The following is a 144,179-nucleotide window of genomic DNA, read 5'->3' on the forward strand; positions in this document are numbered from 1 at the left end:
ATTAGGGAAAATATTTACATGTGTTATTTATTAGGAAACAACCCAGTTTGTAGATGGCAGAACTCAACTTAAATATTGACCTGATTTGCTGACTGATTTTATTTCCACTGATAAACATTGTCTTTTTAAAGAAAAAAGCCTTCCCATACTCCCACCAAGTCTTTCTATCCTTTAGGATCCTCTGGCTTCATCACTTATTAATTACAGCAACTTAGTGTTACTGAGTTAGAATAGACCTTAGAAGATGTCTGGTCCTATTTATATGTAAGCACAATTTTCTCTTTTTTAAAAATTGTAATTTAATATTTTCCCCCACTTACATTCAAAACAATTTTTTTCACATTTGTTTTTAAGATTTTTGAGTTCTAGGTTCTCTCCCTTTTCCCACCACAATTAAACCACATGTGAAGTTATGCAAAATATTTCTATAAAAGTCAAGTTGTGAAAGAAAACATAGATCTCCCACCCTAATGCAAATAAAAACCCTCAAGAAAAATTAAGTTAAAGAGAGGTGGAGAGAGAAATAGAGAATGCTTCCATCTATAATTTGATACAATCAGTTCCTTCTCTGGGTATGGATAGGATTTTTCATAAGTCCTTCAGAGGAGTCATGGATGATTGTATTATTGAGAATAACAAAGTCATTTACAGCTGGCCATTCCAGAACATTGCTATTACTTTGTATACAGTATATTTCACTTTGTTCATGGAGGACTTTTAAGATTTTTTTTTTCCTTGAGAGCATCTTGCTCTTCATTATCCAGAGAACAACAACATTGCATCAGAGAAACTTGCTTCAAAATTTTTCTTTTACAATTACTATTGCTAACAATTCTCCTTTTTAAATAATTAAAAAAAATTATAGGTGTGTATATATTTTTTCAATAAGAATCAATCTGCCTTATCTTTTTCTTCCTGCCTTCTTTCCTTCCCCACCCCTACTGCCTTTTAACTTTTATTTCATCTCTTCCAAGAATTCCAGTTAAAATTGTGGCCACACTGTTTTTCCTCTGAGGTTTGTCTTGTAGATGTTTTATAATTATTTTCTTTTTCTGGATTTGTAATTTGAGCACTTTTACCTTGACTGAGAAATGGGTCTGGGAGGGTTTGTTTCAGTTTTATTTTATTTGTTCTCTAGGATGATCTTCACCAGACCTGGGAATTTTGATTGTGGCAATCTTGGAACTAGAATTCCAGGAGAAATGTACCTTGCCAGGTCAGCATAGAAGTCAAAGTCCTTGGGAGAGTTTTGGACTATACTCTGTAGGAGCCAAGTAAAGCTATGAATGAACTAATTCCCTTCCCCTCCTTAGAGGCTGAGTTGGAACAAGAGGATGCCCATGTAAACTGGCTTGAATGATTATAACATCTTAGCTAGTGTCTACAATCCACTGCTACACATTCACTGCTACTTCTCCTTAGAGAAGTATACTTATCTTGTCCTGATGGGTGAATATGTAATTCCATTTGATTTATTCTGATAGGACTGGAGGAACCCCCTAGAGAATTTTGTTGTGTCTTGTATAGAACAATAACACTTTTTGTCTAGACCCCAGTTGGATGGCTTTATGCACTAAGAAATCGTTTGAAGAGTTTCTATTGATGACAGTTTTCTCATCTGAGAAAAAGGTAACCAACCATCAGTTGTCCCAAATGCCTATGAGGAGAGCTACATATAAGTTTGGAAAGCTCAGGGTAAACCAGATTTCCTTTTGAAATAGGAAGCCAATTTTCTTTGTTGTTCTTTGTTCCTTTTGCTGGTGGATTTAGAAAAGCCCTATGAAGCTAAAATTAAACAGATATTTGCTGATTGTTTTACAAATGCCGTCAGTTGGGGATTAGCTGAATAAATTATGGCATATGAATCTAATGGAATATAATTGTTCTATACGAAATGATAAACAATATGATTTCAGAAAAACCTGGAAAGACTTACATGAACTGATGCTGAGTGAAGTGAGCAGAACCAGGCGAACACTGTACACAGTAACAGCAAGATTGTGTGATGATTAACCATAACTGACTTATCTCTTTTTAGATATAGTGATACAAAATAATTGTAAAAGACTTGGGAGAGAAAATACCATTCACATTCAAAGAAAGAACTACAGAGATTGAATATGGATTGAGGCATACAATTTTCACCTGTTTTTGTTTGTTTTTTATTTCTTGTGGCTTTTTGTTTTGATTTTTCCTTTACAACATGATTAGTATGGAAATAAATATGTTTAAAAGTATTGTAGATATAAGTTCTATCAGATTGCTTGCTGCCTTGGGAAGGGAGGAGAGAAGGAAGGGAGGAAGAAGAAAATCTGGAACTCAAAATCATACAAAAATGAATATTGAAAACTGTTTTTTCCCTGAGGCAATTGGTGTTAAGTGACTTGCCTAGGGCTACACAGATAGGAAGTGTTAAAGTGTCTGAGGCCAGTTTTGAACTCAGGTCCTTCTGATTTCAGGGCTAATGCACTATTCACTGTATATCTACCTGCCCGTAAATCTTATATGTAATTGGAAAAATAACATACTATTCAAATAAAAAAAAATAAAATGCTGTGTTGAAATGCTAACTACTCTGTATTACAAAACTCTGTAAGAGGAAACAAAAAATAGAACCACAATATTTATAGAGAGGTTGTGTCCAAATTAGCTTTTATTCATAGTTCAAATTGGCAGTCCTATGAGGCATACTAGCAGTAGAGAAGCTTTTTTGCCATGTAGAACACATAGATAAATTATATATTGTGTATTTGGGGAATTTTGCTTCTAGAAAAGTAATCTTTGAGGCCAAGAAAAGAAAATTATAGGGTTGTATAAATAGAGATTCTCACATTGGCAAAGACAGGATAAACCTGACAGATCCTACCTTGAAAGATATTCTGATGAGCCTTACCTTAGAGAAAAACATTATTCCCATTGGGATAAACCTATTTGACAACTCCTCAGACTCTAAAGTTAATGCACTCTAACCCAAGTTTACATATTCTCTCCCAAATCACCACACATCTTGTCTCTATTATTCAACTTCTTGAATAAGGAAAGCAGTTAAGTAGTTTTTTCTTCATAGACTCCTTTTGTTGTCTAGGGATGTGGCCCTAAGTCTGTAAAGCCTATCTACGTATGTGTATGTCTCCCTTTATTTAGGCCATTGATATCCATGTGATAACTGACCATCATCTGATGCTAATTAAACTTTTATACTTCTAGTCTTGGTTCTTGATTTATTGACTTTCATTCAAAAAGACCAAGATAGAAAGAATTGCTTTCTGGAAGGATCTTAGGATCTCTGGGTAGAGGAAATTGTCAACAGAAACAGATACTGATGTATCATTGATATTTAATTTCTTAACTAAATTGTAAATGGAACTTTTTTGAACTTGAAGTATATTGACAACCCATAAATACTGAAGGAAAAGAAATCATAATGGGGGGAAAAATCTGGAACTTTAATATTTTAAATAGTGACCAAAAGAACATCAATGACAAATCTACTTTCTCATTTATACAGAATCTTTATGAGGATTAGATGGTTAACTAGTCAGTATGCAAACATTTATTAAAAGCCTGCTATGTCAGTATTTTCCCTTTTGTCTTTGTTTGCTTGTTTCTTTTTCCTATCTCATGTATTTTTTTTCCCTTTTGATCTTTTTTATTCTTTTGTTCAGCATGACAAAATGGAAATATGTTTAGTCTTGGGGAGAGAGAATGGGAGGAAAAAAGGGAGAAAAATCTGGAACAAAAGGCTTTTTGAAGGTGAATGTTGAAAACTATCTTTGCATATATTTGGAAAAATTAAATAATATTAAATTAAAAAAACAAAGAAGCTCGCTATATTTAGGCATTGTGCTAAATACTTGGAATATAGAGAGAGGCAAAAACAGTTCCTGTTCTCAATTGATGAAAGGTAATTTCAGAGGGGAAGACAGTAGCAGCTGGGAAACGGAAGAGACGTTGGGAAAAAATCTATTGCCAAGGACATCCTTGATTACTGTAATAGTATAGAAGCAGCAACCATAATGTACAGAACACTGGTCCTGGAGGTAAGAGGACCTGAGTTCAAATATGACTTCAGACACTAGCTTGTTATCCTTGGTAAATCACTTAAACTATGTTTGCTTTAATCTGCTAGAAAAGGAAATGGCAAACTACTCCAGTCTCTTTGCCAAGAAAATCCCCCGGGCAGTATGGGCCATGAGATCATGAAAAATTAGACATGACTGATCAACAGAAGAAGAAACAGATAGCATATAAAATCATGGAAAGAAAAAACATTTTTGTAATAAAAAATAAGTCAAAAACAATAGGGGTTCCTAAATTGGCCTATAGAGACAGTCATGTTGGGAGGAAGAAGAGACTCAGGTGTGATTGGACCAACACTTTCCCAGGTTATATCTTTCTCTGATAAAAGTCTTGTGTCTTGAGTTGTTATAAATTGGATTATAATGAGATCAGTGACACCAGACTATATGCTCATTATTGTATAAATTTTCTAACAGTTAATGAAAGAGGTGGCAACCTATTAAATGTTTCAGCTGATTGATTGGATTGTGGATAAATCCACAGCAGACAGCTAGGAGGTATAGTAGGTAGAGCACTGAGTTTAAAATCACAAAGACTTCTAGAATTAAAATCTACCCTTGGAAAAGTCACTTGATCCTGTTTGCCTCAGTTTCCTCATCTGTCAAATGAACTAGAAAAGGAAATGACAGAAACTCCTGTATTCTTGCTAAGAAAACCCAAAATGGGTCATGAAGAGTTGGACACACCCGAAATGTCATGACAACAGTTTCATTGCTAAAATTTCCATGGAATTTAAAGAAGGCAGCAATAGCCCAGGCACATAATAGCACAATATCAAATAACAGCTGATGGGTGTCTATGTGAATTGGGAGAATGGGCTATATGGTCAATCTTAAAACTTGTATGTTCAAGAAAGAGATGAGTGGAGGGGCAGCTAGATGGTACACTGAATAGATCACCCACCCTGGAGGCTGGAAGACCTGAGTTCAAATTTAGCCTCTGCAATCCCCAGCAAGTCATTTAACTCCAATTGTCTCCAAAAAAAAAAAAAAAAAAAAAAAAAAAAAAAAAAGGTGGGAGGGCCCTGAAACTCTACTTTACTATTAGTTCTTTGATATTATTAGGGGATGGGGTTGGCCCCTAGTAGACAAGGTGCTAAATTAGATGGTCTTGTTCATGAAACTTTGCATATAACCATGGATGTTGCTCAATTTCTTTGGGTCTCATTTTCTCACTTGTAAAATGGTGGAGTTGAAGTAGATAATCTCTTTATTGACCTCTAACTACAACTTTATGATACCATGTTCAGAGTAGCAGTGGGGGATTGGGATGAAGAGTGATCAATCCATATTTATATTTAAAAGGAAGAGCAAATACAAGACTGTTCAAATACCTTTGGGACAGTTTGAGCATGGATTCATGCCATTTACATTTTATAAAGCCTCCAGAATTGTTGTTAAACACTTTAGGAAATCAAAGTTTTTGGGATTTGTTGAAGTAGAGACTGTGGGATGACATTTTAATTTCCTCCTGAAACTCTTGATAAAATTTTACCTTGGATTAAAAAATCTTATGCATCTATAGTAGAACTTTTCTGTACATTGGAAAAATTAAAATTTATGTAGAAAGAACCAGAGTCTGGGGTCATGATAGAAAGGGAATGATGTGAATGAGAGTATGCGGGATGAGAAGGTACATTGGATCACAAAGGACTGCCAATAATTTTTGAGATTTGTGGGTTAGTACTACTGCTTTACATCATACTTTTCAGCTCTTTGACTTTCTTTGACAACTGAAAATTTTATTTCACTCAAAGACTTTTTATTAGATTTTTGCTACTAGGAAGGCTTCCAGGAGATTGAAAAGATAATTCACTATGGTTCTGGGACCCACAAAAGAAAGAATTTTGTTCTAGAAATGAATACCTCTGACCTGCTCAGTGCTTTCTTATCCAAAGCTAGGCCTTCTTAAAATGTTCTTTGGCTCCGTATTTGTTTTATTTTATTTTTACATCAGCAGTGTGCTGACACACACACTCTGGAGTAATGATGCTTCACTTCACTTTTATGTGATGTCTCTAATTTATGTTCTTCATCCTTTAAGGCTTATGTTTCCACTGAGTATCATTCAGAATCACACCTCTTCCTGACCTTCACTAGGGAGTTGAAGGTTTTGAATACGGAAATAATGGTATTTTTAGGAAGATTAACCTGGGAGTGGCGTGCAGAATGGAGAGGCAAAGGAAGTGGAGGCAGTCATTACAAATAACTATTCAATTTGATGCCAAATTCACTGAAACCAGGTATTGAGTGTGTAAAACACTGACATATTGTTTAACTGTATTTTTCACTTCTCACCCTTTGTTAATAACAACAAATCAACCATACATTATTTACATTAAACTAATTCTTACATTAAACAATACAATTACAATAAACTAATTACTTACATTAAACTAATTGATCTCAAACAGGAGTCATTAACTATGGGAGCATATTAAAACCTTTTTTAGTTCAAATGAAAAATATTAAGAAATATATATTTTTCCAGCTTAAAATCTTTTCTGAGGTCATCTGTTTAGGAAAATGCAAAAGATATCAAGAATAAAAAAAATGAAGACCTGGAGTGAGGGTTGGGAAATGGATGAAGTTAAACAAACTTAGAAGAAAGAAGGCTTTTTATCTTCTATCTAGAGAATTTTGCCTCCTTACTCCTTGAAGGAATTGGTGCAGCTGAGTGTCTTTTATCTGACCATCCAATCACCTTGTTCTTTTCTTCCTGTCATAACCAGGTTATCTCTGTTTATAAGATAATTGTTAACATATGGGATGCCAGGACATTTGGGCAAATTGATCTTTCTCCTGGAGGGACATGATGCATCTGAAATAAATAATAGGAGCAGAGCCCACGACCAGGGCGCAATTTAGAATACTTGCAGTCAAGAAAAATAAACAGGGAAGAATTATGCCAGTTAAGAGGAAGCAGAAACTAAGGCATCCTAGAAATGGATTGGTTCAACACACAGGAAGACGTATCCAAAACAAAAGCCAAATGGGGGACTTGTCAGAAAACGAGAGGGGTTCAGGAAGCGAAGGAAAAATAAAACTGACTTATGACAGATTTATGTTTGTTAGCTATATTATTAACATACTCTTGACATTGAAATTCAGATATTGAGGAAAACTTATTAAAGAAGAATTTTAATGAAGCCTCTTAACATTTCTGGCCAGAAGCCGGAGTGCTGAGCACAGAAGTGAGAGATGGGCACAGCCCCTCCCTTTAGAGAATGGATCAGTCCATTTTCTCCAGGTTATAAAATCTTTTGGATTACAAATTCCCTTAAATTGATATAAGCGTGCCCCGCCTCTTTCATCAAATATCCTATGTTCAAAAATGGTGGAAAACTCCTATGAGGTGTGCTATTTAATATTCAATTAGTCTATTAAGTAGGGACAATAGTGATTTGGTCAAGTGAGGTCATTGACTCCCTCGCCCCCCACTAGTTTGAGCTGGATAGTCTATTATGTTGAGGTTGGGGTTTTCTCAAAACCACAAGACTTCTGATTGGCTGAATCCACCTGTGTCTTCCTAGATCCCTAACTCCTTGTTTGCTCTAGGTTTCTAAGATATTGAAACTTAATTGTTCTGTGGAATCTTAACCTTTCCTAACTTCTCACATTCTGAAAACCAATTGGTCAATGGTACCCACTATCCTACTCTACCTTGAAGCTTGTAACACTCTGGAAACCCAATTTTTCAGTATTTCTCACAGCCAGAATTTCTTTTTAAAGAGAAAGTGCTGTCAGGTGTTTAGAGACACAGAGGAGGTATAGTCAGTAGAAGCTGGTCCTGGAGTCAAAAGGATGAGTTCGAATCCAATCTTAGACCCTGGATAGTTAAGTCACTTAATAGCTATTTGCTTCCATTTCCTCAAATGAAAAATGGGGATAATTATATCACTTATTTCCTAGGGTGGTTGTGTGGAACAAATGAAATTATATTTGTAAAGAATTTAGCACAATGCCTAGCACAATGTATGGTGCTACATAAATCATGATGATGGGACCTGTACAGTTCCTAACTTTTGTCCTAGTTCTGGTTCTTGTCGTGTTTGGGCATCCTAAAAAAGAAGTCATTCTGTGAGGCAAATGTCCAGTTTGGCATGATAGATGAGATAAGAGTTTAGACAAGTTAAAAATAGAGAATTCATGGAAACGTAGGAATCAGGAACAATGATTTGATGAACTTAGTGTCAGTGTAAAAAAGTAAAAGAGGTGTGTATGGTCACGCTCCTTTTTTGCCCTGTTTAATATGACATATCTATGTTAGGAACTATCTCTGACAACTCTGATTTACAATCCAGTCATTTATCCTCCAATATCCTCCAACTCAGCAGTTGTCAAGAGACACCCTGTTTTCCAGAGCTAAGGAACAGCCAGTGAGCTGTGTCCTAGACTTGACATAACAACAATCCTTTGCAAGAACTTTTTGAATCGACTCAACCACAGCAAAATCCCAGAATTATTTCACGTCAGCTTCAAAGGTCTCTGAGTTTGGACAAGCACCTGTAGTATTTATATTCTGGTCATGAAGTGCTGCTATGACTCAAACTTGTATCCTTGTTGCTATTATCCTTCATTGCTATGACTCAAACTTGTATCCCCGTTGCTGTTACCCCTCATTGTCAGTGCTACAATTCACAGAATGAGCCATTAGTATAAGTATTGAGATTTGTTCACATTAAAGTAGGTCTTCTAGGAAGAACCCCTACCACATATGTATTTAGTTTTCCTACTCTAATGGAATAAAGTAAGCTTTTTGTTTATAACCACTGTTAACTCTTTGTTTGTTTTTAGAGTTAAATGTAGTTTTGGTAACCTATGTGAGCTCTCTGCCTTTTTTTTTTTAAAGCATTAACAGCAGTTACACAGCTTTGATTAGGGTTGACACTGTTAATAATGGAGATTAAACTTAGAAGTGTGTTATATATTTCTGCATATTTTTAGTAAAGCAATTTTTGCATGATACAGTTTGCCCACCATTGATGTGGGGAAGGAAGGGAGAGAGATAGATTGAGATGTGGAGTCAGCACATGATTCAAGGACACATGGAGGTCAGGGACAGAAGAATTGCAGCTGGAGAGGAAAAGGACCTATATGTATCCCAAAAAATATTGATAACAGCTCTTTTTGTGGTGGCAAAGAATTGGAAATGAAGGGAATACTGATAAATTGAGGAATTTCTGAACAATAACTTCTAAATAAAACACTATAATAAAAAAAAGGAAAAAAAAAAACAAATACAGACCTAATAGTGCTATTACTAAATCAAAGATAAACATAGTTTTATGGCTCTTTGGGCATAAAAGTCAGAATGGCTGGCTCAGTTCACAATTCCATCCAAAATGCTCATGTTCCAATTTTCCCACATTCCCTTCAACATTTATCATTTTCTTTTTCTGTTACATTAGCTAATCTCATAGGCTTGACATGGTAACTCAGAGTTGTTTTAATCTACACTTCTCTAATCATCAATAGTGATTTAGAATGTTTTTTCATATGACTTGATAGCTTTGATTTCTTCTTCTGAAAACTGTCTCTTTGTATCCTTGGATCATTTCTCAACTGGGGAATTACTTGTATTCTACATTCTCTGTATATTTGAAAAATAAGGTGTTTTTCAAAGAAGTTTGCTATGAGAATTTTTTCACAGTTATGATTATTAAATATATATTTCCCTCTATCTCATTTTCTTGTTTCTATTTCCAGATCAGTTGCATTTCTGATGAGATATTTCACATTTTCTTCTATTTTTCATACTTTTTTATTTATTTATTTTTCTTGAGGACTTGTGGAATTATTATCTTCTCCTTGCCCAATTTTAATTTTTAAGAAATTATTTTCTTCAGGGAGTTTTTATACATCCTTTTCCATTTGACCAGTTTTATTTTTCAAGGAGTTCTTTTCTTCAGTGAATTTTTAAACCTCTTTTTTTTCATTCGGTCAATTCTGTTTTTTAAGGAGTTCTTCTTTTCAGTGGATTTTTGTGTCTCTTTTGCCATTTGGCCTAATCTGTTTGTTAATTCCCCTCCCCCACCCCAACCCCAAAAAAAGAATTCCTGGAAAAGCTCAAAAAAGATTTAGAAAATGAAATAAGAGATGTAGAGGAAAAATTTGAAAAGGAAAGGAATGATTCAAGAAATCATGAAAAAAGAGCCAAAGTTTGTTAAAGGAAGCACCCCTCCAGAATATTAAAGCAAATAGCATCTTAAAGTCATTTATATAGTACCTACCACATACTGGGAACGGGCAGCTAGATGATACAGTGGGTAGAATACCTTGCCAGAAGTAAAGAAAACTCATTTTCCTAAATTAAAATCTGGCATTAGATATTTCTTAGCTGTGTGACCCTGAACAAATCACTTCCTCCTGTTTGCCTCAATTTCCTCATATGTAAAATGAACTGGAGAAGGAAATGGCCAAGAATATTCCAAATAGGGTCATGAAGAGTTAGAAAAGACTGAAATGACTGAACAACAACATGTATTGGGCACTATACTAAACAATTTACAAATTTTATCTCATTTGGTCTTTACAATAAGCCTTTGGCGGTAGATGCTATTTTTATTCTCATTTTACAATTGAGGAAACTGAGGCAAAGATATTAAATGACTCATCCAAACTTACATTTAGCTTCTAAGTGTTTGAGGCAAAATTTGAACCCAGGTCTTCCTGACTCCAGGTCCAGGCTGGGTTGTTGATTTTTTTCTCTTGTTTTTTTCTTTTCTTTCTTTCTTCTTCTTCTTTTTTTTTATAGAAAAATTTTTTGTTATTATGGGATGACTCTGTGAGAGAGTGGTAAGGGAGAACTATAAGAGGAACAAAATAAAAACATGTCAATAACAAGTTATTCTTAATAATCCTAGGATTCACCTTTAAATATGTGACTAGGAAGAAAATACCCAGAGGGAGCTCAAAGGAATCACATTTAACACAATCAATTGATGATAAACATCTACTATATGAAAGACACTGGCTACAGGGATAGTCATGATACATGCTCTATTTCCAAGGAATTTACAGTGTCAAGGAAGGAAAGCAATAAACAGTATCTCTCTTGTAATTTTATCTCTTAGGATTTTTTTTCCCTCTAGAGTCAAGTACTTGATTCATGAAGAGAGAAAGTCAGTGTGGAATATTGGAAAGAGAAACACCTTCAGAGTCAGAAAGATTCATGTCCTACCAATGATGCATGTGGGTTGTATGATCCTGGACAGATCACTAATGTCTCAGTGTCCCAGATAATGGTTGCATAAAAGTGGTCTATTGTGGTCTTCTTCTTTTATATAATATATGATGGTCCTCTGTGAGAGCAGGTTTCTTGGGGAGGTTTTCTGGAGGCAGCCTTAGTTTTTGGTTCAGAGTAATAATCACCTCAAATATAACCTGCTGATAAAATCCAAATGTTTATTTTCTCTTTCCGGAGTCTTATCTCCTTGCCTGGGGCTGGGCAGCTTTCTGGAGCATTTCAGACCAGCCTTGGTCTCAGTGGGGGAAGTGCAGGAGGCCAGCCACCACGGTGGTGTGAGATGAAGTGAATGAATCTGGTTCCGCCTCGAGAGTGGGCTTCTTCTAAGCTTACCAACGCTCTCCTCTCAGTCTTTTCAACTGAACTGGGCTGACTGAGCTCAGCTGTTTTTATGCTCACTCAAAGGTTGACTCCTCCTCTGAGAGAATGGGATTGTGGGTTTCTGACTTGTGAATCTCATACTGAATAGTAAACTTGTGAATCTCTCAAAAGTGTGAACTCCAATGAGTACTTAAATACATTAGTGAGCTAGAGATTTTGCTAAGTATCATGCTAAATTAGGCAAGTGACATCACTTTGTAAGGATTCTAACAATCTATCTGTATTGGCAAGGAAAATATCAGAAGGAGTTTCCTATACCTATGAAATTACAGATGTGGCTCCAAATTAAATATAACCACCTTTCTCCCCTCAAAAGTTGGCAGAAAAAAAAATCCTCTTAGACATGTGCTTATGAGCATTAGCCAGTAACATAAATACAATACCACTTCGTAGGCAATTCACATAATTAATTCAGCCAGTTAAACTGCTTTGCTGGATAATTAGAGTAATGGAAAGCTGTTTCTCATAGACTTAAAGAAGGCTGCACTTAGTGTAATACAAAGGGTAGTGTGAGAAGTGAAAAGGACAAAAAAGAGATTCCTTGCAGTTAGATGGAGAGGTGGGGAGGGAAGGGATGAACTACTTCCTATAGGAGGTGGTACCTGAATTGGACCTTGAAAGAATGGAAGGAGCTCAAGTCATGAAGTGAAAAGAGTTGGTCTCCCCAAAAGTAGTCATAGAATTGTTCAACTAGTCATACTAGTGGCAGTAAAGGGAGTACAGCAGACCATTGGAATGTTTGAAAATATTTTTTATCGAGAGATAGTAAGCAAAATGGGATAATTTATTGCTGGGATACTATAAAACTTCAATTTATTGTGATGAACATATTTAAATCTATGCAATGGCTGTGGGGTTTGCTTTTCTTTGAATACAACTTTTAAACAAATTTTGGTCATTGAGTTTTGAAAACTGGGGAGCTGACTCTAGTTTATCAACTGGTCACTGGAGATGTTTTCCAAGATTTCTTCACAGGCACTTGAGCTAAGAGAGGGATAACACTGAGCAAGAGATAGCTCAAGACACTGGAATTAGTTGCTTGAATCTAAGAAGACATAGAGTATGGTGCTAGCACACCCTGGGTTTTAAGCAGGATCATTGTGGTTTCCCTTTTTTTCTCTCCTCTTAGAATACTTTTTTTCTTCAAGACTTAGCTCAAGTGCCACCTACATGAAACCTTTTTTTTTTTTTTTTTTTTACATGACCAAAACGTCATTTTGCTGTACAAAAAGAATCAGACTTTGAAATATTGTACAATTAGCTTGTGAAGGAAATAAAAAATGCAGGTGGGCATAAATATAGGGATTGGGAATTCAATGTAATGGTTTTTAAGTCATCTCCCAGAGTTCTTTCTCTGGGCATAGCTGGTTCAGTTCATTACTGCTCCATTGGAAATGCTTTGGTTTGATCTCCTTGCTGAGGATGGCCAGGTCCATCAGAACTGGTCATCATATAGTATTGTTGTATATAATGATCTCCTGGTCCTGCTCATTTCACTCAGCATCAGTTCGTGTAAGTCTCTCCAGGCCTTTCTGAAATCATCCTGTTGGTCATTTCTTACAGAACAGTAATATTCCATAATATTCATATACCACAATTTATTCAGCCATTCTCCAACTGATGGACATCCATTCAGTTTCCAGTTTCTAGCCACTACAAAAAGGGCTGCCACAAACATTCGTGCACATACAGGTCCCTTTCCCTTCTTTATAATCTCTTTGGGATATAATCCCAGTAGTAACACTGCTGGATCAAAGGGTATGCACAGTTTGATAACTTTTTGAGCATAGTTCCAAACTACTCTCCAAAATGGTTGGATTCGTTCACAACTCCACCAACAATGCATCAATGTCCCAGTTTTCCCGCATCCCCTCCAACAATCATCATTATTTTTTCCTGTCATCTTAGCCAATCTGACAGGTGTGTAGTGGTATCTTAGAGTTGTCTTAATTTGCATTTCTCTGATTAATAATGACTTGGAGCATCTTTTCATATGACTAGAAATAGTTTCAATTTCTTCATCTGAGAATTGTCTATTCATATCCTTTGACCATTTTTCAATTGGAGAATGGCTTGATTTTTTATAAATTAGAGTTAATTCTCTATATATTTTGGAAATGAGGCCATGAAACCTTTCTTGATTCCACTCAGCTGCTAGTGCCCTCTCTTCCCAAACTACCTTGTCATTTTGTATACTTTATGTGTATCTCTCTGTGTGTCTCTGTCTCTCCCTGTCCTTGTCAATCTATTTATATATATATTGGAATAATATTTTAAATATGTAATAATAATTAATGATATTTAATTGAGATAATATTATATGTAATGAGATAATATTTGTAAAGCACTTGGCACAGTGCCTAGACTTTAGTAGTAGGTTCTATATAAATGCTTTTTTTTCTTCTCCTTCATCTCCCTTATTCTCCCTTTCCCCATGTATTTGTATTTTTTCCTTCATTAAAGTATTAAATTCTTTAAGGACAGAGATAATTTCACTTTTGCTCTTTGTAGTCCATCACTTAAGCACAATGCCTGGTGCATAGTAATCCTTAATAAATACTTGTTAGTTGATTTATTGATTACCATTGACCTTTACCTCAAGGTAAGAGTCAATGATAATACTTTAGTTTAACTGATTAACTGATTAGAAATAAATGTAGTAGTCAATGGACCATAACTGCATTTTAAGAAAACTAAGTGGAAATGCATTGTAGAAACCTCTATATTGATTAAGTAGCTAAACATTTTTCTGAACTCAAGAGATCCATTAGTTTTAGCTTTCCCCATAGAAGGAACCAAAGGCATGAGGTATCACATCCAATTAAACAAAGATACTTAAAACAACAACCATAGTAACAACAACAGACTTTAGTCAAATAATTTTGTCAATGAAATTTCATGTTTCATTTCTCCAGCTGGTTTTTCTGGGGACAGATATAGTTTTATATGCTCTGTATTCTAGTTTGAGTTCTTTCTACTTTTTTCAAATTGTAGACTCAATATTGACTTTACCTATAGAATGGAGGATTTTTCCTTAAAGAGTACTGACTTTCAAGAATTGGGTTCAGTACACCACAAAGAACTTTGTCTATTTTTCTGAGCATAGAAGTATTTCTAAACTCATTTCCCATTGCTGAAGATAACTTTTTTCAGATAAGAGGGTCTGTTGACTAATTTCTGGTTCAGCTCTCCAAACTGATCAGAACTCTCAAACAAGACCGCAAGAACTTCTGGGAAGGCTATTTGCAATGCAAAGTATCTAGGAACTCAATAAATGTTAGTTGACTGACTTGTGGTCACATACCCTTTCCCCCCTAGCTTTAGGCTTCCTTATGTTTGGTGTCAATATCCCTAAACATTTAACATACTGGTAGGTATTAAAACAAATAAAAAACATTGAAAAATACAAAATTTGTGACTTTTAACCATTGGGAGTTTCTGGACATAGAACTACCAAGTTCATGGAGTTCCCAGATCTAGGAGCCATCAGCAACTATTCACAGAATGGACCCTCAGCTCCAGGTGATTTTTTTCCTGATGGCCTTGGAATCCCCATTGTTATGGTGCTGGATGAAATTGACTTATTTCCTGAAAAGTAGCTGATTTAAAGATTATAAAAGAAGGGTTTATACTGGTATAGTATAATAAGGCTTACCATCTACAACACAAAAAACTGATATGAACAGTCAATTACAAATAGATTTGGCCTTTGTCTCAAATGGTAAGATTCTATGACATTAATCAGAAGTCAGGAAGGATGGGGCAGCTTTCTACCTTAAAAAATTTCCTATGAGGGCTTAAAAAGTAACTCACTTTTATTTAGTTGACCATGGGATTCTTTTGAAGGGAAGATGTCCATGCTAACTTTTCAAAGGCGTAAAAATATGTGTAAATGGTACCATTATACTTTTTTGAGTACTGTTTTATTTTTTTAATTACATGTAAAATCAATTTTTAATATTAACTTTTAAAAATTTGAGTTCCAAATTCTTCCTCCCTTCTCATTGAGAAGACAATTTTATACAGTTTTACATGTGCAAATGATCAAAACATCTTTCCATATTAGTCATATTGTAAAAGAAATCATAGCCAAAAAACTGCCCACCCTATCCTGAAAAAAGAAAGTGAAAAATCGTATGTTTCAATCTGTATTCAGATACTATTGAATTATTTCTTTGGAGGCAGATAGCATTTTTTAATCATGAGTCCTTTGGAATTTATTGCTGATAGTACTGTTAAGATAGCTAAATCACTCATAGTTGATCATTGTACAATATTGTTATTACTTACAATGTTTTCCAGATTCTGCTTACTTCACCCTACATTAATTTATCGAAGTCTTCCCCAGTTTTTCTAAAATCATCCTGCCTGTCATTTCTTATAGCACAACAGTATTCCATTGCAATAATATACATCTTGTTCCCAACTGATGGACAACCCCATAATTTCCAATTATTTGCCACCACAAAAAGACTGCTATAAATATTTTCATCCTAATAGATTCTTTCCCCTTTTTGGGCATTTCTTTGGTTCACAGACCTTATAGTGGTATGGCTAAATCAAAGGGTAGACACAGTTTTATAGTCCTTTGGGCATAATTTCAATTTAGTCTCCAGAATGGTTAGATCAGTTCATAACTTTATTAATGATGAATTAGTGTCCCAGTTTTCTCACATTCCCTTCAAAATTTATTATTTTCCTTTTCTGTCATATTAGCCAATCTGATAGATGTGAGGTAGTGTTTCAGAGTTGTTTTAATTTGCATTTCTCTAATCAGCAATGATTTAGATGATTTTTTCATATGACTATAGATCATTTTGATTTCTTTATCTGAAAATTGCCTGTTCATATATCTTTTGGACATTTTTCAGTTGGGGAATGATCTGTAATCCTATAAATGTGACTCAGTTCTCCATATGATAATTAAGGGATTATTGCTAACTTTGAAGATAGTAGTTTCAATTTAATAAGGATTGAGTGAGAGAAGAAGTCGTGTAAATGCCAAACATTTTAAGCTGAGGATAAATAGAAAGCTTGAGGAAGTGAGAGGAGAGTTAAGGCAAGGGCCAATGAAACTAAAGCTTTGCTGAGCCACTTTGCTGAGCACATGCTGTGCATGTAATGTGATTTCCAGACTGATAACTCAAAACTCTAACCTACAGAGATAATGGATAATGCTTAGATGTAGGATGACCCTGGGCTGTGAAAAAGTTGGTGGTGATGAGAACAATGATGATCTTTAGTGGAGGGATTCAGAATGAAGGAACCAAATTTCTTTTCAAGTAAAAATATGTTTCATGGAATAATGGGAGTGAAAAAACAATAGGTACACAAAAGAGATAAAGGAACATTTCAAAATACTTTTTATTTACAAGATTAAAATGAAATAAAAACCTTTTGAAAAGAGACATCAAAATTCTTCTGAAAAAGCAATTTGAAATTATGCAAAATAAAATGATTAGAATGTTCACATTCTAATGAACATTTGACTCAGAATTTCCATAGGCATAAGGAAAGGCTATATACATACCCAGACATTTACTACCACTTTTTTGTAATAGTAAAGAAAAACTGGCTCTTTATCAATTGGGGAACAGCTACACAAATTGTGATATATGGACTTGATGGATGATGACAATAGAAAGACAATGTGAACTGATGCAAAATGAGTTAAGCATAATATGGAAAACTATACACAATGATTTCAGTAATGTAAATGATGGAACAATCAATAAATAAAAATTTCTTAAACAACTACTGCATGCTAGGTATTGTACTAAGTGCTGAATAACAACAACAACAAAAACCTGAAACTAAATGCCACAAGATTATAATAGCCAAGGTTACGCCACAAGAAAAAAAGATGGGGAATGAGTAGTGTGGAACACTGCATATAATGTCAGGTTGGTTTTTTTTTTTTTAATTTTTAAATAAATTGGCTAGTTTTTTGGGACTTTTTTCTTTTAAAAATATTCTTTATTACAAAGAATAGCTTTCTAGAAGGGATAGGAGAGAATACAATAGAAAGACAAATGATATAAAAACAAAAGACAACAATAAAATATATATTAAAATATGTTTAAAAAACCCCCAATATCCTTTCTAGAAATTGTTAAAAACTGTTACTGGTGGTACTAATGTACATATTTGTACCCGTAGAAGTGAGACTAAGTTATGTATTATCAGCATTATTACTAATTACTACTATGACTTCTATTTATTGTGTATTGAAACTTCAAATTCAGCCTTTATTGTAATGCCCTAGAAACTGATGCAAGATACAGATTAGAGAGTTTTAAATATTTTATTTGAAAGGGAGAGATTTATTGAGACCAAATGGATCCATGGTTTGGTCCCAGGGCTGAATGAGACCATCGTCTCCAAGAATCCAGTCCCAATGTGGGTTCTCAATGACATTTTATATATATATATATATATATATCAGCTACAGGGGTAGATCGAGGAAGGGGTGGAATCAGAGCACTGAGAGTGGAAATAGGATTAACAATTCGGTTCTGACAGGGTTGGGGAAGGCATTGGACATTCTGGGATGGAGAGAAGTATTCTGTTAAAGTAGGAAGGACTGGGGTCATGATGTCTAAATAGAAGGTCATTTTTCTTATCTGGATTATCATGATTAGGAGGGGGGGATGGTGATGCAGTATTGAGCAGAACAATTAGGAACTGAGGCATAACAATTCAGGGAAACTGAGACAGGACAATTTAGGGAAACTGAGTCAGAACAATAAAAGGGAACTGTGCCACAAGTATGGCACACTATTAAGTAGAAGAAACTTTTGTAATTAAGTATGTTCAATTGTAATTCTCCTTGCTTGCATGTTGAGTTGATAGTTAATCTTTGAACCGTTGTCACTTGTGGTCACATTAATCTTCATATCAGAAGTTCAATAAGTTTTTCTTTTTCTTTCTTTCTTGTTTTTTTTTCTTGGTAATTTCCTTAAAAAGATATTGTTCTTCTCTGTTCTTTGACCTTATCAGACCAACTTTAAGATAATAGTAACTTCTGTCTGCTCCTTGACTCTCCTCTCCCCAAGATAACAGAAAATTCTGTAAAAGTTATGCTCAGGATATTGTTAATACCCAAGCTGAGCAGATTTCATATACTCTATTACTTACTTTTTATTTGAGATCTCCATGTCTGTAATAAAGTCCTTCAATAATTCCCATTATAATATATGTCAGTTAAGCATCAAGTTTTGTTTTCAATGTTTCCTGGTATGGAAGTAATATTTACTATATAACTACAGTATGTCACTGAGAACATTTAGGGCAAAATTCTGGGGAATGGGCAGGAGTTCCTAATCACTTTTTCAACTCTTGGAGTTAATCACATGAACAAAGGACAGTGGGACAGAACACAAATCCTTGCTTACTCAAAACTAGAAGGGATCTTGGAAAGCACACAATTCAGCCCCTTATTGGTTTAAAATAGTTACTTAGCATGCAGATTCCTTATGAAACACTAGGTGGTGCTCCAAACTAAAGCTACCATACCAGGTCTCTAATCAAGCGGTTAGGAGAATGCCTGGATCTCTGTGCATCTACCAGGAAGCATGTTCTGTTTTCCAGGGTTTTCCCAGGCTTCTCTTGACTTGATTTAGGGTTTAAAATGTCATGAAACTTATCACATAATATCCACACACTTAGAAAAATTGACTTGGTTGCTCCCATTCCAATAAGATTTATGTCTCTTTCCCAACTTTACAATCTAAAGGAATACTTAGGTTAGAGGACTGGATATAATTGTAATTAACTGGTGGAACATAAAAAATTTCACTCACTCTTAACTTTCTGGTTCTTTGCTTCCTACTTCCCTTTCTGGTTATTCTCAGTATACCTGACTGACCTTTTGATGAGCATGTTTCTGCATTCCACTACCAAAGTCAACTAAAAAAAGGGGAAGAATTGTCTTATTAACATTCTCTCCAGCTCCCAGAGTCTTGGCAATGAAGAAATCAAGAGAGAACTTATCTTAAGACTTTTCCCAAGGGCAAGAGCTGCTGTCTTCTCTCCCATCCTCCATCCCGTTTATGCTCAGCGCATTCCTCTGTGTTCTCTAACTCTGACTGGGCCAGTATTTGTGGTGTCTCCAGAATCCAGGAACCCTTAGCCTTCTCAGCAGTTTAGGTGCTGCCAGATACCCAAGTTGGGGGATTGGGCTCTCGATTCGTAATACAGATCAGGGATCTCCAAATATCAGAAACATGGGTATCTCTAGAGTGTAATTGTCATAAAATAGTCCATGCTCTTTGTTTTAAATGTTTTAAATACAACAAACAAATTTGCTAATTTAGTTTACATGAATAGTCCCCAGAATTTTGCTCATAGTTCTTTGTACTTACTATACTTCTCTGATAGATACTAAAGGATCTAGGAAATTAATAGCAGGGACTCAGTTGTTTCAAATATAATTAAGATACAGACAAAGAAAGTACAACCAAGCAAACTGAAGGGTGATGGAGTATGGAGGTATAGCTATGATGAGGTTCAGTGCAGGGCAGAGAGTTGTGGGAACCCCCTTCTGGTTGGCACAGGTCCTTCATAAAAGAATTTATGAAACCGAAAAGTTAACTGGAAAAAAGAAATTTATTGGCACTGGGAAGTCAACTTTTTGCTAGGAAGCTGACTCCTTAATGGCAAGGCCCCGACAGAGAAGTCAAGGTCTAGCAGAGGAGTCCTGGCAGAGAGAGATAAAGTTCTTAGCAGGGAAATCTCCTAGCAGAGAAATCCCGACAGAGGTAAAGAGGGGTGTGGTCCTGTTAGGGAAATAGGTAAGAGAGATAAAGAGGGTCTGGCACTGAGAAGAGAATGCCTTCTCAGCAGGCAGTGTGTCCTGGGAGGTAGCTATGTCAAGGGAGGTCCCTTGGCCTGGCATGATTCCTGCTTTTGACCCTCTTCAAGGACTTGAGCCCAGTTGCCTTTTTTATAATTGAAACTTTGGCTAGAGGCTAGGGGCAGTTTGAGTTGAAATCAGAATAAAGAATCTTCGAATTGATTGAGTAGGCCTAGACTAATATTCAACTCAATAGAGGGTTGTAATTAGTAGTGAGTGTTATCAATGTGGGGTGTGCTAGTCTCCTCCAGGATAACAGAATGAAACTACTTATCCTGATTCCCTGGGGTGGGTCTTTTGCAGAGGGAAGGATTCAAGAAAAATTTCTCCTTCAAGGAGTTTCTACCTCATGGCCCCTCTCCAAGTCAGAGAGAGAGAGAGGGAGAGAGAGGAAGAGAGAGGGAGAGAGAGAGAGAGAGAGAGAGAGAGAGAGAGAGAGAGAGAGAGAGAGAGAGAGAGAGAGAGAGAGAGAGAGAAAGAGAGAGAGAGAGAAAGGAAAAGAGAGACAGAGAGACAGAGAAACAGAGACAGAGAAAGAAACAGAGAGACAGAGACAGAGAAAGAAACAGAGAGACAGAGACAGAGAAAGAAACAGAGAAACAGAGCCAGAGAGAGCCAGAAACAGAGAGAGAGAGAGAGAGAAAGAGTTTTAGCAGAAAAAGTCCCTAGACAACTTGCTCCATAAGACAAGCAATTACTAATGAACCTACAAAGAAAGGGGGATACAAGTGATGAGGTGCAAATGATGAGGTGTGAGAGTAAAGAGAAAAAGTTCCTCTAACTGCAACAGGATCCCTTTGGTCAATGGCAGAGTTTGCGAAACCACTTGCAAATCCCAATGAATACAATCACAAGGTTTGTGGCAAAGAATGGATTTAATTTGCACTAAGAAGCCAGCTTGCTAGGAAGACAGACTTCTTAGTGGACAAGGAATATAGCAAAGGTGGGTTACATTAAGAAGAAAATATCTTCAGCAGTGGGCATGATCCTGTTGAGACTGCTGTGATTTGGGGCTCAGATTGCCTTTTATTAACCATCTGAAACTTGGGGCTTCAATTTAATTCAAAATTGAATGAGATTACTTAACTGGGAGTTTGAGACACTCAATGTTGACTATGCCCCAGGTCTAGATTTCCAATTGAAAAGAGATTACTTATCTTTCGAGTTTCCCTTATGGACAGAAGAATGTGGCTCCTCCCAAAAAGCTGAGAGAGTTTGAGACTCAGGAATTCTCCCCCAAATGGTGGACAAAGTTTCAGAGCCCCCCAAAAGGTTAAAGGGGACACAATTTACATCAGGTTAAAGGGGACACAATTTACATCACAAGTAGGTTCTTTTATAGGGGAAAAATAACCTCTGAGGTTGACATCTTAATTTGGCCATCTGGATTGGTTATAGTAACTATGGGGTCCTGTCAATGAAAGAATTAGACATGGAATTCAACCAGTACCAAATACAATAAAGGCCCATTTAATTAAGATAAAAGAAGTCTGTCTTAAGAACTGAGATAATATGATGCAGGTGAACTCTGTAAAAATTGTTTCCCCTTTGATCTACTAAGAAGAGAGATAGGGGTCTCCTAGGCTCCAAAGAGTCTAGGAGAAAACACTTTCCAGGCTGGGCTTTTCTAAGGCAAATCACCTCCCCCTCCCTCCCCCCACCCCCAACTGATCTTTTTGGGAAACCATATCCCTTATTCAGGTTGAAAAAACCTTCAAAGTGATATTCATTCAATTGGAAGATCTGTGTCTGATATTTAGTGGCTTGAAACTCCAAGTATCTAGGCCTGGGGGCATTGACTTTCTTTTTAACTGGAAGTTGCCTGTCAGGACTCCTGTCCGCTGTGAAGAGACCCTCTTCTCAGCAAAAAAACCTTTTCTTATTTATCTGCCAGTACCTTGTCACTGAGGAAGTCAGTCTTCCTACCAAAGCTGACTTCTGCAGTGCCAATAATACTTCCTTTTTGCCATTAATATTTTGGTTTTGTGAATTCTTTCATCTTGACCTGTGCCAACCAGAAGGGAATTCTCACTCTCAACTCTCTGCACTGCCACTAGAACAGCATCAATACCATCAGTATTTCTTTTTACTTGAGTAGCTTGAACAGTAAAATTCAGATCCTGTCCTTATACTGTCCTTCCCCATGGTCCATGAAGCTATCAAGTACTTGGGGTCTTTTTGTTGGGATGTTACTCATGCCATCAAAGGGATTCCAGGACTTCTTGTTGAAGCATATAGATATTGCAATAGATAGAGTCCTGGGTCTAGAATCAGAAAGTCTTACCTTTGTGAATCCAAATCTGACCTCAGACACTTCCTAGCTTGGCAAATCACTGTTTGACTCAGTTTCCTTATCTGTAAAATGACAAACCACTAAAGCTACTAAAGTAGCTTTGTCAAGAAAATCCCAAGTGGCAGTCATAAAGACTCAGACAAGATTGAAAACAACTAAACAACAACTTAACAGCATTCCTCATCACACCAATTAGCCATCTCTTGAAGCTGCTTGAAACACACTTCCATTTTATTTATGCAGTCATAAATGGTCATCTAACTTCTACTTGAATACCTTCTATGGAGCTTAAATCTGTCTCTTTGGGACTTCCATTTATTGGTTCTAGCTTTCATCTGTGAGATTATGTAAAACAGTCCCAATCATTAACTTCAATTTATGGTCTGCCCATTTCCCTATGGACAAGTTCCAGATTTTCAATATCCTACCTAAAATGTGGTCCCCAAACTGAACACAATGTTTTTGGTATGGTCTAAGTAGAGCAGAGGCTGTTTGGGATTGTAACCTTTGTTTTGGAAACTCTGCTTCTGTTAATACAAAATAAGATCTAGTTAACTCTGTTGGCAGTCAGCCAAACCACGAAGGCTTTTCACAGAAACTGTTTACAATCAGATCTCCCTCATCCTGTATTTGTGCAGTTAGTTTTTTTTAAAATCCAAAGTAGGACTTTAGCTTTCATCCTATTAAGTTTCATCATTAAATTTCATTTGATTCATCATTTTAACCTGCCAAGATTTTTTGGTTTTGTTTTGTTTCTAAATCCCAATTCTGTTATCTAATTTGCTTTTATCTTATACTTTCAGCTTTGTGTCCACAGCAAATTAAATAAGCATTTCATATAAGCTATTATCTAAACTCATTGATTAAAAAAAAAAATTAAACAGCACAGATTTAAGGACAGATACCTGTGATTTGCCATGAGAAAATTTTCTCTAGGTCAGATATTCTTAAGTCTATGTGTGTTTCTGTTTCTGTTCTGCTAGAAACTCTGAAGGTCTTTCAGACCTTCCCTAATTGAGCCTCTTGTGAAGGCAAAAGAGGCCATCTTTTACCTCAGTTCTTATCTAGGCTTAAATTACTGAGTGGGTGTTGCCTCAGACAAACTAAGACCCAGAAAAGACCTTAGCTTAAAAAAGGCCAAGGTCTCCCAGTGGATCCTGAATCATCTGTAGTCATTCTGTCTTGATGTCCTGATGACTCAGGAGAGGGAGTGGGGTTGATGACTTTGCACAGTTCTGCCTCACTTAAACCCAATTCACTTGCTGATCAAGACATCATCCTGCTGATGTCATGGTTCTCTTCAAAAATGAAGTACAAACAACAATCTGTATCCTGGACTCCACTGACAGTCTCATCTACCTCTTCTCAGAATAATGCATGAATTTAAATGCATGAAATAAAATACATAGGACTATACAGGAAACTAGTTATATTGAATTAAATTTATCAAAATATTAAAAAATAAACATTTTCATAGACCTCAGATTAACCAATGTTGCTCTAGGTTGACTTCAGTCCACTAGTTAATACTCTTTGCAATCAGTATTTAATCAATTATAAATATACTTTAATGCACAATCGTTCCAATCATAATTCTTTGTCTTATTCAAAAAACTTTGTCATTTCTTAAATAACCAGCAGGCATGTTATGTTTATAGCACTTCCTTGACCTACTAGAGTGGTTATACTGTCAAGAAAGGAAATGTGATTTACCTGGTATGACTTGTCCTTTAAAAAAAATGCATCTCCTCCTATGTCTTTTGTATTTATACTGCCATTATTTCTAGAGGGGAAAACATAAATAAACTTGAACTTTGTTGGAGTTGCCCCTAGATCCTAGTGCTCATTTAGGGCAGTATAGGTGCCATGGAGGTGATGGATGTTTTAGAATTGGTCATATCTCAGGCTTACTGAAAGTAATTATGGGCAATAGATTATCTAGTCTCTGTAATACTCAGTGGTAGACTTGGAAGGGTGGAGACATGAACAGCTATGAATAAAGAGTAATAACATCATGCCTGAAAGTTACAAAGATGCACGAAAAGTTTATATAAACACAACTACAAAACACTCTTTACACCAGTAAAGGAAGATAAATAGGAGAGAGAAATTTGTTAGCTGGAATCCCAAGATCAGAGACACCCTCTCCTAAATGCAGGTCCTGTAAATCCAATGATTCCTTAAATCTTAAAACCTGTACTCATGTGGACCAAGCTTTATTTTGAGTATCTCCTGACCTTTTAAAAGAAAGGAGTCTCAGGTATACTCCCACACTGCAGGTAAAACTTGGTTTTGACTCATGTGTCTGGTCTCCCTAAAAAGGGATTATTAGGTTTCCTTTTGGAAAGGTACTCAATGTACAAAATAGATTAGATCTAGGACAGTCATTTTTTCTTCTGCCATAAAAAAACCCCTTAAAACACAAATGACATCTTTGCACATTTACAAATAACTTTAATCATGATGTAATAACCTGGAATTCCTATTGTAATCTCCTGGAAGACTACTTAAAACATTAAGTAGTGGGGGACTTACATGAAATGCATTGTGGGACTATTAGACAGGATTTTTGTCTTTGCCTTCATCTGTGTGAAGTTTAGGAATTCACTCAAGAGAGTATCTTCTGGCAAACCAGGACTTGTCATCTTTTCCTCTGAGGTGTGATAGAATTCTTACTTCAGGAATTCTTATTTCAGGAAGCCCAGGAATCTCATTCTAAATACCACCAGGCTGCTCGAGCTTTATGTTTACAGTTTGGGATAACAAAAGAGTAAGCTAGGAGCATAGTAAAAAGCTGTACAGCTTGCCTTCCTTTCTACACTCCTATGCTCCCTTCAGGGAAGAACCCTCGTGGTTTGAGACTCAATGAAATCTGGCAATGGATATGACCCATTATAAATCTTTTGGTCGTCTGTCTTTTATCCATGTTGTGGTAGACACCTTTTCAGGATTCACTTTTGCAATACCAGCAGCAAAAGAGACAGCTCGAGTGGTCACTGAATTCCTCATACAAGCATTCACAATTATGGGTTTGCCACATGCACTAAAAACAGATAATGGATCTGCATATACTTCTAAACATTTTGCACACTTTTGTGCACAGTATAAGATTTCACACACCAGTGGCATACCCTTTAATCCGCAAAGACAGCCAATAGTAGAGAGAAGAAACAGACATTAAGACATTCCTCCAAAAACAAAAGATAGGGGGAGCCACAAGTAACTCTAGAGAACTTCTAAATCTAATTCTCTATACCATTAGTTTTTTGATTTTTGATAAAGATGCACTGGCTTCAGCAGACAGGTTTTACAACCTGGAAGGGCAGTGTCCAGTGCTAGCAGCTCCACTATCTTTAGATAATCACCAGATAATGTGGAGAGATCCGGAAAGTGGAGAATGGACGGGCCAGATCGGTTAATTGCTTGGGGAAGAGGGTTTGCTTGCATCTCTATAGGTGGAGAAGGAATCAGATGGGTGCCAAAGAGCCGTATTCACCTTGTCCATCAGAGAGAGACGGAAAAAGAGAAAAATCTGGAAACAAAGGAGAAGACCTAAGAACAAAATCAGCAGGTATCATTGGATTCCTTGAGATGAAAGATTGTTGATAAAGACTGTTGCAGGACTTCACAACTTGCAGGAATTATTGGATTCCTGGCACATGAACTAATGGACAATGGATTCCTTTTGGACTGTTTCTAGGACTTATGGACTTGTGTAATTCCTCACGTTGATTCATGTTATTTGTTACATCACTTCTAGCCTGTGTTATATTGCTATGTGCTTATGTAATTTATGTAATTATGTGTAATGCCTCCCATATTGATGGATTTATGTATACCTGTTTTAAGAATGAGCCCCTTCAGAAACCCGCTAATCTGGTTTGATTTCCCATTTCCTTTGGTGTTTTCATCTCCCTCCCTGAGATGTCAGGGAGGGTGTGATCACCTCCTTTTATGGTGTTTTCACTTCTTTTTTGAAGCAGTCAGGGAAGGTGTGATCACCTTCTTTTTTGGAATTCTCAGGGAGGTCATGACCACCTATGTTCTAAATCAAAAGAAAGCGGGAGATTTCTTACAAGGTGCTAAGTCACTGGAATTGATAGAGACAATAATTATCTAATTTAGCATGGTACTTAACAATTCTCTAGTTCACTAATGAACTTAGTACTTATTAGAGTTTACACTTTTCACACCTTTAAGATTCACACCTTTAAGAGAGCATATATAAGCTAGGAACCTCAACCAGGATGCACTTTGGGAGATTCACAAGTCAGGATTCAGTTGAGGACATTCACAAGTCAGAGATGGCAGTCGGGCAGAAGGAAGGAAGACAGAGAAGTGGTGGCAGGCTGTCCTGTGGAGAACACTGAAACCAAGATCCAGAAGGCCTCCAGAAAACTAGCTGAGCTCCAAGTGAAGGAGAAAAGATTTTGGAAGAGACAATAAAGGATTTGGACTTTAACTCCTGGCTGCATTTGGGATTATTACTCTGAACTGAAACGCAGGCTGCTCCCAGAAGCCCCCAAGAAACCTGCTCCCAGAGAACTTTATATTTTAGAGAAGAATATCACAGAGGTATTTTGGAGGTTACCTCCTTTTGGGCAACCAACATCTAACTCTAAGAGGAGCTTTTAATTTCTCCAATTCAGGAGTTTGCTATCAAGACTAGAAACACTTCTCAAGATTGATATTGTCACATGTTCATGTTCTTAGGGAAAAAAATACAAAGCAAAAATAGCCACAAAGGGGATGGGGAAAGAATAAGCATCTATATAGTACCTGCTACATGCCAGGCATTATGCTAAGTGCTTTACAAATATCTTATTTTATGAGAACTCACAAGAGATTTGTGGGCCTATTTTAGGTTCACTGAGACAAGATAATATACTTGCAGTCATGTACTTTAGCTGCCATATCTATCAGAGGGTAGTAGAAGAAAAAAATCCCCTTCCCTATTTATGGGAAGTCCAACAGAGAGTAGTCTGAATCCCAAGACTTACATTTGCAAGAAAGAAAGAAGAGACAAAAGTAGAAGTTGCTTTTAAAAATCTTTTGATCAGATGGGTCTTCCTAATTTGTAGCCATTTTTCTTCAATTTCTCTGTCATAGAGTGATGGTAAAAGTAACTGACTAGAAACTTCTTGTTGCATATATCCTTTATTAAATAGAGTCCAAAGCATAAACCTTGCTGGCAGTGGTCAGGCCCCAGGGCTCAGTACTTCCGTGGAATGTACTAGCTAGAATGTGTGTTTCTGGAAATCAGTGCATGCTTGAAATTTTTCTTTCTTAAAATTTTTTCTTAAAAATTATGGTGTTTTCATTTCTTTTTTGAAGCAGTCAGGGAAGGTGTGATCACCTTCTTTTTTGGGGTTCTCACCTCCTTGAGAAGTCAGGGAGGTCATGACCACCTATGTTCTAAATCAAAAGAAAGTGGGAGATGTTAGAATTCTTACAAGGTGCTAAGTCACTGGAATTGATAGAGAACTTTCTTAAACATTTTTCTTAAAAAAATTCTTTCTTAAAAATTAAATTTATTTTTTAGATCTGCATCCTCTCTCAATTTGCTTCTTCTCTCCTCAAACCCCATCGAGAAAGTAAGAATAACAAAATCTCTTTTAGAAATATGTAGTCAAGCAAAACAAATTCACATACTGACTATGTAAACAAAAAAAGATGTCATTGTATTCTTGAGTCAATCACTTCTCTATCAATAGGTGGATAGCATGTTTCATCTTGAGTCCTCTGGAATTGTGGCTGGTCATTGTATTGATCAGAGGAATGCTCAACTTTATTAAAAGGCCTTAGTCTAGGTTCTCCTGGAGAGGGTCAGTATGTATTTAAGCCTGTCTGCTTTTTCAAACAATTGATTATACTTCATTTTAGATTTCTGAAAGTTTTCATTTTAAGTCACAGATGAATCAAGTGATGTGCTTAAAGATTCTCAACTTCATTTTCTTTTCAGCAAAGAATAGGAAAAGGCAATTCTCTGCTCCTAGAGTTTTTAATTTCTTACTGAAATGTAATATTTTATTATTTTAATATGCCTATTACATTTATATGCCACAGTTTTTTTTAACTGCTCCCCATTGATGGTGCCCACATTTCCTTCCAGTTATTTGCTACCACAGGGACTGTTTCTATGAATATTTTGGTATATTAGGTAATTATTTCTGTCTGTAACCTCCTTACAATATATGCTCAATAATGAGATTAATGTGTGAAAGAATATAGACAGTATGGTCACTTTACTTGCATAATTCAAAACTGAGCATTAATAATTTGAGCAATTTACCCACCAACAATGTATTGGTTATGTTTTGTGTTCCCACAGCCCTTCCAACATCTACTATTTTCATTTTTTGTCATTTCTGCCAATTTGTAACATGTGAACTACAATCACAGATCTCTTCTAATCTGCATTTCTCTACTATTAGTGTTTTCTGGGAATAGTGTTCTTTTCACTTTATCATACTGTCTTCCTCTTGAAATTGTCCTTCATTTTTTGAAGAGGGCCAGTGACATCAAAGAGTGATATTTTGACTTGAGTGTGGATTAAAGTGAGGCAGAGTTGCACTGAGTAGCCTTACTCTTTCTTCTAAAGTTATCAAAGTTTAGTGGCAGGACAAAAGTCAAAAGATAATTGATAATGGCCCAGGATGCAGGGGATGAACTTAGCATCTTTAATGTCCAACCAAGCTCTGCTGCTGCTTCAGGGGCTTTCATGACTGCTGGAATACATTGTTCTCACCTGCCTCTTCTGCTGAGGGAGGTCTTCACATGGTTACAGTAGATATCCCTCTAATTCACTGACAGGTTGGAGGTCTGTCAGTTACCCTCAACCTGGTTTAGCCCATTTGCTGAGATAATTTTAGCAGGTATGTCAGCTGCACATGATACAGTTCTTGGAGCCATAGGTGACAATTGAATGCTAGGTGGACACTAAAGGTAGCCCTGAAAAAGGCTCAGCAAGTTGTTAGAATCCTAGTGATAACTCAGTGGAGATGTTATGAGCCAGAACTTGAAACAAGGTGATAATTCAATGGAACTGATGGAAGCAATGCTTGTGTGCTTCTGTTTGCACCTTTAAGAATTCAAACATTGGCTCACACATTGGAGTTCACAAGTTGGGAAATATCCAAGTTTGCACCTCCATTAGCTCACACCTTAGTTCACCAGTTTGGGAGATTTCAGGGTTCAGTATGAGATATCCAAATTCACACATCCCTTAATCCCTCCCTCAGAGGAGGAGTCAACCTTTAAGAGATCATATAGAAGAAGCTGACAGAGGCTCAGTCAGTTAGTTCAGTTGAAGAGATTGAGAGGAGAGCACTCTGGGAGGAAACCCACAAGCCCACTCTCGGAGGTGGAGTCAGATTCAATCCATCTTCCATCTTTGTGCTGGCTGGAGGCTAAAGAAAGCAGAGGCAGAAGCAAAGGACAAAGCTGCAAGAGCTCTTAAAATCAAGGAGAGAGAGAGGCCTATAAGAACGCTAACTGGGCTTGGAAAGAGATAAGAAATAAACATTTGAATTTTATCAGCTGGCTTCATTTGAAGTGATTATTACTGTGCAAAGTCCAATGCCAGACACTGTGGGGATAAAAAGAAATCAATACTTTCCCTCAAGAAGCTTATATTCTACTTGGGTAATATAACATACATACATAAGTAAATATAATATATAAACAAAATAATAAAAATTATTTTAAGAGGAAGAAAGAAATAGCAAGTGGAGGAGAAGGTACTGGATCCATCTTTTGAAGAAAATTATAAGGTAGAAGGAAAGCACATTCTAAGAAATGTAAAGAAGGAAGCACATTCTAATCTAAACCCATCTGAGTAAAAATAGAAAATGGGGTATCATGGATTTGCAGGACAGTTTGACTAGAATCAAGAGTATTTTATTTTTCTTATGCCTAAGATGATCTAGAGAATTATAACTGGCTTTTCTAATAGCAGAGAGGGAAAAAAAATCTCTATTTCAGATTTTTCCTTTACTCAGGCTCATAAATCTCAAAGTAGTGTAGGAGGTAGGGAAGGAGGAGTGGATCTGTGGTTCTATCTGGAACAAGAGAAATAATAGAAAATTTTGGATTGTTTTCCTTTTCTCCACCAATTTTTTCCCACCTTCCCTCTCCCATGGAGAAACTTTGAAAATATTAAGATGTGTGATGACAGTCCTATCCTGAAGATACTGGGAAAATGTCATCCTGAATCTATAAACTCACACTGAGAATCATAATTCTGCTTTATTATAAATTTGTTTTGTCAAATTATTAGATAAGGGTGTTAATGAAGAAAAGATACTTTTCCTGATGTTTCATAGCCATATGTTGACTAATATTAGTCACAGACTGACTTATAATCCCAACCACAGAGAGACCCCTCTAACTTGAACCAATAACCTTGTCAATACTTGCACTTTGACACCATTGAAGGCAAAAGAGTATGGGAGCAGTATGTTCAGAAAGTAACAATATAATGGGGATGGACTGGCCAATGAGTTCCTAGTCTTTAGGACATGCTTGAATTTGCCCTTTCTGGTGGGATACATTCATCATATTTCTTGTCTGATTTCAGTTCAGTAGAGGGAGAATTGGTGGGCTTTCTTTCAGCTTTGAGTGATGGGCTGGTACCATGCACTGATAAGTTTTCTATTGGATGAAGTGCTAGAAAGGGCAGCTAGGTGACTCAGTGGATACAATGCCAAGTCTGAAGTCAGGAAGACTCCCCTTATATTCAAATGTGGCCTCAGGCGCTTACTAGCTGTGTGACTGGTGGGCAAATCACTTAACTCTGTTTGCCTCAAGATCCTCATCTCTAAATTGAGCTGGAGAAGGCAATGCAGACCACTCCAGTTTCTTTGCCATGAAAACCCCAAATGGGGTCACTAAGAGTCTGAAATCATTGAATAACAGACAATAAAAGTGCTAAAAATACTGACAGTGTATGGGAGGCTGAGCTGATATTGTGTGCATACAAAAGTTTTGACCAGATCATCTGGTCTTTTTCCAGGTGGCTTTTGAATGAAAAGAACTCTGTGAACAGCTGGGTAGGAGGAGTAGTGATTATCTTATCTCCTCACTTGTCAGCTGTATGTCTGTAAACACATGGTACTTTTGTTTCTTTTGCCTCTTTTATGTTCTTTCAGCTCTTAGGTGATTGAGTATTCAGAGCCACAGTTGACCAGGTTCTGATCTTCTGAGCTTTGAAAGGCATGAAGAGCCATCAGAAGTCCCCTCATGAACTTGAATTGACAGCAGAACACCCTGTGGCCAATGCAGCAGAATTCAATGGGGAGTTCACACAACAGCAACTAAGTCTATCTTTTTTTAGTTTCTTATGTTTAGTGTTTATCTTTCTCTCCCTCTCTTCATTCCAATGTTTTAACTTCAATGTTTCCTCAAAGTTGTGACATTTTTATGAGGAAGTTTTGGAACCCTTTAATTTCATTAAAGATTTATTTTCCTCCTAGTATGATTATATTCATTTTTTCTGAGTAAGTTATTCTTGGTTGTAAGCCTATATTGAATTATCATATTGTAAGACTTTTTGAATATCATATTCTAAGCTCTCAACTCTTTTAAAGTGGTGCATGGTAAATCATGTTTGATCCTTAGTGTGCTTTCTTGTTACTTGAATTCTTTCTTTCTGGATTCATGTAGTATTTTTGATTTTAATTATGATGTTTCTGGGAGTTTTTATTTTGGGATTTCTTTCAAGAAGTAATCAGTGGATTTTTTTTTTCTATTTCCACTTTATCTTCAGATTTTAAGGGATATGGGAAATTTTCTTTTTCTTTTCTTTCTTTCTTCCTTTTTTTTTTTTTCCCCCCATACTGGCCACTGCTAGGGTAGTGACTTATTTGCCTCTCATCCCCCATTCTCAATTTAGAGATGGCAGTAGGGCTCACAGTGGTTACCTTCTGAACCAAGATATTTGCCTTCCCACTCAGGTCCCCAAAGGTATATGCCCAAATCTGCCTGCTGTTCTCTTCCTAACTCCATTCCCAACCAATCCCCAATGTAAACAAAAAATTTAGAGCTATGTTTAAGAAACTTATGTACCACTTTGAAGACAGCAAAAGTTGATTGAGGGCTTACAGGACTCAAGCTAGAATATACTTTGAATTTTATATTAGTCTCAGAGTTTGGAAATGGACATATGTGTTTCTAAGAGCCCAGACTAGTAAATTCCACAGTTATCTGCAAGACTGAAAAAAAAAAAAAAGATTCTTCCCTACCAGAAACCGATAAAATAGATTGGCAAAAGGGTGGGGAAGTTTCTTCCTCTAAGCATGGGCAATTTTCTTTTAAAATTTCTTGAAATGTGATGTGTAAGGTCTTTCTCTCTCTCTCTCTTTTTGGTTATGACTTTTGAGTAGTCTAATGACTTTTTACTTTAACTTAAAAAATAATATCTTTTTATTTTCAAAATATATGCAAAGATAGTTTTCAACATTCACTCTTGCAAAGCCTTGTGTTCCAAATTTTTTTGCCCTCTCTTCTGCCCACTTTGTCCTCCTCTAGAAGGCAAATAATCCAACATATGTTAAACATGTGCAATTCTTCTATGCATATTTTCATAATTATCATGCTGCACAAGAAAAATCAGATCAAAAAAAGAAAAAAATGAAAATAAAAAAATGCGAACAAACAACAATAATAAAAAAAATAAAAATACTTTGTTGTGGTCCACATTCAGTCCCCACAGTCCCTCTTTCTGGATGCAGATGACTCTCTTTGTCACAAGTCTAATGAAATTGGCCTCATTATTGAAAAGAGCCACGTCTTTCAGAATTGATCATCACATAATTTTGTTGTTGCTCTGTGCAATGTTCTCTTGATTTTATTCACTTCACGTAGCATCAGTTTATGTAAGTTTCTCAAGACCTTTCTGAAATCATCCTACTGATCATTTCTTATAGACCAATAATATTCCATAACATTTAAATACCAAAAAGTATTCAGCCACTCTCCAACTGATTAGCATCCACTCAGTTTCCAGTTTCTTGATACTACAAAAAGGGTTACTAGAAATATTTTTTGCACATCTGGGTCCTTTTCTTTTTTTTATGTTCTCTTGGGAAACAGGCCCAGTAGAGACACTGCTGGATCAAAGGGTATGCAGTTTGATAGCCTTTTGGAAATAGTTCCATATTGTTCTCTAGAATGATTGGATCAGTTTATAATTCCATCAACAATGTATTAGTATTCCAGTTTTCCCACATCTCTTCCAACATTTATCATCATTTTTTCTTGTCATTTTAGCCAATCTAAGAGGTATGAAGTGGTACCTCAGAGCTGTCTTAATTTGTATTTCTCTGATCAATGTGATTTAGAGCATTTTTTTATATGACTAGAAATGGTTTTAATTTCTTCATCTGAAAGTTGTTTGCTCATATTCTTGGATCATTTGTCAATTGGAGAATGGCTTGAATTCTTATAAAATTCAGTCAATTCTCTATATATTTTAGAAATAAGACCTTTATCAGAACCATTGAAAGTAAAACTTTTCCCTCAGTTTTCTGCTTCCTTTCTAATCTTGTCTACACTTTTTTTTTTGGTAGAAAAACTTTAATCAAAATTATCCTTTTTGCATTTCATCATTTACTCTAGTTCTTTGGCCACAAATTCTTCTTCTCCAAAAATCTGAGAGGTAGACTATCTTTTGTCTTTCTAATTTGTTTATAGTATAACTCTTTATATCTAAATCATGAACCCATTTCAACCTTATCTTGGTATAGGGTGTTAGGTGTGAGTCAATGCCTAGTTTCTGCCATACTATTTTCCAATTTTCCCAATTTTTAAAAAAATTAAATAGTGAGTTCCTATTCCAGAAACTGGGGTATTTGGGTTTATCAAACATTAGAGTACTATAAGTCATTGACTATTGTGTCTTGTGAACCTAACCTGTTCCACTGATCAGCTATTTTATTTCTTAGCCAGTACCAAATAGTTTTGTCCACTGCTGCTTTATAATATAGTTTTAGATCTGGTACAGTTAGGCCATCTTCATTTGCATTTTTTCATTAATTCCCTTGAAATTCTTGATCTTTTGCTCTTCCACATGAACTCTGTTATTTTTTCTAGCTCTGTAAAGTAATTTCTTGGCAGTTTGGTATGGCACTGAATAAGTAGATTAATTTAGATAGAATTGTCAATTTTATTATATTAGCTCAATCTACCCATGAGTACTTGATATTCTTCCAATTGTTTAGATCTGATTCCATTTGTGTTTAATTTTACTTTTCAATTTGTTTTTCAGGTCATTTGTTTTGTGATGAGATGCATCACATTTTCTTCTATCTCCCCCCTCCCATCCCCCCACAGTTTTTTGTTTCGGTTTAATATTTTGTTGTTTCATGGAATCATTGACTTCTGTTCTAATTTTTGGAAAGTTTGTTGTTGGAGCAAAGTTTTGAGCCAACTTTGTATGCCAAATTGTCAATTTCCTTTCTAATTCTTTGTTATTGTTTTCATTTCCTTTCAAACTTTTTCCTCTATAGTTCTCATTTAATTAAAAGAGTTTTAAACTCTTTTTTTTTTTTTAAATCAAAGCTTTTTATTTACAAAGCATATGCATGGGTAATTTTTCCAACATTGACCCTTGCATAACCTTTTGTTCCAAATTTTCCACTCCTTCCTCCCACCCCTTCCCCTTGGCAGGTAGTCCAATATATGTTAAATATATTGAAATTCATGTTAGATCCGATATATCTATACATATTTATACAGTTATCTGTTGCACAAGAAAAATCAGATCAAGAAGGAAGAAAAAAAATGGAGAAAGAAAACACAATGCAAGCAAATAACAACAGAGAGAGTGAGAATGCTCTGTTGCATTCCACATTCTGTTCCCATGGTTCTCTCTCTGGGTGAAGATGGTTCTCTTCATCACTGCACAAGTGGAACTGGTTTGAATCATCTCAATGTTGAAGAGAGCCACACCCATAAGAATTGATCTTCATATAGTTTTGTTGTTGCTGTGTATAATGATCTAGTTCTGCTTATTTCACTTAGCATCAGTTCATGTAGGTCTCTCCAAGCCTCTCTGAAATCATCCTGCTGGTTGTTTCTTACAAAACAGTAGTATTCCATAACATTCATATACCATAATTTATTCAGCCATTCTCCAGTTGATGGGCATTCACTCAGTTTCCAGTTTCTTGCCACTACAAACAGGGCTGCCACAAACATTTTTGCACATGTGGGTCCCTTTCCCTCCTTTAAGATCTCTTTGGGATATAAGCCCAGTAGAAACACTGCTGGCTCAAAGGGTATGCACAGTTTGATAACTTTTTGAGCGTAGTTCCAAATTGCTCTCCAGAATGGTTGCATCCATTCACAGTTCCACAAAAGTTTTAATTCTTAAAAAATCCCAGGAATGATAGTTGAATTTGTGTTCAACCTGAGTTTTTCTCTGTGGCAGTGCTCGCCCTTAATCATTGAATGGGTGTTGCCTCAGACAAACTGAAGCCTTAATTTAGAAAGACCAAGGTCTTCCACTGTATCCTGGCCATCACCAACCATCTTGACTTTTATCTTGCCACTGACTCTGCAGACAACTGACAGCTCTGCCTCATTTATATCTAGTTCACATACAAGTCAAGACATCACTCTAGTGATGTCATTGGTGCTCGAGAATAAGGATGATCAACTGCAGCAAAATGGTTGGAGTCATCCTCTACTTTTGTGTTTGTGTTTTGAATTCTCTGTCACCAAAAATAGCATTTTATTGTAGGATTCTTTTTTGTTTGCTTATTCTTCAAGCCTTTTTCTTGATTTCACACTTGATGTTAGGGGTTAGCTTCATAGTCTTCTGAAGGAAAGGTGCTGGTCTTGTTGCTACTTTTCTTGCAGGGTTTTGTATTGTGTTTCAGGATCTCAGGGATTGCTCAGGCAGCAGACCTACAAGCTTTTAGTGCTCCTAAAGTGATCTGATCTAGGGCAACGTGTGATTGCTGGCCCCTTTATCTGATCTCTGTAAATTGCTAACCTAATTTAGGACTGAGCAGTTTAGATTGCTGCTGGGCTCATCTCTTATCATTTGGGGAGGGAAAACTCTGCTGGTTCAGAGTAACTGAATTGGAGGATTTTTTTTTGTTTGTTTGTTTTCGGTCTGGGACTTTTACTCTGGATATCTCTTTGTAGACTTCAGATTGGGCATAGGAGCTGTGGTTGGGATCTCACCCTATTCCTAAGGATATAAGCCATATTGCTGCTTCTTGCTTTTAAACTTGGCTAAGTTCTGTGATGACTCCCTATCCTGGAACACCATTCCTTGGCACAGATCCATTTCTTAGTCTATTATGGATTTGTTATTCAGAACTGGGTAGTAAGTCACTGAGTTACTAATTGGAATTATTCCTTCACTCTGCATGTGGTGCCCTGGTAAGTATAGGTCTGGGACTCCTTCTTATTCTGGTGCATAACTTTTCCCTGGGCTAGAGTGTACTCCATGTCTTTTTCCTTGTCAGATCCTCTCCTCAAGGTTCACAAACATCCCTGTCTGCCTCTCTATGACACTCTTTCTGGGAAAAAAATGACTCATTATGAATTTTTCTTGGCTTTCCCCACAAGAATTTAATCTAACGCATTTCTAGAACTGTTTAGAGTTTTTTTTTCTTTTGAGGGCAAGGTTTAGCAATCTAGACCATATTTCTTTTTGCTTTACCATTTTTGAGTACATATGTCTAGCTCACAGGTGTATGTACCCTGAGACAATTATTTTAGGAGGAAGGAGACTGTAAAGGGTCACTCATTATAATCAGGTCCATTTTGCTTCTTGCTAGTCTCTTTTCAAAATCCAAGAGAGGACAAAGGTATTTATTATACTTTTGTATAATACAAGATGCTAAATAACTGTAGTAAAGGAAATATATGACAAATGCTATATTGTCATGTCTGACTTTTCATGATCCCATTTGATACTGGATATTGGAATGGTTTGCCATTTCCCATTTGATACTGGATAATGGAATAGTTTGCCATTTCCTTCTCCAGAACATTTTACAGGCAAGGAAACTGAAGTGAATAGGGCTATTTAACTTGCTTAGTATCACATAGCTAGTAAGAGTCTGAGGCTAGATTTGAACTCAGGAAGATGAAGCTTCCTGATTTCAAGCCTCATTACCTAGCTGTCTCAAATGCTATGAGATACAAAAACATTGCAGTGGGAGTTCAGTAGTGCTTATTTCCTCTGCTGCAGATAAAATCTATAGCTTATGGCATATTGATCTGTAGTAGATCAAAGGTGCTACTCATTTTTTGGTGGGTGGTGCCCTTTCTCTCTGCTTTTCAACAAAATTTCTTTCCTGCTAGGTATGTAGAGCTATAACTTGGAATTCTTTCATTCAAGAAAAAAGAGTTGATTGAGATAAGGGGCATGATGATGGCTCAAAGGACAAATCAATCCACGGCTGTACCTGTCCTAGGAAAGTGGCTAACCCACTAGAAAAGTTGGGCTATATTCCCATGCAGAGTAGATAAAAGTGGACCCCAGGATGTCTTGGCAGTGTAATTCTCAATCTGGGGCCAGACAAGGGAGTAGAATTGCAAGCTAAAAAGAGGGTTGTATGGAAAAGGACTGTACAAAGATTGTCATAGAGAGGGATGGTACCTTCTAGTCCAACCTCCTTATTTTAAAGATGAGGAAACTGAAGCTCAAAGAGGTCAATGAACTTGATCAAGATTACGCAGGTAGTGAGTGGCAGAGCCAGGTTTTGAATTTATATTCTTTGATCCCAAACTTTGTGCTCTTTCCACTGTACTACTGCTGTTTTCTACACAGTTGATTCAGAAATGACTTTCATCTTTCCCATTTGTTGTAATATAATCTATTTCATTTAAAAAAGTATCACTAAAGGAGCACTATCATCTTAAGGCAGGAAGGTTAGCCTTCTTCCCCTTCTCTCTCTCTTTCTCAGGTATCTACTCACTAAATGTCACTCATTTATGTTGTTTTGGGTAATTGACTGATGCAAAAAAAATTCATAATGTTATAATGGTATTTGATTAAAATATATTAAATTCAATGAGTTTGGTTGGGACAGTATTATGTATAATAAACCTATTCATTATTGAGGGGAGATAAAATGTATACAAATAACAACATTATAATTTTATAAGTCGATATTTGGTAGTTAGGACAGTGCCTTACACTTAAACAAATAAATAAAGTTATTTATAATAGTGCTTTAAGTTTTGCAAGGCATATTTACAAATATTGCTGTCATCCTCACAGCAACCTTAGAGGATCGGTACTATTACCATCTCCATTTTACAGATGAGGAAACTGAAGCAGACAGAAGTTAAAATACTTGTTCAGGGTCATGTAGCAAATGAGTGTATGAATTAAGATTTGAATTCAGGTCTTTTTGATGCCATCTCCCCACTATATTCACTGTGCCACCAGCTACTTCTTAATATATGTTTTTTGAATTAAATCATTCTGAGTCCAATGAGGAGTTTGAGAAGAGAAAAGTGACTGGTTTTTAGCTGGAGAAAAGGAAGGATCAAGAAAAGATTCATTACACATCCATAGGTAGCACCTACAGGAAGTTCATCACTGGGAGTTCCCTATATCATACATATACATATACATATGCATATGATGCATACACATATACACATGTATGTATATGCACCATATATGTGTACATATAACATATGCATATATATGCTTGTGTACATTTCACATATCTTACCTCTGTCCCTGATTTCCTTTGCATACTATTGACTGTCAGCTCCATGAGGATACAGATCTTTTTAAAAATAAAGCTTTTTATTTTCAAAACATATGCAAAGACAGTTTTCAACATTTACCCTTGCAAAACTTTGTGTTCCAAATTTTTTTCTCCCTCCCTTCCCTCCACCCACTCCCCTAGACAGCAAGTAACCGAGTATATGTTAAACATTTATAATTCTTCTATTTATATTTTCACAATTATCATGCTGCACAAGAAAAATCAGATCAAAAAGGAAAAAAATGAGAAAGAAAACAAAATTCAAGCAAACAACAACAAAAAAGTGAAAAGTGATCCACACTCAGTCTCCATAGTCCATCACAGGGCCATTTGAACTGGCCTAAATTACCTCACCGTTGAAAAAAGTCATGTCCATCAAGAATTAATTATAAGCTTGTTGTTGTGTACAATGATCTCTTGGTTCTGCTCATTTCACTCAGCATCAGTTCCTGTAAGTCTCTCCAGACCTCTCTGAAATCATCCTGCTTATAGAAGGAATTTCTACAAAGATTAGCTTTCTTATAGAATAATAATATTTTATAACATTCATATACCATAATTTATTCAGTCACTCTCCAACTTATAGGTATCTATTCATTTTCCAGTTCCTTACCTCTTCAAAAAAGGCTGCTGCAAACATTTTTGCACATGGGGGTCCTTTTCCCTTTTTTATGATTTCTTTGGGATACAGTCCCAGTACAGACAGTGCTGGATCAAAAGGTATGCACAGTTTGATAGTCCTTTGGGTATAGTTCCCTATTGCTCTCCAGAATGGTTGGATAATTTCACAATTCCATAACAATGTATTAGTTCCCAATTTCCTCACATCCTCTCCAACAATCATTATCTTTTCCTGTCATCTTAGCCACCACACTTAGTGTGTAGTGGTACCCAAGAGTTGTTTTAATTTGCCTTTCTCTGATCAGTAATGATTTAGAGCATTTTTTCATATGACTAGAAATGGTTTTAATTTCTTCATCTGAAAATTGTCTGTTCATATCCTTTGACTATTTATTAATTGGAGAATGTCCAATTTATAGTCTACAAATTTGAGTCAATTCTTTATATGTTTTAGGAATGAGGCCTTTATCAGAACCCTTGGATATAACATTTTTTCCCCTTGTTTTCTGCTTCCCTCCTAATCTTGTCTGCATTGGTTTATCTGTACAAAATTTTTTTAACTTAATGGAATCAAAATTATCCATTTTGTATTCCATAATATATATAGAGATCTTTGTTTTAAGCTTTATGCCCTTCTCAGTTCCTGGCACAATACATCCTTATTTGAGATAATATTAGGTCTTTGCTTAGGTTTTATTAAATTGAATTCATATCACAAAAAACCACAAAGCTTACACATATAGAGATTTAAGGTTAATAAAACACTTTCTTTTGCAAATATCCCATCTGATTCTTACAAATGGCTCCATGGGATATATTCTACAAATTTTATTTTCTTTACTTTATAAATGAAGAAATTGATATTCACATGGTTTAAGTGGTCTGATCTGGGCCCTGAAGAAAGGGAAATATTATCTTTTGTGGTGAGCAGCAGATTTTGGGCTCAAAGCCTAGCTTTTATATTTGTATGATAGTGGGCAAATTACATAAATATTCAGAGCTTCAGTTTCTTCATCATCCTCACTTACACAATTTAACTTAATTCCACAAATATTTATTAAGTCTCTACTACATTCAAGGTATTAGCTGCTGAGTGGTATTTTCAATGAGTATACATATTTCTGTATCCCTAAGGATAATTTCTAATTCTAGATCTTATATAGAGGCTGAGATGGGGGAATACTTTCAAAGTATAGGGAAACTGTGTAGGCAAAGGCATGGAGGAAGAAGGCAATATGTAAAAGGGAGACTGAGAGAAATTCAATGTGAGGTGAAAGAAAATAAATTCATACAAGACTTTAATAATAGGTTGGAGTCATATTGTAAAGGGCTTTGAATGACAGTCTAAAAGGTTTGTAGTTTTATTCAGTAGGCAATGGGGAGATCCTGATGTTTCCTTGGATTGTCACATGAAATATCAGTACTTTACCTAGTGAGTTATTCAATCAAGCTAAGTTTAATTGAATAGTTTCTGCTAGTTCTTCTATGCCATATGTTTGTTCTCACATCTTCCTTTCAGGCCTGTTGGATCATGGCAGCAACCTCCCACTGCTGACTCACTCACTGTTTTTAAAAGCTTTAGCTCCATAGTAGGGAGGTATGGAAGCAGCAATATGACTAGGCTTCTTTTGACTGAATAAGCAACCCCTTTGCCTGTCAAACAAGCTTCTGTTCTGCTCACAGTTGTATGCATAGTGATGAATGTGAATAGTTTGTATATCTAAGTCTGGTTCTTTCCCTCCTATTAGAAATTAGTTTTATATCCAGTGAAAAATCCAAGTGGTATTTGTTGCCTCTTGGCTAGTCATTACTTTCATGGCTGCAGATGTCCCACAGAGAATCCTAGGCTAGGCGAACACAAAAATAGCTAATCTTTGTAGAAGTTCCTTCAAAAACAATTAATGATTACTTATGATTGATGGGAACACTGAAATAATTTATTTTTTAAGTAAGTTTTTTTATTTTTCAAAATACATGCAAAGATAGTTTTCAATATTCATCCTTGCAAAACCTTGTGTTCCATATTTTTCTCCCTTCTCACCCCTTCCCCTCTCCCCTAGACAACAAGTAATCCAATATAGGCTATGTGCAATTCTTCTAAACATATTTTCATACTTATCATGCTGCACAAAAAAATTCAGATCAAAAAGGAAAAAAAAAAGAGAGGGGAAAAAAAAACAAGTAAGCAAACAACATCAAAAAGGAGAAAATACTATGTTGCAATCCGTATTCAGTCCCCATAGTTCTTTCTCTAGATTCAGATGGCAATTTCTCCATCACAAATCTATTGTAATTGGCCTGAATCACCTCATTGTTGAAAAGTGCCAAGTCCATCACAGTTGATTATCACAGTCTCGTTGTTGCTGTGTACAATCCTTTTGGTTCTACCCACTTCATTTAGCATCAGTTTATATACATCTCTCCAGGCCTTTCTGAAATCATTTTGCTGATAGTTTCTTATAGAATAACATTCCATTACTTTCATATACCATGACTTATTCAGCTATTCCCTAACTGATGGGCATCCACTCAGTTGAAATAGTTAATTTAAAATAACATGTAATGGAAAAATCTTTTTCATTTTTTTTTGAAAGTACATTTTATATAGAAGTTTGAACTGAATGAGTTGTCAATTTGGTATAGCCTGGAGACTTTTGTGAAATTCTAGTTCTGTTAAAAATAGATTCTTCAATAGTCCAGAACATCTAAGATTTCATCAATGTAGTTACTCCTTCTAATCACAGAGATTGTAACCTTTATGTGTTTGTTCAGTAAGTAATATTTGTCCATTTTCATGTGTAAATTCATCATTAGAAAATCTATTCAGCATACTAGGGACCTTTTTTGTCTTTTTAAAAAATTTTATTTATACTATGGAGCCTGAAGGCTGCCCATCTGTAATTCTTGTTTTTACTTCATGATATGTACATGTATATGTATGTGCGCACGCGCACACACACACACACACACACACACACATATACTCCAAGGAAATCAGATGCAAAAAGAAAGTTCCCATGTATCCTAAAACATTGATAGAAGCACTTTCTCAAGAATTAAAAAAAAGTGAAAACAATTTCCAAAAAATTGGAAATGGATGCATATTTATTAGGGAATGGCTACACATAATGAAGTATATAAAAGTAATGAAATTGTGAAATAAGAAAATGGAAATTATTAACTCAATGAAACTTGGTAAGACTTATATGACTGATTCTGAGTAAAACAAGCAGATTTGATGAACAATGTATACAACAACTACAATGGTACAAACAAAAACTAATATAAAATGGCAACCAAATTCAAAATAAACAGTATGATCAACACTGACTCCAGAGGTCGGATTACTACAAAAGCTAATGTATCAGACATGGACAGAGTTATTGTATTGGTTAGTTTTACATTTTTCTTTTTTTTTCTTTTTTTATTTAATAGCCTTTTATTTACAGGTTATATGTATGGGTAACTTTACAGCATTGACAATTGCCAAACCTCTTGTTCCCCTCTTTCCCCTACCCCGTCCCCCAGATGGCAAGATGACCAGTAGATGTTAAATGTATTAAAATATAAATTAGATACACAATAAGTATACATGACCAAACCGTTATTTTGCTGTACAAAAAGAATCGGACTCTTAAATATTGTACAATTAGACTGTGAAGGAAATCAAAAATGCAGGTGGGCAAAAATATGGGGATTGGGAATTCAATGTAATGGTTCTTAGGCATCTCCCAGAGTTCTTTTGCTGGGCATAGCTGGTTCAGTTCATTACTGCTCCATTGGAAATGATTTGGTTGATCACATTGCTGAGGATGGCCAAGTCCATCAGAATTGGTCATCATATAGTATTGTTGTTGAAGTATATAATGATCTCCTGGTCCTGCTTGTGTCACTCAGCATCAGTTCGTGTAAGTCTCTTCAGGCCTTTCTGAAATCTTCCTGTTGGTCATTTCTTACAGAACAATAATATTCCATAATATTCATATACCACAATTTATCCAACCATTCTCCAACTGATGGGCATCCACTCATTTTCCAGTTTCTAGCCACTACAAAGAGGGCTGCCACATAGTTTTACATTTTTCATTGTTCCTAATTTTTTTTTTTTTGCTACAAAGGACGGTTCTGAGGTATATAGTGGGAAAATATATAGAAAAGGCTTTTTGATATTAAAAAAAACCCATAAAAATAAAGTGACATATCATGGGGACTAAGAATTTCCTCTCCTACTAAAGGATACATAATTCTCATTCACAAGTCAAGACATTATCCTCATGATATCATTTGTCTTCTTCCAGTATGAAGGATGGATAACAACAAGCAACAACTGAATTATGCAGACTGTATTCAATTCTTGGGGACCTCGGCTTACAAAGAAAGAGGTCAGATATTTTCTCATTTTCTTCAGCTCTCTATAGTCACACAGTAGAACTCTGAAGAAAATTGCATAAAACTTAGATATGGCTAAAGCCTAGGATCTTCCAAAAGGTATCATTAAAGTACTCAATGTACAATGTAAATATTGCCTTCATATGAAAGAAATGATTAAAATAAAAGCACTCATAAATGTATATACAAAGACTTAGCACATAAAAAAGTATTTCTTTCTAGGAGGCTATCAGTGAACTTGTCCTACATTCTACACACCTTCAGAGTCTTGTAATGCTGTCAGCTCATGATGAGGAAACTTTCCTGATCAAATACCATATTTCTTTCAAAGAGATCTATTATAGGGATATAATTTATTTTCAGGAAATGATCTGTTAGGAATTCAGAGGAGAGGTCAGGAGTAGAAATAAAGATTTTGGAGGATCTGCTTAGAGGTGATAATTAAAATTATGGAAGTGGTTACCATTAATCAAAGCAGAGAATGTAGAGTGAGAAGAGGGTGGAAGACAAAACCCTGGGGGATAGTCATACCTAGAGTTTGGAAAGAAGTCAGTGAATCTGAAGAAGGGACCCTGAAACTCCTTAAAACTTCTTGAAGGAGAGATTCTCCTTGAACCCTGTTTTTGTGGGGACCCTGCCCGAGGACAAGCAGCTTCATTCTGTAATTTAGGTGGGGCTGGTTGAATTCAGAGTTGGGCATACCAATCCCATTGAATTGAAGATTTTCTATTCAATTCAGGTGGGGATAGCCAGCTCAAGCTGAAATCCAGCTTGTAGATAAAAGAGCCAACTTGGAACTCTATCTACTAGCCCCGCCCCTATGGAGCAGGCGTGGAATGTAGCCAAAGACTTCCTTATAAAAACAGCAATTAGAAACTCATTTCTTTGCAGAGGTCCTGATATGCCATGCCATGCCATGCTATGCCGCTATGCCAGGTTATGCTACCCTCTCTTTATCCTCACCTATTTCCCTAGTGTAACTTATACCTCTCTGTCAGGATCTCTCTACTAGAAGAGTACTTCTCTGTCAGACTTTGTCTCTAAGGAATTCAGCCTTTCTATTCATGCACAGTAAAGGCTGACTTCCTAATGCCAATAATAAACCTCTTATATCAGTCTAGCCTTTTCGGGTTTGTAAATTCCTTTACAGAGAATCTCTGTGCCGCCAGAAGGGGGTTCCCCAAAACTCCCTACCCTTGTGCCAAATCTCAAGGGGATGTAGGGGAGCCAAACTTCTTCATTTGGTTCCCTGAACCCCAAACCTTCCACTAGACCTTATCATTTAACTCCTTGACCACCAGGAACCTTAATCTTATTTTGGTTCCCTAAATCTAGACCTCATCATTTGGTTCCCTGACAAAGGGAACCCTAAAACCTAAACTTCATCATATTCATAGAGACTGAGAAAGAATGGTCAAATAGCATGGAAGATGCAAATTAGGAGAAATAACAATCAGTGAAGTCAAATGAAAGGATTGTCTAGAACAAAGCTTTTTAAATTTTTTTCACTCAGGACCCCTTGTCACCTGAGAAATTTTATGTGACCTCAAATATATAGGTATATAAAATAGGTATACAAATAAAAAATTACTGATAATAAATTACAGTTTCACAACCCCCACATTCAGTCATGCAACTCTAAGAAGCTTTGGTCTAGAAAAATATCAGGCAGAAAGCTTGAGGGTGATAAAGACTAAGAAAAAGCCACTGTCTTCATCATGTCAGAGATCATTGGTGATCTTTGAGAAGAGTTTCATCGGGAGGAAAACTATATTATAAAAGATGGGTTATGAGGAAGTAAAGGCAGTATGTAGACTGTGCTATCCTTTGTCCTCAAGATTCTTTATCTTGTCTGTTCTGCTTAATTTATCTCTACCTTTCATTTCATCTTATCTCATTTTGAGCAGCTTCTTCTTTTTATATTGGTTGAGTATACTTACTGATGCTAGAATGTTCAACCCAGTTCAGTAGTTCATGAGTTTGTTATAGCTTAATTTTTCCTTATAATAGTGATGTAATAATGAAAATAATGTGAGAATGAACATGACAGTTATGAGATAGATGATGATTTATTTATTCCTTCAAGGAACATTGTTTACAAGGATCCAGGGCATATGCTGGTAGCTTAGGAAAATAAACAGCAGTCCTCTTTAATTCATCCTCCAAACAGTTGTAAAATTGATATTCTTGAAACTGACCATGCCAATCTCCTACTAAAATTTTTCACTGGATCCCAGTTTTCTAAAGTATAAAACATATATTCCTCAGCCTAATTTTTAAAGCTTTTCATGCTCTGACCTCAACCTATCTACTTTCCCAGTCTTATTTAATATGATTCCCCTTCTTGAAGTCTCCATTGCAGTCAAAGCAACTTGCTAGTTATTCTCTTTATAGAACATTTAATTTCCTTTTCCCCTGCCTCTTAGAATCCCCATCTTCTTTTAAAGCCCTGTAAAAGTTCCACAAAGCCTTTTCTGATCTCTTTCTACCTCTTGAAATTATCTTGTATTGCCTTGTATAGACTTTGCCGATTATCTTGCATTTCTCTCACCCTTACCCTCTTCTTTCCCTTCTTCCTCATTTGGAGCTGGTTGAGACCAGGATTGATTTATTTCTTCTTGTATTTGTTCTTGTTCTCATTCTTTTTCTCCTCCTTCGTCTCTTCCTTTTCCTCCTCCTCCTCCTCTTTCTCCTTTTCGTCTTCCTCTTCCTTTTTCTTCTCCTCTTCCTCTTCCTCCTTTTCCTTATTTTCTTTCTCCTGATTTTCTTCTACTTCTCTTCTTCCTCCTTTCCCTTCTCCTCTTCTTTCTTTTCTTTCTTTCTTTCTTTCTTTCTTTCTTTCTTTCTTTCTTTCTTTCTTTCTTTCTTTCTTTCTTTCTTTCTTTCTTTCTTTCTTTCTTTCTTTTTTCTCTGAGGCAATTGGGGTTAAGTGACTTGCCCAGGGTTATATAACTAGGAAGTCTTAAGTATCTGAGGCCAGATTTGAACTCAGGTCATGCTGACTTCTAATCACTGTGCTCTAATCACTGTGCTCTAGTCACTGGTGTTCTAATCACTGGTGCCACCCAGCTGAGTCCTGACTTCATTTTTGCATGCCTGTGAAACCTGGACAGTCTAACAATGCCATGCCAGGAAACTGAATCACTTCAATTTGAATTGTCTTAGGAAGATTCTGAAGATGACCTAGTAGGATAAAATACCAGACACTGAGATTCTTTTTCGAACTAAATTGCCAAACATTCCAACTCTGTTTCAGAGAGCACAACTCTGTTGGACTGGACACATTGTTTTAATGCCAAATGTATGCTTGCCAAAAACATTATTTTATGGAGAACTCATACAGGGCAAGCACTCACAAGGTGGTCAGAAAAGGCGATACAAGGACACTCTCAAAGTGTCTCTTAAGAACTTTAGAATTGATTGCATGATGTAGGAGATACTGGCATAGCATGATGTGCCCTCATCAGAGAAAGGACTGTGCTGTAAGAGCAAAGCAAAACTGAATTATCCCAAAGGAAAGGCAATATATGCAAGATTAGAGAAGTTGCCCCAAATGTTCATATGGATTATTTGTAACTGACCTATGGCAGTTAAGCCATAATAATGGCTCTTATTGCTTTGATCAGCCACAGTGGGACACATTGTAACTTGACTCTAATGTAGTGATATAATTTTGGTTGAAGGACAAAAAATGAAGGACAATACAATAGGAAAGGCTACAGTAGTGATGAGAATAATAGAGATGAATCATGTGATCTCAGTTTTCATAAGGCCCTCTGATATTATTTAGTCCAAATATGACTTGGAAAGAGCACAAGAAATAGGCCCAAAGCTGGGATAGAGAAAACTATGTGTGAGGAAAAGCTAAGAGGTCAGTTTGGTTGGAAAACATGAAGTACATAGAATAAACGAAGAAATGATGTGTAAAAAGGCCAGAAATATAGGATGGGACCAAGTTGTAAGGAACTTTAAGTGTGAAAAAGAGGTGTTTATATTTGATCATAGAAGTATTAGGGAATGGTTGGGTTTATATGCTGATGAAAAACCTGGTCTAAAGTATAGCCTCTGAAATATATTAGATTTATGATCCTTGAATCCTAGCTTGGTGTCCCAAGCACCTCTGTAAGACTACAAATTGTAGAGTTGGTGCCCATTTGTTTTTTTTTTTTTTAATTTAATAGCCTTTTATTTACAGGATATAAACATGGGTAACTTTACAGCATTAACAATTGCCAAACCTCTTGTTCCCAATTTTTCACCTCTTACCCCCCCACCCCCTCCCCTAAATGTCAGGATGACCAGTAGATGTTAAAATATATTAAAATATAACTTAGATACACAATAAATATACATGACTAAAACATTATTTTGCTGTACAAAAAGAATCAGACTCTGAATTATTGTACAATTAGCTTGTGAAGGAAATCAAAAATGCAGGTGTGCATAAATATAGGGATTGGGAATTCAATGTAATGGTTTTTAGTCATCTCCCAGAGTTCTTTTTCTGGGTATAGCTAGTTCAGTTCATTACTGCTCCATTAGAAATGATTTGGTTGATCTCGTTGCTGAGGATGGCCTGATCCATCAGAACTGGTCATCATATAGTATTGTTGTTGAAGTATATAATGATCTCCTGGTCCTGCTCATTTCACTCAGCATCAGTTCATGTAAGTCTCTCCAGGCCTTTCTGAAATTATCCTGTTGGTCATTTCTTACAAAACAGTAATATTCCATAATTTTCATATACCACAATTTATTCAACCATTCTCCAACTGATGGACATCCATTCAGTTTCCAGTTTTTAGCCACTACAAAAAGGGCTGCCACAAACATTCATGCACATACAGGTCCCTTTCCCTTCTTTATAATCTCTTTGGGATATAATCCCAGTAGTAACACTGCTGGATCAAAGGGTATGCACAGTTTGATAACTTTTTGAGCATAGTTCCAAACTACTCTCCAAAATGGTTGGATTCGTTCACAACTCCAGTTGGTGCCCATTTGTATCAGCATAGACAGTTTCCTCAATGGGCATTCCCTATAAAAACAACAGAATATTATCAAGGATTATTATAAGTAAATATTTCTTAAAACAATTATAAAATGTCAACAATATTCTGAAATATTTGCTCTAAATCACTAATAATATGAGAAAGTAGAACCAAAATAAGTCTGAGATTTTACCTCACCTTCAACATAATGGCAAAGATGTTAATGTTGGAGGGACTGTAAAAAGATATGCACACTAACATGTATTTTAGGGAATTATAAATTGGTTCAACTATTCTGGAGAGCATTTTGGAATTAAGCTAAAAAAAGTAACTAAAATGTTCATATACTTTTACTCCCAGATTGCACTGCTGACCCAAAGAAAAGTTTCATATACACCAATATATTTTTAGTACTTTTTGGAAGGGGGAGCATAATAGCAAAGAACTGGATTGTTTTTATTTGAGAGGACAAAATTATAAACAAATCATGGTAGAGGAATGTTATGGATGTAATGTATAATAAAGAAATACAAATGTGAGGAATTTAGAGAAGCATGGGAAACCGTAAGAACTGATGCAGAGTGAATTAAGCACAACTGGGAGAAAACAGGATTCAACACTATAAATGGAAAGAATAATAAAACCATTGAATTCTGCTTAAAACAACAACAACATTAAACTTGAAATCAAGAGTCCTCCACTCTTTTTCTTCCCTTACCTGTTCAACTGAAGATCCTGCCTCATACATCACTGAAAGAAATTAAAGGCATTCAATGAAGAGTTTCCTCTTGTTCCCCTCCTTATCTTATGTACCTTTCTTACAAAGGAATTCTTAATCTTTCTATGTACTGGACTCTTTTGGCAGTCTAATTAAGTCAATGGACTTCTTATGATTATCTTTCTAAATACATAAAATAAGTTAGGATTACAAAGAAAATTACTTATATTGAAATAGTCACAGAAACATACAAACATACACACACACAGAGTTCACAGAGCTTAGGTTAAGAACTCTTGCTTTAACATCTTCCTCCATTCTCTTCTTCATTTCAATTTCTGATAAAGATGTCTCCAGTCTTCTTCAGTAGATTGCCTTAACTATTGTTCTTTCCCATGTTCAACACCTCTATATTTACTATGCAAATATGCCTAGGACTCCCCCATTCTTAAAAAAACAAAACAAAACACCTGCCTGTATTCTACTATCCCCAGTGTCTACAGTCCTAAATCTCTTTCCCCTTTTCTGCTAAATTATTTGAACATCCATCTACACTTGGTGTTTTCATTCACTGTCTTCTAAACTCTCTACAATCTGACTTCAGACTTCATTACTCAAAAGAAATTTCTCCCTTCAAAACTACTACAATGTCTTAATTGTTAAATCTAATGGACGTTTCTCAATCTTTATCTTTAACTTGCCTCCAGCATTTGACACTATTGATTGATTTTATTTTGGACACTTTAAACTCTCTGAGTTTTTGTGACTCTGCTGTCCTTTGCAAATTCTCTCCCCCTCTCCTCCCCCTCCTCTTCCCTCCTCTCTTCTGCTCCTCTCCTCCCCCTTTCCTCTTTTCCTTTCCTCCTCCCCCCTTCCCTCCTCCTCCTCCTCCTCCTCCTCTTCCCTCTCCTTGTTCTTCTTGCTCTTGTTGTTCTTGTTCTTCTCTCTCTCTCTCTCTCTCTCTCTCTCTCTCTCCCTCTCTCTCTCTCCTCCCCTTCCTCAATATCCTTTCACTTGACTTCCCATGGGTTCAGTTATCATTCCAAGATCTATATACATCCAGTTCTAATATCTCTCATTCCCATTTTTAAAAAACTAATTGATTATTGTACATTTTGAACTGGATATCCACTTACATATCTAATCAGTCGCCAAATCTTATACTTTCTTTCTCTCCAGCACCCTCTCATATATATTCCCTTAAATCTTCTCACATGGCCACCACTGTAGCCATCTTTCAGATGGATTACTTCAATAGCTTTTTAACTGGAGTTCCTGCCTCACGTTTCTTCCTATTCCAATTCATCTTCTGCTCAGCTGTCAAAATGATTTTGCTAAACATTTAAATCTTATGATGTCACCTCTCCAGTGGCTCCTTTAAGATAAAAAAAAAACAGTCTGTTTTGCTTTTAAAGTTCTTCACAAACTGGCCCCTTATCTTTCCAGTCTGTATAGATTTCTTCTGTTCTTCAGTTACAGTGGTATGCTTACTGTATTTGACAAAGAACAGGGCTTCCTCTCCTGCCTTTATGTTTTATGTTGCCCTCGCATCTATGTAACAATTTATGCGGTTGCGGCCTTCATTAGAAACAATGTAATCTCTCTGACAGAAAGAACTGTTTTTACTTTTTCTTTGTATCTTCAGGGCTTAACGCAGCGTCTGGCCCTTAGGATGATCCTCGCCATTACTTTGCATATAACTTTGAGCATCCCCAGATAAAAGATTTAGGCAACTGTGGCAACTTCTTTGGGGATGTGGTTACTCAATCGGAAAATAAAGAGTTTGAACAAGATGGACCGATAGCCTCTATGTCCCTATGACTTTATCGGTTCTCAGTTTCTTCGTTTGTAAAATTAGGGGTGTGACTGTACGGTTTCTTTTGTCCCTTCCAGACTTGTACAAGTCACTTTGCCTCAGTTTCCCCATCTGTAAAACAAGAGCCTGGATCCGATGACCTTTAAAGTTTCCAGTTCTACTAGTCTCTGATTTTATGATAAACCCCGGGGACCCTGCAGTCTCCAAGCTCGAAAGAGACTCGCTGACACAGTTTGGTTATGCAAAAAAGCAAAAGACACCGGGACAAAGGAGCAACGTGGCTGCTGCAGCGGCACTCGTCCCTCACTCGGAAAAAAAGGGTCCACTCTCCAACCTGAAACAACGTTTGGGTCAGGCGGGGAGGGGCGGCAGGAGAGAAGCCCGAGGGGAGGGGAATGGGGGAGGAGCGGGAGAGGTGGGGAGGGAATGGGGGAACGGGGGAGAAAGGGCGGGGACGGCGCCGGAACCCAAATCCCGCGGTACCCGCCGCGTCGCCGGGGCCGGGTCCCAAAGAACGCTGCGCTCCGAGACGAGGCTGCACGGCGCCGTGGATCCGGCAGGGGGCGCACTCGGTAGGTGGGCGGTCTCCCTCCTTCTTTCCCCCCCCCCCCGCCCCCCCCGAGGAGGCGGGGAGCGCGCGCGGAGGAGCCGGAGCCGGGGCCGAGGCAGGACTAGTGGGTCCGACCGGAGTCCGGGCCAGGGCCGGGATCATGGGAGGTGAGGGAGAGGCCGGCATTCGGGAGGCCGCGGAGGCTCGGGAGGCGATGCCCAGGCCCGCGGGAGAGGGGCGGGGCGGCCGGGCTTGGGTCGCCGGCCCCGGGCTCAGCCTCGCTTTCCTCTTTAGTTTTGGGGAGCAGTGAGGCGTGGGGGGGATGGTACGGCGGGAAGAGGGGCGGAGCAAAGGGATGGGAGGGGAGACGAGGGGACCACTTGGGGAGAGGGCACGGAGGGGAGAAAGGGGGGCTGGCAGCGGAGCAACCAGCTGGCGAGAGGGGGAGAGGAACGGGGTAGAGGGGAGAAAGCCACGTTCTTCACCCCGTCCCCATTCTCTCCCTCCTCGTTCTCGTTCCTTCCAGTTCTCTCCCCCTCCTCATTCTCTCTCCCTCCATTCTTTCTCCTTCCCATTCTGTCTCCCTCTCTCCGTTTTCCCTTGGCCCTTCTCTCTCTCCCCTCTTTATTCTCTTTCTTTTCTATTCTTTTTCGTTCTCTTTCTCCTTTCCCATTTTCTCTTCTTCATTCTCTATCTTTCCTTATTCCCTTTCTCCTTCCCCGTTCCCTCATTTCGCCATTCCCTCTCTTCTTTTTCCCATTCTTTTTTCTCCCCTCTCCATTCTTTCTCTCCTCCCCATTCTCTTCCCACACTCCACTCCCCCTTCTTGCTTGCAGGTGGTAGAGCAAGCTTGTCCCCCACATTGGAAGGGCAGAATCGGTTCCTTGGGATGGGTGAATCTAACCCCTTATACCTTTCTGTCTCCTGCCTTTCCTCACCAAATCTTTGCTTCCTTAATTTCCTTATTCTCATCCCCTTGCAATAACTTCTCCTATCTATCTCCCCCACTTAAATTTCACTTTTCCTCTTTCCTTGGTATCAGTTTCCTTTTGTTCACTTTCAAAATCACAAACCTCTTCACCTCTTTTTTTCCCTTAAACAAATCTGTTGCTTTCCCCTTCTCTCCAAAGAACATCTCAGCTTTTCCCCCTTGCTTTGTGTACTGCCAAACTTATCTAACTCACACCTGCTTTCTTATCACTCAAATTTCATTCATCTTCTTCATTTCCTTGTTTTTCAACATAAACCATAGACATTATTTTCAAAATTATATTCCCCCTCTATTTGGAAAATCAAAAACTGGTTCTTTAGGTATGACCTGAGGAATAACATCACCCCTGTGATATTTTTCTGTGAGTTGCCATATATATATATATATATATATATATATATATATATATATATGTATGTGTATGTATATCTGTGTTTTTTTTTCTTTGAAAACCATTTGGTGAGGTAACATTGATTATATTGGGGAGCAAACTGATTAATGAAGATGAAGTAATTAATAGAGTATAGGATTTCATTTAAAAAAAATCTTGTGTTTTGGCTTTTGGGTTAAATTCTATAATATTTCTTTTATCAGTGATTTTCTTTGAACGGGCTTATGTAGTCAGAAAACTTGAATTCCCTTATGATATTAATTTCTTATGTATGCTAAAGCCCTGAGGTGGTCTTCTAAATAGTGATAGTTTGAGTTATTGGTATTATTGAGGAGACTTTAGAACCATTATTTCTCTCTAGTTTTTCATTCACTGTTATTTCTGAATATTCTTCAGAAAAAGGTTAATCTGGCTGGGTCTTCGAGTAAAAAGAATGCATTATTGCAAACATTAGAATTTAGGCTTGCTAAAACTTCAGGATGGCCACAGGTTGGATATAGATGTACCAAATTTCACTAGAATGAAACTTATTTTTATTACAAGCATAGAATGTATGATCAAGACATAATTCTTTAATAGAATATTGAGATGTTAAGCATACCTGATCTGATAATAAAGCATTATGCTTAACACAGTGTCTGGCCCTTAGGTGTTCCATCCATGTTTGTTGGATGATGATCCTCGCCATTACTTTGCATATAACTTTGAGCATCTCCAGATAAAGGGCTTAGGCATCTGTGGCAACTTCTTTGGGGATATGGTTACTCAATCGTAAAATAAAGAGTTTGAACAAGATGGACCGATAGCCTCTAAGCTCACTTTTAGCTCTATGACCCTGATGTTGTTATTCCTTAGTTAGTCTGACTGACCCGATTTGAGTTTTCTTTGCAAAGGGACTGGAATATTTTGTCCTTTCATCTCATTTTACAGTTGAGGAAACTGAGGCAAACTGGGTTACATGACTTGCCTAAAGTACTTGAGACCATATTTGAATTTGTGAAGATGAGACTTCTTGACTCCAGGCCCTGTATACTAAGCATTGAGACTTCTTGCCTGTATTCGGTGATAATGCCCAAATTTTTAAGTTTGTGAGAATTACCATTTGTTTTAAATTATAAGGAAGATAAAAAGCAAAAACACTTAGCAGAGAGGACCTTAATTTTTTAATTATGGCAGATTTTTAACAGTACAAAAGGCATTTTCCTAAATATACTTTGTCAGACTTTTTGAGGTGGGGGGCAGAAAGATTTATCTTCTCGATTAAATAGAAGGGTTATGGTTTTATCTTGGTAGAAGAATCAATCAACCAATCAGCAAACACTCATCAAGTGCTAAACATTGGAGATAATAAAAAGAGGCAAAAAGCATTTCTAGCCATTAAACACTTTCCTGTGGGGACTCAAAAGATAGAAGAGAGGATTTTAGTTATGACTTAAAGGAAGTCTGAGAAACCAATAGGCAGTGATTAGGGAGAGCATTCCAATCATCGAGAATTGACAGAGAAAATGCCTGAAGTTAAAGATGGAATATCTTGTTGGCAGGACAGTAAAGACACTGGTGTCAATGGATTAGATCAAGTAGTGGGGATCCATAAGGAAGATTTGAAATGTAGGAGGGGGCTAGTTTATGAGAGACTTTGAATACCAAACAGAGAATTTTGCATTTGACCTTGGAGGCAGTGGTGGTGGGTTGGATTGGATTTGTTTAGGGACTGAATGGAGTATAGATTGGAATGGGGAGAGATTTGAGGCAGGCTGACCTATCAGTAAGATATTATAATAGTCCAGATGCCTGTGCCAGAGTGGTGCAGTGTCTCTGAAGAGAAGAAGGCGTATTGGAGAGATGTTGTAAAGGTGAAATCATCAGGTTTTTGAAACAGACTGGATATAGGTAGTGAGAAATAGTGAAAATAGAGGATGAGTCTTAGGTTTTGAGAAATGGAGAGGATGATGTTGCCTATAGTAATAGGGAAGGGAGACAGAAGATTTGGGAGAGATAATATTCTCTCTGTTGGACATTTTCACTTTAAGATATCTACTGGACATCCACTTAAAAATGTCTGTGAGGCAGTTATGCCCTCTCAGGGTATAATTTAATCCAATAAATATTTATTAAGCTTTTATCACATACAAGAAATTATGCTCAGTACTGGGCATATAAAATCCTTTTTCTCTAGGATTTGCATTCTGTGAGAGAATGCTACTTGTTCTTTAATTATAGTACAAGGAAAATTGTAAAGAACAAGGGCCAACAGTGGTCGTGAGGGAAGGCTTCACAAAAGAACCTGAGTTGTGTCTTGAAGAGAGACAAGGATTATGAGAGGCAAAAATGAAGAAGGAATGTGTTGTCAAAATAAGGGATAGCGTATATGGATATCAAGAGGCTGAAGGTGAATTATTAATCCTACAAGGACATTCTGGGGTACGTGCAGAAGATGTTAGTTGGACAGCTAATGCTTTCTACACGTTGGATGTTTGGAGATAGAGCCTGTGCAAGAAGTATATAGCAAAATGGGGAAATTTGTTTCTCTGAGATGGCAGAAATTGCAAAATAGTGTCTGCAACTAGGAACAGCTAGTAGTCCAATTTCGTTAGAATGTAAAATATATGAAAGGTAGTGATGTGGCCTTAAATATCAGACTAAGTAAGTAGTTTGTATTTTATTTTATAATAATAATAGTTAACATTTAAATAGTGCATCCTATATGCCAGATACTGTGTTAAATACTTTACAATTATTATTTCATTTAATCCTCACAACAACTCTGGAAAAGTAGGGGCTATTATTTTTACTATTTTATAGATGAGAAAACTGAAACAAAGGTTGTGATTTACCTAGGGTCACACAACTAAGTGTTTGAGATTTAACTTGAATTTATGTCTTCCTGTGACTCCAGGCCCAGAGCTCTAACCATCGTGCCACCCACCACAAGGCAAGATATAGGCAATAGGAAGCCATGGGGAAGTGACATGATCTTAGAAAGACTACTTTGGCAATTATGTGGAAGATTGATTGGAGAGGGGAGAGACTCAAAGTAGAGGAAGTAACTGGGAGAATATTACAATAGTCTAGGCAACTGGTGATGGAGACTTATATTAGGTTAGTAGTCATAGTAGAAGAGGTAAATTGGAACATATCCCTAGGCAGTGGGGAAAGAGTTAGGAGAGGATGGGATTAATAAAGGGGCTGTTTTTTGTCAAAGAGGGGGCCATCTTTTTATCACAGACTAAAGTGAAGAAGGAAAGAATGGGTATTGATGTAGAGGGGTGTTGAGAGAAGAGAGATTGTACTACATTTGACTATTTGCTCAATAAAGCAAGAGGCAACATTTGCTGAAAAAAAAAATGGTGCTAAGAAGGTTTGGAACAGCCATCAGAGGATGAGATAGAATTGAGAGAATAAAAGTTGGCTGTAATCTTAATTTGATAATCTCAAGCATCAGAGAAGAATGGTGTGGATGATTCAGGGTGCAGGTTTGGCTGGATGAAAATGGAAGTAGGAAAGGAGGACAAAGGAATCAAGTGTGGAGGACAATGGAGAGCCGAACTTGTCAATTATCAGATCAAGATTATAAATAGAGAAAAAGGAAGTAAGAGGAGAGATGAGGGACTGATAAGGATGGAGAAGCCAGAAGTTATAGGACAGAAGAAAAGAAGATTGTAGTGAGGACAAAGAATAAATTTAGGAGTAAAGCAGAGGGGGAAATGAAAGGATTTGGGATTCTTGCTATGAAGGTAGTGTAATTTAAGGTGATGGCCATCTCTGTGAGTGATTGAAGTAGATTATTTTCCTTGGAGAAAGGTGAGGCAGTTGGGAGGCCTACTTACTTCTCCCTTCTGTTTGATTAATTAAGGACTTTTCTCCCCCATCTTTAAATTTGGGCTGGGTTTGGAGTAGAAAAAGGAGTGAGATTCTGAGATTTACCTAATTTTTTTTTTCTTTATAACAAACTAATTTGAGCACCACTCATCTTTAAATTGGAATTGACTTATAGACATTGTATGTTGCATCAAATTACAAAAAGCTGGTGAAAGTCTGATTTATAAGAATATTGATATACTTTGGAAAGAATTATATAATTCTGTTCCAGAGACATTTATTGCTTATTGTGTTAGGTACCAGAAGAGACCCTACATAGAATCACGGGATCACAGATTTATAGCTGAAAGAGACTTTAGAGATCAACTAGTCTAGACTTCTTTAGGGATTTGTATGGACTATAATAATTTACCTTTATTATTTAAATATTTTGTAAGTATATAACAATGTTGTGAATTAGCTTTTTTAAAAAAATAGATGAAGAAACTAAGTCCTAGTCACAGTGTTAGTAAATGCTAATAACTGGATGCCTTTTCATTCTGTAATCCAAGACACTACATAATTAGGTTTTGGAGTAGAAAATGAGTCCTAAAAGAATTTTGATGATTAAAGAAGAGGAAAGATATTCAGGGGTGTGTTAGCAATATGAACAACATGGAAGTGGGAATGATTATAGGGAGGAACTTGAGTTGATTACAGGGAGGAACTGAGGATGGTTACTCAAAGGCAAATGAGAAATTAATTTAGACAAGTTGAAGATGTTTTTGGGGTCAAAGGATCCAAGTTTAAATCCCAATCTTGACACTTACCTTCTGAATGGCCTTAGGCAAGTTACTTGACTTCTGTAAACTTCAGTTTCTTCTGTAAAATGGGATTCCTGGATTAAATAACCTCTTGTTTTGTTTTTGGTTTTAGATCTAGAGTCCTATGATTTTAGGAATGAAGCTAGTTTATGGAAGGATATGAAAATTGAAACATTTGAACATTATATGATAAGCTATAAGAAATCATTGTATGATATGGATAGAGGGCAGGATAAGTTTTTTTCAGAATCATGTAGCTTTGGTCTCATTTGTAGGTTGCAAGAGAGGATTTTTCCCTAGTATATTTTTATTTTATTAAATATGTTTCAATAAGTTTAAAATTTTTTTCTTAACATTTTTTTGGGATGTGTGAGGCATTCAAGGTTAAGTGACTTGTTGAAGGTCACATAGCTAGAAGCATTTGAGGCTGGATTTGAATTCAGGTCCTCTTGACTCCAGTGGTGATGCTTTATCTGCTTGGTCACCTACCTGCACTTTTAACATTCCAAATTTTTCCCTTCTTCCCCTTCCCTCTCCTAGAGAAGGCAAGGAATTCAAAATAGATTATACATGTGAAGTAATGCAAAACATTTTGCCATGTTGCAAAATAAAAGAGATAATAAAAACCAGGAAAAATAAAGAAAATTTTCAAAATATGTTTCATTCTGCATTCACACTCTTTCAGTTCTTTCTGTAGAGGTAGATAGAATTTTTCATCCTAAATTCTTTGAAATTAATTGTCTTAGATCATTGTGTTAATCAGAAAAGCTAAGTCACTGAAAACTGATCATCATACAATATTGCTATTATTATGTTCTGGTTCTGTTCACTTCATTTTGCATCAGTTCATATGAATTTCTCCAGGTTTTTCTGAAATCATACTGCTTATCATTTGTTACAGCATATTAGCATTCCATCACAATCATATACAACAGCTTGTTCAGCCATTCCCCCATTGATGGACATCCTCTCAATTTCCAAGTCTTTGCTACCAAAAAGAGAGCTGTTATAAGTAGTTTCGTACATGTAAATCCTTTTCCTTTTCCTTTGCTTTCTTTGGGATGCAGACCTAGTAGTGGTATTGCTGAGTCAAAAAGTGCACACAGATTCATAGCCAGGACTTTTTGTAAATAGACTTTTGGGGAGAAGATGCGATGATCTTCAAGTTCAGAGGCTCTGTGTGTTTCTCTGTGTGTAAATTTAGATATCTATATAAGCATTAAAAGTCAATTTTAGCTTATTTAACAGGGGGACAAAATGATGAAAACAGCATTTTAGGGAGATGACTTTCCGAGCTGTGCAAAGGATATATTGGAACAAAGAATATTTATAGGCAAGAGCCACTAAAGAGGGGGTTGAGTAATCCAGGAATAGGGGGAAGTAAGGTTCTTTGATTAGAATGGTTTTGAAGAGAAAGAGAATGAGACATCTTGAAAGAAATAACAGAACTGTGTTGACAGATTGATAATATAAGTTAAAAGAGAGATAAGAATTGAAGGTGACACCAAGGTTTTCAGTTTGGAAGCCTGGAAGGATTATAGTGCTATTAAGGGAAGTAATTAACTAGTTTCCTTGTCCCCTGAGAAGATTTCATTTGACATCTATAGAGTCAAAAATTTATCTGGAATGTGGAGAAAGGGGACAGGACAGTTGGACAGCAATTTGGAGTCAGAATTTCATCTCTATCCTTGAGAACAGCAAAATAGTCCAGATTTCCTCACCTTCCCCTCTCCCAATTAAATTGTTAGTAAACAAATGATCTACATGCAAAAGACAACTTATAGGGAACTGTTTAGAAATATACCTCTTAAACCAAGCAAAGGAATTTAATGCAATTTTTTTTTTCTTTTGGAAACATTTTAAGAAAAAAAATTCTGTCCTATTCTGTAGATGGAGAATATGATTTTCCTCTTCACTCTTTAGAATTTTAGAAACATGGGTTGAGCTGGGACAAAAAGGAGAGAAATTGAAGCTTAGTGGGGAAAATAAAACATAATGGACAGATATGTTTTGTTGAGCATATGAAATGATAAATGAAGTCAAAGAGAAACACATCTACAGAAACTTTATTTTAGATTTGCATCTTATTTTATTGGTCTTAGGATTCCCAGGACGAAACTGCCTGTCCTTATGCAGAGGGACATAAGAGAGACATTAGTTTTCTGTAATCTTAGAGAGCTCCCTGGAGCACTGAAATATATGGGGCCTAAAAAAAATTTGAAGCAAGTCAGATTTCACATATTGGCTATTACTTTTCAGATATTTACACTTAGGTTTCTTAGTTATGAGATACACATAAAATGTGTAGAGTTGAAAGAATATTGGTCACATCAAGTCAGCTAGCCACATGATTTCATTAAGTCCCTTGACTTCTCTTGGCTTCAGTTTCCTCTTCTGTAAAATTGCTAGGTTGGAATAAATAATCTCTAAGGTTTCTTTCATTTTAAAAATTATATATATATATATACACACATATACATATATATGTGTGTATATATATATACACACACATATATATATATAAAATTAAAGCTTTTTATTTTCAAAACATGCACAGATAATTTTTCAACATTGATCCTTGCATAGCTTTGTATACCAAATTTTTCCTTTCTTCCCTCCACCCTATATATATATATGTACATATATATTTTGATAATAGCCTTTTATTTTTCTAAATGCATGCAAATAGAGTTTTCAATATTGACCTTTGCAAAATTTTGTGTTCCAAATTTTTCTCCCTCCCTTCTCTCCCCCCTCCCCTAGATAGCAAGCAATCTAATATGAGGTTAAACATGTACATTTCTTCAGATTTTCATATTCATCATGCTGTGCAAGAAAAATCAGATCAAAAGGGAAAAAAAAAACATGAGAGGGAAAAGAACCGAAGCACACAAACAACAACAACAATAGTGAAAAAAAAACCTATGATTTGATTCACATTCAGTCTCCATAGTTCTCTCTTTGGATGCAGATGGCTCCTTCCATCACAAATCAATTGGAATTGCCTTGAACCACCTCAGTGTTGAAAAGAGCCAGTCCATCACAATTGATCATTAAAACATACTCTTGTTGTTGCTGTGTACGAAGTTCTCTTGGCTCTACTCACTTTACTTAGCATCAGTTCATGTAAGTCTTTCCAGGCTTTTCTGAAATCAGTTTGTTCATTATTTGTAAAGGGCTGAAACTCTTGAGTTAATGCACTGAGGTGGGACAACCGAGCACTTAAGGCTAATTACCGATTGGACAATAGTCTATAAGCATATGCTTGGAAAATGGCCCTTCCCATTATCCTGTGCTGGCTCAATAATTGATATATACAGAGAATTGGAGGAGGGACTAGGGGGTGGAGTAAGACTAGCCAGGGTCACTTTTGGGTGGGAGGCAAAGAAGAGAGGTCATGAAGATTCTGTGTCCATCCAATTCACTCCTACCCCTAAAGACCAAGAATAAAGACCAAGGACTTTTGCTTATCCTGACTCCGGCTGATTCTAAGGTATCCAGGGTGCTAACTCGGTCTTTGCAATTATTTCTTATAGAACAATAATATTCTATTACAGTCATATGCCATAGCTTATTCAGCCATCCCCCAGCTGATGGACATCCATTCAGTTTCTAGTTCTTTGCCACTACAAAAATGTCTGTTACAAAGATTTTTGCATATGTGGGTCCTTTTACTTTTTTTAATGATCTCTTTGAGATACAGACTCAATGGAGATACTGCTGGATCAAAAGGTATGCACAGTTTGATAGCCCTTTGAGCATAGTTTTATATTGCTTTTGAGAATGGTTCATAATAATATTATTATTTTGTACAAGCAAATATTATTTTTGCTTGTACAAAAGCTTTTCAATTTAATATAATGAAAATTATTCATTTTGTATTTCATAATATTCTCTTTTGGCCACAAATCCTCCCTTCTTCACAGCTCTGAGAGGTAGACTATTCCTTGTTCTTCTGATTTGCTTATATTGTCACCCTTTATGTCTAAATCAAGAGCCCATTTCAATCTTATTATTGTATAGGGTATATAGTGTGGATCAGTGTCTCGTTTCTGCCATACTATTTTCCAGCTTTCCCAGCAATTTTTGTCAGATAGTGAGTTCTTATTCCAGAAACTGGAGTCTTTGGGTTATAAAACAGCAGATTACTCTAGTTATTTAATATTGTGTCTAAAAACTGTATTATTCTATGATTTGTAACTTTTTATGTTTTTAGTTCTTTAGCAGAAGTTGTAATAAAAACCAGATTGTCACTTTCTCTCCTATCCTCCATCCAGAAAACCCCTCCTGCTTATTGTAGAGATGCAGTTAAATTCTAGATACCAGCTACGTAGTGTAAGAATGTGTTTTCATCAGTATGGATAATGTGTCTTTGTTTTGTCCACCATTTTGACCACCTTGCAGCTGTGCACAGTTCTTTATCTTTTGCATTACTTTCAAGATCTAAATAATCCCCCAAATTCCATGCTTTTATTGGGGCAGCATAATTTGATGGAAGGAATGCTTCAGCATTTGGAATCAGGTCAGAACTGAGTTCAAATAACCTATCACTAATTATTTATAACCATATTGCTCTGCATCTCCCCAGCTCTTAACCAGATGTTGCATGAATTTCAAACGAATGTACTTTTTACTACTTTTTGAAAGTACTTTATTCCAAATTAATATATAAAAAAGAAAAAAATACTTTAACTTTGGTTACTCAAGCATATATTTTTGGGGAGGCTGTATTGCATAGTTGTTAGAGCACTGAAGTTAGTCAGCCAGACCCAGGCTGGAATACTTCCTCAGATGCTTAAGTAACTGTGACCTCTTGAGAGTTACTTAATTATTACAAACCTTTTCCTTATTTGAAAATAGTGTTGATACCAATCTTAGTAGTTTGTTGCAAATATCAAAGTGCTTTGAAAACCATATAGCACTATAGGAATATGAGTTGTAAGTGGTGTTATTGGAGCAGGAAGAAATTTGAAGAGGGAAGAAAGATCAAAGCTTTTTTTTTTTTTTTTTTTTGCATGACTTAACTACTTGCACTTGTCTTTGGCTGCTTTATTTTTCTTTAATTCAGTGCCTAATTAAAATAAAGATCCAAAAAGTCAAAATATGATGCATTATACTAAAATGCAAGGCATAAATGTTTGATTTTTGTAGATTTCTTTATGGATGAAAAATCGTTGTCTCTTATTTTAGTGATGATTTATTATAGCATATAACTTGTTCAACAGAAAAGGAAACTTAAATGTTCTCTTTCTTTCTGTTCACTTAATTTCCTATCTCCCAAGTTAGTACATTTTCTTCTTTTATATATCATATCCTACTACCCACTGATTATCTTAAAACAGCTGCATTAATTGATGGATTTTAATGACTATTTACTATAAGTAATTGTGGTTTGTTAGGCTAAGTATAGTACATGCTTTTTCCATGCTTTTTAGTTAGGAGAACATTAACTGTCTGTGGAAACACTTGAAGAAGGGAATTTTACCCACTGGGACTCATTCCTTTCTCCCTACATCTGATTTGGTTCTATTCCCAGGTAGTACTTAGGCTATAAATAGAGGCTGTCAATCGAATGCCAGCAAGTAGTTAGTGAAGAAAATGAAAACTGTCTTTACTCTTTGGGGTATATGGCAGATTGCTGATAGAGATTCTGTGGAGCTATAAGATTGGGGTTTTAAAGCTGGTTTGAATTTTTTTTCCTGTTAAATTTTCATCATCAACCTTAGCTATAAGTGCTAAGCACTCCATACTTGCCAAATGCATGATTATAGCCATGTTGCTACTGAATGTCACCCTATAGTCAAGGGATAGGTGGAAGTTCAATTAAAATGAAAATTTAGAGCTGAAGTTCCAGTATTTGGTGTTTGCCTTTTTCAGACAACCTCCTATGCTTGCTTGTCCTTGCCTCAGAGAGGTCTCTTCCCTGTCTTGTTGGTTCCTTTTTACATTGTTGGATCACATGATCAGGGATGTACCATTGGAAATACTGGCTATAAGGAGCCTAATGATAATGTATCATGATAGACTAAGGTCTCTAGCCAATCCTTAAGATTTATGGGTGTTCATTCTTATATAGAGAGTCAGCTCAGTCCACATTTGTTGTTCCTAGCTAGCCAGTAACAAAAGCTGCTCTATAGCAATTTCTTGAAAACTTTGAAGCTAGGCTTTAAAATGCTAATCTGAACTGTTTCTGAAAATATAATGTTCTTGTTGACCTCCAAATTTGTTTTGAGAACCTTAGATTACTGAAGGTAACAGTGTGGCAACAGGAGGCATTATTGAAACTATTGCTATAATTCATAAGGGAAGATTTTGCCTTCTTATCCTAGGCTTTCATCCTCCTGTAGTTCTTACAGCTATTTCTCCAGCTTTTATATGCCATCTGACTAAATTATTTAGCAGTAATAGGGATTGAAGAGGGAGAGGTTTATGGGTCATCCTTTATAATGCTGGTGTTATTGTTGGTGAAGAAAGTGGTATGGATACATACACCCATGCACACCTGTATATATACATACATATACACACATATATACACATGTATATGTTTTAGTTTTTATTTTTCTGTATGTGTATATGTATATATATTTAAAACATTCATTTAAAAATTTTGAATTGCATATTCTCTCCCTTCTTCAACTTCCTCCTTGATCCACTGAGAAGGCAAACAGTATATGATATCCATTATACATGTGAATTCCCGTAAAACATTTCCATATTAACCATGTTGCCGAAAAAGAAAGTGGAAAAAAAAAGTTTGTCTGTATCCAGAGCTCATTATTTATTTTTCTGAGTGTATATACCATTTTTCATTATGAGTCCTTTGGAATTGTCTTGGTTCATTGTATTGATCGGAGTAGCTAAGTCTTTCACAGTTTATTATTGTTAAAATGTTTCAGTTACAATATTTACCTGGTACTGCCCATTGGTTTTTTTTAAGCCATCCGTAGTAGTAGTCTATTACAATCATATGCCACAACTTATTTAGCTATTCTCCCAATTGATAGGTACATGGATTCATTTTCAACATATACTTTACTGATATTCTAAGGATTTGATTTCTGAGTTAGTAATTCTGGTCAGGGCAGCTAGGTGTCACTGTGGATAGATTCATCTTCCTGAGTTCAAATACACCCCAGTTATCCTTCTTTTTAGAAAAGGACCAAAATGACATCACTATGTTAGGGTCCAGTCACAGTGGGTTTGTATCTTGGAATGCTCTACCACAGGTCAGACACAAATAGTCCCTGTGAACATGGGGTTGCTTCTCTAACTGTGCATCTTGTGTTTCTTCTGAGCTAATTCAGTTCTGCTTTGCTTATAGAGCATAGCACCTTCTCTGATGAGGGCCTGCCATGCTGGGTGGTCCTGGTCAGTGTCTCCCATGTCATACAATGAGTTCTGAAGTCTTCAGATACTAGCTGTATGACCCAGAGGAAGTCATTTAACCCTGTTTGCCTCAGTTTCTCATCTGTAAGTGAACTAGAGAAAGAAACGGCAAATAATTCCAGTATCTTTACCTAGAAAACTTCAAATGACTGAACAATAATAATCTGGTCACAGACAAGTGTGTGGTCACGTAAATTGTGTTAGGAGAACACACATGGGACACATGGGCAATTGAGAGGTATATAAGCAGAACACAAGATACAAAAAGAATGAAATATACCTTTGGATTAAAGACTTGCCTCATCCATCAGTGTCAATGCAAGAGGTCCTGAATTCTGAATTGTTATAATCATGAAGCTGCACACTGCAACATTCCACATTCCTTAGAGCCACAATTACACTTTGAGGGAAAGGATATATAGAAATTACTTCTAAATACTCTGGTTCATTGCAGTCCTTGCTAAGCCAGAAACACTGTTATAATTCCTGGCAGTGTGCCTCTGTTCCTTTCCCACTTTTAGGTGGGAAAACAAGCTTTCCTTGTGCTAATACTTGTAATGAATGCTGCAAAACAAGGTTTCATTCTTTTGCTGTACTGTTCAGAACCCTGGGATAGAATTATACACTCAGAGATTTAGAACTATAAAGGTGTTTATAGGTCATCTAGCCTAATCTCATATAATTAAGTGGAAAAGCTTGGGTTTGAACCCAGGTCCTCTGTTTTCAAATTCAGCACTCATTCAACTATATAGTAAGACTGAGCTTATTGCTTTAGGTTAATTGTTATAGCATATTGTTACTTCAGGTAGATATTATTTCTAGTGGTGTGATTTAGTTTAGTTTAGTGATTTAGGGATTGGTGTTTTCATAAAATAAGGAGACATAATGGAGTTCTACTTGTATTTATCTTTCAGCATTGTTCATTGAACAACAGAATTCTTGCATTCATAAAATATGTATTAAGAGCCTCTTATGTGTATGATGCTCTGCTAATGCTTAAGGCAGTAGAGAACTTAGGTAGGACGTGGTCCCAGTCCTCATAGAATTAATAATCTAGTATCTGGGTAAAATGTTCTTTGGATTTGAAATAAGAAGGCATGGGTTCAAATCCTGCTTCTGTTTACTATCTATGTAACCTTTGGGCAAGTGATTTTAATCTTTCTGGGTTATAGGTTCTTCATTTTTAAAGTGAGGTGGACTAAATGTAATCCCAGAGAAATTGAGGCAAGATTGAGATTAGAGAGTTTTTAATATTTTATTTGAAAGGGAGAGATTTACTGGGACCAAATGGATCCATGGTTTTGTCCCAGGGTTGAATGAGACTATTGTCTCCAAGAATCCAGCAGCCAAAGTGAGTTCTCAAACACACACACACACACACACACACACACACACACACCTCAGCTACAGGGGTAGACCGAGGCAGGGGTGGAGTCAGAGCACTGAGAGCAGGAATGGGACTATGAATCTGGTTCTGATCAGGTGGGGGGAAAGCACCTGGGATGGGGATGACATAAATGGGGGAGGCACCTGGGATGGGGATGATATAATGATGGGAGGCACCTAATATTCTAATGATTTCTAAGATATAAGATCTTTATCCTATCAAACATTCTGATGATTAAGAGGGAAGGGTGGTGTTGCAGGATTGAGCATTACAATTAGAAACTAAGGCAGGACAGTTAGGGAAACCGAGTCAGGACAATAAAAGGGAACTGTGGCATAACATAAGTGACCTCTAAGGTCCCTTTCAACGTCAAATCTATGATCCTATTGCTTGAGCACATTATATTGTTGAAGAAACAAGAAGCAAATGAACTTTGAGAGTTGGAAGTTAGTTACTTGTGGGAATAACTGTATTTAAATATAATTGATTTCCTTTGTAATCTCCTGTTTTTTAATGTAGTTCTGGGGAGGGGGGGCTAAAGGCTTTACTCAGCAGTCAAAGAGGTCAAAGACACAGAAAAGGTTAAGAATCTGTGGCCTGTAGAAATGGGAGGTAGAAGTGGAGGGAAAAAGCAGAGAATTATATGAGTTGTTTTGGGTCACAAAGCTATGTATCAAAGGCAGGAATGAATCCAGGTCTTCTGACTCTGGGATCCTTTCTTATCTTTTGGCCCTGGTGTTAAATTTATAGATAAGAAGAATTATTCAGATTCTGTCTCTTACTTAATGCTGGGCAAACTATATAATTTCAGTGCCTTAGGCAATATGTTAAGAATGAAGTACAGACTGATTGCTGATCTATATTAATAAAGGTTCTTGGCAGCTAGGGTGGAGTGCTGGGCCTGTAGGTCTTCCTGAATTCAAATCTGGCCTCAGACCGATGTGCTTACTAGCTGGATGAGCAAGCTAGTAGCTGAGCAAGACAATTAGCCCACTTTGCTAAAAGTAAATCTGTAAAACGAGATGAAGAAGTAAAGGGCAAACTACTATAATATCTTTGCCAAGAAAACCCCAAATGGAGTCATGAAGAATGGGATAATTTCCAACCTTTAAGATGAGGCTTGTGGGATAGAGGTAGGACTAAAGAAGGGTGTTTTGAAATTATTGCAGAGTTCACATATCTTTATGTGTATCAAGAGTTGTAATTTAGATCTTTAGACCCAGCAAAATATGCAATATGACATATAAGTGAGCAAAGGTACCTTATGTATACTGAATAAATAATTCCTTACACAATAATATTTTCAACATTTTTCAAATATATATGAGTGCTGTTGTGATTAATAACACATAATTTCATTTGTGTTACTGAATTCATAGTTGCTTTTTGTCAATATATATTTCCAAAATCAATAGATTGTAATTATACAATTATCCTGTAAAGGCCAATACCTTTTTTTAAAAAAATATCTTAAAAAGTGTTCTTGTACTCAGAGTGATTGTGAACTGGTCTAAACCAGTGAGCCCTAAACTTTTTTGATTGTACACTTTTCTTAATAAAAAAGATTTTGAGCACCTCCCCCCATATATGTATGTGTAACTTATTTATTAATTATATGTGTACTATCATACCAATAATTATATCTTATAAAAATTATACAAAATAGAAATTTAAAAAGGATGAGCTAAAGATGAAATAATATTCTAGAGTGGTTATGGAGCCACTAGAGTTTATTGAGTAGGGGAGTGATTTGGTGAAACTTATACTTTGGGAAAATTACTGGCACCTAGATGGAAGTTTTAGAGAAAGGATTTAATTAAGGGAGGCAGATAGATCATTTAGGAGGCTAGTGCAGTAGTCCAGGTGAGATGTAGTGGTGGCCATGTGAGTAGATTAGAAGCAGATACAAGAGACATTGTGGAGATAGCAGCAACAATATTTGCCTGGTGATTGGCTATATAGGGAGAAGAAGAGTGAGACGTTGAAGATGACATCAAAGTTATGAATGGGGGATTGGAGGAGTGGTAGTGCTCTTAATAGAAATAGGGAAGTTTAGAAGAAGGGCAGGTTTGAGAGGAACAATAACAAGATCTGCTATGAATATTGCAACTTCTCTGTAAATGGTCATTCTCTGAGACTCATTTTGCCCACCCAAAATGAAAATAATGGAGGCAGAGTTCTTACTGTGCACTGCCCCAAACCAGAGCTTACTTTCTGAGGAGTATCTGCAGTAGCTACAAAGTGATCTGAGGAATAGGAGATAGATATGCTGGTGAGAAAATTTTCCAGTGGCATCTCTGAAGTTGGATTATGGGTACTCAGTAGTTAAATTATAATTGCCCTGAGAGACCATGTTGCAAAATGCTTGGAGAAAGTTGGGGAATAAGGGTAGATGTGATTTGTTGGAGATACATTTTATAACTTTTCTTCCCAACCTCTGATTAGGTGATTTTGTATGTGTGTGTATATAGACACACAACACATACACATACACATACATACACACACACACACACATTCCCTTTGGGGTCAAGCCACACTTTCCAGAGAGACTCTGGGCCTTAACTTTGGAGATGACTGGTCTAAGCAATATGGGGATTTAGAAGAGCATTACTAGTTAAAGTGGCCAGAAAGTAGAGGCAGTGGACCTTAAACTGGGCCTTGAAAGAAATTGATTCTTTCAGTAGGCAGAAATAAGTTGGGGGGGGGAAACATTTTAGGTAGATAGAATGTTCTGAGCCAGGAATATGGCAAGTGCTCCTTGTTTGGAGGAATGAATAGACCAGTTTTGCTAAGATGAAATTGCTTACGCATAATCAGCAAGTGAAAATGAATATTTCATGTTGAATATTCATTCATGTTGAATATAGCAGAGGGCCTCTATATTGAGAAATAGTGAAATAAGGAGTTGGACAAGTTGGTTGGGTTATAGATAGCTTTGAAGGCTAGTCTAAAGGGTTTTAATTTTTTAGGAAGTGGAGAGCCATTGAAGGTTTTAACCTATTTGAGATTTTAAGTAACCTGATCAAAGCAGTGTTCTAGAAAGACTTCTCTGTTGACTTGGGACAGCTTGGTGGTGCAGTAGATAGAGTGCTAGGCCTGGATGCAGAAAAACTCATATTCCTGAGTTCAAATTTGCTTAGACACTTACTGGCTGGGTCACTTGACCTTGGTTGCCTCATATGTATAATATGACCTGGAGAAAGAAATAGCAAACCATTTCAGTATCTTTAAGAAAACTTCAAATGGGGTCACAAAGAGTCAGACATTATTGAAATAGAACTGAACAATAATAACAAAAATCTCCTAAATTCTTTGTGAACATACTTCATGTTAATTTGTGCTTTGCTACCAAATGCAAAATGTTGACAGTGATCATCTAAAACCTTCCATATGCTGATGTATGTTTGTATGTACTTATGACTCATGAGCAGAATAGTGTTCAACAATTGTTAGGTTGTTTTGCCAAGTCTGAGTTTTGCTTTAGTCTTTCTGGCACAAATAGTATGTCTTCCTATAGTGTTTTCCTTAGCAAACATTTGAATTTGTCTTGACTCTGAATGTTACTTATAATATTATAGATAAGACCTCAGAATGATTAACCCTTCTAAAAGAAAGACAGCCCAGTTGACAGAAGTCAGTGCTATTTTTAGAAAGAGGTTATATTAGGAACAAAAATCAAACCAGTTCTGTATCCTTTGATTCTCACCCTTTTGGGAAGTGGTATTGATATATGTTGCTGTTTTTGATTGATTACTTCACCTGCATAGCTCATCCAAATGTCACATTTCAGAAGAAATTTCAGTCCAGTAAAAGCAGCATGGTATATATAATAGAAAGTTCATTGGACTATAGAAGGGAAGGAAGAGGGAACATGCATTTATATAGCACCTACTGTGTATCAGGACTATGCTTTACAAATATTATCTCAATCAATCCTTATAATAAGCCTGTGAGGTAGATGCTGTTATTGGTAATACCCATTTTGCAGTTGAGACAACTGAGGCAGACAAGTTAAATGATCTGCCCAGGTCACATAGTAATTATCTTGGGTTGTATTTGAACTCAGTTTTTCCTGCTCCAGGCTCAGTGCTCTGTTCTCTGTGCCACCCATCTGTCTCTTGTACATTCTTTTAATTAATGTAAAAGTTTTGTAAAGTCACGGAGTTTGTTTCTTTAGGAACAATCATTGACAAAAGCTTTACTTTATGAGCAGCATACTACCACATTATTTAGTAAGTGAAGAATGTAACACAAGTTTTAAGATGGCATAACACAGATAGTTATGGCAGCAGCTTTGCTAAGCGACTTTTGTGTCTCTTATTGTAGATATTTTCACACTAAAAGTACAATTAGTGGTATCAGTGGTGTATTCTCACATATTTATTTGGGGATTACATAGTCATATACTACTATTTCAGTAGAAATGCTGATTTTATAGAATGAGAGTAATGTAGTAGCATCATTTATCTGATGACATATAACTGCAAACACCTGGTTACTATATTTGTCAAGACCATACAGAGGGTTCCAGCATTTAAAAAGTTATTTTAAGAAGCAAGTTTCCATCCTGTGTCATGACATTTCTTTCTTTCTTAATTTTTTTTTTTAAACATTTTCACCAATTTGCTGCTGTCTTATTTTCCTTTCATTTCAAGGTATTTAAGATAGTAAATTTTACTTCACATGCAGAATAATTAGCTTCATTAAACGCTTATTTCAAAAAATTGTTTCAGTTTTTAATGTAATTAAATTACACACTCTTTGATGTCTTTTTTATTTAGGTAACTTGTTTTTGGCAGCTTGAAACAATAAAACTAATTTTAAATGCTTTCAGTTAAGGTATTAAAAAAAAAAGCTTTGTAAATGGGGCAGGCAGGCAACTTGGACTGACATCCCCAAAAAACTAACTGGATACAACATATAAAAATGAATATTGCAACTTGATGGACCAGTAATTAAAGTCTTTTTATTCTAAAAAAAACAAATCACCTGCCAGTATAAGTGATATGTGTGGTTCAGATGTAGACTGGTATGGTTATAAGGAGGCCTGGGACAAATTTCTGTCACACTTGAGTTTCTGTCACATTTGAATGAGCTGTACCACCCATGTTCCTTGGCTGTCACCATCTTAGTTTTCATCTACACTGTGTTTTGATTTCTGTTAATATCCTTTGCATCAATTATTTGTTTGTTACTAATTAATTCTTGAATGATTTTTGGGTTCAGAATAGTGACATATGGATCCTTTTCAACCCATCTCTAATCTCTAAATCTCTAATTTTAAAGAATTACAACTATACTATTGTCACATGAGAGAATGGATGACAAGATCATGGATCTGGGGCCTCAGGGATCATCTATTCTAGGGTTTCTTAACCTGGGGTCCATGAATAGATTTATATATATGTGTGTGTGTATGTGTGTGTGATTGTCTGTGAACTTGAATGGGGAAAAAATTTACATCTTTATTTTCCCCAACTTCTAACTGATGTTTACTATTTCATTCAATTATGAATTTTAAAAAATATTCTATGGATGAATGTGTATGTTTCAATAGACCACCAAAGGGTTCTATGATACAGAAAAGATCTAGAACCTTTTATCTCATCCAATCTCTTTATTTTGCAGAGGAGGAACAGTTTCAGAGAAGTCAAATGACTTTTAGAAAAAACCTTTGTTTTCTTTTCCTCCAACAGAATTCATTCTTATATCTTTGTATTTCGAGTTTAATATTTTTTCTTTTATAGTACACACTATATCATTTAATCATTTAGTCATTTAATATTTTGGATATCCAAATACTTTATAGTTCTATATAGCTTTCCACAATATAAAATGTAAAACTAAGATGTCATTACTCAGAATTTAGGTTGGTTATCTTTAGCTAAGCATCTTCTTTAAACTCTTCACTGTGTTGATCTTAAAAAATCAAGAGAACTATTATGCATTCATATGTTTACCTTCATTGAACATGTTCATAGTCAGTAGACTGAAATATACTACAGTTTCTTGTTACTGCTTAATTATGTGTTATTAAAGCAGCAATGCTTATTTTACCTATAATTAAGATTGTATGCGGTTTGATTGATGGGCTTGAAAATGCTTGTTTCTAGCACTAGATTGCTATCATAGGGACATTTTTTGAGGCTGTTTTATGCATTGTAAAGCACTGTAAAATTATAGGCTATTTAAAAATAATGAGAAATGAAGTTCAAAAAGATGAGAAAAAAAACAAGTCTGACATAATTCTTTTAGAATAGTCAGGAAAACTAAAGCCCAGGATTGACTGAAACTTTTGATAAGTGTTAGTGATAATAAAATCCCTTTTTAGTTATCTTGAAGGCAAGAGACGTAACAAGAAAGGGATGAGACTTCATTATAAGACAGTCATCAAGAAGATGGCAATAACCCTACTCACTTTATACCTTTTTTCTACCAAGAAGAATAATCATTATTCTCAGATGGGTTATTATAGAAGAAAAAAGTGGTTCACTGGTTATTTTGGAAACCCAAATAAGTGAAAAGAAACAGGAGCAACCTCTCTGTTTTCAAGTTTGGTAGCTGGTTTCAGTCAAATAATAGCTCATAAGTTTTGATGAAAATTTACAAATAAGATGACCATAATACTTTCAGTGATCTTTGAGGAATCATTAAAAAGTGATAAGAGAACAAAGTTACAAAAAGATACATACTATGAAAGTGGATATAGGCAGATATCCCATTTTTTAAAAAAAGGTAAAGAAAGTAGATTCTTCAGACTACAACCAATAAACTTGATATGAATTCTTAGAAAAATATTAAAAGAGATTATTAAAGGTGTGCTTTATGAAAACATTGAAAAAATAGTGATTTTTTTTTTTTGGGCTGAGGCAATTGGGTTAAATGACACAGAGTCACATAGCTAGGAAGTCTTAAGTGTCTGAGACCAGATTTGAACTCAGGTCCTGACTTCAGGGCTGGTACTCTATCCATTGCACCACCTAGCAGCCCTGATCACTCTTAACAAACATCATAATGATAAAAGCTGGTAGTGTTTTAAGGGTTTCAAAGAGATTTACATATGTTATGTAATTTGATCTTCACAACAATTCAGTTTGGTAGATGAATTTATCTATATTTTATAGATTAGAAACTTGAGGTTTAAAGGGATTAGGATTTACCCAGGATCACACAGGTATTAAATGTTTGAAATGGAATTTGAACCCAGGTTTTCCTGACTACATGTATTGTGCTTTAGAGTAGGGCCAGATTATTGAAAGCTTTGAAAGTTTACAGGAGAAATTTATCTTTTTTTAAAAAAGATTTTTATTTTCAAGGCATATGCATATATAGTTTTCAATATTCACCCTTGCAAAACCTTGTGATCCAAATATTTTTCTCCCTCCCTTTCCCTTTGCCCCCTCTTCCTTAGAAGCAAGTAATCCAATATATGTTAAACAAGTGCAATTCTTCTATACATATTTCCACATTATCATGCTGCACAAGAAAAATCATATCAAAAAGGGAAAAAATGAGAAAGAAAACAAAATGCAAACAACCAACCAAAAAAAATGAAATTACCATGTTTTTATCCACACTCAGTTGCTACAGTCCTCTCTTTGGGTGCAGATGTCTCTCTCCATCACAAGACCACTGGAACTGGCCTGAACCATCTCACTGTTGAAAAGAGCCACATCCATCAGAATTGATCATCATTTAATCTTGTTTCTGTGTACAATGTTCTCTTGGTTCTGCTCACTTCACTTAGCATCAATCCATGTAGGTTTCTCGAAACTACATGGTCTTTCTGAAATCCTGCTGATCGTGAGAAATTTATCTTTGATAGGATAGATATTAGGAAGCCATTGAGAAAAGTAATTATTAAAGTGTTGTTTTAGTAAGATTAGTTAGATAGTAATGTGCAACATGGATTGGAGATTGATTATTACCCCAGAGAGATCCTAAAGAGGGGAAAGGGACCTGTATGTGCCAAAATGTTTGTGGCAGCCCTCTTTATAGTGGCTAGAAACTGGAAAATGAATGGATGCCCATCAATTGGAGAATGGTTGAGTAAATTGTGGTATATGAATGTTATGGAATATTATTGTTCTGTAAGAAATGACCAGCAGGATGAATACAGAGAGGATTGGCGAGACTTACATGAACTGATGCTAAGTGAAATGAGCAGAACTAGGAGATCATTATATATCTCAACAACGATACTGTATGAGGATGTATTCTGATGGAAGTGATTTCTTCGACAAAGAGATCTAACTCAGTTTCAGTTGATCAAGGATAGACAGAAGCAGCTACACCCAAAGAAAGAACACTGGGAAATGTAAACTGCTTGCATTTTTGTTTTTTTTCCTGGGTTATTTATACCTTCTGAATCCAATTCTCCCTGTGCAACAAGAGAACTGTTGGGTTCTGCACACATATATTGTATCTAGGATATACTGTAACCTATTTAACATGTATAGGACTGCTTGCCATCTGGGAGAGGGGATGGAGGGAGAGAGGGGAAAAATCGGAACAGAAGTGAGTATAAGGGATAATGTTGTAAAAAATTACCCTGGCATGGGTTCTGTCAATAAAAAGTTGTAAAAAATTGTAAAAATGGATCAGATTTTCAATATATTATTATCAGATTTTATTAAAAGCACATGAAAGATTATAAATGCAATATTGGCTAAACAAGTTATAGATCCAAAATATCAAATCTGGCAAAATAAGAAGTCCTGTTGCAAAGATTAGGATTAATCACCTTTTTTGCTTTTAGAAAGAGAACGCATGAAGGTCAACCAATATGTCAGATATCAGCAGCAATTTTATATGAATATATCTAAATCTTTTTTTGATGCTATGCCACTTTCCCTATGTTTTTTACACAAAGATATCAGATTACAACATCCATGTTGATACAGGAATTTCATTTCTAGATTTGTTCTTTATTGAAATAGGGTGCCATCTGAAACATTGCCACAACATAGTCTTGGACTGAATGGCATTACTGGATTTTAAAGAACATTGGCCCAGAAGAGCATATTTTAACAGTTTTTAAAAACATGTTACATCCACTTAATTATGTGCTGTGGAAGAGGCAGTTGTCTACCACATTCTAATTCATAAGAAAGGTAATTCAGACTTGCCTTCCATGCTGTAGGGTTTAGGGTAGGATTTATACCTTTGTCATGTCAGATTTGAATGATTTGAATACAAGGAACTGATATATCAACCATAAGGGTTTCATGCCTATTGATGGCCGCAGTGAACATAATTTCTTGTACTCTTTCTTGGGTGATGAGAAACACAAAAAGGAACTGGTGGAGTTGCTTGGCTCTATCTGGCCAATGCATTTGACTCAGTTTTGTACAGTTCAATCTGGCTGGCCCTGAGATAAAGTGGTTTGCATGAATACATAGCAGATACCCTTCCGCGATAGTAAGACTTCTGACTCTTCTGGAGGGTGGCCTTACATCAAGCATTTCTATCCAAGAAGGCATAAAGCAGGGTTGACCTCTTAACCTAACCCTGAAACTGATAATTATGCCCTGAGAAAGATGGAGCTAGTCTTTAAATTGTATGGCAGGAAAGTTAGTGTCCCAGCCTATATAGATGTAAATCAGCCATAGGGACTGATATTCTGACCTCCTTTACTTAAATGTTGAATCATGTGAGTGAGGTTGCTAGATTGGGCAAAATATATATCCTTGTTAATTATCCTCATCCAGAAGTCTTTGCCACCTATCTGAATAACTTTGGACAAGAAAAGGAGTAGAGTGCAGCAGCAACTGTCCACAAATGTTTTGGAGGATAAATAAATAACAATTACCCTGACCCAAATGACAGACCTTAGATTCTAAGAGTGGATAGTTTGAACTTAGACATTTTCATCAACAACAGTTAATTTACAAACCTTATCAGGATAAAGTATACTCAAACTCTAGCTTTTTTTTTTTTCCCCTTTGGGAGAAAGATCTTTTACCTGGCTTGTAGACTGGCATTTTATTTGCAGATCTGGGGAGATTTGGCTTTGGTGATAATCATTATTATCTGTGTCAGTGGAAAGCATTAAATTAAATACACCTTCAAATCTTTGCAACTCTGGTCCTCTTACCCAAAAGTATAGCTTCATGTTAAATAAAACTAATTAACTGCTAGAGAGCTGGAAACCACTGAAATGAGGATAAATTTGAAGGTGCCAGTACTTAGAGAGGCACTACCATTGTCTCTAGCTCAGGAGGTTACAGAATGTATTGCAATGTAGTGATAGTTGGCATTTTGGGAAATTGGGATCCAGCAGTGATACAGTGTTGCTTAAATTAAAAATCAGCATCTAAGTATAGACTTAATAAGGCAACTCCATTAGAAGAGTATAGACATATATAGAGAACACATCACCAGTATACAGAATGAATTCTTGAGAAGAATATTTCTTTTTTTTTATCTTAGCAAGGGCAGAAAGTGTCCTTTTTAGGGTCCAAAGAGAAACAACTACATTTATTCCACATAGAATGTTATTGTGTCTATGTGTATACTTATGTTCTATTACTATTAGGTACTTAGTGTTAAAAATTCTGAAAAGAATAATTTTACAACATAAAGTCCTGTATATATGTATACTTTAAATGTTATTTGAATAAGAGTAAGATATCTGTATTTTACTGATGAGAGAGAAGACTCTATTCTGGTTCTAAGTTCTGTGCTTTTCTCATTACTGTCACAAATTTCTGAGGAGGACAGGAAGCATACACCAAGACACTAGCATTCAGAATCCTCTTTAGAATTTTGGGACCTTTTAGGTTCTTAGAATATTTAATTTCTGTTGATTGAACAGCCACTGCCCTCTACCAACATGCCATACTGTCTATCATTCATTATACTTATTGGAATCCATTTTTATGTGGCAGTTATTTATGCCTGAAACTTTTAACAGATTCAGATCATCTCTAGCTCATAAACTCCTTCTATCTTGGTTTGTTCTTATCCTGGGTAATTCTGTTGTAACCTTGGATTACCTGTTTTGTTAATAGTAAATTTATCTGTTCCCTTGAACTTTTCTTTTAATATTTCTTCCACCTAAATTGAGTATATGTCCATCAGTTGGGGAATGGCTGAACAAGTTATGGTATTTGAATGTGATGGAATATTTTTGTTCTATAAGAAATGACAAGCAGGCTGATTTCAGAAAAGCCTGGAAAGACTTGGTTCTTCAATTTCACTGGCTATTCTTCAACCATTATTCAAGAATAATCATTTTCTTGTAAAGTCCTGGCAATTGTCGGGCAACAAGCATTTATTAAGCCCTACTGTTTACCAGATGTTTCAATGATAAGTGCTTGGGATACAGTTTAAACAAATGAAAAAATCCCAACTTAAGGGCACTTCTGGGCCACTCTCTAGATTTCCTTAATATTAGAATCAGGTTCCTAGTTTTCTTCACTTAATTCCCTCTATCCTCAGAGATTTAAGGATTCCTGTTGACAGCCTATATAATAATACACTGATCTCAGAATGAGAGTTGGAAGGAACCTTAACAACCATCTACTCCAACTCATAATGAAAGAATTCCCGATAACATTTCAGACAAGTAGTCAATCAACTACTGCTTGAAGAACTCCAAGGAGATGGAAACCACCATCCCTTAAAGAAAACCATTCCATTTTTGGACAGCTTTAATTTAAGGAAGTTTTTCCTGACATTAACCCTAAATTTTTCTCCTTTCAACTTCTATCCATTTTTAACTATTTGAAAATAGCTATCACGTGTTTTTACTTCCTTCACTCCTGCATAGGATCATTTTATTATTAGCAAATTATTCTGCTTCTTTCCCCCTCTCCTGCCCCATATTCTTTTTTCCATCATGCTCAGTTCCTACAACCAGTTCTCATGTGATATGACCTCGAGGCTTAGAACTGAATATAATATGCCAGATAGGATCTTAAGTTATTTTGTCTGTTGTCATTTGTGTATAGATAATTTCCAAATTTGTAATTGCAACACTTGAAATCCAGATTTGCATTTTCAATTGCTTATAAGATAGAATAGTCTGGGTAGAATCATTTCAGGAATTAGTGGAGACATAAGGCAAAGGAAGGATCTTTGGGGTAGCATAATAAGCTTCATAATCTAGGGCCGCATGTTTTTCAGAGAGGAGGGGACTCAAGTGTGCTGATTCAGTATAGTTATTGGAGAAGCTAACTTAACCACAGAGCACAGAAGTATCTATAATAATTGGGTTAGCAGATTACCTTCAGTTAAAGTAACCAGGAGAAAGAATATGATAGGAAAGAATTTTCAGCTACTCAATCCATTGAGAGTGTTAGAGGAGGGTTCTATAGTGCAGGAGGTTTATGATCACATAGATCCCAGAGGCATGGGACAGGGACAGTATTTTAACATGCTCCATAGCCAGTGAAATTGAAGATCCAAGAAGTGGCTGAAGACTTGAAACCCAAGTGAGGATGTTGTAAGATCCAGAAAAAGAAATGATTGTACCACAAAGCAGGAGCCCTTACATCTTGAGGAAGTAGATTGCAGAAGTAATAGTTGAAATTTCCATATCTTAATATCTAGAGCTTGACTTAGCATCTTGTCAGATATTTCTGACTGAATTCTTGGATGAAACATCAAAAAAAGGAGTTTAACAGGAAAGAGGTGACTAAGAAAATCAAAGGTCTGTATATATTTGTAGTTAGGACTAGATCTGATTTATGAACTTTATATTTTCTTCCCCTTCTTTGTTACTTTTAACCATTATCTTTTTCCTGTTAGTACTTACTTGCTAAACTCTTAGAATAGCAAAGTTGGCTTGTCATTTTTAGGTCGCAGAGTAGAACAAAACGGTTCCATTGTCTCTTGAAGGCTAGAAGTGAGTAACAGTCAATCAGTAAACATGCCAAACACTGTGGTGGGGAACGAAAGCCATAAGGAGAGCTGATGACAGTAAGAAACTAGGAAGTAAGTAAATGAGCCTAGACTTGGCAGGTTGGCCATGGTGTCATATATTCTGAAACCAGAGTCTGTCTAGACATGTAATTTAGAACTTTGAAAAGGTGAATGTGCCAAGTTTGCGGACTTGGAATTGAAAATTAGTCGTAGAGAGTACTCTTTAAAACATTTCTGAATTTTTATTTTTCCTCATTTATTTTATAATAAATTTTTAGTTCCCTGTTAACTAGGTGCTGTCAATATAATGGCTCTGGCATTGAATGCAAATAAGCTGAGTTGAAAAAACTTTAAAACTTTCTATCCATTATACCTCTTTGCATTTTTAAAAATAATGCATTATAATAAAAATAAATATCCAAAACAATTGGCCACATGAATTCAGTTTAGGGTCTTACATGTGTATAGTAAATATTTTTAAATGCAGATTCTGTATTGCCATATTTTCAAGCATTTTAATCAATTAAAATGGCTTACTCTGATAACTATACTTATTACAAATTTCTTTTTCATTGTTGAATAAAACATTGGGTGGAATATGGTAAAGATCATGATTTCAGTCACACATATTTACAGACTTGGTGTGATCTTTAATCCTCACTCTCACCCTACATGACCAAATCATGCCATTTCTACCTTCATAGCATCTCTCTCATGTGTCCCCTTCTTTCTTCTCACAGAGTCACCACTTTAATTTGAGCCCTCATCACCTCTCATCTGGACTCCTGCCATGGCCACCTAATTTGCCTCCCTGCTTCCAGTCTCTTCCACTCCCACAAGTATCTTCCACACAGTTGCCAAATGATATTCCTAAAGTTTAGGTCTGTCATTTTCCTAATAAATAAATTTCAGTGGCTCCCAGTCACTTTTAGGATCAAATATAAACTCTTCTGTTTGGTATTTAGCATACTGTTCTTTTACTATTTTGTTTTTTTTCAAATACATGCAAAGATAGTTTCCAACATTCACCCTTGCTAAACCTTGTGTTCCAAATTTTTCTCCCTTCCCTCTCCCCAAGACAACAAGCAGGCTCTTATAGATTAAATATGTACAGTTTTTCTAAACATATTTCCCTATTCTTCATATCTCTATTCATAATCATTAAGGGAAAAAAATAGGCAAACACACACCACCAAGGGAAAAAAAAGGTGAAAATACTATACTTTGATCTACATTCAGTCTCAATAGTTCTCTCTCTGGGTATGGATGGCAGGCACTATTGAAATTACCTTCATTGTTGAAAAGAGCTTTATCACAATTGATCATCACATAATCTTGTTCTTATTGTATACAAAGTTATCTTGGTTCTACTCCATTTAGAATCAGTTTCAGGCTTTTGTGAAATCAGTCTATTCATCATTTCTTATAAAACAATAATATCCCATTATATTCATATACTGTAACTTATCCAGCCAACTTATGGGCATTTACTCAGTTACCAATTCCTTGCTACTGCAAAAAGGGCTACTACAAACCTTTATGCACATGTGAGTCCTTTTCCCTTTTTTATGATCTCTTTGGATTACAGACCCAGTAGAAACACTGCTAGGTAAAAGGGTATGCACAGTTTGATAGTCCTTTGGGCATAGTTCCACATTGCTCTCCAGAATGATGGGATCATTTCACAACTCCACCAATGTATTAATGTCCCAGGATCCCCACATCCTTTCCATCATTTATCATTATCTTTTTCTGTTAGTCTGGGAGATGTGAAGTGATATCTCAGAGTTGTCTTAATTTGCATTTCTTGAATCAATAGTGATTTAGAACATTTTTTCACATGACTAGAAATGGCTTTTATTTCTTTGTCTGAAAATTGTCTGTTCATATCCTTTGAGCATTTGTTAATTGGGAATGACTTGTATTCTTATAAATTTGAGGCAGTTATAAATGAGGCCATTATCCCAGAAACACTGGTTGTAAAAATTTTCCCCCAGCTTTCTGCTTTCCTTTTAATCTTGGCTGCGTTGATTTTGTACTTTTCAATTTAATGTAATCAAAATTATTCATTTTATAGTTTATAATGTTCACTAATTCTCCTTTGGCCATAAATTCCTCCCTTCTTCATAGTTCTGAGAGGCAGACTGTCCCTTGTAATTCTAATTTGCTTATAATATCACTTTTTATATCTAAATCATAAGCTTATTTCGATCTTATCTTTAGCCATACTGTTCTTACTGACCCTCATATAATATACGCACTCCATTTCTATCTTCATGTCTTTACATTGACTATTCCTCATATTTGCAAGATACTCTCTCTTCATTTTCACATTTTAAAATCCCTGATTTCCCTTAAGACTTTGCTTAAGAGCTTCTTCAAGAGGTTGTTTCCTGTTTCTCCTTTCTCTAAATTGCCTTGTATTTGTTTTAGCTGCTCATATTTGTGTCCTTGATAGAATGAATGTAAATTTCTTGAAGTGGGGACTATTTCAGTTTTGTCTTTGTATTTCAATTGTCTGATATATTGCCTGGTTCTTAGTAGGTTTTTAATGAGTAATTTTTTGCTTCATTAAGTGATATCTGGAAATTCCTCCAATTTAACTTGAACATAAATAAATAAATGTGTATTATTATTCCAAAATCAGTAATTGTTAGATCATCAATGAGCAAATTTTATTTTATTTTTTTTTTAAGTTTGTACATTATGAATATATTGTGTATTGCCACTTTTAATGAGGGGATAGAAAACTTGTTCACAGGTCATGGAGTTTACTTAGAATGAGTTTAACTTGGGAGAGGCCTTTCCTTTTGGAAGGAGCTGTTGGGTTATGAAATTAGGAACTTCTTTTGAGGGAATAATGACAAAAAAGGAAATATAAGAACTGATTTCATAGGTAGTTTTTAATGCATCGTAAGATAATGTTTTACTTTACCTGGAGTGCTGAGATTCCACATTCTTTACAGCTGGTCAGTAGGACTAGTTATATTGATAAATTCCAATGAAAGCTTGAATAATTGACTCAAAACCCAGCCATTTAAGTAGGCTGAGAGATTGGTGGTAATTGTTTCCTTATGGGAGAGGGAAGGAGAACATTCCAGGACAAAAATTATGGAAAGAAATAGTGAAAGAAGTGGCTGAGTCAGCCCCATGCATTGCTGCTGTAGAGGAAACTAGTAATTGCAGTGCTGGTTTATTAAAATACTGAAGTAATTTAGGTATACTGTCAATCTAAAAGGCAGCCAGAGAATTGAAGGGGAATGCCAGCTAGTGAATATGTGGAAATGGAACAACTGAGGCTCATTCAGTTGCAATGGCACATATTCAATTAGAATACTGCCTCTAAAAGTTTTTTTTTTAAATGATAATAACATAAACTAAAATTTATTTTTTTAAAAAGCATTTCTGCCTCTTTTCTGGTATAAATAATTAAACTAGTCACAAGTTTTCAAACATTTTTGACTCTTGCAGTAATTTGTTTTGCACTATAGATTCTACAACACTAATACTTATACAGTATTTTAGAGTTATAAAGTTTATAAAGTGAATTGTCCATGGCAACATGTATAGTGTCACAGAGGGTATCTTTTGATTTTTTGATTCCAAACCAAGTACTTTTGCATCTGTGCCATGTTCCCTATAGTGTATTTGACATCGTTTTACTATTCCAGAACTACCACTCTAATTCAAACTATTTTGTTGTAATAGCTAACTCTTTCTCAATCTAGCCTTGATTAGGCTACTGCTAGATTAATTTTCCTAAATATAGTAGCAGTCATGATATTTCCTGTTTTGAATCAATGGTTCTTCATTATCCATATTAGATTGTCTGCCACAAAAAGTCCATATATATATATATCTTTTTGGCACTCAAGATCTTCTTCAGATGACATGTCAGTAAGCATTTCTTAAATTCTTTTCATATAGAATAGGTAATAATATATTGAATATAATAGTAATGTAATATGGAGTAATATATAATACACACATATGTATATACATAAATGTATGTATGTGTGTATATACATATATATCACTACATGCGATAAACATACACAAATAAAAACTTCAGTACAGATATTTTTAAAATTCATCTTTATTAAGCTATTACTGTGGCATTGTGCTAATAACAAAGAAAGTAAAAATGATGACTGCTTTCAAGGAGCTTACATTCTAATTAGGGAGACAATTTGCAAACAGCCCTACTGCATCAATTATTCAAGGTTTCATTGGAATTTATCAATATAAACTAGTCCTACTGATCAGTTGTAAAGAATATGGAGTCTCAGCAATCCAGGGTGGAATAAAACATCATCTTACGATGCATTAAAAACTACCTCTGTGAACTCAGGAACTCCTTCCAAAAGGCAAAGATTAAATAATCTCCCAGAAAAAGCACTAATAGTGGAGGTTAGTAGGACTAGGAAATGACTCTTATAGAGGGTGGGATTTGAGCGAAGTCTTGAAGAAAGATAAAGCAGCAAGATGGAGTTGAAAAAGGAGAACATTTTGTTTTACTGCCAGTAAAGAGGTACAGTGTAGGGAGATAGAATGTCCTGTGTGAGGAATAGCAAGAAGGCCAGCATCTAGATTGGAGGAAATGGAGAGGAATAAAATTTATTAATGGATAGAGCAGTGGACTCTGGAAGATCTGCTATGTGCTCTTGGACAAGTCACTTAACCTTGTTTGCCTCAGTTTCCTCATCTGTAAAAGAAGGAAATGACAAACTATTCCAAGAAAACCTCAAATAGGGATTGTGAAAAGTTGGATACCACCCAACATAACATTTACTGTATTTTTCCTTTACTATAGTTACTTATCATCATGTATTGCAATTCCCATAATAAATACTTGTGTTTTCTCCTGGACATTTAAAAGGTAGATTAGCATAAAGTAGAATGAAGCTGATCATAAGGCGGCCTTATGAACAATCTCCTTCCTTTTTTTTTTTTTTTTTTTTTTTTTTTTTTCCCCTTTTCCTTTCTTTTTTGGTCATGGTGGTGTAACTGTAAAATGAGACCAGTTTTCTTAAAATTTCTTAAATGAGACCAGTCTAGAAAATAGTCTGTGAAAGTAATTTCAAATTAGGAATTCCAGAAATGTTTTGAAAATAGCAGCATTGTTGGAATAAATTGGAAATCTACTAAGGAGAATTTCTGAAGGAGGAAATGCATAGCTGTGTAAAATAAAAATGTTATTTTTTTAAAAGAGCAATCTAATTCTTTTATAACCACATCTCATTTAGGATCACTTGTGAAGTACAAATAATGACAGGGCTCATCGGGTTCTTTTGTTTTAAGAAAATATTAAATTAAAATTGAGGTTCTGAATATTATGGTTTAACACTCAGGATTTAGAACTTCAGCTTTGGGTTTACATGGACTGGTTTCAATCTTGGTACCTCACATAAATTATTCTTGTTAGTTTACATTCCCACCCATGTTTTCTCTGAGAACATCAGAATTTGATAGGCCCATTTTGCCTTTTATCTGTCAACAGACTATATGGCTCATGTATAAATCTCCAAGAAAAGGTAAAAAGACCCTCACCTCTCATGAAATGTCCTTAGATTAACAAAGAGAATATAGGGGAGGCTTTACCTTTATCTGACAGACAAGGCACGAGGGACTTGTACCCAAGATCATACATGTCAAGACATGTCTTCCCTCTTTAATGAAGCTCATTCCTTCCCTTCCAGACAGAAATATAGTCATCCAGACTTTAAATAGTTTTTTTTTTTAAGATTGAAGCTGCCTCCAAAGAGGAAAGAATTGGGAGTTCATAAAGAATCAAATATCTTCTCACTCTACACCAATACTGGTCCAGCCAGGCTCATTCCGTTACTTCATGACACTTGTGATTCTGGTTCTTTCTAGGACTTCCTTTTTTTTTTTTTTTTTTTTCCCCCCGGAGGCAATTGAGGTCAAGTGGTTTGCCTAGGGTCACACAGCTAGGAAGCCTAGGTATCTGAGGTCAGATTTAAACTCAAGGTCTTCTGACTTCAGGGCTGGTATTCTGTCCACTGTGTCATTCAGCTGCCCCAGGACTTGCTTCTTTTATCTGCTGAAACCTTGGTTTAGGAATTTTTCCCTTTGGTAATTCTGCCTCTAGGAAATCTATTTGTAGTCTGTATTCTCTCCATTTTTATTTTCCTTTATAGCCCAAATCCAAGGACTCAGCTTTATATTAATCTTGATTTTAATCAATCATTCTCCTGCTAGTGAGTTTTCTAGCATTCAGAGCAAGGATTCATGTTCCATCTAGTCACCAAATGTGGGGATCAATGAATATTAGTATTCTATATAGTCAGATGACATCAAACGCTTTAGACCTTGTCTTAGTAGCTTTGTAGTTAATTTGGATAATTATATTAAGATCTCTCTCTTTCCCACGTTCTCTTTCAGTAAGATAGTTTATCTGTCTCTAAGAAAGCAGAGTTTAACTTTAAAAAAATTATTTTTTTATTTCCCCCCAGTTACATATAAAACAATTTTAAGTATTTGTTTTTAAAACTTTGAATTTTAGTTTTTCTCCTTTCTTCCCTTCTTCCCATCCCCCATTGAGAAGGCACATGTGAAATCATGCCAAACATTTCCATAAACATTTGTGAACGAAAATATAGGTCCTTTCCCCCAAAAAAAAACACCCCAAGAAAAATAAATTGAAGAAAAAAAAAGTATGCTTCTTTCTGTATCTAGGTACAATTAGTTCTTTCTCTCAGTATGGATAGTACTTTTCATCCTAACTCCTTCAGAGTTGTATTGGATCATTGTATTGCTTAGAATAGCTAAGTCAAGAACTCTTTCCAAACAGATTAAATTAGTTTTCTGTAATTACTAATTTACTAGTTTTCTGTAATGATTAACTCTAAAATGGCTTATAAAAATAATTAAGAAATAAAATTTAAATCACTTTCAGTTAGTTTATTACCCAGTTTTATATAAAAGAAATACTAAAGAGATTTAAAGTATCCCAGGCTCATTTGTTCAACTTTAAATCAATTTTATATATTTATTAAATTTACATAAAACTAAGAATAATTATTGAGCTATTGGATGACAGAATTGAAACTAAGAAGATAGATTTTACTTACTTATAAAAAATCAACTTCATGGGTATGAATGGGGGGAGGAGTTAGTTCAGTATTCAGGTTTAAAAAAAAAAGATCCAGATTTTGTTTGACTTAAAATTTAATATGCATCATACTGTACATGGAAGTGATAAAAGTCTTTAAGCCAGAAAAGAAATGTATTCCACAGTGCAGGACAAGCCATATCTGAATTATTCTGTTAAGTTCTGAGTGATATAGAAAAAGATGACGTGGTATAACAAAAAGGATACTGGAGGCAAAGGACCCAAATTTCAGTCCTAGTTCTGACACTTAATTGTCTATAGGAGCTTGAATAAATCACTTACCTTCTTTAGGCCTCTAGCTTCTTATTTGTCAAAGGAAGCTTTAGACTAATGATTCCTAAGTTCTCTTCCAGCTCTAAATTTATCCTATTATCCTAATTTTGATCAAATGAAAACCAGAGGGGGTTTGTTTGTACACTGAATTGTAATAATTATAATAACACTATCGATCTACCTTCTAGATCATATCGATCTACTATCTACCAGAACATGGCTCCTGAGCCAGGAAATGATTTCTCTTTTGGATTTTGGAAAATCTTTTTGGATTTCTTTGATTTCTCCATCATGCTCCTGATATTGGGACCTTTTCTCTCCCTTTTTATCCCCTTGCTCCCTTTCCTATTCTTGAAGTATTGTCCTTTTCAATTAATAAGCTTCTTCAGACCTAAGACTTCCTTTATAAATTTTTATCCCTATCACTTAGCATTGCTTGGCATATATTTAGCATTTAATAAATGTTTACTGATTGACCTACTAAATGACTTTTTGTGATTCTTTAGGGTAAAACAAAACAGCCTTATACACTTAAGTACCCCTGAGGACATCACTGTATATGACATCAGTATAGATAGAACCATAGAATCTTGGAAGGGACCTGAGAAAATATTAAAGTTCATTCTTCTCATTCTCCTTATTTTGTGGAGGAAGAAGAGAAAACTGAGGTTAAATGGAGTAAGCGATTTACTCCAAATCACACAACTTATTAGAAGCAGAATACTGCATAATAATCCTGTTTTATCAAAGAAAGGTTAAATTGTGCTAATTCAGCCTTTATTAGGTACTTGGTACTTATAAGTGTTGGGAACATAAAATGTGAAAAAGAGCATACTCTTTAAGAGCTGGTAGGAGTTTAGAATTTATTAATATTTTTAGAGAGGCAGGAAAATGTATAAAAAGTTATGATTTCTATTAGAGGGATTTAGAGATTTTTTTTAAAAAATTGAAGACTAATAAAAAGAAAAGTTTCATTATCTGGGAAAAAATGATTTGTTAGGGTATTTTATTTAAACTCCGTGATGCCAGATATAGGGAGGATTGCTGCATTATTACTTATTTTCAAAGCTTTTTTGAACAGGAGCAAACAAAAACAATAAGAGATTTTCTGTAATTAGGGATTAGTTCTTGTCTGCTTAGGCAAAGAGTAATTGAATTTTTTTCAATCCAACAGTTGACATATTTAGTTTTCCACCTTTCAACATAAGTTCATTGCCTCTTTTATTCCAGGGCATAGTTCCAGTTTGAGGTGAAACCATGAAGAAAAAGTAGAACAAATAATAATGCTTTTCCGAAATCGTTTTTTGTTGCTGCTGGTCTTGGCTGCTTTACTGGCCTTTTTGAGCATCAGTCTGCAATTCTGTAAGTATGTCATGTCATGGGTTTTTTTTTTGTTTTTTTGTTTTTTTGACCTTTTTATTGTTGAGTATCCCAGAAGGGAAGAAGTGATTAGGTATTCCTTGTTTATTCATTTAAGGAATAATGAAGTATGGAAAATCTGAATTCTTTGTTGTTTTTATAACGTGAAAATAGAAAATTTGTGTATATGTAAGTATTAGTTTTGTTTTATTGTATATTGTTCATCCTCCCATACCCTCTCCCCACTCCTTTGGCCAATTGTGACCTCTTTACTTTGCTTGCAAAGGTTTACTAGGAATTCCCTTATTGGCTGTCATCCCTTTTCCATTTTACCTGTTTCTGGATTTGTTACTTTTTTTTTTTTTTTGATACTTGACAAAATGTTTTATCTTAGTCATGAATCTTACTGTTATTTGCTTCTCAATAATTTAGTTCATTTAGGTAACCCAAACTGTTGGAATTGAACATATAAATGAGAAACTTTTATTTAAAATTTTTTTTTCATAATTATAACTTTTTATTGACAGAACCCATGCCTGGGTAATTTTTTACAACATTTTCCCTTGCACTCACTTCTGTTCCGACTTTTCTCCTCCCTCCCTCCCCCCCTCCCCCAGATGGCAAGCAGTCCTATACATGTTAAATATGTCACAGTTTAGCCTAGATACAATATATGTGTGCAGAACCAAACAGTTCTCTTGTTGCACAGGAAGAATTGGATTCAGAAGGTAAAAATAACCTGGGAAGAAAAACAAAAATGCAAGCAGTTTACATTCATGTCCCAGTGTTCTTTCTTTGGGTGTAGCTGCTTCTGTCTATCATTGATCAATTGAAACTGAGTTAGATCTCTTTGTCGAAGAAATCCACTTCCATCAGAATACATCCTCATACAGTATCCTTGTTGAAGTATATAATGATCTCTTGGTTCTGCTCATTTCACTTAACATCAGTTCATGTAAGTCTCTCCAAGCCTCTCTGTATTCATCCTTCTGGTCATTTCTTACAGAACAATAATATTCCATAACATTCATATACCACAATTTACCCAACCATTCTCCAATTGATGGGCATCCATAAATGAGGAACTTTTTTTTTTTATTTAATAGCCTTTTATTTACAGGATATATACATGGGTAACTTTACAGCATTAACAATTGCCAAACCTCTTTGTTTCAATTTTTCACCTCTTACCCTCCCCACCCCTCCCTAAATGGCAGGATGACCAGTAGATGTTAAATATATTAAAATATAACTTAGATACACAATAAGTATACATGACCAAAACATTATTTTGCTGTACAAAAAGAATCAGACTCTGAATTATTGTACAATTAGCTTGTGAAGGAAGTCAAAATGCAGGTGTGCATAAATATAGGGATTGGAATTCAATGTAATGGTTTTTAGTCATCTCCCAGAGTTCTTTTTCTGGGTATAGCTAGTTCAGTTCATTACTGCTCCATTAGAAATGATTTGGTTGATCTCGTTGCTGAGGATGGCCTGATCCATCAGAACTGGTCATCATATAGTATTGTTGTTGAAGTATATAATGATCTCCTGGTCCTGCTCATTTCACTCAGCATCCAGTTGTATAAGTCTCTCAGGCCTTTCTGAAATCATCCGTTGGTCATTTCTTACAGAACAGTAATATTCCATAATTTTCATATACCACAATTTATTCAGCCATTCTCAACTGATGGACATCCATTCAGTTTTCAGTTTCTAGCCACTACAAAGGCTGCCACAAACATTCGTGCACATACAAGGTCCCTTTCCCTTCTTTATAATCTCTTTGGGATATAATCCCAGTAGTAACACTGCTGGATCAAAGGGTATGCACAGTTTGATAACTTTTTGAGCATAGTTCCAAACTACTCTCCAAAATGGTTGGATTCATTCACAACTCCACCAACAATGAATCAATGTCCCAGTTTTCCCACATCCCCAAATGAGGAACTTTTAATAGGTAGATGTCATCCTTTTTATAACCAGTCTGGAGTAATTTCATTGTTGTGAAATTTCCAAAGCAAATTGAATTATGGGAAAGAGCATAATGGGACTGTAAAAAAGAACATAATCTGGGAATATAAATGTAGTTTGGGAGAAATCAAATTTTGGATGAAATGTCTGGGTAAGCAAGTTTTTAACAAGTTTCTTTGTTTAACTTGCAGGCTTATAATGGATGCTTAAGAAATGTTACTGTTGATAACAAAATTATTGAAAATATTGTTTTGTTTTGGTTTTTTTTTTAAAAGAAAAAGTAATGGACCTACAGCTGATTAATGAATTCAAAAGTATAAAACTTTACATTTTCAATGTGTGACTCAGTGGTTTGTTTATTATAACTTTTCATTCAAAAATTTTCCAGTCTTTAACTGGAGAAGTGAACTCTTAGACTCAACTCCAATTTTTCTTCTGAAAAGTTGACAGGTTAACTAAATGGTAGAAGCTAGAATAAGGGTTCATTCTATCTGCTCCATTTCTGTTTCATGAGTTGGTTTCCACGTCATTGAATTGGCTTACTTGGTTTGTTTATATAAGTCCACTGAAAGTACCTTCTGTTTTAGGACAGTAAATTTTAAGACATACTTTTATAGGCACATTTTGCAGGGTGAATTATCCTGTGTACAAGCACTTTTTTCCTTTGGATTTATTGGTGATACAGAAGAATCAGAAATTAAGACATGAATATTTTTACATCATTTCTGCTCTTAGGTAAACTTTTATACAAACTAATTTTTCCTCCATTATTGTGGAAATTAGGTTTATCTACTTAGATAATATTGAGTGTTTATACTATAACATAACTATAACTATAGTATAAGAAACTAGATTGTGAAAGTTCAATTAGGCATGTTTTCTGTCTGACCTAAATTCTTTAGGCTTCCTACTTCTTAAATGAATTTTACATCACTATTTTGACTAATTTGTGGATAGTGAATTAACAACATAAATGTTTTTAAATTGTATAATTAAGTATAACATGATGATAAGATATAACATATTTGGTTTTGTGCTTTAAAATGATATTCTTTGCTATATTAATGGGTTTTTTTCTGATATTTTGAACAAGTCATGATGCTGTTTAATATACAAAAAAGTCATCCTATTTTCAATAGTATTTTTCTTTTAATAAGTACACTGGTGTACTTCATTGGTTTATAGATAATCATTTACATTATATTTGATTGTGTAGAGGTGTAAAGAGATATAAAATATGCTTCTTTTTTTTTTTTTGCTAGGTAAATCTAAAAAATCCTCTAATTACTGATTCTATAGAAGTTAGGTTTATTTACACACAAAATACTAACTATTGTGTATAGGGAAGTAAATAGTAAAAACTTAATTAAATAGGTTTTCTTTATGAACTGAAGTCTTCAAGTGTGTTATTTAAAATAAATGGATTTTGCCCCATTTTTTGGACTAATGTTTTGGATATGGAAGCAAGAAATATAAATACTTTTATAGCTTTAAATGATTTTTAAAATTTTGATGTTTTAATATTTTGAATTATAAAATTGCTGATAATTGCTTTCATGAAATTCAATGAAATTGCTTTCATCTTTCATTATTTAATACTATATTTTCTTCCTTGATATTCTCTTCTATCTAGGTTTTTAGGATCTCATTCTCTTCTGATTCACTTCCTACTTATGATAGCTTCTTTTCTGTCTCCTTTGTTGTATTCTTTTACAGTATCTTTCTTAAGATGTCATAAAGGACTTTTTTCAATTACCATGAAATTTTGCAAATTATAGTTGTCTATTTTTGTAGGTTAACTCCTTTCTAGTTTGTGAGCTATATATCAGAATTGGACAGTTATATAAGCTCTTTATCTTCTTGAGTGGGTAAAACATTACTGCTGAGTAGGTTCTTAATAAGTTGGGTGTTGAATTCTAAATTCTGATGTTTGAGAAATTGAGAATATGTAAGAAGCATATGTTATTTATTATTAGGAGAAAATATCAGATTTAATGGAACATTGCTTGAAAATATAATAGCTTAGATTGAATTGAACATTTAAAAATAAAGTTGTGTATATGGTAAAGACTTTGGAGATTTACAGATTCATCACGAACCTGCTTTATTTTTGTGTCTGCTTTTTACTTGTAGGTGAGTAAGTACCAGTTTCATGCTTAATCTTTTATTTTAATATTTAGTCTTTCTATATTTCAAACTTAGATAAGGAAGACTGATTAATATTTTTAACTGTAGATGAATATATGGATCATCTTTAAATAAACTGAGGTTAAACTTCAGAGAACCTTATGTGCCTGTTGTGTGCAAGGCATTATCATAATCAATTACATTTTAAATTTTACCTAAAAGAAAGTTATATAGATTTACTGAGGCATATTTATTTATTTGGTTAAGACTTGCAGATTGATGTTCTCTCTATATAGTTAACATTTTCTAATTACATTGAAAGAATTGACCTTCGCAGACTGTATTTATGTGTAAGACATTAGTGCAAATAGGAATAAAACTCAAAAAATGGTATTAAAACCACTGTCACCAGTCAGAATTTTTATTATAGAATTGTATGAAATCTATTTGTGTTGTTACTAAAGATCTCTTGGTTGCCAATGCCAGTGGTCTTTTCTCAGTCCTTATTCTACTTGAATCCTCAGCAGCTTTTGATACTGCTCACTTTTTCTTCCTTGATACTCTTATCTATCTAGATTTTTAGGATCCCATTCTCTCCTGATTCATTTCCTACTGTTGATACTTCCTTTTCTGTCTCCTTTGTTGTATTCTTTTCCAGACCATGCCTTTTAACCATAGGTGCCCTCCTGTCCTGGTCCCTCTTCTCCATGGATACAATTTCATTTGGTGATCTCAACAGCTCTCACAGATTTAATCTCTTTGCTGATGATTTTCAAATCTCCTATCCTACCCCAATGTTTCTGCTGCTCTCCAGTCTTCTATTTGTAGCTGTCTTTCAGGAACCTTGAACTGGATATCCTGCAGAAATATGAAACTTGCTTGATTTGCCCAAAATGGAATTCATTATATTTTACCCTGAGCCTTCCCTGCCTCCTACCTTCCCTTTTATTGTGGAGGGCTAACAGCATTCTCTCAGTCCTTTAGATTCACAACCTGCAAGCCAATCTGGATTCCTCACTCTCCTGCCCCCTCCCCACCGCAAGGCCTACCAACTTCACCTTTGCCAGATTTCTGCAGCAAGCTGCCCTTTCTCCCCTGCCACTGCCTCCATCCTAGGCTGACCTTTATCACCTTGGTTATTGTAATGCTTAGGTCTGCCTTTAGGTCTGCCTGCCTCAGCTCTCCCTATTCTAATCTGTTCTCCATTCATCCATTAAAGTGGTTTTCCAAAGCATAGATCTAATCATGTCACATGCCTTTTCTCCACACTCAGAAAACTCTTTTGACTCCCTGTTGTCTCAGGATCAAATACAGAGTGATCTATTTGGCATCCAAAACCCTCATAACCTAGTCTGTTCCTACCTTTTCAGTCTTACATCTTCCTCCCCACTACTTACTCTCTGGTTCAGTGACACTGGCCTCTTGCCTGTTCCACAAACAAAACAATCTGTCTCTTGGCTCTGGGCATTTTCTTTAGCTCTCCCATAAGCCTGGAATGCTTTACTGTGTCTGTTCCAACTGTTGAGGTGTGAAAAATGAGGGTTGAGAGATCCCCTGGTCGATGTTGCAGATTCTTTGCGAAAGAATTTGCATTGGAGAAGTTTTAAAAACTTGGCAAAAAGTGGGTTTATTACACAAAAAAACAGGTTGTTTAGCAGGCAAAATCCTATTAGGATTATTTGCAAAAGTTTGGGCACACAGGTTGGATTTTTTTTTTTTTTTGCTGCCCCAAGCTAGGGAGAAATTTGAAGGACTAATTTTCAAACCAATAGAGGGTAGTGATTATACCCCAGGCCAAGATCTCCAATTGAATCATAGGACATTACTTATCTGGGAGTTTCTCTTATAAGGAGGAAGGTAGGGCCTCTCCCAAAAGCCAGGAGGGGTTTTGATTCCTTTCCAACCCTTCTCCCGAAAAGATCAGGGGGACAGTTTATATCACAACAAATAACCTTCCTTGGATTCTTACCAATTAAAATCCTATATTCCATAGGAATCCTTTCCCAACCTCTCTTAATTATAATGTTTTCCCCTTGTTAATGACTTCCTATTTATTCTGTATATAACTTTGTATGTATTTGGTTTCATATTGTCTCCTCTCATAGATTGCAAGATTCTTGAGGGAAGGGACTGTCATTTGCCTTTTTTTTTTTTTTTTTTTTTTTTTGTAGTTGATAGTTATCATTGTGCTTAGCACAAAGAGCTTGATAAATATCAATTGATTTATTATTGAGAACCAACAGAGGAGAGTTGCTTCAGTACTAATCCTTTGATCTTGAAATGGGAATATATAGGAATAATATATTATAGTTGGAGGGAGTAAGGGAACTAAGAAATGAGAATACTGCTTACTTGACCAATATAGATAGTACTGAACTTCAGGAAGAAGCAGTGAGTAGATTTGAGTTTGATTTTTGGGAGAGACTGAGTGTGGTAAGCAGTAAGCATTTAGTGAGGAAGGAGAATCTTTTTTAAAGAAAAATTATAAGATATTTGAAGTTTTTACACAGAGATTACAAGCATATTTGCTTATGATTGACTTCATTCCATTAATGATAATACTTTATTTTTCCTCATTTCCTTTTCTCTGCTCTTCCTGATGGTGATTTTTCATAGACTAATAGGTCACAGTCACCAAAATGATCTCTGAAATCTAAGATTCATCTTTTTAATTAATATCATTATTTTAATTTTTTATTTTTTATACTGAACTTATCAAACATCAAAAAAAGAGAACATTGAAAGTAGAATAGAAAATGGGGATTATATGTGAAATCATGACTCTTTCTTATGTAAAGCTTAAAAAAAAAAAGAAAACATCATGTATGGTAGACACATGCCTGTAATCCCTGATACAGAAAGAGACTAACAGTGTAGATTGCTTGAATTCAGAAATTCTGAATTTACCTGAGCACTTCCAGGGTTTTTTGTGGTGATCAAATGAGAAAATATTTATAAATGGCTATATAATTGCAAGGTGTTATTATTATTATTGTCATTAGCAGTTTTAGTAATGTATCTAGAACATACTTTTTTAGGGCAGCCCTGAGAGAAATCCTCTTCTGACAAATAGAATTGTTCATTGCCCTTATTGCTACTGAGTTACCTTAGTTATCTTGAGTATTTTGATTTGGGGCTTCTTTGATATTTTAAGTAGATCTATTGATTTGATATTAACTCCAGTTCTTCATTTCACTTCCTTCTGTTCTCATTTTGTGTTACTGCTTTATCTCTTATTATAAATCCCCAGAAAGAATTCCCTCAATGTGTCAGAAGCCTCAAGTATGGTGACTTTGGACATTTCCTTTAATTTTAATGCTGGGGAAGATACTGACACGAATTATCATGTTATCTCTTAGTTTAGATTTATAGACTAAAGCATAATCTAGTACCTATCTGTTTTATTAGATGTTGGTAGTAAAGAATTGGTACTAAATGGGAAAAAAATCACCTGTGAGTACTGGAAAGCAAATACAGAGATTCAGTAAAGAACAAACTGTGCTGATGTGTCTGATCTGATGTCTTATAATAGAATAATGGGAGGTACTGATAAGAAACTATAGATAATATATTTTATTTAAACTTATCTTGGTCAAAATGAGGCTTCATTTTTATGCTCCATATTATGTTATCAGCAAATTAGTAAAATGTCATCTAGTTCTGTGATTTTTAAAAAAACATTATGCAATTATATTCTGTGGAGTAGAATTAATCATCTCCAGAATCTAGCCCAGAAGTTTTAAAAAATGATGGCTACATCTTGTGTACATCCAACTGCTAAACAAAAACTATTTTGGCAAAGAATTTCATTTGAAGCACATCCTTTTGTTAAACTATTTCAACAAAGGATTTCAGTTGAACATGAGATTGCATGCCTAAATTTAGTGGATTATTTTACTGTTATGTGTGTGGAATTGTGGCTAGGTGGTTAATTTTTGTGTCTTACAATCAGTAGTACTTTCAGATATATTCGTTCTGTTTAATACATAGTTAAAAACAAAATTACCTAAAAAAACCCAAACCAAACCAAAAGCTTCCCAAACATATCAACCCTTGCTTTCAGCACATTGGAGAAATGTAATATTCTGTTGAAAAAGTTATAAAAAAGATTTCCAGTGAAGAAATTGTCACTGAAGTGGCTTCAAGAATAATTCACTGAACTAAATGCAATCTAATTCAGAAAAAAATTAAATGTGAAATTCAGAATTACATTGTACAATTATATTCATGCAACTACTTAATTACATTGATTTTTTTTTTAGTCCACCTAACACCAGTAACACCAGTCAAAAATGGAATGAATGGTAAAAATCGCAAGAGAATAATGCCTGATCCATTGACTGAACCTCCTGTTATTGACCCTATTCATGAAGCTCGTATTTACTGCAATATTCCAAGTATTACTGAACGTAGTGCAGAAGGTAGGTTTTTGCAATATGGTATAACAAATTCAATATCTACAATAAATATTTTTTTTCCCCTTAGAACTACTTTGAAATAGTTATAGGTTTAAAATTCTTGGACGGGGGGTGGGGGGGGGTCAGGGCAAAATGATAGTAGGAATAAGTGTACTCAGCCTTACAGCTTGTTTATCTTAAGTTCAAAATCTTTTAAATGTAGGAATATGCCCCAATATGTTTCATGGAAATTAGTGTTTTATGTTGATAAGTAGAATTTTGCTCTGTACACAGTTTTTTAAAGGAATACCTTTTTGTATTAAAGTATTCATACAAAACCTAGTATATCTTAATATTGTTCCCAAAACTAATATTTAAACTATACATTTCTTATCTGTAGGTCATGCACCTTATTATTTTAAGTTAGTTTCTGTTCATGTGTTAATTCGTCATGGAGACAGATACCCACTTTATGCCATTCCTAAAACAAAGAGACCAGAAATTGACTGTACTTTGGTTGCTAACAGGTAAGCTGCATTTAACAAGTCTTTTCCATGATTATAATTATTTTTGAAACTAACATGTTGTTTCATTTGTTTCACACCACCAGCTGTTGCTGTCCTTTGTTTATACATTTTAATTTTCAACATTAAAGAGGTAACATTCTTTAGGGTCCTATTTTAAAAAACATGAATGATTATTGTGGTTTTTAAAAATAAATTTAGGTTATTGGGGCAGCTAGGAGGCATAGTGGAATGAGCACTATCCCTGGAATCCGGAGGATTCAAGTTCTCCTGAGTTCAAATCTGGACTCAGAAATTTGACACGTAACTCTGGACAAGTTACTTAACCCTGATTGCTTTGGGCCCCCAAATTTAAATTTAGGTTATAAATTTCTTGAGGGCAGAGACACTTGTCTCATTCATTGTCTCTTTTGAATGGCAACATGGCACAGGGGAAAGAACATATTTGTTGTGTAGTCTGGAGGCCTGGGCTCAAATATTGCCTCTGAAGTTTACCACATATGTGACTTTGGCAGGTCTTGGTTTCCTTATCTGTAAAATAAAGTCCTAGTTCTAGGTCCATGATCTTATCATGCCCAACTGTGCCCAGCCATGATATCTTACATTTTCAGTAAATACTTGAATATATAAATGGAGAGAATATCAAGAATAGGAAATGGAAAATATGAATCTGGAAATTCTAAGATCTTAAAATTATAATGGTAGTTAACCACAAGAAAAAGTATGAGATGACAAGGATGTATTTAGAAATATGTAATATCCACAAGAGACAGTGTGGTCATGTGGTTAGAGGGCTGGTTATAGTGAAATGAAGACTTGGATACAAGTTCTGCTTCTAACACATTTTAGCTATCTGACTGTGACCCATTTCTCATTTCATTCCTCAGCCCCCACCCCACTTCCTTCAAGACTATAAATTACTGAGCAAGTGCCATTGATAAGTAATTTCTTTACCAGAAGTTTCCTTAAGGCAACTAATAAGGCAATAGATTTTATTTCTAAAATATTAACAATGTTCTTTTAAATTTCATTTAAATTATACAGTAGAAATATATTTATCATTTACCTAATCAAAAAATCAGGAGAAAGGCTCCTACTTGATCTGGGTTCATATGGGCCAACAGAATTAATCTGGTTTCAAGTGAATTACTTTGGTCACCTATACCTATTTGTATAGACACTCTTTGACCTAAATTAGATCTTGTATCTCTCTTCAGTGGCCTGAATTGTCATATAATTACCAACTTGTGCTGATTACGTCTTAGGGTCAGATTCGAATCTGCTTGTACAATTGTTTCAGTTCAGTTCATTTTCCACATCCAAATTGCTGTGTTACAGAACTGACTTTGTGGTTTTTTATTATAGTGAGATTTTCCTCCTTCTATTCACCATGTTCCTGTAGGATAATATATTATTAACTGTTAAAACTACTGAATCTATCTGAACAATAAGATTATCAGTTCCTTAATGGTTAGGACCTTTTTTCATATGCTCATTTTGTATCCCGCAAAATGCCTAGATATAGTAGCTACTCATTGAATTGAATCAAATTACCTCTTGAAAGTAGAATAGAAGAATATTGATTTTAAAATTTTATAGAAAAAATTTCAAAGTTAATAGAATACTTTTTTATTTTTATTTTTTTAACTCTTTAAAATTAAAAAAAAATTTTTTTCCTGAGGCAATAGGAAGTGTTAAGTACCTGAGGTCAAATTTGAACTCAGGTCCTCCTGACTTCAGGGCTGGTGCTTTATCCATTTTGCCACCTTGCTGCCCCCATTTTTTTTTTTACTTTTGAACTGTCATTCCATGAATTTGCACGGATCAGCATTACTTAATTTAAATTCCAATTTGAATTATTTGAATTTATTTTCTGATAAGACTATTTTTTTTAAGTATTCTAGTGAAGTTATTACTTATACAGTTTATACTACTGTATTGTTGACTTTTGAATGGGTATACAAAATAGACTTGAGGTCCTATATTAAGCTTTATGCATTAATATTTATGATATGAATAGATACTCAGAGTGAATCAAGAAAATGAGACCAGTTTCTTGAAGTTTGTAAGAATTTAACATTTTTATTACTTTCAGTATTTAGCATGCATAAAATTTTCTGATGAGTCCAAAGTTAGGTATATTTTTATTGAAGAAGTATTTATTTTCATATGCCAATATGCCAACAACTTAATTGTAATTTTAAAGTTTAAGCCAAAAGTATGATGCCTGAGTTTTATCTATAGAGGATATGTTAAGTTCTTAGTTTTATTAACTATTGTTTAAGAAAAGGACAATTATATAGTTGAATTAGGGTAAAATGATTTTTTATTTGTCCCTGTCTTTATCAGATCCACTAATACCTGTATAACAGATTAAAATTTGTATGAGAAAGAAGCTTTTTTCTGATAAATACTTTATTAATTGCTTCTTCCACTGAAGTTCTAAGTTGATATTTTATTTAGAGGTTAGAAGTGGCCTTGACTTATTTTAGGTTATGCTAATAGCAGCTCTCATAAGTTCTATACCAAGCTGGAAAGTCTTTGATTACTGTATGTCTCTGCTCTGGAAATTAAGTTAGTTAAATTCAGCCTAGTTAAATTCAGAGATTTATCACCAGGTTACCCATAAGTTGATGATTTTTTTTTTCTCTTGTCAACATATTAAAGAACATTTACTATATTGGAGGCATCAGGATCTGTGTAAATGAAAGAAGTACCCACACCAGTGAAGTCATAGATCTTTGAAACATTAAATAACAATTCTATAGGTAAAAATTTCTGAATATGTATTTCCTTTATGTGAAGATAATAGCTAAGATCACAAACTGCTTCTTATAGAAAAAAAAGGAACCTAGCAGGTTTTTAATTTATTTTTAATATGAAGGAGTATTTATGAATAGTCACATTGAAAACATGGAGAATCTAGGAAACTGTTTCTTGTAACTGTCTTTAGTTATATATTTTAAGTTTAATTCCCAGATAACATTCACAAAACTTTTACTTAGATTCTGAATCAGAATCCAGAGATATTGAAAGAATCATTTTCTGTGTCTTGAAGGGTAACCTATAGTTTATGAAGCTAAGTATTATCAATTTTATTTTCATTTTATGAAAAATATTAATTTCCAGATTGCCTACATTTATATGTATTAAGCTTTGTGAAAAAAATTGTTTCTTGTTTTCTAGTGAAAAACATTATGTACCCTCTAGTATTTAGAATAACAGCATTTTGGGTTAGAATATACCAGGTTTAGCACAGTATAATTTTAAGATGGACCTTTACAAAGTGAAGTTTTGAGATTTATTTTTTTGTGTGAATTTACTGAAGTCTTTTTAGCATATTTAGAGCAAAAATTACATTCATTTAAAATGTCACTGTTAATAGAGCTCATATGGTGAGCTTGCTGTTATAGTGTTTTGGTTTTTGCCTTTTTTCCTTATCATTTCTTGTATAACCTAACAGTTAATTTCCCTCTTTTTTCTTATTAAGTAAATGTCATCATTTAGGAGTCAGTTGGGAAGTATGTATATATTCTTATATTATTTCATTAATTAGGGAAATTGCTTACTAAATATTTTACTTTTAAAATTAATTTTATATGAATACACTGCGAGATTAAAACTTAAGGTTTTATACTGGTTCTTTTTCTTTTTCTTGGCCAACCAGTGGTTTGATTCAAGGTGCGTTTAAATGTGGTATAAACATGGCAAAATGCTTTAGCTTTAATCATGGAAGTGAAGTGCTTATCATATGCTTCTATTCACTACAAGGTTAATTCTTTAAAAATACTGCTTTCATCATCTCATATCCCTGCTGAGAAACCTCCAGTGACTCAGTCTAAGCTCTTTGGCATGGCATTCAGTGCCCCCTACAATCTATCCACAGTGTTTCTAACTTTATTTCCCCCCCCACTTCCCAGTTAAATCCCGTACTGTCACCTGAACATGACTAGCACATTCCTACTTTCAGGCTTTGTTCATGGCATTCTTATTGTATAGAATGATTTCCTTGTCATTCCAATCTGTCTAAATCCTTTCATCTTGCAAGGCCTCGCTCTAATCTCATTCATACATGAAGCTTTTCTAGATCACTCCAGCTTACTTTCCACTCTTTTCTTACTCCTTTGAACTCCTATAACAGTTTTTGTCTATACAGCTCAATTGACACAAAGAAACAAATGATGTGCAAATATATTTTGCTTAACTCAGTTGTAAATTTCCTTTATAGCCTTACATTCATTTGTTTGTTGTTTGATTTATAACAAACTAAGTTAAATATTATCATTCTTTAAAGGAACTATAAAGTTGAATTTTCATCTTCATATGAAGGCAAGACATGTGAAACAATGAAAAAGTAGGAGCGTATAATAAAGTACTAAATTATAAAGTGCAACAAATATGTATAATAGAAGTTAAAGGAAAAGATGAGTGTAATCTGAAGTTTCCAAGGAAAACTTTAAATAGCAGGTAAAGCACTCAAGCTGAGACTTGAAGAATGACAATTTTATTGATGAGTGTAAGTGGTCAAATGATTAAATTTTAATATTAAAAATCCAGTGAAAATCAATACATTATACATGACAACCTCAAGTTTTTGCTTGCTTCTCTGAGAAATGCTTAGGGTTATTACCTTTTATTTTTGAGATCAGTTTTTACCTCTTGATCTTTAAATGTGGTTGGTGGGTAAGAGTTAGTGACAAAGTCTCAGGACCTTACTGTACCCCAAACTGCTTGCCTATTAACGCATTTGTTGATCTGAAACTCATTTTCTTAAATGTAGACTAAAAATTTTTATGAAGAGAGACTGTATGAAAAAACATCTAGCTTTGAACAATATGATTTCTTACAACAAACCATTCAATTTTATCATAGTTTTTATTGTTATTTTATTAAGCATTTATTGGACTAGATTGTATTTTGGTTTGTTCATTTTAGGAAACCAAACCATCCTAAACTTGAAGCTTTCATCAATCATATGTCAAAAGCATCTGAAGTCTTCATGGAAGGCACTCTTAGTACTCTGCCTCTTTATCCTAGTCATTCATTGTGTGAAATGGGAGAACTCACACAGACAGGCAAGTTTCTTCTTTGTTCTTTTGAATTTCTCAAGAATGGATTTTCCCTCAGAAAAATCCTTTTCCCCTTGTTTTCTGGTCATATTTTTACACGATTAAAGAGTTATTTTCTTTTGAAATCTGTTGCATGTAGCTTCAATTTACAGTAAGCTTGTTTGGAGACATTATGACCAAATGAGATAACATATGTAAATTTTATGTAAATATTAGCTATTGTTATTGGCTGTCATCAGTTTTTTGCTTCATTAATCCTAGTGATAACTAACTAGCATTCATTAATTGAAGCAAATTTGAAAATATCAACCCTCTCATCTACGACATCACATAGGACAAGTGAAGCATCAATTAATTTTACTACAGTACTTCAAGGATCTATTGTAGTTCTGGATACTCTCCCAATGTATTTAGTATATAGTTTTCTAGAATTAACCGTTTCTATGGAGGTGATGTGCCTCTCCAAATTTAGCTAGACTGGTCCTCAAACAACAGATATACACAATCACTGAATTCTTATTCTAAGATTTTTCACCTTGGTATGGGACCTTTCATATCTGATACTTTTTTGGGCATAACTTTTGAGAACCCAATGTTACTTCTTTAATATGATTAGAGAAGCAGTTAAGCACTAAACAAAAGAATTGTCATATTGCATCAAACCAGTAGCCCTGATAAGTGGTTTGATATATATAATTGGTCTCTGCAAAATGTCTTCAAGGGGAAGATGATGTAAGAGAGTATAGTTTTCTTTATGAACTCAGCCTCAGCTTCAAATGTTTAAGGATATGCTTTGAACATTTATTTCTAAGAATGTATTGATATAGACATTCATATCACTTATATTTTAAATCAGCTCTACCTTTTGAAATTCAGTTCAATTCAATAACATTTATTAAGTGTTTTCTATGTATAATGTACTACTACTTTAGGCTCTGGGGAATAAGAAGACAAAATGAGAAGCAGATCCTTTCCTCCATGTGATGTTCCATTCTGCTTCTGTAGATAACAGGTTCCTTAAGTTTATATTTCACTGTAAAACAGGATTTTCTTTTTTGATAGAAAAAAATATTGTTTTTTCTTTTTTAAGCTCCAAGGCCTGTTATAATATTTTAAGATTTAATTGCATTCAATTCAGTAAACATTTAAGTGCCTGTTATATGTAGAAGATTGTGTTATTCACTTAAAAAGAGATGAAATTTAGATAAGATAGAATTCCTTCTTTCATGTGGAGCTCAATTTAGTCGAAGTTATTTCATGTGCAAAATTAGCTGTAAATCATAAGTGCTGAGGAAGATATAAACTGTGGTAATAAGGTAATAAAAGCATTTTTTAAAAGTCACTTTTAACATATCTATGTAGTTGAGTTCATGAATTTCACCAATATGTAGAATGAAGAGTTGTGAATTTTTCTTAGCTTACCTGTTATTAAGAGTTTCCACACATAGTTTAGAAATTTAGTTTTTCTTTTCTGACTTTATTGCCTTTTTTTGAGATTTGTATCCTGAGTATCTTCTGTGCTCATAGTTTTATGTAGAGGTAACATATGCATTTGTTTTTTATTTTTACCCCTGAAGATGCCTAGCATATTGTCTTTTTTTGGTTATAGTCAGTAGTACATTTTATATTTCTCCCCGAATATATCAACTTAATGATCCCATGACCTCTTCTTTTGATTGTGCCTGTTAGAGGTACATTATATTAGAGGCAGTCATTATATAAACTTAGTTTGGCTTATTTTTTCTTAAATATATTACCTTGTACATGCTTACATTAAAATTCACCCCCTTCTTTTCTGTGTAGCCATATAGTTTTATGAAATTTGTGTGTGGTTTTTCATTAACACCTTCACATTATTAGGTATTATTTAGTGAAGTCTGCAGATTTTGAAATTTTATAGTACCCTATCTTTTTTCCTAAAATGAAAGTGTCTTTAAGAGTTTAAATTATTTCTCTTGAGACAGAAGTTTGTTTCCACCAGCTTAGGAATGGGAAGGCCAAGTGAGACCAAAAAGGGAGATTAACAAATGAGGGAGTAGTAGCAGATGAGTAGATTTTAAAAATTTATTTACATTTGATTGAAGGAATTTACTGATCAAGCTGAAGCTCCATTCTCCTCTAAAAACTGAAGAATACTTGCTAATGGAGAAGAAAAAGTCATCTCTTTGTCGTTTCTAATTAAATATTTGGCACCCAGTTGTCTATATGTGATAGCTGATTCTCATCCTCTTGGGAAGTTCCCAGAATAATAAAGATGATAGCCAGTGACTGTTCTCTTGTGAGTTTGGGGGAAATGAGTAGACATTTGCTGTGTAGGAAAAGCAAGTGTGGAACATGCATTATCACATTCCTCCCGTAAGTGGAGGTCATATATCTCTGTGTCATTTTTGGTACATAAATTTGCATGAAAGTTTCCTTTATGAATTGATGATGGTCTTCCAGCTTGCACATTTGAGTTGGATTTAAATATTTCTATTTTACATTCATTAAAAAATATCATAGAATTTAAAATTGATTAAACTTTTATAAACTTGTTCTATAAACTGTTCTTTATATATTGTTTTATATACTTTCCTTCAACTGTTGTACTCAAGAAAACTTTTGTGGTCATTTTTATTAGGTGTTGTTCAGCATTTGAAGAATGGACAGCTGTTACGAGACATTTATTTAAAGAAACACAAACTCCTTCCAAAAGATTGGACTACAAAGCATCTTTACTTAGAGACAACTGGAAAAAGTCGAACTCTCCAGAGTGGACTGGCCTTGCTCTATAGTCTTCTCCCAGATTTTGACTGGAAGAAAATTAACTTTAGGCACCAGTGGAGTACTATCTTCTGCTCTGGAAGTTGTGATTGCCCGATGAGAAATCAATATCTAGAAAAGGAACAACGTCGCCAGTACCTCTTACGTGTTAAAAACAACCAGTTAGAGAACACTTATGTGGAAATGGCAAAAATAGTGGGGATTCCCACAAGGCAGCTAAGAGCTGCTAATCCCATAGATTCTATGCTTTGCCACTTTTGCCACAATGTCAGTTTCCCTTGTACCAAAAATGGCTGTATAGATATAGAGCATTTTAAAGTTATCAAGACACATCAAATAGAAGATGAGAAAGAGAGACGTGAAAGGAAACTTTATTTCAAGTATGCCCTACTGGCCTCTCATCCTGTACTTAACCAGACGGTCAACCGGATGCTGCGTATTGCAGAAGGCAGAAAGGAAGAGATTTTTGTTCTTTATTCTGCTCATGATGTCACTTTGTCACCAGTTCTCAGTGCCTTGGGTATTACTGAAGCCAGGTTTCCAAGATTTGCGGCCAGATTGGTCTTTGAACTATGGCAAGATGGAGAAAAACCTGCTGATCATTTCATCCGTATTCTTTATAATGGAGTTGATGTCACATTCCACACATCTTTTTGCCAGGAACATCACAAGCATTCCAGCAAGCCTATGTGCCCTCTTGAAGATTTTGTTCACTTTGTCAAAAGGGACATGTTTTCAGTCTTAAATAGTACTAGTTATTATGATGCATGTCACCGAAAAACATTTTAGAAGAAAACCAGTCTGTATTTTATAAAATTTGTGCTGGTACAGAAAATGACCACTTTTGGTTATTTCTGATTCAAAAAGTATGACAATATTGCTTTGAAAAAAACTTAGGAATTCCAATTTAGGACCATATAGGTGGATTGACTTGAATAGCAAATATTTTGCGATAATTTGGTACAAGATCTAGTTTATTAACTTGGTACATTTCTACTTCATTGATAAAGAGGTACACTGCTGTAAATTGATGTTGCTTGGAATAAATGATTTTCCTTTTTATGCCAGAGTAGATAAGTTTAGGGTTGCTGATTCAGAATGCTGTTTTCTTGAACAACATGGTACTATATAATATATAACCAACAAACCTCATCCACAATAGTTCTTAATCTTGTGCAGATATAGGGACTACTTAAATGGAAGTACTCCCAAATTGGATATCCCACAATTCTCTAATGTGGTTGTACTTGTAGAAGTAATTTGAATACCAAGAAATTTATGTTGGTTTTTCCAGTTCTTTTACTAGCAACATATATCTTGGTATAACTATCTAATTACAATAGAATATGAGGGAAATGGTAGTTAAATCAGGATGAATCTAGTAGCAAAATTGTTAAGGTATTTTATGTTTAGGATGATAAAAAATACTGTGGTACAAGATCATTAAATGTTTTAAATATTTGTCTGCTGTAGCAAAAGCTGGATATGCTGAAACTTTGATATGCAATTTAGTATTTTTATAGTCTAGAAAAATATTTTCTAAGACTTGTGTTAGAAATGGTGTAGTACCAGTTTTAATTTTCTGTATTTTCTTGATATTCAGAGATTTATGAAAAATCAATTTCAGATATCTTCAACGACCATATTACCAAAAAATAGCATTAATGGGTAAATTTTTTTGACTAGCTGTGGAATTGAATATGTTTTTAAACCACTTTTGTTAGTTATAAATGGTAAAATCTGATTTGATTTTTGAGGATATATTTGGGGTAAAACTTCATTATCAGAATATTAAATTAATCTTTATAGTGGTAATTTTTTAATACTTTTAGAAAAGATTTTAATTTAATCTCTGATATTTGAAATAATGGTGCTAGTTAAATCAGAGGAAATGTAATCTGAGTGAGATTCTCTAGTGTTATTGGCATTCCAGATTCTTTTTATTTTTATTTTTTTTTGCTCAGTGCTGCATTTGAATACACTAGTTTCTATCAATAAATTTTTGAGAAATATTTGCATATTCTGTGGTTTACATTTTGGAGTACATTTTTTAAAAGATTTTTTTAAAAGATTTATCTTGAATGTTTCTCTTCTTAAAAGCTTAAATGTTATCACTTGCTAGCATTTTTATGCTAGTTAGATTCTTTACATACATTCAAGATATACTTGAATAAGATCTTCTAAATATAGCATAAGTATTTTTAAAAAAGGGTATAATCCAGAAGAGTTTTTTAAAAGTCAAATTATAACTATATAGGATAGACAAGATATTTTGGATAATAACCAGTACCCATGTATGGCAGTGCATGTTGCCTCCCAAGACTTTGTCTATAAATAAAATTAAAAATTGTGGTAACCTTTCTCCTCCCTCCCCGCTTTTCACCTGCGGCCAGCCCCTCTAGAAAAGGATAATACTGGATTAGATGATCTTCAAAGCTCTCTCATACTATGATTTTATGAAGTTTAAGTTTGTGGCAGATTTTTTTTTTTTTTTTTTTGCTGAGGCAATTGGAGTTAAATGACTTGCCCAGGGTCACACAGCTAGGAAGTACTAAGTGTCTGAGGTCAGATTTGAACTCAGATCCTCCTGACTTCAGTGCCAGTGCTCTATCTATCCACTGTGCCCCCTAGCTGCCCCTTGTGGCAGATTTTTACAAAAAGTTTTATTAAGGGTACAATCATATTGTTAATTTCAGAGAACATTAGATATGTGTTATAGTGTGGGATTATTAAGATATATTTGAGGACTTTGAATTTGACAGAACAAACATTGTTGATCAAAAACAATATCATAAGTCCATGAAATACTGTGTTTCAACTAAATTTATTATAAGAGAAATTAATATCATGGTTAATCTAACAAGTGCATAGAGTTCTCAATTCATACAGAAGTTTGCATATTCATGACAATAGAACAAAAGAAGGAGGAGAAAACAAAAATTTCCTAAAAGGAAGTGGCATGGGAGAGGGAAAGGTATAGTAAAAGCAGGAAAAGGACCTCCTCCCCCAGTTCCTTAACAATATACAATATATACACGTGTCTATGTATGTATATGTATGTGTGTGTGTGTGTATACACATACACAGACACACATATAGTTTCCTAATCCAGTTGGACAATTAGTTTTTTAACTCAGGATTTTATAAATATTTTTTCTTGTGATGACTATTTTTCTTCTTAAATCCTTTTAAAATGAAAGAAATGAATATAATAACAAACTAATATTTTCACGTCTACAGTCATGATTCTCAACCTTTTTGCTCTCAAGACTCCTTTGCACTTTTAAAAATTATTGAGAATTCCCCATATAATTTTGCGGGTTTTACCAATTACCATTTTACCATATCAGAAATTAAAACATCTTAGTAGTATTATGAAAATAGTTTTGGCCTCATGGAATCCCTGAAAGGGTCTTGGGGGCTACTGGACTATACTTTGAGAACCACTGGTCTATAGCCCTGTAGTAGAGTTAGACATGCTCATAGCTGAATCAGAGAACAGACTGATAATTCTGATTTCTCTGATAGCCACTGTTCTTTATATATAGTCTGGATACCTCAAATTACAATTAAGGAAATGGTATGATTATGCAGCAGTGTGCATTGATTAAGCAGTTTATAGGTATAAAGTCGAAAACAATGTAAAATTTTTGGTTTTCATGCTGACTTGGTGTTGAGTTTTTTTTTCCTTTTTTTGAGATGATTGAGTTTGTGACTTGTTCAGGGTCGCACAGCTAGTAAGTGTCTGAGGTAAAATTTGAATTCAGGTTCTCCTGACTGAAGGGCCAATGCTTTATCCATTGTATTATCTACCAAAGCATTTTCATCCATATCTCTACTAGATCATTTAATTTAAAAGTTTTGGGTTATGCTTTATTAATGTCCATTTGTATGGCAGCCAAAAGACAAGAGCCAGTCCAAATAAAGAGTGATACAGATGAAGTCTAGTTAACTGGAATGATACTGTATAACTGAACCATTTATTTCCTGGAGGAATCAATGGGCTAACTTTCCTAGGCCCATTATTCATGCATTTCCAGTCAGTTCAGTTTATTTAACACAACTAATAAATATGTGTCAACCTCTGCTGCAGAGGATAATAAGATAGATTCTGTGAAGAATTTGGTCATACCCTTCAAATTTAAGCAATCAGCAAGTGTCTTATACTTGTTGACTTAAAAGTATGGGACAATGTAGAAGAAGATGGCAAAAATGTATTGAAAAATATGGTTCGTGACCAAGAAATGAAAAGAACTTAAAAAATCTTAGGGCTCTATCACAATCTTAGGTACTTTATACAAGAAGACAAGTAGCAGGTGCTAGATATGGCAAGCACTAAGTAATATCACAAAAATGCAATTGACTCTATCTTAAGAGTTAAAAAATTATTGTTTACTGATGTCAGTAAACTAAGTCAACTTGTTAGAACAAAACCCAAAATCAACATGAGATTATAAAAATAAAGATCTATAATGTGCAATTAAAATGCTCATACATGATTTATTTTAATAAGTTATTGATATGAGAAACTGGAATCAACAATGTTCTGGACTGCCTCAAGAGATGGGGTGTTTCTTCCCTTTATAGGTCTTCAAGTGGATGACTACTTATCTGATTATAGTGGAGATTCCTTTCATGTATGAAGTGAACTAAATGCTGTTGAGATTCTGTCTAACTCTCAAATACTGTAATTCTTTGACTTTCACCATTAACTATGGGGTTTAAGTGATAAAATAAATCAAGATCTAAAGATCTTAGCATCTATCTTAACCAGGAAGTACTTGAATTCCTTGCTAAGTGGAAAAAGATTACTTCCAAGTTTAACACAATTTAAAATATAGACTTATTTATAATATTTTGGGGAGGAAGCCAATGAAAGATCATGAGCATTACTGGCTCATAAAATAATGAAAAGTGTTAAGGACCATGCCTAGGTTAAGGGGCACGTCAATTCTCCAAGAGCCTCCATAGCTGTGAATCATAAACTTGAAGGAGTTTGCAAAGCAGCCTTTGTAGATGTTCCTTTGCAGATTGGGAATGGAATAAATCAGAGGCAAGAGGAAAGAGGAGAGAGGTCAGATAATGCAACTGCCTCTCAGTCTCCTTGTATCATCATTATCATCCTCTCACATGAAGAGATCCATTCTACAGGTCTGAGTTAGACCTCCAGCAGCCACTGGCAGGTGGGTCCCATATTACCAAAGAAAAGCAATCGTTGGAGAAAATAAGTAAACAGAAAATTTGCTGTGGGACACATGTCATATTATGATGTTCATTCAAGGATAAAACTAGAAGGATAACAAATAAGTATATAAAAAAATGAAACATCTGTTGAGATTTAAATAGACTTTTTTTTTTTTTTTTTTACTTTCAATGATAATATGGTCACCACATTTGGCTTCTCCCCAGTCTTTGATGTGCCACATGAGTGAAACTAAAGAAAATAAAAATTTGAAGGTCAGCTGAATGAGATTAAATATATACACAGGATGCCTGTGCTAGGAATGCATAATACTGAGAGTAATTTTTAAAATAACTGAAAGAGGGGAAAGTTCTGGGAAGATGGTGAAATAGATTGGCAAATTTGAAGCTCTCCCCATATTTCTCCCACAAGTAGAACACATTTGTATCTGAGGGCAAACAAAGACTGATGAAAAACCAAGAAAACCTGGGGCAGAAGAGGGGTCCTCTTGATATAACTCCACCAGATCGGGGCTAGGATTAACCAGTCTGAAGTGTAAACACCTCTGGGCTAGTTGAGAAACACCAAGTGGGGGCCCCTCAGGCTAGCTAGTTATTGTTGGAGCCTCAGCAGGAACTACAGACACTTTCACCTTCTGGACTATTTGTCCAGTAGGGGTTCGAATGGGGAAGACAAAGTGAACCTTGGCTTATTGGGAAATCAAGGCCCAGTTGTGCTGCTAAGCCGAGGCCCTAGGTGGAAAGAAACCCTATAAATGCAGAAGCAGTGAGGCAAGGGGCCCTGCTGGCTCTGGGCACCTGCAGGAGGATGGAGCTCTTGGTCAGAGGAGAGTGCTGAAGGGAAGCTTGAAGCATCATTCTTCCTACCCCATGTTTAGAGATGTTTACACAGATACTTCTTATTTAAAAAAAAAAAAAGATGAACTTGCAAAGAAGAAAGAACTCCACCTTTGAAACATATGGGAACAGGAAAGACCAGGATTCATCTTCAGAGGAGGACACTTTAAAAAAGTTTCTACCCCAAAGAGTAATGTGAAATGTCTCCCTGCCCAGAGAGAATTTATAGAACTAAAAACAATTCAAAAATCAAATGAGAGACATTGAGGAAAAACTAAAGAAAAATTAAAACTGTTCAAGAAAATTATGAAAAAAGTTAACCAATTAAAAAAGGAGATAAAAATAATTCTGAAAATTAGAATTGGGCAAGGGGAAGCTAATGAAGCTATGAGAGACCAAGAAATAACAAAACATGATAAAGAATGAGAAAATAGAATGTGAATCATATAAGAAAAACAACAGATCTGGAGAACAGATCAAGAAGAGAAAATATAAGAATAATTAGACTGCCTGATGTGACCAAAAGGAGAACCTTGACACAATAATGCAGTAAATAATCCTAGAAAATTGTCCTGTAATGATAGAACATGAGGGAAAAGTAGAAATAGAAAAAATCTATAGATCAAGCGATCCTTTGTAGAAAAAACACAGGAATATTATTGCCAAATTTTGAAAATCCCAGATCAAAGAGAAAATTTTGCAAGAAACAAGGAAAAAAATATATGCTGGAGCTACAATTAGAATTGTACAACCACATATGAATGTTATGGAATATTATTGTTCTGTAAGAAATGACCAGCAGCATGATTTCAGAAAGGCCTGGAGAGACTCACATGAACTGATGCTGAGTAAAATGAGCAAGACCAGACGATCATTATATACTTCAACAACAATACTATATGATGATCAATTCTAATGGCTGTGATTCTCTTCAAAATGAGATGAACCAAATTAGTTCCATTTGTTCAATAATGAAGAGAACCAGCTACACCCAGCGAAAGAACTATGGGAAATGAGTGTGAATCACAACATAGCATTTCCACTTTCTATGTTTTTATTCACTTGCAGTTTTGATTTCCTTCTCAGATTATTTTTACCTTATTTCTAAGTCTGATTTTTCTTGTGCAGCAAAATAACTATGGATATGTATACATATATTGTATTTAACATATACTTTAACATATTTAACATGTATTGGTCTACCTGCCATCTAGGGGAGGGGGTGAGGAGAAGGAGAGGAAAAGTTGGAACAGAAGGTTTTGCAAGGCTCAGTGTTGAAAAATTACCCATGCATATAGCTTGTAAATAAAAAGCTATAATTTAAAAAAAAATCTAAAAAAAAAAAAAAAAGAATTGTACAACCACAATAAAAGACCTCAGGTCCTGGATCATATCTACTGACAATAAAAAGAACTAGGCCTATGGCCAAAATATATCATATCCAGCAAAATTATCTATAATTTTTAATGAGAAAAAAATGGACATTCAGTGAACTTGCAGATTTTCAGGACTTTGTATCAATTAAACCCAAATTTAACAGAAAATTTATCATATAAAAGCCAATATCAAAGAGCAATTTTAAGGAACTCAATATGGACAAACTGTTTAAACATGGACAGATTTTTTTTTGCATTAGGAAATGTATATTTTATGTTTAAGATTTACATCATCAGTAGGATAAGTTCAAAAGATAGACTGGCAAAGTAAAGGTAAAAATAGTGATCATGTTATACAAAGGAGATGCAGAGGAAGAATAGACAAAGGCATTAGAGGAGGGAGAAAGGCGAGTAGTTCTGAAAACCTATTCACATAGGGAATGGGTTCAATATGCAACCATACAGATATACTATGAAAGATATATCCTCCAAATTTGTAAAGAAATAAGGAGGGAGGAATAGGGGAAACAAAGGGTGAGGGAAGAAGATACCCCCTATGTGAGGGGAGATTAAATAATAGTAAGCCAAGTTATGGGGCAGAATTTAATGAGTCAGCAGGTATAGGAAAGTTATGTATATCTGGAGTGTGTGTATATGTATATATGTATATATTACATATGTATACATAAATATATCCTTTCTTAACTAGCCTGCTTGGGGGTAGTGGGAATGAAAGGGGGGAAAAGAATAAAGTAATAAGGTGCTCAGCAGAGAACAGAACAATTTACAAGGAAATAAAGAAAAGATGGGACACTCGAATATAATTTCTTCTGCTAATATATATACTTTCTTAAATTGGTAATGTCATGTATTTTGAAACCTCCCTGATATTCTGCTGATCACATGATAAATGTTTTCTTTTGTTTCATTTTCTTTTGTGTTGCTTTTCTATTTTTCTTTTTTACTTATTCTGTTTCTTCAAATAAAATAAATTTGGAAAAAATTAAAGTAACTGAAAGAGGGGGAAATAGAAAATAACTAAGAGGAAATTATAGAAGTCTAGTAAAAGAATTCCTTTTTAAACATCACCTTGGTATAATATATCAGCTTTTGCAAGATTTTACATAGGGGGAACATGTTAACTCCTAAGACAGACCATTCTATTTTTGAGCACTTTTAATTGTTAAGAATTTTTTCCTTACAAGAAGGAATTTCTTTGTCCTTTTGCAACTTCTACCATTACCCTTAGTTTTGCCCCTTTGGAGCACAACAGAACAAATGAAATGCATCTTTTATGTTATAATTCTTCAGAAAATCAAAGACAGTTCCTTTTCCCTTTTCCTCCTAATCTTCTCTCATTTAGCTGGACCTAATTCAATTGGACCTCCTTAAGTTTGAACTTGAAGATTTTCACTTAATCTTTGTTTGGACACAACCTGCAATGTTTTTCTTAAAATGTGATCTGCAAAACTAAACATAGTGATTGTTTCTTTTAAAGCAATTGAGCAATTGAGGTTAGGTGACTTGTCCAGGGTCACACAGCTAGTAAATGGCTGAGGCTTTTCATAGTATTTCAAAAGCTGTCTTGTAATACCAGAGAAACTGAGGCAGACAGAGATTGGTTTTTAATCTTTAATGTGGAGAGTTTAAGCTAGCAGACTGCATGGGACTCTTGTCCAAAACATTTGGCACAGATAAACTGAGGAAGGGAACTTGTATAGGGTTTTAGCTAACTAGGGTTTGCAAACAGAATACATAACCAGAGTATACAATCTTATAGGAGAAACAAAGGCAGAGAAGGGGGGGCAAGGATATTGGGAGGACTGAAAAAACACAATTCTAGGAAAGAATCATAACTTAATCCTGACAGGATAGGTCAAGATAAGAAGCTCAAAGGCAGGAGACAGTGAGATGTGGGGCAAAACTCAAAAGGAGGGGAATCCAAAAGGATTCAAAAAAATCCTTGCTAGGATTGAGATAAAGCACCTGGAGTTTATGACACAATGGCATGTAAAAGTGGTCAGGGCTTCAAGGCTTTTCCTAGACTCTCTTTTTAAACTCAATTTCCAGTCCTAATGTCAAGAAAGGGGGAAAAAGAGGGTTTACTCAAATGTCTGATCAGGGCACAGAACAGTGGAATTTTGGGATTTTTATTCTTCAGGAATATTCTAATATCTAAGGTTGGCAGCTAAGTGATGCCATAGTGTATAGAGCTCTGGGCATAGAGTCAGGAAGATCTTAATTCCAATTTGGCTTCAGACACTAGCTGTATGACTCTGAGCAAATTGCTTTCTGTCTCAGTTTCTTAATTTTAAAACAGAGATCATAGTAGCACTTATCTTGCAGGATTATTCTAAAGATAATAATAATAATAATAATTAGCATATGGTGCTTACTGTGTGCTGGGGATTATGCTAAGGACTTCACAATGAATAGCCAATTTGATCCTCACATCAATCCTGGAAGTTAAATGCTGTTATAATTCCTTATTTTACAAATGAAGAAACTGAGGCAAATAGATTAAGTAACTTGCTCAGAGTCACACAATTTAGTTAAGTGTCTGAAAGTAGATTTGAACTCAGGTCTTCCTGACTTCAGATTCAGCACTCTATCCACTGCACTAGGATCAAATGAGAATATTTGTAAAATGCATAGACAGTGCTGGGTACAAAAGTAAGGACTATATAAATGTTTATTTTCTATCCTCCCTCCTTATTAGTTTTCTTACCTCTTATATCACTCACATTAGATTGTTGTTTACTAAAACAGCTTTTTCAGGTGAGCTGTTCTTTAGTCATTCCTCTTCATATATGTGAAGATAATTTTTAAAATCTAAATGTAAAACTTGGTGTTATTGCTATTAAGTTTGGTTTGATTTGATACAGTATTTTAGCTTATGAAGATATTTTCAAATTCAGACTGCCATTCAGTCTGTTAACAATCCCTCTCAGCTTTGTGTAATTTATAAATTTAACTAGCATGGATTCAGATGTTATCTGAGTTATTGATTAAAAAAAATTAGAACAGCATTAATGGAGATCCTGGGGGACACTTTACTACATTTTCCAATATGACATCAAACCACGACCAGCTATGCTTTTGTCCCAGCTATTCATCCAATTCTGAATCTATCTAGTTGTAACATTGTACAAATTTTAAACTCTGAGTTCTATAGCTAAATTCAATTCACATTTATTTAGTGCTTTCCTAATAACATAATGAGGTAGATAGTTCAAAAATCATCCATAACCATTTTACAGATGAAGAAACCAGTTCATATCGGTTAAGTGACAAGTCTATGTCATTTAATAAGTTACAGAATCAGGATTTGACCCAGGTCTTCTGATAACTAAGTCCAATTCTTTTCCTGTTGTGCTATGTTGCTTTTCTATAGCTGAACTTGAAAGGGAAGCACACCTTTGATAAACCACTCCAAGGGTTTTTCAACTGAACCAAACATTTATGAACAGAATAAAATACTTTCAAATTTGTTTCCTTGGTCAGAAAAAACACCTAGGTACAATGGAGATGAGAACCTCATTTCAAACATTTATTAAATACCTAGTCTGGGCTAGATACAGCTAGGTTATGGAGATATAGAGACAAAGGAGAATTCCAGCAAAATGAATGAATGAATGGTGATATCAAAGCCCAGCTCTCCTTTACATTCCTTGTACATCTCCTTGTATTATCCTTAATACAAGATAAGTGCCAAATGAATCTAAAGGGGTAAAAGGAAAGTTTTCATATGCAAAAATCTGCAGGGAAAAAAAACAGCAGGCACTGAACAAATGAGTATACAAAAAGGCCTAATAATAAAATAAATAGTATGGAGTAAAAGAGATGAAAAGGGGAATGATGCTATAATAACTCAAGTTGATTCCTAACCCAGATCACATGAATTCCAGCAATCTTAGAACAGTTGGAGAGCTTAATATAAGTTGTTAAATGTAGATTTAAGGTCAAGTTAGGCTTCTTAATGAAGTCTTCAAAAAAGAATTGATGGTTTAGAACGAAAAGGAATGACTGATGCCTACCACTTATTGGCAGAGGTGATGGGCTATATAGATGGGTATGGAATGAAGCATTAATTTCAGACAAGACCAATGTATTGATTTGCTCTCATTTGTTAAAAGGAAGGGTGGGAGAATGGAATTCTTGTAAAAAGTGATATTTAAAAGAAAGACAAAGTTTAAAAGGAAGAAAAGGCTGTCTTCAAAAATGAAATTATATAACAAAAAATAACATAATAGGTCAACAGCCAGCAGAATAGAAAGAATACTTGAGATCTCTAGAAGCAAAGGCCAGTCACCTTCTAGGTAGAGCATAGTAAGATAACCCAAGGATTATCTTTAGAAGAAATAAAAGCTCTAAATACTATACTCCAGAAAATTGTAACAAAAAGTTGCCCAGAAACATTGAAAATGTTATAAATAGCACATAGAATCCATAGGGTGTTGCCAGAAGAACTCTAAATTAAGATCATTCAGAAATGCAGCTATCAAATTCCAGAGCTTTAAACATTAAACAAAGGATCTTTTAAGCTGCTTAGGAGAAAACATTTCAACGAGAGATGTTCTGAATCTTCTATCACCAATAGAAATGAAAGCAAAGACTAAAATGGGATATCCTACTAAAGCAAAGGAAATCAATTTCTAGGCCCTAGATAATATTCTGTAAAACTCACAATGAAAAAAGCATTTTGTATTCAGTTTAAGGAAAGAATTTGTATCATTTTTTTACAGAAAAAAGGTGATGTATATCAGAAATTTGGTTTGCAAATTCAAAGAAAAGAAACATAAGAATGGTAAATAAGTTCATGTAGCATGACAGTGTTAGCAAAACAAAATAAAATCAATGTTTACATGCAATAAAGAATCTTCAAGACTAGTAGTATTTTTTAGAAATCTTGTGTGAGGTCATTAAGAGAACAAAGAAAACATTTATTGTAGAGCCACTAAATTGGGGTAAAAAAATTTCTTTTTTAGAGGAGCTGGAAAAAGAGATGTTAATAGGAAAGTGGAAGAGGAAAGAAAGGCAGTCTGGTCCAGCTCCCTTATTTTATGGCTAGGGAGGCTTAGGGAGAGTCCCCTACTCTCCTACTGATACTCCTACTGATAAATGATAAGAATGTAGATTCAGGTATCGATCTTTGGAGCTAATGTTCACTTAATTGCATGTTGCCTCCTTTATGAATTAATATTTCTACAAATGGAGTGTCATGGATGAAGATGTTTCAAAGAAAGTAATTTGGAATGGGTTAGGAAGGTTCCTGAAATATGTGGCAGGGCTGAGTGCAAGAGGGGTCAAATCTCAACTTGAGGGAAGATAATTTAAAAAAAAAAAACTATGAAGGGAAGTCTGATACTAGCATATCCTGGAGGAAGCAAGGAAAGGGAAAGGAAAAGAAGTGAATTGTAATTCTGTGAATAGATCACAACAGTTAAAATATCATTTCAGCAAAGATGTAGGACAATAGGGAATAGGCAGCAGGGACCCAGAAGCATGTTTAAACATGTTAAATGTGGAAAAGAGTAACAATAAGTACAATCAGAATCTGGTTGGCTTGGGTTGAGTTGGGGTGGAGGTTTGAAAGGAGGAGAGGCTGAGAAGATTGAGATCATCTTATTTAAAGCAAAACAAACCATAAGGTCCTAGTACTGGTTTGAGAAAAAAAATTAATATAAAATTTGATAAAGAGAAATGATAATTTTTAATGTTAGTGGACTACCATAAAACAGAAGAAAGGGACTAAATGGATTAGGAAACAGAATCCAACAATTTGCGGCATAAAGTCTATGTCTAAAATAATGACATATACAGAGTTAGATAAGGAATTGGAATATAATTTATTATTAGATGTCAGATACAATAAAAAAAAGCAGGAGCTGGAATAATGATTTCAGATAAATATTGTCAAAAGGTATGAAAAGAGAAACTTGCTTAAAGGTATCACTGATAAAAAGAAAAACTAATACAAATATTACATATTGTTGTTGATGAGTTGTTTTGGATATTTGTGATTCTTTGTGACCCTATCCAGAGTTTTCTTGACAGAAATACTGGAGTTCTTTGCCATTTCCTTTTTTATCTTATTTTATAGATAAGGAAACTGAGGCAAATGAAATTAACTTGCCCAGGGTCACATAGCTAGTGTCTGAGGCATGCACTGACTTGAACAGGCTAAACACCTAAATATTAAAATAAATTTAAAAATTAAATAAAAAAATAAATGAAATAATAATTGCTGGCTTTTAAGCATTTAAAAGTTTATAAAGTATTTTACATGTATTATTTCATTTGATCCTCATGAAAATCCTGTGAGCTAGATACTTTTATTATCCTGTAATTTCCATGTTAAGGGCAGCTAGGTGGTGCCATAGAGCATATGGTGCTAGTTCTGGGGTCAAGGAAGACTCATCTTCATAAATTCAATCCTCAGACACTTCCTAGCTTTGTGACCCTAGACAAGTCACTTATCCTCACTTTCCTCATCTGTAAAATGAGCTGGGGGTGGGGAGGGGAGAGAGACAGAGACAGAGAGACTCCCTAGCTGTGTGACTCTGGATAAGTCACTTAACCCTAACTTTCCTCATCTATAAAATGAGCTGGGTTGGGGGGAGAGAGAGAGAGAGGAGAGAGAGAGAGAGAGAGAGAGAGAGAGAGAGAGAGAGAGAGAGAGAGAGAGAGAGAGAGAGAGAGAGAGAGAGAGAGAGAGAGAAAGAGAGAGAGAGAGAGAGAATGAGAATGAATGAATTTTTACAGATGGGGAAACTAAGGCAAACAGGTTTAAGTGAATTGCACAGTCACACAGCTAGTTTGAGGCCAGATTTAAACTCATGAAGATGAATCTTCCTGACTGCAGGTGTGGCACTCTATCCACTGAACCACCTAACAGAGATAGAGAAGTTTAGAAAAAGGATGGTGAATAATGAGTTCTGCTTTTGGACACGTTGAGCTTGAAATATCTGGGACATTGAGTTGGAAACTTCTAATAGGCAATTAATTAGTGGTACAGAATTCATGAAGCTTAGGAGAGACATTGGGGCTGGATATTGACTTGGGAGGCATTAATATAGATATGATAATTAGACCCATGGAAGCTGATGAGATCACCAAAGGTGAAGGTGGAGGGACAAAGAATAGGAGGGGCCTACTGAAGAAATAAATCTGGACAAGAGATAAATAGGAGGGAAAGCAAGAGATACTGTGAAAGCCCTTAGAAGAGTTATTTCTGTTATGTCTTTCAAGGAATCCTGCAAGATTTTAATGATTCCACATACCTGTGTGTCATCCTTGCATCTGATATAATGTCCTTTTCAATTCATTTAAGCAAGAATGTTGAGACTGGTATGTTTTGGCTCTTCCAGCAAAATTTTCATTCACTGGATAAAGATGTCACATTTAGAATATTTATAGTTAAATGAAAACTTATACAATGTAAAATTTTGCGAATCTTAGCAACTTCTGTCTCATTTCCTGCCTTTCTGACACTGCTATTGTAGAAACAAAATTGAGCATGTAGGACTGAAAGTCTTTTTTTCTTTATTTTATGATTTGCCATGGAAATAAAAAAAAATTTACTAAGTATCTACCCAACTAATGATGTCCTTCTCCATTTTTATCTAGGTTGATGCTCAGGAAACAGACTTGGTCAGTCACCAGAACCTCTTAAAGTTACATATTGTAATATAGTAAAAATCATAATCAGTAAAGGAAGTAAAAGATACAGGTCTAAATAGAAAATAAATAAGTTTTTAAATAACGAATAGAACAGAAAGAAATAAAATACTTAGATTAAGGGGGAAAAATAACAGAGATAATGTAAAATTTATGGGATAAAGCTAAAGAAGACCTTAGGGGGAAAATTGTGTATCATTAAATTAACAAAAGAGAATAACAGGAAATATGAATTGAATCTGAAATAAATCAGAAGGAAAAAAAATTGGGAAATTCCATTTAAAATAACTACAGAATGCACAGGCACAAATTGCCCTGGAATTTGGAGATAAAAATCTGAATGACATTCATTCTTTAATTTTTAGAAATCTACCAAAAAAACCCCGCTTCCACCCCAGAAAAGATATTATTCTCTCATTGCCCCATCTTTTTCTTTTTCTTTGACATTTGATGTAAAAGGCATTTTTATAATTTATTAAATTTCACCAAGGTGTCCAGATAATGTCCTGTCTTGTGCAGTTTTCTGTATTTGCAGGTTGTGTGTCCATATAATTACCTGAGGATACCTGATAACTTTTATACTACATTTACCACTTCAGCTTCATCATCCCTGGCTTTCCTGTTAGTTGAGTCAGTAATGGTTTGGGGTTGAGGGGAATGTGCATGATGTACATACAATTACAGAACAATGTATGCAGAAGTAGTAGGTAAATTCAATAGAGAGATTCAGTGTCTATAATTGAGCTGTGCTATTATAATAAAATAAGGGGACTGGTGACAATATGGATAGGACAACAGGCTTAGAGCCAGGAATATCTGAGTTCAAAGCTGGCCTCAAACCCTAGTTTTGTGACCCTGGGCAAGTCACTTAATTCTGTTTGCTTCAGTTCCTTCATTTGTAAAATGAGCTGGTGAAGGAAATGGCAAACCACTCCAGTATCTCTGCCAAGAAAACCCCAAATGGAAAAGAGTCAGACATGATTGAAATAACTGAACAACAACAATAAATTATAATAAAAATGAAGACATTCTCTCAATTAATCTATAGATTTTGTGCCATACCGAAAGGTCACATAAATTAAGGTAGAATGGATGGCTATCTGATTATGTTGTGGATTCACAAATCCAATTTGTGATGCAGAAACAAATATTGGAAGTCTATTAGTGTATGATGCCCCTTCCCCATGTACCCTTGACACACCTCATGCTGTGTTCAAATACATGGGTGCCTATGTATACCTTTTCATTTTCCTTTTGTTAGATGCTGCCTGCCAGTAGAAAAGTTTTTCTTTCTCCTGAGTGTTTTTCTTTTCCTTTAGTAGACTTGTCTTTACAGAAGAAGTTTAAATTTAAGTTATCCTGTTCCTCTGACAGAGATGGCAGAGATTCTTTACATTTATACTGACTGTAGTAGTGTTACAAAATATAGACGTACTAAATGAAAGGATGGTGAATTCAAGACCGGAAGATGTCTGCTTTCCAAAATTTAAATGGATGTCTTCTCAGGGATTATAAATTGCCTGCTTGATGAAAAAGTAGAATTCAATTTGCTCTAAAATATCAATTTATACTCAAACTCACTTATGCTTTGTATTTTTTGTTCTTCCTTCTTTCCTTCCAACAGGCAGGTTATAATGGTGGATTTTATACATGAAGAGGAATAGATTCTGAAATATTTCTTGGCTAGCTCATCAACTGGAGAGGCTCTTGGATTTGGAGTCTGAAGACGAAAGTTTAAATTTTGTTTCCAATCCAGGAACTACATGAACATAATTATAAAACACTTTTAATCAGATAAAATCAGATTTAAATAACTGGAGAAATATTATTGTTCATAGGTAGTCAGAGCCAATATAATAAAAATGACAATTCTGCCTAAATTAATTTACTTATTCAATGCCATCCCAATTAAACTACTTAAATAGTAAATTAATAATTTTACTAATTTATTTTAGTTTATTAATAAAATTACTTTATTGAGCTAGAAAAAGTAACAATAAAATTCATTTGAAAGAACAAAAGATCAAGAATATCAGAGGAATTAATTAAAAAACTGTAAAGAAAGTGCACTTAGCAGTACTACCTCTTAAAACTACATTAGAAGGCAGTAATTTAAAAAATTATCTGGTACTGGCCAAGAAACAGAAATATGAATAAGTGAAGCTGAGTAAACATACAACACACAAAAGTAAATGATTATAGTAATCTTATCTTTGACAAATTAAAGATTTAAGCTTTTGGGATAAGAATATACTTACTATTTGGTAAAAATTGACAGGAAAACTAGAAAGCAACTTGATAACAATTGGGTATAGACCAATATCTTATATCATTTACCAAGATAAGGTCAAAATGAATATGTGATCTAGATATGAAGAGAGCTATCATAAGAAAAGTAGAAGAACATAGCATACATTATCTATCAGACATGCATGGGAGAAGAATTTATGAATAAACAAGAGATGGAGAGCCTTGTGAAATGTAAAATGGATAATTTTGATTATATTAAGTTAAAAAAAAAGTTTTGCACAAATAAAACCAATGTAGCTAAGATTAGAAACAAAGCAGAAAATTTTGGGAAAAAAATTTGTGGACAGTTTTCCCAGATAAAAGTCTCATTTCAGATATATAAAGAATTTTGTTAAATTTATAAGATTGAGTCATCTTTGAGATATCATCTCACACCTCAGACTGGCTAAAATAATAGAGAAAATAACAAATGTTGGAGGTAATGTGGAAAAATTGGGACATTGTTGGTAGAATTGTAAACTGATTCAACCATTTTGGAAAGCAACCTGGAATTATGCCCAGAGAGTTATAAAACTGTGTATATCCTTTGACCCTGAAATGCCATGATTAAGTCTATTTCCCAAAGTGATTAGGGAAAAGGAAAAGAATCCATATGTTCTAAAATGCTTATAGTGGTTCTTTTTGTGATGGTAAAAATTGGAAATTACAAGGATGCCCATCAATTGGGAAATGGCTAGATAAATTGTGGCATGTGATTGTGATGGAATACTACTGCATTGTAAGAAATGTTGAGCTTGTTGATTTTAGAAAAATATGGAAAGAATTGCATGAAATAATGAACACTGAAGTGAGCAGAATCAAGAGAATGTTGTATACAGTAACAACAATCTTGTTCAAAGAATAACTGTGAATAAGCAAGTTATTCTTAGAATTATAAATACTCAAATTAGCTATAAGGGGCCTATGAAAGAAGATGTTATACACCTCCAGAGAAAGAACTGATAAATACCAGTATGAATGGTATGGTTTTACATATATTTAGAAATCTGTGTCAAATGGTTACGTTTTCTAGTACAGAGTAGGGAAAGAGGAAGAGAAACAGTTTGGAACTTAAAATGTAACCCTCTCCCCACCCCCTTCCGAAAAAAAGGAAAAAGGAAAAAAATGCTTCCATAGATTACTATGTGATCTTGAGCAAATTCCCAAATTTCTGAGCCTAGTTTGCTTCACTTTTAAAATTAGCCCTGCCTATCTTCCAGTATTATTGTGGAAAGCAAATTAAGTAATATATATGGAAACACTTTGAAAACTTTAATATGCTATATAATTACAAATTACTGATAGTCTCATTAGCTCTGCACCTGAGCATCTATTCTTGAGGAAGTGGGAAGAAGAGAAAATATCTGAGGGTTATAGGGTGAGGAGTCAAGTCATTACTTTCCCCTAAAGGTTTATTCTTTTTATAATAAAGGCTTTTTTTGAATCTTCCTGGCCAGTCTGGAACCAGAGTGCCCCCCTAACATTATATACCTTTTTGCAAGAGAAAGTACCATCACATTATTTAGCCCAGAAGTCATATCACCTGCCCTCAGATTGCTAGCTCTAGGTCTAATGAGAGGACCTATGTTTCCTGGTCTAGGTGTATTTTGGCAGTGTTATTTTATGACCTGATCCCTACCCTTGGAAGTCTCCCAAACTAAAGAGGGCCACTGGAAAATTGGCTGAAAACCAGGCATTTAAAAATGATGTTATGGCTAGCTCTGTACTCAGTATGGTATGGGGTTTTAAAGAATTGCAGGACAGGTCAGGGAATTTAAAGTCTAATGGGAAAGGGAAACAAATATACTTAAAAGTAATATATTACTATGTAATACTATATTATTACAATATTATAAATGTAAAGTAGCATGTGACAAGTGTTGAATGAGTCAGAAAAATATAAAACATCATAAAAATGTCTTTGCCTTACAGACAGGCATAAACTTGGGACCAAGAAAGTTTAAGTTTATATTTTCTTCTCCTCCCTTCCCAAATCTACTTTCTTAATAAATCCTTGACTTCAACTCATCTAAAAGCTATGCTAGTTCCAGACACCAGATGCCAAATCTCAATGAAAATTTAGTTACAAATCCCTCCTTCCCACTTCTTTTTCGTCATTCCAGTACAATCCAATCCAACCCAATAAATATTTATTAAGCACCCATAATAGCAATGTGCCAGGCACTGTTCTAAACAATAAAAAGAAAGTCCGCCCTCAAGGACTTTATAATCTAATAGGGAAAGACATCAGAAAAGTAGGCAGGAAAGTGGGGAGTGATATCAAAAGCTCTAAGCACAGGGGCATCTTGTTCTGTGGAGTTTCAACCAGGCAGAGCAGCAGAAATGAGTCATTTCAGTGCTTCTTAAAGGAAGGCATTGGGAGGAGTTTAGTAGTCCACTCTCCAGCTCTTCAATTTGGGGAGAGGAGGCTTAAAAAAGGAGAATCAATCAGAATTTGAGTTAGCCGTCAAGTATTGTTGTTTGGCCTTCATTCTCCAGCAGATCCATTAACATCAGGGTGGTGATAACATGACATAGAAGTAAATTGGATTTAAGTGAGGGAAGGCTGTGCAAAGTCACCAGCCCTGTTTTCTCCTTCAGTGCCCTTTGGATTTCACAAGTTATAGATCAGGAGGACTGAAGATGGCTCTGGATGCAGTGGGAAACTTTGGCCTTTTTAATCTAATGTCTTTAAGAGCTCTCAGGTTAACTGAGGCTATACTCAATCAGTGATTAAGGCTAAGTAAGAAATGAAACAGAGAATGATCTTTTACTTAGTCAGGAAAAAAAATTAACAATTTAGGAGGGCCTGATCATCAGGGTTTCTGGCCAAACCAGAAACAATTGCTATTTCCATTCACTCTGATCCAATCAGGACCTAAACAATGACCAAGTGGGCTTTGTCCTAGGCCCTATTGTTAGCCAATCTGTGAGATTCTGAGTGATTTGGGTTTAAGGCATTGTCCTTAAGAAAGAAATCTATCTGGTAAACCCCAAGATATCTTAGGTGGTTTCAGCAATAAAAATTTACATTCCTTTGGGCAGAGCACAGCCCCGGTAAGGGTATGATGCTCTATATGGAAGGAAAGGGAAAGAAAATAAGAAAAACAAAACAAAACACCTCCGTTGCCCAACTGGCCAGTTTGAGTTGCCAGTGGGCAGCTCCTACAACTTCTTCTTCAAAGAGAACCAAACAGGAAAATGATGAATTTAGAAGTGACAAGCTTAACCTGAGGGGCATCTTGTTCCCTAGAGTTGAAGCCAGGCAGAGAAGCAAATGTATATTAAGAACCATGTACAAAACATGGTGCTAGGCACCATACATTACAAAAATAAAAGCCATCTTTGCCCTCAAAATATTTACATTAGGGGCATATGACATGTACATAGATTAAATATAGCACAAGATAATTTGAAGAACCAGAGAACACTGAGATTGGTGGGGATGGTGAATCAGGGAAGGTTTTATAGAGGAGGTAGCAACTGAGTTGAATCTTGGAGGAAGATATTTCTGACAGATGGATGTGAGGAGGAAATATATTCCAGTTTAGGGGGACACTGTAGGAATACAGGAAGACAGGAGATGGAATATTGAGTTCTGGGAACAGCTCCTAGTTCAGTTTGGCTGGGAAACAATTTGTCTGGAAAGGTAAATTGAAGGCAGATCATAAAGGACTTTAAAAGCCAAATTAAGCAATCTGTATTTTGTCTTGAAAGTGATAGAGAACCCTTGAGCAGGGAAGTGACAGACAAAACTATTTCTTTTTTAATGTTTGAGAAATATTGTTATTGATAGCAGTTGTTATTTATTTATTTATTAAAACTTTTTATTTTCAAAACATATGGATAAATGATTTTTCAACAATGACCCTTGCATAGCCATGTGTTCCAAATTTTTCCCTCCTTCCCCCCATCCCCTCCCCTAGATGGCAAGCAATCCAATATATGTTATATATGTTAAAATATATATTAAATCTAATGTATGTAAACATATTTATACAATTATCTTGCTGCATAAGATATCAAAAAGGAAAGAAAATGAATAAGAAAACAAAAAGTAAGTGAACAACAACAAAAAGAGTGAAAATGCTGTGTTGTGATCTACACTCAGTTCCCATAATCCTCTCTCTGGGTGTAGATGGCTCTCTTCATCACAAGATCATTGGAACTTGCCTCAATTATCTCATTATTGGAAAGAGTCATGTCCATCTGAATTGATCATCATATGATATTGCTGTTGCCGTGTACAATGATCTCCTGGTTCTGTTCATTTCACTTCATATCAGTTCATATAAGTCTCTCCAGTCCTCTCTAAAATCATCCTGCTGATAATTTCTTACAGAACAATAATACTTCATAACATTCATATACTATAACTTATTCAACCATTCTCCAACTGATGGGCATCCACTCAGTTTCCAGTTTCTTGCCACTATAAAGAGGGCTGCCACAAACATTTTTCCACATGTGGGTTCTTTTCCCTCCTTTAAGATCTCTTTGGGATATAGGAGCAGTTGTTTTTTATATCACCTTCATTTCCGAATATATTTTTCACTAGTCTCCTATCTAGGGAACCACCCCTTGAGACAAAGATTTTTTTTTTTAAAGAAAAAAAAAAGTTCTGTGACACTAATGAACACATATACTAGCTGACAAAAGATCCAATATGCCATACCCTTGCTTCCCTTCTTCTGCAAAGAAAAGATAGAGCTACATTTTAAAAATTGTTTTCTGAGACCAAGAATTATAATGTACATTGTAATGTGTATTATAATGGTACAGTGTTCATTTCTTTTCCTTTTTTTGTTGTTGTTCTTTCCATTAATATTAGTGAAGTCACTATATTTTGTTTTTCTGGTTTTGATTTCTTCACTGTCTTAGTTCTTAAAGTCTTCCTATGCTTCTCAGATTTCTTTGTGTATTACATTCATGGAATTTGTTTAGCTATTCATTAATTGATGGACATTTATTTTGTTTCCAGTTCTTTGCTATCATGAAGAATTCTATTATGAATATTTTGGTTCATATTGTACTGTTATTTTTGTATTTGACCTTTTGGGGACATTTGCCTATTAGTGGGATATCTGGGTCAAAAGATATTGATATTTCACTGTCACTTGTTTAGCACAATTCCAAATTATTGTCCAGAACAACTGGAGCTATCCATAGCTCAATCAACAGCATATTAATATGTCTATCTTTCTGATGTCCCTATTTCTATTTGTACTATTTCCATTTTTTGACATATTTACCAATTTGTGGGGAGAGGTAAAACTTCATTTATTTTCATGTGTATTTCTTTTATTATGATTTGATACAATCTTTAATGTTAATTGTTTACAATTCTTCTGTAAATTATTTGTTCATATCCTTTGACCACTTTATTTATTGGGGATAATATAGGCCTGTTTAATAAGAAGGTTATTGGTGGAGGGAAGGTGCAGCTAGGTGGAGGATATTTTGGAGAAATATAAGAATAGAAACAAGGAAACCATTGAATAAATTATCATAGTGGTTGAGGTTAAGGGTTATGAGTGTTTGTGTCCGTATAGTGGCATTGTGAACAGAGAGAAGAAAATAAAATGTGAGAGGTGTTGTAGACTTAATTATGACATCCAGTTTAGGAATCTGAGTGCTCAACCAAAATAGGAAAGTTTAGAGGAGGTAAGAAGTTAAAAGACGTGGGGATGATGAGAAAGTCTGGAGATTAGTTGAATTAAAAAATAATTTTTGAATACCTAGTCTTTACCCAGTCTTATTCCCATAGCCCAGCCAGGATCAGTGTTACCCATCTGTTATCTTGTCACAAAAAGAGTCATATTATTGTTGTTTAGTCATTTTCAGTTGTGTTTAACTCTTAATTTTGGTTTTTCTTGGCAAAGATACTAGAATGGTTTGCCATTTTCTTCTCCAGCTCATTTTACAGAGCAGAGTTAAATGACTTGTCCAGAGTCAATAAATATTGAGACCAAATTTGAACCCAGATCTTTGTGACTCCAGGCCTGGCTCTGTATCTACTATACTACTTCACTACTCTAGGAGAACTATACCACATTTTTACCGCATGCTATATGTGATTTCTAGGAGAAATCATCTCCATATATATACCAGCATAGTATCATGCTGAACATTTAGCAGGGGTCCTCAAACTTTTTAAATAGGGGGCCAGTTCACTGTTCCTCAGACTGTTGGAGGGCCAGACTATAGTAAAAACAAAAACTTTGTTTTGTGGATCTTTAAATAAAGAAACTTCATAGCCCTGGGTGAGGGGGATAAATGTCCTCAGCTACCGCATCTGGCCTGCGGCCGTAGTTTGAGGACCCCTGATTTAGGGTATATAAGTGATTGATTTTGGCATCTTTAAGTGACTTGGACTAATGGTAATTGCTAGGTCTTGGTATGGTTTTTCTGTTTTATAACCTCTTTTCTGGAATTTCTTTTTCCTTTATCCTTTTCTAGTTTCCCATTTTCAAGTTCAGTGAATTCAAGGCAGATTGTCCCAAAGTCATAGTACTCTATTACTATTATATCACTTAATGTGTTCTGTACTAAGGCTTCTTAAATTTTTTCCACTTTCTACTCCTTTTTGCCTGAGAAATTTTTACATGATACTGGGTACATAGATATATAAAAAAATATAAATCAATCATTTACTGATAATAAACCCTAATTTTGCCACCTCCCACATTTAAGATGCAAGACCCCATAGTCGAAACCCACAGTTTAAGAAGCTGGGCTCTATACTATTTCAGTTAGTGGACTGACTGACTTCCATGAATTTAATTACCAACTATGCTGATGATCTCAAATTCACTTATCTTGTCTTAAGCTCTTTGCTGAATTTCAGTTTCGCATCTCCAACTGCCTTTTACACATCTTGAACTGGATGTTCAGTAAACATCTTAAACCCATTATGTCCAAAACTAAACTCATGATCTTTCCCTCTAAATCTTCTCCCTCTCCTAATTTTCCTATTATTGTTGAGGGCAACACTATTTTTCAGTACCTTCCAGGCCACAAACTAGGTGTCATCTTCAACTTCTCATTATTCCTCACTTCCCATTTGTTCCTACCGTGTTACCAAGACTTGTTGACTTCACCTTTGCAGCATTGATTAAATATTCCCTCTTCTCATCTCTGACACTGCCATCACCTCGGTGCAATACTTATTAGCTCATACTTGAGTTATTGCAGTGGTTTGCTGGTGGATCTGTTTGTTTTAAGTCTCCCTATTCCCAATTCAGTCTCCTTTCAGATGTCAAAATGATGTTCTTAAAGTTCATGTAACCATGTTACTCTCCTACTCATTAAACTCCTACTCATAACTCCTTATCACTTCTAGGATCAAATACAAATTCTGTTTGGCATTCAATCTTTCATAAAATAGTCCTCTCCTACCTTTCCAGTCTTTTTATATTTTACTCTCCAACACATACTTTTTGAAACTGTGACACTAGCCTCCTGGTTGTTCTGTGAACAAGACACTCCCATCTTTTGGCTCTGTTCATTTTCTCTGGCTTTCATCCACGCTGAGAATTATTTCCCTCCTCACCTCTATTTACTGGCTTCCTTTGAGCACCAACTAAAATTGTATCTTCTATAGGAAGCCTTTCCTATCCCTGCTTAATTTTGAATGCCATTTCTCTTTTAATTATTTATTATTTATCCTGTATTTAAGTTAGTACATATTTCTTTGCCTTTTATCTTCTCCATTAAAATTGTGAATTCCTTGAGGGCAGAGAGTGCTCTTTACCTCTTTTAAAAAAAAATTCCTACTGCTTAGCACAGTGCCTCGGAACCTAGTAGGTATTTTATAAATATTTATGGATTGATTGAATTTTAGCCTTAATAATAGATTATTGCTTAAAATTTTCTAAGACTTTTGTTCTGGTTTGTTATTTTACTTTGTATTACTTTAAAGTCATCTGCATAATATGTTGAACTTTGGAATGATAAATTAGTGCTTTATAAACCTAACAAGCAAAGGCTGCTTTATTGCAAATGATCATTTGATGATGATAATTATAATTGGTTATAGGATACGTTATCAATAATAGTGATTTTTTTTCCACGCATACTCAGCCTAATGTTGATAGGAATGGAAAAGAGTCAGTGATTAGAATTAAGATTTAGAATCTTGCTTCTGCTTATACTTTTATTAACACTAATGTCTTAAGTAAAAGGTTCTGCCTTCATGAATGGTTTTCACAGATTGGTTTCTTTCTATTAAATGGAGGAAGTGAAGGTAGCCACTTTTCATTTACTGAATTTGGAGTTGATATGCCTTGCTGAATCTTAGAATCAGTGTAGTCAGAACAGGAAGAAACCTTAGAGATAATTTAGTCCAATTTTAATCATTTAAGTTAATCAAAGGATATTGGCAGAGTGGTGGAATGATTCCAGAGCTGGCCTTGGAGCCAAGAAGATTATCCTCTGACATGTACTGATTTTGTGACCTTTGGCAAATTTTTGTTTATTTGTTTGTTTTTTAGGAAACTCTTTAAGACTACAAATTATAGAAAAGGTACTGTTCTGCATTAACTGAAGGAGTTTCCTTATTAGAAATTCCTTATGTTGATAAAATTAGGGATCTAGTCCTTATTCCTTATTGTTTCTCAATAAGGAGTAGACACATATTTTATAGATATAGGAAATAAATTTAAGAGAAGTTAAAAGCTGATTGTTGGTAGTCCTATCTTTGTTGTTGCTGTCCAATCCTTTTAGTTCTGTCTGACTCTTTATGACACTGTTTGGAGTTTTCTCAATAGAGGTACTATACAGATGAGGAAACTGAGGCAAATAGGGTTAGTAACAATACAAGATCACAGAATATACATAGAATTAGAGTTGAGATTTTAAAGATACGATCTACTCTCCTCATTTCATAAAGGAGGAAACAGGCACAGGAGAAAGAAAAGATGCATTATTTAATTGTGATCACAGAAAAAATATAAGTAAACACATAGGAAAAGATATAGAAAAATCTAGGTGACACAGGCAGTAAGTGTCTGAAGCCACTTATGATGAGTCTTCCTGACTTCGTCTCCTTACAAATAAGGAAACAGACTTAGAGATAGAACAAGTCATAGTGGAAAGAATGCTGGTCCCAACTAAAGGCAGAGAATGTGGGTTAGAATTCAGGTTCTTTCCCTTTCATGAATGATTTAGGCATCAGTTAATCTCTCTGGACCTTGGTTTCCATATTTATAAAGTGAGATAGTTGGACTGAGTGACCTTGGAGGTCCCCTCCAGTTTTAAATGGGTGATTTAATTGATTTGCCCAAAGTCACTTCATTGTAAGCCACAGAAGTAGGGATTCCATCTGATGTTTTCAGTTTCCTAATCTGGTCACCTTATTTTCCATTATATTGTATTATACTGTCTTCTAGGTATGAAAGTTTATAATGTAACTGATTTATTTTGCATTTATATTGGCCACTGACTTTCAAAATTCTTTGAAACAGCATATCAGTTGGAATGTGAGCTTTGTCTATAGCTTCTTTCTTTCTCTGAATAGTGTCTAGATTGTAATTGAAACTAGTTTTTTCGTTTTTTGGCAGCAGGAAACACTTCAATCTCTGCCACTAGGTGGAACCATAAATCTCTTTATTTTTTCCCTAGGCCCTTGTTAATATTGTGGAGGTAAAGATGGAGCCCCATGGGGCCAATCATATCTTGACTCTATTTGCTGATGGCTACTCTCATTCCCAGCCAGTCCTTCTGTTGTTTTATTTTTTTCCCCCTCTTCTATTAAAATCCACTCCCAAGGAAGGAGCTGAAAAGCCTGTAGTTCAATAGGCTCATCAAATTTGATGGGTTATTTCTCTATAAGGGGGAATTTGCATTTGGGCTAGTGACAAAGCCTTAAGTCACTGAAGCTAATGCTGGAAATTCAGTTGTCAATAAGTCAGGTGGAGGGAGGAGAAGTATTTGGATGGACAAGGCAGGGGTTGTTCTTGGTGTCCCTAGAATCATACTACATAGGGTAGCCACTTGTTCCATTCATGTATGAAGTTCTGAATCTAAGTATTAAGCCCGAGGTAGAATTTCATAAAGATCTGGGCATCTTTGGCACAGATGCATTTGTCAGAGTTGCTTTGAAATTCCCAAAGAAAGGGAGCTAATTTGAAAGGGATTAAGTTTTCTCATCTGTTGAGTGAGGTGTTTTGACTAGACAATTTTTAAAGTCTCTTCTTGCTCTAAATTTATAATCCAATGAAGATTTTTGAAAATAAATTTTTTGGGGGGAAATTCTCTCATTTTCAATCTCTCTCCCCATTAACATCTCTCCCCATTAATATTTGTATTTCCTAAAAAAATCAAGGAAAAATGGAATTTTTCCATCCTTATTTCTCTAAGGGATACAAGATCACAGAATATTAATGAATTAGAGTTGAGATTTTAAAGATCAATAAGCATTTATTAAGTGTCAGGCAATGTACTATATGCTGAGGGTACAAAGACAAAACCAAAACACTCCCTACCCCCAAGGACCTGTGTTTCTAGTAGGTGCATGTGTATGAAGAGGGAGGGGATGTTGTGGTTGGTTGTTCAGTTGTTTCAGTTTTGTCTGATTTTTCTGATTTTTTTTGGTGTTTTCTTGACAAAGATACTATACTGGTTTGCTATTCCCTTCTCCATCTCATTTTATAGATGAGAAAACTAAGGCAAACAGGGGTAAGTGACTTGTCCAGGATCACATAGCTAGTGTCTGAGGCCAAATTTGAACTCAGCTTTTCCTAATTCCAGATCTGACACTATCCACTATGCCACCTAGCTGCCCTGTTGAAGATATGACATGCATCCAAATAAATAAATATGAAAAAGATTCAAAATAATTTTGAAAAGGGAATTAATATTTGGGATTAGGAAAGGTTTCCTATAGGAACTGAACCTTGAAAAGAACTAGGGATTGCTAGCTAGAGTCAGAGGTGAGGAAAGAGAGCATTCCAAGCATGAGGCACAGCCTGGACAAAGACATGGAGACAGGACTTCCTAGCATTGATTAAAATTTGGGAAATGAAAGCATAATTAGCAGAGTATGTTCAATAAATAGCAAGGATATTTTTAATTGGAGTGAAAGGTTTGTACTATAACATAAAAGGAAATAAAATTTTAAAAATGGGGTCAAATTTCGAGAGGACGTTAAAAGCTAGACAGAAATGTTATGCAGTAGGAAACAGGGTGCTATTGGAAGGGTTTCTGAGTGGGAAATTTTCTGATTTTTAAAATTCCTAGATAGAGATATGACTCGAGAGAAAAGTTGGGAAAATGTTATTGAAAGAATGAAGAAAGAGGGAAATTTCCAATTTTTGAGAGAAAAAACAATTTGAAATTTCCCCCGTTTATTGTGTATATATATGTACATGTATGTGTATAATACATAGTGTGTTTGTTTGAAGGACAGTGGTTAGAAGTGGGATGAGGTCCTTTGGATTTTCTACATTTCTTTGAATGGAGAGCCCACAAAATGAACTCCAATATCCAAAGTTATCCTTTTCCTGAGTTTTTCCCACTTCTTTAAAGACATAAGTTCCTTGCAGGAAGCTCCAGAAACCACAAAAAAATTTTTTTCTGTTCTTTTTTTGTAATTTTTATTCTAAAAAAGAAGGTTGTCTTTTCACATCTGCCAAGTAAGTGGAAGTGTGAATCTAAACAACTGCCACCAGTAAGAAAGCTGAACTCAGGTTTTTGTTTTTGTTGTTGTTGTTGTTTTTGCAAATAATCAGTTATAAGCTGAAGGACAGGATGAATTAATCAGCTATTTTTCCTAATTCTTTTGTTTGTGAATGTTGCTAACCTTAAGGAAGGAAGTGAATACAGACTTTTGGACTTCAGAAATCTACCTCTTTCTTGGTTTATATGCATATTAGTAACACTTCACAGTGACAGAAGATATATTTCCTCTGACCAACCTTTTATACATGCTTATGTAGGTACATACCTCTTCCAATTGAACATTAACTTCTTGAGGGCAGGTATTGCTTTGTTTTTGTCTTTTTATACATAATGCCTGACAAATATCAGGAAATTGATAAGTGCTTGTTGATTGATTGACTCATAGTCTTTCATCTCAGTTTTGACTTTCTCTATGCAAATTTAAGTGTGGAGATGTGATTGGTGTGAATTTATCCAAACAGAATCTGCTCTAAGTCCTTGTCTTATTGGAAATGCTTCCTCCTCCACACACACACACACACACACACACACACACACACACACACACATATATATATGTAATGTATTCTATCATGTGAACTACGAAATATATATATACATATATATATTTCGTAGTTCACATGATAGAATCACTTCCCATAGAGCGTGTTCAACTATATAGAACATTTTATTATTGGCATAGGAATAACAAAAACAGCAAATAATACTTTTAAAAAACCACCACATGACAAAAATTACTACATTTCCTCAGCTTCTCTTAGTCTTAGCCAACCCTCAAATGATGTATAGGACATTCTGAACCAGTTGGTTCTAGGAAGGGAACTCCCATGAATATATATATGTTGTTGTCAGCTTAAACTGTCTGGAGAGAATAAGCAGATTATTAAATCCTCAGTGTGAGCATTTGCCCCTCAGAGATCATCAGCAAATGCTATAACTCAGAAGTTGATTTACTGTTTTATTGATTGCATAGACTTAAAATGATGGAGGAAATGCTAATAATGCCGATTAAATTTAATAGTTTGTTCTGACACATGTGATTCTCTCTCCCTACCCCCATGAGTTGGTTGTTAAAGATTTACCAGCAGCAATCAGGCAAAGGAATGTTGACAATACAAAACAGTTCCCAAATAATGGTCTTACACCATCTACTAGGGCTGGTCTTTGATCAAGAGTCAAGAACTTTGAACCCACGACTCGATTCCTTCCTCCTTAAAGTATGGGGCATGCTTAAGATCTGATACAGACTGACATATCTTTCTTGTTCAGTGTTCTATTGTTGTCGGGGCCTTCTTTGATTCATCACTTTTGGAGCAGAATGAATGAAGACAGTGGCAGACCCAAGCAAGTGCCAACTTACTCTCTGCATTCTGTCCTTTTTTCACTTTGTTCCATTTCCAATGTCACATCTCTTTTCATTTTCTCCAAATCCAAGGATTTTCCAGGGAACCTCTTTCTGTTGCTTCTACCATCATTTCTACTTTTCATTCATTCCTCTTTCATTTCCTCACCAGACAACTGAAGACCTACTGCTGCTCTGTGAAGGATGAGAGGTCAGATTGAATGAGAACTATGTGACCTATCCTGTAATGTCCCACTTATGCCTTTTCTTTTTCTCATTAAGCCTTCCTTCCAACCCTTACTTTCTTCCTTCTCTGAATTCCTATGTTCTCAGAATTTATTATCTTTATGCTTAAGATTTGGTACATATATTATTTGTATTGAGAATCTTGTCTTTATTCTTAAGACTTGGCACATATTATTTTTATTGAGAATCTTGTCTCTTCAACTAGATTATGAGTTGCTGTTAAGCTGAAATTGTATTTTGTTCTTTTTGAAATTCTTCAGCAACTTTTTCAGTGATGGGCACCAATTATGTGCTCAATGAATGCTTTTTGAATAGAATTTGAATGTGCTGATTTAATTTTCATCCACATTTTGAAGGTTAGAGTAGATACAGCCTCAGAATGTGATCTTTTCGAAAGCAGTTATGTTCAAATCTTTTACAATCTTCTTGGGGTGTGTTTACACAATTGGGGTTTTATTGTTTCCTCTTTATCTAGACAAGAACATGGACTACTTATATTCAAAGTCTGCTGAAAGGAACTGCTACTGGCTCAATACATATTCGTTGTCCACTTGCTTGAATAGTTGGTACAGAAAGAGAAAGTCCTTTTTAATAGTAGATTACATTAGCATTCCTGAACATTCATTAAGCATTTACAATTTCCTGGAATAGTGTAAGATAGTTTCCCTTTGGGTCCTATCACTAGTAGATAGCAGATAGTAGAAATTTACTTCCTGTGTTTATATATGCAACAATAAATTTTTGATGAATTATGCTGGAAATTCTTTGTTAGCTTCTAACTGATAGCTGGAAACCCTGTTTTGTTTATTGTTTTAAAGCAAGCAAAAACATAAGTAGGTGTTTTTAAAACTATTTTTAACAACATCCAGAGGGCAAATAATTCCAGAGCTATGTGAGAGAGAATGCTTCCTTTGGAAAACCTCTTAATGAGACCTTCCAGGAAGACCACAGCGTGGCTACAAAATGTGAAAACAGCTGGTTGATCCAGCCAGTTGAGGAAAATAATCAAGTCAAGTCAGGATAAAACTTCATCCAACTAAGTGGGTGGGTAGGATTAAAGCAGCAGGGTACCATGAGAGGAATAAAAGCACTGGATTTGGAATGAAAAGTTGTGGGTTTTAATTCTGGCTGTACCCCTACTTACTCGTTTTGTGATCTTAGTTCAGTTAACTTCCTTGGGACTTGGTTTTATTTATCTGCAAGATGAGGGTAATATTTGTCATATCTAACTTAACTGTTAAAGCCGTAATTGTTAATGTTAAGTTGACAATGTTCAGGACTGATTTGTCAGTGAAGGGAGTTAATATAATTTTAGACTGTATTAAGAGAGGTTCAAGATCCAGGGATAAGGAAATAAGAGTTTCTCTGTTTTCTGAGCTGGTCAGACTGCATTGGAATATTGTAGTGTTGTGGGTGCCACAGATTAATAATTCATGGAGCATCTTCTGGAGGATGGTGGCAAATGACATGGTTAAGCTCATGCTGTGTAGGACTAGGTAATAGGAAAGGTTAAGCTCATGCTGTGTAGGACTAGATAATAGGAAAGGGAATGTTTTGTTTGGAGAAGACTGGTGGAACATGATACTTGTTTTCAAGCATTTGCAGGACTTTCATATGGGGAACAAAGATTAAGGTATGATAGATTCATAGATTTAGAGCTGAAAAGCATTTTGGGAGCTATCAAGTCCAACACTTTAATTTTTGAATTGAGCAAACTAAGGCAAACTAAGGCATTGAGTAATTTGCTCAAGATCACATAGCTAGTGACTAAGGCAGGATTTGAATCCAGTTCTTCTTGTCTCTAAGTCTAATCCTAGTAAAAAAGGTATCCATAGAAGTCAGATCAAGGAGCAAAGAGTAGGAATTTTAAAGATTAAATCTAGGCTTGTGCTCTATTTTGGCCTCATGGCTCAGGTTACAGGCAAGTCCCAGATTTGAGGATTTGCAGAAAATTTGTATTTGGAAAGCTAATGCAAGCTTGACCTTTCTTACTATTCAGTATCAAGCAGAAGTATATCTATAACACATACACACATATACTTTGTGGTGACATCAATAGGCAGAGATCTGACTATGCAGGGGCAAGTTCCCTAACTTGAGGAAACCGAATACAGTGTCAAGATCTGAACGAGAATAAATACTAGGACTGGGATCTTTTTAGGGGGGGAGTCAAACTTTAAAGAGGCTTCTTTGGGATAGACAATCAGCACTACATGTGGGAAGGGCCATTCTTAATTGGATCCAGATGTGGTAAGGAATTTCTCCAGGGATGCTTATCGATACCAGACTCAAGTGAAAAGCTTCCTAAATGGGACCAGAAATTGGGTGAAGGTTTGAGTTGGGACAACTATAACTGGGTGTCAATGTACAGCTGTTGTAATTAGTTGGGAACTTTGTCTTTCAGGACTTTCAGAATGAGTTTGGGCAGTGGAAATTTATAGGCTTTGCATTATTTCTTATATGTTTGTGATCATTAGGACTAGTTAGCCTAAGTGACTCCATATTGGAGTCCTATCACTTAAAACTTCATCATCAAATAGCATATTTTAAAAATCACAGATATTCTCCCTGATTATATAAAAATTCTTCAAATTCTTCCCAATAGTAAGAGCTATCCAAAAATGGAAGAGGTTGCTTTGGGGAGGTTCTTTCTCACTGCTTGACCACTTGTTGAGTAAGTTGTCAGAGGCATTCTTTTCCTGGTATGTTTTGGAATGGATGGCTATTGAGATCTCTTTAAATTTTGAAAATCTGTGATTCTGTGATTAGTTGGAGGGAGGAGAGATATATAAACAGGGCCGCTTAAATATGGCTAAGCAGAAATATTTAGGTATAAGATGACAAGATTACAGTCATATAATAGAGTTATAGAGTGTTAGATTTGGAAAAGACCTTTGGGATTATCTAGGCCCAACTCCCTTATTTTACAAATCAGGAAACTGAGGCCCAGAGTAAGACCGTTGAGTTTGAATGCAGAGGAGGAACAAATATAGGCCAATTTCTCTCTGTCTACCCTCTTTATTTCTTGGTGATTTCATCAGTCAAAAGATTTAAGTATCTTTTTTATAGTTTCTTTTTTTAAGTTGAAGTGTTTATTTATTTTTAATACATGTTGCTTTATGAATCATGTTAGGAGAGAAAAATCAGAGCAAAAGGGTAAAACCATGGGAGAGATTAAAGAAAAAAAACAGAAAAAAAGTGAACAAAGCATGTGTTGATTTACATTTAGTCTCCTTAGGTCTTTTTCAGGATGCATTTGGCATTTTCTGTCCGAAATCTATAGGGATTTCTTCGGATCACTGAACCGCTGAGAAGAACCAAGTTTTTCATAGTTGCTCATTGCACATTCTTGCTTTTATTGTGTACAATGTATTCCTGATTCTGCTTGTTTTGCTCAGCGTCAGTTCTTGGGAATCTTTCCAGGTCTTTCTATAATCAACTTGTTCATCATTTTTTATTGAACAATACTATTCCTTTTACCTTCATATACCACAATTAATTCAGTCATTCCCAAATCGATGGGCATCCACTTCTTTTCCAATTCTTTGCTACTAGCTACAAAGAGCAGCTACAAACATTTTTGCACATGTGGATCCTTTCCCTTCCTTTATGACCCAGTAGTGGCACTGCTGGGTCAAAGGGTATGAATAGTTTAATAGCCCTTTGGGCACAGTCCCAAATTGCTCTCCAGAAAGGCTGGATCCTTTCACAACTCCACTCAACAATGCATTAGTGTACTAGTTTTCTCATATACCCTCCAACATTCCTTATTTCTTTTTCTGTCATCTTAGCCAATCTGAGAGGTGTGAGGTAGTACCTCAGAGTTGTTTTAATGTATATTTCTCTAATCAATAAGCGATTTAGAGTGTTTTCTCATATAACTATAAATGGCTTTAATTTTATCATATGAAAATTGTCTTCATATCCTTTGACTATCAATTGGGGAATGACTTGTATTAAAGATTTAATTATCAACTCTATGCAATGACTTCCAAATTTATATTACTCTCTCTCTATTATTATATTTTATATATAATATTACATATTATATATATTACTCTATTCTCTTCCCTGAACTTCAATCCTGTATCACCAATTTCCTATTGGATATTTCAAACTAAACATCCTGGAGTCATTTTGAATTCAATATCTACAAAACAGCTCATTGTCTTTCTTCCTCAATCCTAGCCCTTTTCCAAATTTCTCTATTTCTGTCAAAAGAACTACTATTCTTCCAGTCTCTTACATTCATAAATTTGATATTATCCTTGGATTTTCTCTTTACTTCATCCCACATATCCAATTAGTTGTCAGATCTTGCCATTTTTGCCTTTTACAACATCTGTTACATCTGACCTCTTCTCTCTATTCTCATATCTGCCACCTACGTTTAGGTCCTCATCCTTTTTCACCTAAATGATTCAGAATGACCTCCAATATCCCTCCCTGCTTTAAGCATCTTCCCACTTCAGACCTCAAGAAATTCACTGAATTTCTTTAATTATACTTTTGTCCATGACAGTTCCCTATTCAATAAACTTGAATAGGGACTAGAATAAAATATAACCTTCTTTGTTTGATTTTTAAAGTCCTTCACAACTTGGTCTTATCCTATTTTCACAGTTCCATTGGGAATTATTACTGCTTCCACATTTTATGATCCCTGTAAGGTAGCTTTTTCTTTGTTCCTTAAGCATCCCCTCTCCCATGCATTTTTCACTCATTATTCCCTAGAATGTGATGCCAATTCATATTTGTCTCATAGAATTGATCTCTTCTTTTAAGGCATACTCAAGAACCACCTTTTTTTTTTAAATTAAAGCTTTTTATTTTCAAAACATATGCATGGCTGATTTTTCAACATTAACCCTTGTAAAACTTTGTGTTCCAATTTTCTTCCACCATTCCCTATACCCTCCCCTAGATGGCAAGTAATCTAATATATGTTAAACATGGCAGAAATATATGTTAAATCTAATATATGAATACATATTTATACAATTATCTTGCTGCACAAGAAAAATAAAATCAAACAGGAAAAATGAGAAAGAAAATAAAATTCAAACAAACAACAACAAAAAGAGTGAAAATGCTATGTTGTGGTCCACACTTAATTCCCACAGTCCTCTCTCTGGGTGTGGATGGCTCTCTTTATCACAAGATCACTGGAATTGTCCTGAATCATGTCATTGTTGAAGAGAGCCATGTCCTTCAGAATTGATTATTGTATAATTTTGTTGTTGCCATATACAATGATCTCCTGGAAGAACCACCTTCTAAGTGAACCTTTTCTTCATCCCCTCAATTGTTAGCGCCTTCCTTCTCCTTAATACATGATTCTTCACTGACTGGCTTCACTTTTTATTTGTACTTATTTATATTTATTCTATGCTTGCACAACCCAGGATTCAAGTCGGAATCATTTAACTCATTATTAAAGAGAAAGATGATTGAGTGCAACAAATCTATGTGAGGAACAGAGTTGGCCTTAAAGCCTGTGAGAGAAGACAACTTTTCTTGCTTCAGCTTTGAAAGAAAACACATGTGGTTGAAGATATTCATTAGAGAGAAACCCAGAGAGAGACAGAAGCAGATTTAGGAAGCAGAAGATATGTGGAGGAATCAGTGACTCCATATGTCCCTGATTTCCACCTTGCTTCCCTAGAGATTTTGGAAAATTTCCCCTTGGGTGAATATTCTCTCTATCTCTGTCTCTATGTTTCTCTGTCTCTCTGCCTCTCTGTCTCTCTCTCCCCTCCCCCACCCAACTCCCCCTCTCTTCCTGAGATATCTTGATCCCATTGGGATTTACTCTATTTTCTGGTACATTCTAATCAATATAATTCCTTTAAGCTTTTTTGCTATTGCTTGGATAAATGTATTTATTTTCTGTTCACTATACACTATTTTTTATGATTTTATGTGCAACTAATATTTGTTGAGAAGGAGCCCACCCTTTGCCTATAAATGAGATAATTTTTCCACTTTAGGAGATAGCAATCACACAAGCAGTTTGAACCTAAAAAATCATTTTTTTCTAGGCTAATATTATCTAGAATGGAGTAGTTAGATGTAATTCTAGTCTGGCACCCCTCTTTCTGAAGAGAGCCAAGTGACCAGCCTTGTGGGGACAATTTCTTGTTCCCTTCCAGTAAGGAACCAAAGTCATCCTTGGAGATGGGTGGATGAAATTGCTAAGATATCTATTCATAGTTCCCCATAAACACATTTAAATAACTCATGGGGTTGGGGCCACTAGGTGGCACAGTAGATAGAGAATCAGCCTTGAAGTCAGGAGGTCCTGAGTTCAAATTTGTTCTCAGACACTTAACTGAGTTCAAATCTGGTCTCAGACACTTAACACTTCCTATCTGTGGGACCCTGGGCAAGTCACTTAATCCAAGTAATGGAGCTTCATAAAAAAAGAAGAGCATACATAAAAATACCTTACACTTATACAGCATGTTTGGATGCCTTGTGTATGCATATTTTTGCTATTAGAATATATGCCCTTTGAGAAGAGTCATTTATTCATTGTATTTGCATCCCTAGTGCAGGGTATATAATAGGTGCTTAATAGATACTTGTTGGCCAATTGTCAAAAATTCTCATTTATAAAGTACAAAGTATTTTTCATTTTACTCATGAGAAATCTGAAAACTAAGAAGTGACTTGCCCAGGAGCCACAAAATCCAGTAAGTGAAAGAGCTAAATTCTGCACATGGGGTTTTCTGATCCTCCAAAATAGTACTTGATTCTTTGCATCACCCTGCTTAGAAGTCAAGGAGCCTATGGAGGTCTATCAGAGCCCCACAGCATTTCCCCCTCTGAGATCATTAGTCAAATGCTTCTTCCTCACACCAGGTTGTGTTGACTCAATGACCTAAGCTCAGGGCTGGGGTTATGGGAAGCTGTTGCTATGGGTTACCTCTATCAGCTGCTGCAGAGAAGGTTTATAATCCTACTATTCAGCTGGTTCTCTTTGTCAACACAGCATGATCACTCCATCCCTGCCCAGCTCACTGGTGAGGATCGATCCCCAAATTGCTCAAGAAAAAAGAATCATTCCCAGAGGCCACAGTGGTTTGGAAGGGATTAGAAGTGGAGCCTATTGTTTACTTTCCTGCTAGGGTGAGCAGATCAAATTCCAGTCAATGAGACTAATATCCTGGACCTTTTGCTGAGGCACTCAAAAATGCCACCGTGAGTAATGTCCTGTTTCTTTCTTAGTCTGTCAGTCAGATCAACAGGGTCTTAGGCAGTATTTGACATTCCCAAAGGAAAGTGGATTCCCAAAAGAACAATCATTTATTATGCATCAACTATGTGCTAGTTGCTATGTTAAGGGTTGGAGATATAAAGAAAGGCAAGAAACCAGTGCCTTCAAGGAGCTCATGCTCTGATGGGAGAGAGAAAACATGCATTAAAAGAACTGTGTGTTAACAAGATAGAGACAGGATAAAATTTAGACAAGTCTTGAGGGAAAGGCACTAGGATGAAAGGAAATCAGGAAAGGCTTCTTGTAGAAGGTAAGATTTTAGTTGGGCCTTGAAGGATGCTAGAGAAAT

At 35.2% G+C, this 144,179-nt stretch overlaps 1 protein-coding gene across 1 annotated transcript; it reads left to right on the top strand.

The window, feature by feature from the left end:
• The first annotated feature begins 52,743 nt into the window (after window positions 1-52,743).
• Window positions 52,744-107,992, top strand: PXYLP1 (2-phosphoxylose phosphatase 1). The gene is made up of 6 exons (XM_031959836.1): window positions 52,744-52,853; window positions 88,975-89,106; window positions 97,470-97,628; window positions 98,005-98,131; window positions 103,064-103,203; window positions 105,818-107,992. The coding sequence occupies exons 2-6, from the start codon at window positions 89,028-89,030 to the stop codon at window positions 106,747-106,749; spliced, it is 1,437 nt and encodes a 478-aa protein (XP_031815696.1). The 5' UTR covers window positions 52,744-52,853; window positions 88,975-89,027; the 3' UTR covers window positions 106,750-107,992.
• Window positions 107,993-144,179: the final 36,187 nt, after the last annotated feature.

Source organism: Sarcophilus harrisii, chromosome 3, assembly GCF_902635505.1.
Source record: "Sarcophilus harrisii chromosome 3, mSarHar1.11, whole genome shotgun sequence".
Taxonomy (NCBI): domain Eukaryota; kingdom Metazoa; phylum Chordata; class Mammalia; order Dasyuromorphia; family Dasyuridae; genus Sarcophilus; species Sarcophilus harrisii.

Excerpts from the sequence above, each read along its gene's own strand:
- PXYLP1 (XM_031959836.1), top strand. The coding sequence starts at position 89,028 with ATGCTTTTCCGAAATCGTTTTTTGTTGCTGCTGGTCTTGGCTGCTTTA. Across the intron at positions 89,107-97,469 it reads GAGCATCAGTCTGCAATTCT|TCCACCTAACACCAGTAACA; the intron begins GTAAGTATGTCA and ends TTTTTTTTTTAG. Across the intron at positions 103,204-105,817 it reads GGGAGAACTCACACAGACAG|GTGTTGTTCAGCATTTGAAG; the intron begins GCAAGTTTCTTC and ends CATTTTTATTAG.